We start from the raw sequence: 144,179 nt of genomic DNA on the forward strand, positions 1-144,179 counted from the left end.
GTGTATGCAAGACAATTAGAAGAAATAATTTTCTATACTCTTATATGAAATCCAGGCTTGACTTGGACATATAATTTGAAATAAACTTCATTTTAATGACTTAAATTTCACTGCTAATAAGAGCAGTCCAATCAAACTACAGGCAAAGAGTGTGAAATAATTTACAGGTTTTGTCTGAAAAGGTCAAGGTCTTAAACAAAGAAAAGTGACTTTTCCTACCAAATTGCTTGCCCCTCGCTGTGTAGAACTAATAGACCGCTATGAAAAATAGTACCTGTCTTTTGTGCCAAAGTATCTTGTTTACCAAACACACACGCACATATTAATTACCAATCAGCTGCGGCCAAAATGAACAACACATGGCTGACAGAGGTCCCCATCGCCAGACAGTGAAAACGAACTTAGTTCCTTCCACTGAAGTTAATGAAGCTATGACAATTTAAATTAGCTGTGAACCTACCCCAATTATCTTTTAGCTTGCCTGCACAAGGACATTCAGGAAAGTTAAGCAGAACTAAGTAAAAAGCCGTCAAGTTAGAAGAGAGTGAGGCATGTTGAACTTTACATGGATTTCTTTCGCTCCTCAGTTGGGTGTCTAACAGGTTTGTTTATTTTTCCTTGCTATGCTAGATAATTCAATTTGGCTTTGCAGGATCCTCTCCTGCATGCAAACTGCTGGTGCTTAGAGCAGCTACCCCCTTTGGGAGGTATATTCACTTGGCCCCTCTCTTCTGTGCAACTGTTCTCTCTGTTCTTGTGGCATTCCTCATCCACCCTCTTTTTCCACCCTGTTAAGGTCTCCACATAGCCAGTATTTTCAGCGGCACCAGCCCGCTGAGACCCCCCTGGCATCTGTGAAGGCAACTCTTGAGCTGCACAGCAGCCTTTCTCCTGCTGGCTTATCAGGCGACTCATTTCGTGTGTGATACTCTTCTAGAAGAATTCGATTTGGAGCTTTTAGGGACATCTTCCGCTGGAGATCTCTTCTCCGTTACATCTCAGAAATGCTGCTGGGAAGAGCGAGTATTTGAGAAGCGCTTTTTAAAATTTTTTAATTTTTTTTTTTATTTAAGAGGCATGGCCTGGGTTTTGAGGGAGATAATAAGCTTTATTCTTCAGGACTGCAACGCTGATATGACTTTGCTAAGGGCCAGATCCAGAAAACGATTAATTCAAATTCCCAAGCTGTCATTTATAAACCTGAGTGAGGAGCTGCAAGCATATCGCATGGACAAATGCAGATACAAGGATACCCAATGAGTTGTCCTGGCTTTATGGCTCTTGCAGTATAGCAGCTTGTACCCTGGGTCAGAGCATAAGGGGCACACACACACACATTTCTGCATCCCCCTCATGTACAAATACCCTGAGCTTCTTGTGTAAGGGATGGGAGGGCAACTGAGCGAAGCTGAAGAACTGCAACTGAAACACATAAGCATTTTCATGTCTTTCAAACTGCTAAAAGCACTCTTCAAAACTTTCCCCTAGAGCTCTGGCTATGCTCCGCTCTCCCAGCTAGTGATAGTCACACCTGAGAGCCAATAGCATTCCCTGGGCCAAAGTGTCTTGGCCTCCCTGAGTGGGATGAGAGATGAAATTAATACATTTTAATATTAGAAAAGAGAAGGCAACAAAGTCTAAAATACAGCGTTTTAATTCTGTGCAGTGAAAACTGATGAGTTATGAGAAGCTGTAGCGAGGGGAGTAAATGAAGCTAGGAAATCATCCATACTGTTGAAGAGTTTAGCGTGGCATACCACGCAGAGCGAAGGAAATTAACTGCTGCAATGACACCGGTGAATTCATGATTCCTCAAATCTGTTTTGTGATTCATGTTCTTGTTGGAGAAGTAAAAGATAGACCTTCATCCTACTTTGTAATGTCCCCTAAGCTTACCAACTTCTCCATTTTAACTACATTTTAGTTTAAAACAACTTATTTCTGACCTTACGAGGGCTCTTCTTTCTTGCTGTGCCTCTACGCTAAACCTTGGTATTTACCAGCTCGCATCTCATGAATAACATTACTGTCAAACTCTCCTAGGTTATAATTACATGAAACAAGATTTGAATGGGGAGACACCCAAGATGAAGACACCATATTCGAGACAAGAAAATGTAACACCTACAAACGACCAGTTTAATCTTCCAAACACTTCAGAAAAACATTGATGATAATCTCATTCAATAGGCAAGTTTTGATTCTTTGTAGGAAGTGAAGCAGAATATACCTAAAAAGTCTAACAGAGAGGCTTTATTTCGGGACGTGGAGCTGACCAGCCCCAGGAATCCATTTTTCCCTGGTATCAGACGTGTGGGGATGTGACACGGGTCCTCTGTGCGTGTGTGCGAGACAGAAGCTGCCGGAAAAGCCAGAACTTGTACATCGGGAGAACCCCTCTGTAGCTGACCCCAGTGAAGGGCGTCAGCTGGCATAGACCATGGTACCCTCTCAATGCCACAGGCAAACAAAATCAAGTCTTGTCTTTCACTATGTTTCCCCAGAAAAAGCTTAGTGATTTAACAAGTCATATACTTGCCATTAAATTTTCAGTGAATTGCACTTTCAAAGATCCATTAGATATGTATGCACACATCTATACATCTTCAGACTCGATCATACATCTCTCATAGATGCATCGAGCTGCAGTCCTTGTAAGTCGGGTGAAAGTCATGAATGTGTATTTATCGCCGTAATATCACAAGTAAGCCAGCAGAGAGTACTGCACTGCAAAGCAACTCCTATTGCCTGCAGCATACCTCCTCATGTTGAAAAGCTCCTGAAGCTTTGGAAACTGGATGTTTCTATAGAAATATATACTTGGTAATTTATAGTAGCTGCGGATCTGAGTTTATTATCCTTCTTTAGTGTCACTTTCTTCCTTTTCTTTTTTCTTTCTTATGCTCTACCTATTTCTTTTTATCCTCCCAATGAAAATGTCAAATAGAGAATCCAGCATAAGCATTGGACCACTCCACCGATATACAGACAGTGATCATACAGCAACCTCTGTAGGTGCCTTCTGCTTCAAGGTGTGAACTGATCATAAATCTGGAAAGAGAAGAATGTAGCACTAACTGTAGACTTTTTTCTACCCTAATGGAAACAAAGCCGGTTTAAATAAAAAAAAAAAAAAAGAAAAAGCTTTAGATAGCACATAATATGCTCTGCTGTGCAAATATTCTCATCCCCTTCTGATAATATGTGGCTTTATTGATTAACTATATAATTAACCACCATAACACAGGGACTTGAAAGCTTCCTGGGTCTTCATTTTGTTAGCTTACTTTATCCCCTCCACACCCTGTCTTTCTTAGATTAAGGTCAGTCCCGCAGTATAAACACCTGAGCAAGGACTGTAATTGTTTGCAGGTTTCAATGTAGTTTCAACTTCAAGTGTGAAAGCGTAAAAAACCCCTAATTGCAGCTGCCAATAACAGTGTGGCAGCTACTGTTCACATCATTTGCAGCTTCTGTCGCAGGGAAGCACATCTGACTCAGTACATAACACAGAACTTGCTATTTCAAGGCAGCCACTGATTTAGTGGTCAGACATCTATTCAGCCTCCACTTGATAGTCTAAAATAAATATCCTTGAGCAATTGCACAAAAACACCTATGCAGAGAGCAAGTAAAAAAACCCCACGTTTTATAGTTTGCAGATGCTTGGGAGAAAACACTCAACATACCTCTGAACTGTTCTGACAACGGCTAAACTGGTTAGTAAAGCCAGAGAACGGATTTTAAAATACAAACCACCATGGGATCAAGCCTAGGCCTTAATTATTTTACCTGCAGTTTCCCTCTCTCTTAGCTAGCACTTTGACAGATGGGTACAAATGATGGACCATCTCTGTTGTCAATTATTTCAGTCGTCTCGGTTGCTCCTTTCTAAAACTGGCACCAATCTCCTGCTGAAGCCTCTGGCGTGCTAACACATTAAACAATTCCTTTTAATTAGCTGAGTCACACATTCAAGTTTGCAAGCTTTCTTTGAGGAGCCTCCATTCTCAAGAGATGTTTCTTACATTGTCTCCACAGTGTAGAAACAGCCAGGCAGAAGGTACCAACGGGTCAAAATCTACATGCTGCTGCGGGCTGCTTCACTTGTGTGCCAGCTAAGGGTGGCTACTCGTCAGGGGAGTAAAGTTTCGGAGTAGGAGAAAATTAGGAAAGTAACTGAGTTGGAGGCAGTTTCTAACAAATACAACATGACCAAATTTGATTTCCTGATACCTTTTTATCACAGCATTAGTTACGGGATGCAGGTAAAATGCTGATACCGATATTTCTTTCACATAACTCTGCAGGATTCCAAGCAGAATTGGACCAAGCAGCCGTTTTCACTTCCTTTCTCAAGCTGCCTTGTACTGTTGCTTTATTTTGTCAAATCAGAGGTATAGTCTACTGCCCAAGTGGTTGCACCCAGCTGCTGGGGTAGAGCTCTCTGTTTCCCTGGGATACTATAAGAGTGATTTCAAGCACTGCTGAGATGAGAAGCCCAAAAGCAAGGAAGGGTGCTGAAGGAGAATGAGTAAGCTTTTCCTGGCATTTCTAGTTGTATTCCCAGTTGATATTCATACATTTCTGCTTAAAGTAGTTTGCTAAATCTTAAGAAGAAAGCCTTCTATTCTGAGAATAAGTTATTTTTGTTTGTATTACTTTCTCAAAGCAAGATCTCTAATGACTAAATGAAATCTTAGTTAATACTAAGGCTGGATTACAAAGCTTGACACTGGATTTTAAAACTGTTTTAAATCTGCAAGGACTAAACTGCCTTAGGTGACGGCTGAGTTGCTCCCCCTCTCTCACTCTGCGAGGCAATTAATAGTTAATACTTTGACACAAATGAACCTAAGTTTCCCATCTGAACTTTCGGCCTCTGATTTCTCATGGATTACCTCCAAAATTGTAAGGCACAGCCATTTACTTTTCTCATAGGCATTTCGGTATCTATAAAAAAAATGCCAAGCATACTTCTATCCAACTCCTCTTCCAGGCAAAGATTATAAAGCAAAACAGCTAATAATCACAGCCTCCCTTGCAAACAGTCGGAGCGTGCCAACTGCTTGCAAATCTGCAAGGAGCAAAATACAAACCAAGCTGTAACTAACCTCTCATGAGATTTTGGCCTGTAAGTGAAAAAGTAGACGTGGCAGCAAGAGTAATTGAAACTTGTAGTTTCTGATCCCTGCTCTGTTTCCACGTGGTAAGTACAAACCGAAATCCCTCACTGTAAGAGGCTGCCAGGCCTCCCCTCTGCAACACCCTTCCTAAAGCAGATGCTAATCCAACCAGGGGCAAAACCCCGGATCTTGTACCGCAGAGCTCACGTTCACTGTGGAGCATAAGCTCTCACTGTTGGGAAACAACCACAAAGAAACCCATCACGGCAGCATGTGTCAGCGGCCAACTCTCAAAAAATAAAAAATAATAATAATAATAATAATTAAGAAAATCAGCCATGGCAAAGAGCAGAGATAATGGTTGTTGAGGGCAATATTTTTACCGTTATCCTGAGTTACAAGTAACAGAGCTGGCTGCCACATGCCAGTGCCCCGACTTAAGAAACGGCTGTAGTGGAACTGAAACACACAGCAACAGGAGAAGTGCTTGAGGCTTATCAGGCTCCTGTTCTCTCTCCAAAGCTTTCACTGGCATGTTATTCAACATCTAAAAGGCACTAGGAAAGGACACTAGGATAGCTTAGGAAAGCTATCAAGACCACATATGAGAAGGTGAAGAGCTCTAAGTGTACTGAAGTAAACCCCCTCCTTTACGTCAAATGAAAATAGACCACATCCAGCACTCCCAGAATGAGCTTTTAAGGGAAAAAAGCGCCTTGCGGGAGCTGTGCTTAGCAAGAGGAAGCCTGTGCTTGTGTCCTATACAGGGTCCTTAGACACCGTGGCCATCTACGCTCAAGTTGCTGCACCAATTTTAAAACCCTTTTGACTCATTGAGGCTTTTTGAAGAAACATAAAGCAAGCTTTTTCTGTTACCAACAGTGCATTTGCAACAATACCTGGAGCAGTAAAGTCTATTTTAGTCACCTGAATCACCCCACTGGGCACTCAGCAGAGAGATGCGTAGGAAGGCACCTTTCTAGAGTCCCCCTTTGACCCTGAAGGAAAATCTAGGGTTTATTGTCACCTAATAGCTCTTCAGCTAATGTATCTGGCTTTAGTAACATTAACATTTCGTATATTCAAAGCAACTCTACAGAGTTTTCTTGGACAAATTCTCAAGCCATGTTGAAATCAATGACAGGTCTATACTGATTTAACGGGACCAGAATTACCTCCCAAGGAACCAAAAGTTGGTGTAAGTGAGAAGACAGTCAAGTCGACAGATCCTAACTCCAATATTTTACGACGCTGCCAGAAGAAAGGATTCACTTGCTGTTGTCGGTCACACTAATGTTGCAGTCAGCCTGTTTCAGAGAATACACGCTCATGCCAAGGAACCCACAAATTAGCATCCTCAACAAACCCTTGAGAAGTTAACAAGGATCTGCTGCAAACAAATCCCATTTTACTAACAGGTGCTTTTTGGTGATATAAAACTCTACTTCTTTGCTGAAATAATTATAAACTGCTTTTGTTTAATCCCTAGAAGGCAGACCTTAACTGTGTAATCTAAAGAAACAATCAAAGCAAAATTAAACAAAATTAGCAATGTATGCCTGGAGCATGGTTCACTCAGGATTTAGATGACCTAAATCACAGATGGATTATTTTTCCCTCTAGTTGCGAGAATGATTTAAACTTTTACTGACCTTCTGTGGTTAATTCAGACATTTTTCTCAAGTTGTCACCATGGTCTGCTTATTCAGTGAGCATAACAACTCCTCATTCTGAATGAAACATAACTCCTGCCCCAGGAAAACTGTGGGATAGTAACCATGGATATATTGTGGTGTCTAAAATTGGGATAGGGGTATAGTTTTCCAACTAGTGACATACCATTCTTCCTTGTATCCTCCCTCCAAACTTGCCACTCCACTTATTAATCAAAAGGTTTATCCAGCACTACTCTTCTCATTTTTGCTTTAGGTCATAACGATGTCAGATGGCTGTGGGTGTAGGCAAGGGGTGATATAACTCGCTTGAAAAAAAAATTAAAATGAAAACAATCGTTTGCAGAGTTACACACTCGCCATTGCGTAAGCTCTTTTGCTCGCCTGTGCTACTGACATAGAAAACAGCTGTCATACAGCATTGCTCACGTTACTGTATGGAAAACAAAGAGAAGCTTTAAGATAGATAAAACTCTTCCTTGAGTAATGCAGTACAGTCTCCTTGCGTGGTTCACTCTCTCCAACTGCATTCGTGCTGCTCCTCTGATAGAGGAGGATTGCTCTCTGAATGTTTATCAGAGTCTATAATGCCTTCGTGATTTCAAAAAGAAAACATTAAGTTTCTTCTTGGTAAACAAGCACAAACCTTTGGAAAGCTCCCGCAGCACACACACAAATGCTCATCATCAAGTTGTTTGGGGCAGACAAGTTGCACTACACGTTTCCACAACGCTAAAGCAAACTGTAAAGAAAGATTCGGCGTTATGCTTCAAATTACTGCCACAGCATCGAGGAAGCTTGTTTAAAATTTAGTCTGCGCTTTGCATTATAACGTACCATATCGTTTCTTAACAGAGATCTTAAAATGAGCACGATCAGAGTAACAGAGAGGAGCTTCAAGTGTAATTAAGCGAGAGTAGGAGGAAGGGCTGTGCTTTCCAAACAGCTGGCGTAAGTCTCCCGAGCGACTCCCTACAACCCGACCCTTGGCTTGCCAAGCAGCAGTTTGTTTTGAGAGCCAGCAACAAGGCTGCTGCTCGCAACCGTTCCCTCTCCCTACTTACAGTTCGGTGGCGTTGGCGGGGATGTCCCGGGGAACCTGGAGCACCTTGCTCTCCTGACAAATGAAGACCCTGCCGGCGCAGCGGCAGGCGGGGTGCTGGCATCCTGAGCAGCCTGCCAGGAAAACCAGCAAACAGGCGAAGACTGGAGACATCTCTGCCTTCATATCTGTGCCCGTCTCCTTCATCTCAAAGGGAGGAATGCAGCGACCTCCCAGCCCAACTCCCCGAGTGGAAGATCCGCCCCAAAGCTGGGACGAACCATGTGGCTCTTGGGGGATGACTTCTCAGCAGGTTTCAGTTCATGGCCCCAGATCCTTTATGACTTTAGAGTAGGGATGGAAAGAAGCAATGATGATTTTTCCATGACAAAAGTATTTTATAGTTTAAGTGGTGTTGAAATCACGGGCCCCAGCCAAACTAACCGGGGTGCTTTTGACGCACTGTTATCTGCACTGGGAAAAGGTCCTTCCTTCTCAGCTACTTTATTTTGCATGTCTTGTTTGGTAAGACCAAGGGACTGCAAAGCAGTTTTACTTTCTACAGCCCAGGCACTTTTGTCCCAGAAGGAGAGGCACTATTTATGCTGCCCTTCATGGACCCAAGAGCCCCTGCTTTTGTGTTGCTCCTAGGCAAAATAAATGTGTTATTTTTGTATTTTATAGAGTATATAATTTATTTGATAGGTTAAAAGCTATACAGTCCTAAAGCCAGAGCTAAAGACACCTTTATTTTCAACTGTGATTAGTCTTCATGCACTTGCTGATTCATCTCCTCTTTTCCTTGGCACCTTTATAGGAATCCAAACAGGAGAAAATGCCACAATCCCAATGGGTCCCCAGGGACTGGTAAGCTAATTTCATCATCTGGAAAAAAACCCAGAAATATACAGAATGGCTACTTGTGACACAAGAGGAGGAAAACAGCTTCAAGAATATCATCATAAGGCCTGGATGTTGAATCCCGTCTTTGAGTCCTTGTTTGTTTTGTTTACTTTGTGACTGAGCTAAAATATCTTTCTTGTTACAAATATTAATCCCTGGGGAAGGGGCCTTGCTAACTCCTTCCTGGCACTCAGTCGTGCTGCACCAGGCTATCATCTGGAACCAGGGTTTGTCTACAAGACACCTGAAATGAGAATTTTGAGATACAAAGGTGGGTTTTTTTGTTGGTTTTAGTTTTTTGTTTGTTTTTTGTTTGTTTGTTAGTTTCTTTTTTTTTTTCTTTTAAACTGTAAATAGCTGTTTCAGACACACTGAGCTTTTAAGTCATGTGCATTTTAAGGGAGTGCTGGAGCTGGATTGCCATGGGTAATTCTGTTCAATCCTCCACATTGCTCGGAAGAATTTTAATCTTGTTAAAAGCAGCTGTTAGATTGGTTTGGGGGGGTTTTTTAATTGTTTTTTTTTCCTTCTCCCATAATCAAAAAGCATAAACAAACGTAATGAGACCCAAGACAGCATCTGTTCTCTGAAGTGTGCTGGCCAAAAGATTCTACCATTCTCACCTTCAAAATAAGCATCAAAATGTAGATGTTTCTGAAAGGAGCTAATTACGATTTTCAAAACTAATTCAACTGATTCTTTAAGTTACCCTAAGAGTTACCCTAATTTTACCAGATCTCAGATTTTCCCACTCACTTAAACCTACTCAAGATGAGAACAGTGATATTTACATAAAAAAGGTAAGAAAAGGTAAGAAAAAGTCATTACAATCTCTTTATAACAATGGTAGGCTTGTAATGACTTGTAAGAGCATTCATTTAGCTGTATGTGTAAAACAGAGTCTGTTTTGCTAAGGTGTTGAATAAGTTTCATGTGAATGACAGTGACTGCCAGAAAAAAGGTTTTCTAAAATAGTAGTGGCTTTTTCCTGCTATATATATATATATTCTTTCCTTTGAAAGATCTTAGTCCTACAAGGTCTTCTGAAACAAGTACCACCTTTACTTTCCTTCATACTTAATGGGATGAAAACTGCAGAAGTCAGTCCTATGGTCAAAGAAACGCCCATATAGCAAAAAAATTGCTATAGTCCACTGCAAGCTGGACTAACTAGACACTTCAGGATTTAAACAAATGCTAGGAAGACAACTCATTTGAGGCTTTTCTGGTTTTGTCTCTTCAATAGCAAGTCTCTAGTTTCTACAGCTGTATACTGAAAGTAGGCTGAAAAAAAAACGCCAAAAACAAAAGGTGAAGCCTGAGGAATATATAGGGCACAAGAACATTTGGTTACAAATGAATGTAAGTCATATCTCTTCATCCTGAAATACATCTGCATAAATGGCCATGTTATACTGATGAAATGGATAGTAATATTTATGACATAGTTTAAAAAGTGGTAACGTTCCCTGACTCTCAAAATAATTCGCACCAACATGAAGACATTGCAATTTGATTAACTTTGGTTTTCATATATCAAACTACAAAATTTTTTCAGATGATGGTAACAATTCTTCTATACACAAAAGTCAGGAGATTAAAAAATATCACTAGGGCTACAAGAGATCTTTCGAATTATTAGTGATTTTCAAAACTATACTAAGTGTGTTTTATTTTAACACAACTAGTTAAAACATAGATGTTTTAAAACTTCAGGTCAGGCCCAGCAGCAAATCATGAGCATAATGAAGAAAAATTGCAGGGAGGTTGGCTCCTTCCCATTTTTGTTTGGCGAGGCCATTTTATCAGTACAGTACACATTGCTCCGCTTTCATTTACAACAGTTAAGAGTGAGATGCCGATTATTAAATAATACAAAAATCCCAAACCCCAAGATTCTCTTGAAATACTATGGAGATAAAACTTTTGCGGAAATATCCAGTTATCATTAAATTCAATAAAATCAGGCTAGGATGTAAAACGGAACTGACATTTCATTCATAGTAGAGCAAACACTAATTCAGGACCACACTGAAACTATCTGAGGATAAACGGAGATTCAAAAGGATTTCCAAGTTGTTTTATATATATGATCTAAGGTCTTGAAGAATGGACTCTGGTGTCTATTAATTTTGTGAACTGGGAGTCTTCTCTCCTGATTTCTGTTCATGACTGCCAAATGACACACAGCCACATCACCACAGTCCCCTGGATGGATTAAACAGCTGATGATCCTCTCTTATCAGCTGTGTTACCAGTTCAGGAACACAACCGTCTCCTCTCAGAAGAAAATCTGTGTAAAGGAGGGGAAAAAAATGCCAAGATACCTCCTGGTCTCTTTCTGGGAGGTTGTACTCACAAGCCCTTCTTGAGCACCAGGTTGGAGCTACCACCATGCCTGAAAACCCAAAGGACCTGTTGCCAGGGATCCATGAGAGCTGCTTAAAGCTAGTCATAAATATGCCTCATGTCTTTGTGCCATCACAGGGTTTCATACTTCCTCAGTAGCTTGTTCAAAGCAACGCAGGGGGCAAACTCATGCCTCCATAGACCTGCCCCAGCTACGCACTCTCCCACCTTCAGAGCATCACGTGCCAGGAGCAAGGAGCTGTCTCGTGGAGATGGCTGACTGTGATGCACTGTCATTGAGATACATATCGTTGAAAGTATAAATGCAGAGATGAGGGTGCTTTCAGATATTTATAAGAGCCTTATCTTTGCATCGTTTTGCAGAACTATGCTCCAGCTGGCAAATTGGTCTTGAGAGTGTAAACTGTTTTCCTTAGCAAGGAAACAGAAATTTCCCCAAATTGAAACACTATAGCAACAGACAGGCAGTCAAGTGAATTATGACAGAAACTCAACGATGATATTATAGATTATGTAATTAGATGGCTTCTGAGATAGACAATTAATTTAAGGTTATATGGTCACCAAGGGAACTTTTTTAAGACAGTAGTAAAGGAGTCTGGTTGATAGGACTGGCCTCTAAAGTTACCATTGGCCTCTAAAATTAGCATTAGTCTAATTCCGCAGGCACTGAGCCAGGGGAACTGAGGGGTTTTGCAGATCCCATCTTCTGACCGAGCAGCAGTGCCCGTCCCGGGCCACGCTGTCGCTTGGATTGATGGGATACAGCGGGAAGTAAAATGAATCACCCCAGTTCTCTCCCTTTTGCCCTCACTAAACTTGCTCCAAATATGCTGAAATGACTCTAAGTCCTTCCACTGCAGTGCAGACATGGGCAGCTCAGCATCCAAATCCAGCTGTCAGAGGTGTGGGAACGGTTCTTTTTTGTAGGGCAGGAAGCTTACCGGGTGCTGGAGTGTATCAACCTACAGGCAAGCAAGTTTCGCAGCAGTTTCTGCTTGTGTTTCTCTCTTTTGAAACACAACATGACACCTAATTAAGTAAATACTCTTTCTGCTGATGTTTCCCAGCCTCAGAATAGTGTTTAATTACTGAATGCCACTGTAACACTGGCTTTGCTTAACCATAAGCGTTCTATAAAAATGTGTGGGCAAATAAATCACCTGTATGAATAGTTGATGTACAAACCACATCCAAAAGAAGTTTATCCTTCAAAGAGTGAGATTTCTCGCTCTTTTGATGATTTCCAGCACACAGGTTCTTCCTTTGGGTTTACAGGCAGAAATAGCATCTATTGTCCTGACTACCATGCTAGGGTCAGAAAAAGGTGTTTTCTATCCAGAAAAGCTAGCTATGTGAGATGTAACAGATAGACACCTAAGAGGAAATTAATAAGAGGGAGTTTGACACGTCATTGATTTACCTTTTGTGAATGATCAACTTGGGTTTTAAAACAGCAGATCACTAAGGCCAACAGACCATTTACCTGAAAAAATACAATGTTTTAGGCTTCTTTCCAGAAATAGTCTTTCTGAACAGATTTTTTTTTTAGCTTCTTTTTTAGCCCCTTTTTCCATGAATGGGGATTATTTTTAAATACATTTGAATGGCCAGACTTTATCTGTACCCTCAGTGTTGAGAACATAAAACATTAAACTAGCCTAATAAAAGCAGTAGCTTATTGCTCTCTCAGTTTTTTAGCCAGCTGCTCTCATGCAACCTTAAATCTAAAAAAAAGAGTGAAATAGAGATAGTAAATTACCCACCAGAGGGAGTGCTTTTCACTCGAGAAAACACACTGGTATAAGGAAAGGATTAGAAATTGTATGGAATTGTGCTCACGCAGATTTCCTGTGACTGTCTGGCTTTTGACTTCAAAACTTGGCCGTGATTAGTTCCCTTATTAAATAGCACCTCTGCAGATCGCAGAGCAGCACGCCGCATGGCATTGCGTTTCATGCAGCAATAACCGACTGCAGTGTGTCTCGTTTCCCTCCCTCCACCCCTGTCTCCTTAAAACCTAATTAGCATCTGATGTAAATGGCCCTGCCTATCTGTTTAACTAGGGAAGGACACTGCTCGGCGCAGAAGGGCCTCGGACACTTTTAACGTTTTTGCTGACACTTCTCAGCAGCGAGCATGTGCTTGTGTTACGATCTGGGGGAGCAGGGGAATTACGACTTGCTTTATTTCACTCCGCCCCAATACTTTTGTGGCTTTGATGGCTGACAAGCTCCCACCCAGCCCTTTATCTGTATGACTTTTCAGAGGTAATCTGAGGATATAAGCACCTCCTGTATTTTCAGACCACGGTAGACATATGCAAGAGACAACACTGAAGTCAGAGAATAGTCTTTGCCACCCCATCTAGTACTGCTCTCCAGGTTCGGGTCTGTTCATCCCCACTCGATAATAAAAGACGCAGCCCATCTGCTAGGTTTCTACCACATGTCTGTAGAAGCACAGTTATAGAAGTACTTTTTCTTTGCGCTGTCCCTGAGTTGCTTTGACTAGACCAAAATAATGCACAAGAGACACCGAAGCCTGCCTAGAATTGAACTTTGCATCATATATTCTTCCCCGATGTCTTTCCCAGCCAGCAAAGCGTATCTGAAGGCCAGAGATGTGAGGCAAGAGAAACCTTGCCTAACTGTTATGTCAAGTAGACCTGCCTACGGACCACAATAACCATATGTTGTTCACATTAGCACCAGTAGAACCTCATGAAATCCAAGAGGAACAAATGCAAAGCCCCAGGGACCCCAGGTAGAAGAAAGACATCATTTAACTGGGGGGAGTTCAGGGAAGGCCTCCAAGATGGTTGGGCCGGAGCTCTTGCCCTATTAGCTGAAGCTGCGAGACCAGGACTTATTCAGCCTGGGGAAGGGGTGGCCTGTGGGGACCTAACAGCAGTCCCCAGCGCCTACGAGGAGGTGATCAAGGGGTGGACCCAGGCTCATTGCAGAGGTGCGAGGTGGGAGAACAAGAAGCAACAGGCATGAGTTGAAACAGGAGACATTCAGACTGGCTACAAGGAGATAATTTTTCACCTTGAGGACAATCAAGCAGTGGCACAGGTTGCTAGAGAGGATGTGCTGTCTCCTTCCATGGAGGTTTAAGAGACCAGACTGAATAAGCTCCTGAGCAACCCAGTCTGACCTCACAGCTGACCTCACTTTGAGCAGGAGGTGGGACCAGAGACCTCCCGAGGTCCCTTTTCCACTTGAATTCTTTTGTGATTCTACTTACGGCTCAGGAAAAAATCTCCCTAGGATGTTTAAAATAGAGACTGACTATTCATGCTTTTCCTCAAACCTACACTGTCAGTTGCTTTTGAGCATGGTTACAATATACTTACTACTCAGCTATTGGTCTTTAATAACCAATAATATTGGTCTCCATAAATAAAGGAGAAATGTTCATCAGCATGAAAAAATAGGCTGGCAATGCTTCCTGTCCACCATTTCCAATTTCATGAGCCGGCCATCCAGGAAGCTATGCAGTTTAGCATCAAACCTAAACTTCTTACTCATTGACAGTCAAGAGGCCATTAATACTTTCAAGTACAATTTATTATGAAATAAAATGAAATAAATAAACTTTACCCTAGCGATGCCTCCACAACATGTCACGTAATTAGCATCTCCTTTTAAAGAAAGAGAGCAGCCTGGCAGAGCATACATGAGGAATTTCAAGGATTGAAGTACAGATATATCTGTAAAGAGAAAACTTGCTTAACTCCTCTAGTACTTACAGCCTGCCCATAGACAGTGCTAACAACTTGTTGTTTGGCCAGAGCAACTAAAGTCTGCTGAAATTAAGTAAGATTGGATGAGCATTTTACGCATTGAAATACATTAAAGAGGTCTGAAATGGAAATATCTTTACAGCATACCATAGGTCACTTAACTTTCTACTTCTTAAGTCTCTACTTTCAAGGTACTCTGCAATGCATAAAACTGTATCTTCTCTTTTCTTGACCTCATAGAGCTTAGGAGAAACCATCTCTGCATGAGAAAAGGAAGAGCTCAGCACTGATTGATACATGAAAGACACTAAATATCCTTCCGGGAGATTAATTTCATTCTGATACTTAATACAAAAAAAAAAAATTAAAAAAATGGAGAGGTAAGAATGACAAATTAACATTTGTTAGGGCCTCTAAAGAAGATGCAAGTGACTAACTAATCCCTGTAGCAGATTGAAGAAAAAGGAGAAAAAGAATGAAAGCATTGTGCAATTAGTGCAGGTTATTAATATTGATAGAAGAAGGCTAAAGAAGTGGCCCAATTACTTTGCAAGAGTTACAGTGTTATATACTTCTTACCTTCATGACAGGTAGACTAAATAAGCTGCCTGAGGTGATAATTAGGAACCAAAGAGTCACTGAGACCTTTTTTAACACTACACATTGAGAATGAGTATTGCACCTTTGTTTTAAAGCATCCCTAGAAGGGCACCCAAGGTTTTTCCTACTCTTGCTGAAGCTTTTACACCAAATTAAAAAAATTGTTTTACTGCATTCAGTGACTGATGTGGAGCTACATTAAAACGTAAATATTGATCTGATCTCTGGCAGCCATTTTCCTCTTTCACTCTTCCCTGCTCTTCCCGCTGGGACTCCTCAGCTGCTGCCGAACAGTACTATTTTCCACAAACAGACCCACTGAAGTTAATAAGATTATTTATGGAACAAGGTTCTGCCAAACATGACTAAAAAATTCAGAATCTGTCCCTTAGCGTATAAAATAATGAAAAATGACACATGCACTTAAATGTAAGCAAATGAACATTGAAAGGAAAGCTGGGCATGTCTAAGTCTTTATGCAACTAGAGTCCTGGCAAAATAAAAAAGGAGCAGCTTCTAGTTGCTTCAGCAAGCTTGAATTGGTCCTACAGGACTGTTCAGTGATATATTCCTCCTTGGAAGAGTTTTCCTTTGACACTTTTTCTGCCAGGAAGCAGGTTATTGCATGGAAGGTGACAGAGAGGAGCCTCCAATTCTTGATCTGCCTGCAAGTGCTCCCAGTGCACAGGGAGCAGGTCAGTCACAGCTCTCTGCAAAAGGAGGAGAAGAATAAGGTCCTGCCATTGCTCTTAAGGCAAAGAAAGAAATGGCAGGTAGACTAATGAGATTCTGCAGATGATGAAAAGGAAGCTTCTCCATCTCTCTCAGGTACTTTATAGCCCTCACTACCATGTTATCCAAGCACCTCGCAATTCTAATGCCCATTTTTGTCCCCATTTCTTTAGCACAGAAAGACCTCTAGCACCATTTTACAGATGCTGCTGGTTAAGCGTCAGGGAAACTATTGGCACATCCACAGCCTGGTGGTGGGTGGATCCACCAGGGTACAGAGCAGAGATCCCCGGAGGCAGATCCCAGGGAGGCGCAGGTCTGCGCAGTACAAGCGTGACCCCGCAGTGATGTGCCCAAACCGTGCTTTGGAGCCCCCTCCCCCTGGCCCACCCGCAGCCACTTTTGGCATCTGCACTGTGCTTCCCTGCACATCCAGCTGTGACCTGGCAATGGAGAAGCAACGCTGCTGCCTGCGCCCTGGGGAGCTCACTGGCATCCGTCGGGGGAAGCCTGGGGAAGGACAGAGATGCGCTGAGGTTCCCCCTCACATCCCAGTCAATGCCTCAGCTTTCCTTTGTCTCTAAAACTCCACCACACCTGACATTTACATAGGACTTATTTGCTATTCAAAGAATTCAAACAAACTTTACAAGCCACAGTTAAAGTCCCAACAGATGTATAACTACCCAGATTGGAACCTGGCCAGTGTACCAGAAAATCCTGACCTGTGTAGGAAAAAAAAGTGCTAACAGATTTCTATTAGCCTGCCCACCTGCACACCCTGACAGATTACATGTCTTCCACTCAGAAAGGCTCTTCTGGCTGCTGCCACCCTTGTGACAATACTGGAATATGGGTCACTGATGGGTTAGAGGAGAAAAGTGTCAGATATCCAAAAAAGGTTTAAATCTATTAAACACTGTAAACTCAAAACAGAAGGAAAAGCCATACTACAGCAACATATTTCATTTTTCTTACCGCTACTACAGTTTTCCTTATCCTTTTGACTCACATGACATGGTTTAGCATGATATAATTTATCAACAAATGACACATCCTATTGTGTTACATCTGTCTGACATGGAAAAAAACAGGTACCTTTTGGACTAAGCTGACAACAATTTAGGCGTAACAACGCAAACTGCCTGTGGAAGGCTGCAAGACTATTTTACCTTTCATGGTCAACTTCCTCTGCTGTTTTTAAGATGGACAGCAAAGGCGAAGCACAAACTGTTGAACCCTGCCGAACCAAGTGATGAAGACCACACCTTGGCTAATTATTGCTAGCCCAGGTGAAGTTCGAAGTGCCTGGAGACCAAAGAGCTCACAGGTGAAGTTTTGTACTGCGTCTCTTAAAAAGTATCTACATGGTATTTTACAAGCCTGTTCTGCATGTGCTCCAAGCTGAGCAGAAATCTCATTAGGACTCATTAGTTCACACTCAGTGCTAACCCATCTTGCTCATATAACTCCTGATTGGCCTGGCATGTGGGTAAAGTGACCTTGCCTCTGCTTGCAAAATAATGTGCGGTGTGCCCTTGGAGAGAGAGCATTGCGTTCCCAGCCTCAGGGAGATTATTGTTGCTTGTTTGAAAGCAAAGCCAAAGAAAATTGCTTTGCACCTTCTCAAACCACAGCAGCTTTGGGAAGTGGGAAGAAGGCTCCTGGCCACATATGGATGCCCTCTTACAGAATGCAGGAAGGCTGAAAATCTCCTTTCTTCCCTAATGGTAAAGGTTCCCCACCCCAGCATAATCTGTTAAACCTGAGCTTGCAGTGCTGTCCTCAGGAACCAGTTATGCTTGTTTGCTGCTCTGTGTGAGCAAAGCAGTTTCCATCTACTCAGGATATGGGGCTACTGTTGGGACCAATTTGAGCTGTCCATGCTTTCCATGCATGGCAGTGAAACTATAAGGGTTAGTGAAGATTTATTCCCAAACTGTATTGACATTCACCAAACTCTCAAGGTTTTCTATTTTTGTGCTATCATCTCCCACAGCCCCTATAAACATTTCATCATCTATGCAAAAACCATGAAGCAGACCTGATTCCAACAATGGATCCATTGAGTTAATGTTGACACGCTATTTATAGCAGTTGAAGATGAATGTGACAATAAAAGAAATGGAAAAATACCGATAGGATACAACTAGCATTATGGAATATGAAGGGATATAAGTGAGAAGGAGCCAGGACATATTTCCCTTGACTTCAGTGCAGCTATGCCAGAACACCACTGCTGAAGATTTGGCCTGCAGCAGTCTGGATAAACAGCTTGCCTCTGCATCAGAGCAGCAACAGTGAGACATCCAAAAGGCAACAAATCTTGGAGAATGGTGGTACGGATATGCTGCTAGGCTCTAATATAATCAGCTTTTATGGAGAGCTTTTCATCGCTTGCTCTTAAGGCCTAATTGCAAGGCATTATCTGGCCAAACAGTGTATGGAAGTAGCACGTAATAATGATTGCCCGCAGGAACGTCAGGTAGTGCAGCACACAAGATGAGGAGCTATTCTTACGTTGCTTATTACCGAGGAGCTGATTCAAGGAGTAGTTACAGTTGAGCCATTAAGCCACTGGTCACCCTAATATATCTCAATTCCAATTCATTATAGGAGTGATTTTACCAAATGCTAGCAGTGACATTGAAATGTGGGAAGAGGATTGAATTTTGAACGAGGAAGAAAATGACTAAAAAAGACTCTCTGGGGGCAAAAAAACACTTTAAGAAATTAAAATCTTTAGCCTCTGCATGGTTGTTATGCAACCCTGCCGCACTGGCATAGCAGGAGGTACACCTATGCCTAAAGAAAAAGGATGAATAACAATCAAGACACATGAGCCACTATAAAGGTCTATAAAGTCACAGTTTGGGGGGAAACAGAAACCCAGCCCAAATGTACCCTTCAGATAGGGTACTTGGCCAAATCTAAAGCTAGCATCAGCTGACAGAGCACCAGAAAGTCATCCAGCTTCTGGGCAGAAAGCATGCCAGCTCCAGCAGGAAAAGTTCCCAAGGCTGATCATGGCCAATATTCACACTTTCACATCCTACTACAAACTCTGGCTTTCGTCACTGATGGACCACAGCTGTTGTAGGGAGCATTCTCCAACGTGTGTAGGAGAAGGTGACATTTCTGTGATGTATGAAGGTGACAGCACCGAAGTTAAGCCTTGCATCTGTAAATAGCTTCTGTTTCATCCCTTTTCTTCTTCTTTGTCTCCAACTGATCTGTCAGAGGGCAATGTGGCACATTTCTGGCAGCAGGAAAAGGCAGAGGAGTAAACACTCTTTGCTCCTGCTTAGTCTTCAGATCCCATGATGAGATTAGAGTGCCAGATTCATTAAAAAAAAATCAAACATTTCTCAGATTCAAAACTCTGAATCCACCTCATTCTGCAAAAACTTGAAGCAATAGATCCCACAGTCCCAACTGTACTTGGCTTCTCAGCTCAACCTAATTCTGAAGCCAGATGCCACCTTCAAAGGGAACCGACTATGGCACAGCATGGGGCAGGGTCAGGCCTGATGCAGAGAAAGGTCCAGCATTCAGCTTTTCTTCCATTTATTTTTAAATGCTTTTCCCAGGAAGAGGATGGGGAGAGGTTTGTAGAGGATGTTTAGCTCCAGGGACATCATTAGAACAGGCAGAGGGGGAGGTGATCGCACTGGGCCACATCCATGGATCCTCTAGCGGTAAGGATATCCCTTAGGAAGCATCTCTCTTACTGACTGCCCTACGAGGCTGGTGACAGTGGCTGCTCTGTGCTGAGAGGAATCAGAGAGGCAGTGAGGGCAGATAATACAATTGCACTCGTTAACCTCAGCTCCAGATAAGCCGTAACCTAGTGCAAAAACCAAATGGCAGTCACCCAGGAGGTCTAAGAGAACTCAAGAGTCAAGTAGTTGAGTTACTAATGGCAATATGTAAGCATACTAACCACTTAAAATGCCCTCCAATTTAAAGAATGGGTGCAATGTCAGTCCTTAAGAAAAGCTCCCAGGGAGACCTGGGGAATCGCAGGCCTGTAATCATGATTGCAACACTGGGCAAATTAGCAGAAACTGTAATAAAGGATACAGCTACGGAGCATGGAAAAATGCCAGAGTTGTGAGGAACTGCAAATGAAATCCTGCCTTACAGATCCTTGAGAAAAGGGGGGTCTAGTTGATATAGTCTATTTGTATTTCCAAAAGGCTTTTGACAAAGTCCTTCATCAAAGGCTTTTAAGGAAGCCAAATAGCTGTGGGAGTAATGGGATAATTCTGACCTGGACAAAAAAACTAGCTAAGATACAGGGGTCAAAGTGAAGAGGCTGGAAAAAAGAGCTGATTTAGAATAATTTGGTACAAGTCTACTAAATAAAGAGTGCCATGGAAGTGGTGGATGGGAATCAACTTTTTTTATTCTCTCTTTCATTCCAAGAACTAAGAGGCATCAAATGAAGCCAGGGGAGCTGGTTTTTAACACAACAGAGAGCAGACCTGTGTAATTCTTTCTTAAGGTATATTGTGGGTGCAAGAGTGGACACTGATTCAAGGAAAGACTGGATGATTACCTGGAAGAGACATGACTTAGGGTCGCTAAATGGACAAGCAACAAGAGACTTAGGAAATCCCCAGAGCAGTATGAAGTTGGAAGCTGAGAGAATATTAGGGGAAGGTATCATGTAAGTTTGCCTGCTCTTCCTCTTCTTTAGATGTCCATTTATGACCACTCCTGGAGACAGGATAGCGGATCCTTGGTGTGAACATCGTCACCAGTTTTCGGCATGTGAGACCTTACAATGGCCAATCCTGACTTAAAGAGAATTAGGTTTCTACAACAGACGACCTCCTACTATGTTAATTGGGATACTTTATTTATGTTAATCTCCTAAGTTTTCTCCCTGACATACTCACTGTCTTGTGTTAGAAGTTATAGCACTGAAATATGCCGGTACCAATAATTCTGGAAACGGGAGAAACTTTCTATTAGTTAGCTCTTGAGTCATATATCCCTACTGCCTCCAGATTCACATAAGGACAGTGGTTCATTACTAAGAGTTGAAGTCATTGCTTGCCAAGTACATGTCTAATTTTATGCATTTGAATTGTTTCATGCATATCAAAATGACAACTCATGCTTAAACTTGGATACTTGCTTGAGAATATTCCTCGGTTAGGGGCTTCCACTGGCAAGGGACGGCTTCCTCTGTTTTGAAGAAATGCATCAAAGTATTTTCTTTTTCCTTCTCCTTTGTTAAGCTAATCTACTTCTGAGCACCTATAACTGAAAGACCACCTCTGGTCTCTTGGTGCATGGAGTAAACAAGGGAAAAAACCTGTTTCTCTGATCATTCACTTCAAGTTTGCTTCCAGAAGAAGGAAGCAAGACCTCCTGAACTAAGATGTGGAACAACCACAACCCTGCCTTAAGCAATATTACTAGCAAATTATCACAAGTATAGAAATCACCAGAGCAAACTCCAGCTATGAAACACGTCATTGTATGTGTCCCCTGTCCTAGGTTCTCTTACAGAAACACAGGACACGGCATGCTTTTTTGATGGTTTCTTTTTTCAGAGGGGTAGAGAAATTAGTTTGCAAATTGTCTTTGCTTTGGAGGCTTTAATAAAATTTCTCTGTTCAGTGAAATATTGAGATAAAATGCAAAAAATATGCTTTTTTTTTTGGCAGAACTAGTTTGTCCTAAAAGCTATATGTGGTCATGAAAAGGAGAGAAATGTTTTTAGGAACTGCAGAGTTCCCTGAAAGAAAAAGGTTTAGCAAGTAAAAAATTCAGAGGCAAATGCCTCAATTCGGTACTTCTGATGTATTTAACTTCATGCTTTTTTTCCTTTGATAATGATTCACTGACTTTTAGTGGTTCTGCAAAAAAATATACTGATAGCAGTCTGGAAGCAGTATATGAACTACTACATTTCCTGATAGAACTCTGCAATTGCCTCTGAGTCCTGCTATGTACCTAACACTTATGCCATTTGCCAAGCCTAAACAGGGACCAACTACTGTGCTAGACTATGGATTTTTGTTCGTTAATATTTACCCTGGGTTTTTTTTTTTGTTTTGTTTTAGCCTGATTAATACTTTAGTCCATTGATTCTATGAGGCATTTTGTCAATAAATGGTGATGCTATTTTGCATATGTGGCACTCCTTGCCATTGTGTATCTAAAAACTGTATTAGCAGAATGCTATCTGGCCACAGTCTCTGGGAAACTGTAAAAAACAAGTTTGCATATAAAATCCTACCCTTTCTAAGGGTGCTTCAGCTTCTAGAAGACTCTCTGGACTTGGATACATCAAGCTTTTACTAAGGAGGTGGTTTTGCTCCCTAAAGCCAAGGTGTTCAAACTTTGCCATTGGGAATAAGAAGTTCCAGTTCAGTGCAGCTGTACATCCTCCTAAGGGTAGTGCATGAAATTATTTTGCATAGGATTACATTTATTTTTCCTAGGGCTGTAATGCCCACTGCCACAAACTGGCTTACTTACATTAAAGCATGCCAGATACCGCAGGCAACGTCACTGCTGGTGGGAGATATCAACTAAAAGCTGGTGCAGACCACACAGCACGTTGGTTGGTGAGCATCTGTCTTGTTGTTTTCAATTATGGTTTATGATCTTGTAAGGAGACAGGACTTGAAGAGACCTTTGAAGGGAGGAGAGATGATGTCTTCCCTGGGGAAGATCTGGGTATGCTCCAGGAGAGAAGGCTGCAACCACGCAGGGTATGGCAGCGGCAACAGAGAAGCAGCACAGCCCAGGGCTGGAGGCCTGCAGCACATGCAGGGGCTGCAGCAGGAGATGGGAAGAAATCAGTCCAGCTCCAGAGGGGACAGAAAGACCCCCAGGAAACAGAAGGGGCTGGGCAGAATTTGCTGCAGTTTATAAAGTAACAGAAACCAAGCCTAGAAATACAGATGAATTTGTAAGGCCATGGGGCATAAAAGAACTGTGTATAAAACTTCTAAAATTTCTTTTCTGTCTATCCTATTTACTTTGATGTTCTCTAGTAAAAAAAAAATCATACTTTAATTTTTAATAAAATCTGCCTTTACATCTTTAATTTTTTTGTTGTTTCCATCTCCTTTGAGACCTTCCCACTACCACAGGTGCTCAAAGCCCTGGCTAGCTGGGGTTCCCATCTCCCAGAGGCTGCAGGATCTCTGTCAGGAGGTAATACACTGGTGCATGCACAGCCTTGGGCTTTGTCACCTCTCCATCATCTGCTTATGGAAAGTCTATGCAACAATTTTGCTCCTGCATGGTGCCCCTCCAGAGCTGCCTTAGACATCTGGCAGCTCATGGAGTTGGTCTGAACATGAATCAAAACACAGTTTCTGCATGCTGGAGGCAGAGCTTGATGGACAATCACATAATGAGGGAATGTGATCAAAAAATGAACACATTTGATAGAGAGACAGAAAAAAAAGGAAGGATGGTGGCAAAGAGTTAATGTTCAGACTCCTCAAAATAAATACATCATCAGGGTTAGCAGTTTCTAATGAATTCGGTGATTCTATTTAGCAGTGGAAATGCTGTTTGCTGCTTGGCATTTCAGTGCTTACATAATTTATAGTCTATTATTTGATAATGTATTGAAGCAGGTTGTTGTCTTTGGCACCATCAAAGCTGTCTGCTAATTCACTGCTTGACCTTCTCTGCATGCATGTAAAATGGAAAAGAAGTGGTGCAGGGCACGCTGCGGCGGTTCCAAAAATGGCTTAGTGTTCAGACAGTTTGATTTATACGAACCTTACCACCAAACTCTAGTTTTATTTATATATGTTTGGAAAAAAGTAACAAACAGGTGGTAAAGCAATATTTTAAAAGACTGACACATTTCTGTTCCATTTGGCTTCTCAGCCAAGTGACATTTTATAACCTAGGCAGTGAAAATGTCCTGGCGTTAGGGTGTAACTGGACACATCGTGCTTCTACCCCGTGTCTATGAGTCACCTCTGCGGCCAAATGTGTTCTGTCCTGTTCATCCCTGGGAACGAGAGGAGATATGCTAATATCCATATGGGAAACAGGACTCTGCTTGTATATAGGCACATTTACAAAAGTATTTCACTTTCTGGATACTGGACATAAACAGTTTGCATCCAATTTTCAGAGAAGTTAAAAATGTTAGATGAAAGGGAGCCACAGATGATCCAGAAGTCACCAAAGCACCATGAAAAACAGCCAGAAATAACAATTCTGGAGAACACTTTGCTTCATGCATTCCCTTAATGAGGAGAAAGTATTGCTAGAACATGACAAATGGAAGGAAGCTGTAAGGCTGTCCATCGACGGGGGCTACCCAGGAGTGGCAAGCTGCTCAGCATACCTTGCAGTAAGTAGCCGGGGGACAATTTGCGTGTGCCACAAAGTCACAGTTCTTCAAACAAGAAGAATCGATTTTTAAGCACCAGCAGATTCCCATTGACTTCAGTTTGGACTGCAAGACTAGGGACTCTATCTGCAAAAAAAGTATTAATTAATACCTACATTACTCTGCTGGTGCAGGCTCACAGAAGGGAGCATATGAAAGTTTGCATGAGGTGACAGAGCTGTCATCCGTCCCTCCCAGGTTTCACTGGACAGTCCACACTACACCCGCTGCTGTTCAACTGCCCCAAATTGAAAACACATTCCAATATTTCTTTTCCTTTTTCATTTCAATTTTGTGTCTCATCTGGTAGAAAAATAAGTAGAGCAATGTTCTGAGAGAGGCAAGGAAAATTTAAATAACTTGTTAGTGCCAAAGTCATTGGAAGTGTTATTTAATCAGAGATGCCTGGTAGGGGCATAAGACGGAAAAGGCTACATTGTGGCAGGGTTTTCTTGATGCTCTTTTCCCCAAGCATGACTTTTCTTTTCCCCCGTGAGTCACTTTTATGTTTTAGAGAAGCAGTTGTGAGCCACAAATACATGTTAACTGGAATTGATCAAGGACAAAATGAATAATTTACTTTCTGAAGAAGAGACCATCTATATTGCCACAGACTTTTTAGCAAAGATTTTTTTCCCTAATGTTACAGCCATCCTGTTTCAGCTGCATTTACATGTAGCAAGAGTTCTGCTTTGTTTCTAAACTCGCACATCCCAGCAGAATTCCCCACCTTTTTATTGTTTCAACGCTTCTGATCTTAAAGAGCATGAATTATTCACAAAGAATTCCATATGTCTTCAAAACATTTCTGTTAAATAAAACTGCATATTTAATTTTTTCCTCCGTTGATTATCCACAATGAGGAATAATGATTTGAGTTTTTGAAGATGATTAATCCCAAGCAGCTCTCTACATATGGTTACACCCAACCCCCTGTTTCTTGTCAGACCTGTTCCCAGGTCTGACAGTTTGTGCTACTTTGGCACAACAACTTATATTTTTATAGATTGCTATATTACATGTATTTCTGTGATAGCAGTATCAAAAGTTTTTTAATAGTCAAAACGAAAAAACAGAGTAAAAGGTTGAATAAGACATGAGAATTCTCCAGGCAGTCCAAGAAAAGTTGCAAATAATTAAACACAGGCAACTTAACTGAACACAGAACATATATAAGTATAGTCAAAAAGTCAATATGAACTCTGCCATTTTTGTTGGCCCTCTTTTACAGTTCTCATTTTAAGATATACATAAACTCTACAACTGCAATAAAAAAAAATGCACATGCAGTATAACCAAATTCACCATTCAGTTAAAATAAAAAAGTTTGAAATTCTTAAATATTTGGTTTCCATTAACAGTGCTCAAGCAATCATACTGTGGTTTTGTTTCCCCCCTTCCCTTCTATTTGGCTTAGGTTTCTGAGTAAGACGCAGAATAACAAATCTTCACAGACCTCCTGCATAACCTCCACACCCATATGCATCTTAACTTCGATGTCTTAAAACAGGGAGAAAAGTACTTTTCATTTACAGGATTAGCGCAAAAGCCATTTTTTTGTTTGTGTGGCACTCATTTACTGAGGCCCTGAGATCAGTGAGTATTGCATTGCATACATAACGTAAATATTATAGTTGTGTATTAACTGCTTCCTTGAAACTTATGGCTCAAAAGTTCAATACGTCAAGGTTCTTCAAACATTTTTGGGCTTGTGGATCTCACAAGCTTTGTTACATTCTCTGGTGTATCAAAAGTGCATTTTAAAAATACTGTTTTAGACTTTCAACATTCACCATTGAAGCTGAGGAGAGCAGTACTGATGGGCACACAGAAAAAAAAGGTCAAACGAGCAGTCATAATTTTTTGCACAACCTGTGCGTACAGCAAAATTTCTCCGTGGGGTAAGCTCAGTCCCCTGAGTTCTATCAAGCTCCAATCCCATCTGAAAAACCTGTTCCATCCTCAGTTTGGGCAGACTTTTTTTCGGTCTGGGCACATTTTATATGAAGCTGGAGGAGCTAATATTGAAACTTTGCTACTCTAGTTGCTAAAGAATAATATCACCTAATCCATACCACTTACAATAAGTAAGGCAGACAATGACATCTAGGAATCACCTTACAGAGGAGATCTATTAAGTGGTGGGTATACATGTCTTGGACTAGGTCACGGAAGGTCTACAGCAGCTCTGGGGACTGAACCCAGGCTTCCTACATCTCGGTTGAGCATCCAGACTCCCTCTCACCAAACAGATTTAAAAATCCTATTCCTGTTAAAAAGGTGGTTTTTTTTTCAGTGGGTGGGAAAAGAAAGGGAGAATTTTCCCAGAACAGAAAAATGATACACGACGGTCATACAACTCTAGGAGCACTCTTGCACTGATGTGAGATCCATCAGGATGACTGCCTGTCTGGCATAGACTTAGACTGTTGTCCGGGTGCACAGTGAACAGCCTTTCTTAGAAAGAGTAAACATGCTGTTTGCAAAAGTACTAAATACTCACGGAAAATAGAGCTTAAACTATTGTCTCTGGCCTAGAGGTATTCTCCCTGTTAAGACCTGAAGTGTATAAAATGCAAAAGGAGGAAGAATTTGAGGGAAGAACCATGACATCAACCTATATATCGTAGGTGGAGCCTATGCTGTATTTACAGCATCTCTAAAGTAATTCGCTAAATAAAAAGCAACTTAGATTTACCAGCATGAAACCCTCTTGTTTTATGAGCCAACATGTGGTAGGCAAAATGTGGTGGAGGCAGTCTAGTGAGATATACAGCAAGGAAGAGATGATGATTAGCATGGAGTGACTCAGACCATTGGCCGTGCTGGATTTCTAACAAAGAATCTGGCACAAACATAAATTCAGGGAAAACAAAGTTTGTATACAGAACTAGTGATGGTTGCTAAAAGATAAAGACCTGAAAAAGGGGGTTTAGCCATCTCATTGGGAAGGAAAAAAGGAAAAGTAAGATAAACACCATTGCCAAAAACAATAACTGAAACACCAGACGTCCAATAGAAGCGTGGAAGAAGCATGTGATCCCAAATAAACTAAGCCAGAAGAGACCTATCATGTACTTGCACAAAAATAATTAACAGGAATTTTATATTTGAGAAGTGAAAACTTTCTCATCTACCTGTAGTTTTGGAGATGACTCCCTACCAACCTAGGATCCCAACTACAGGAGGGTTTGCTGAGAGAGCAATGCCTTCCTTCCAGGGAGGCACTCCCAAATACTGCCACCCCACTTGGGCCATCCAAGTGATTAGAGAAAACAGCAAAACCACAGTCTGGGGAAAAAAAAACACAAAAAACCAACCCCCACACAAAGAAATAGGTTTAAGCTAAAAACAACCATGAAGAATGGGAGAGGGAGAGGTACAGGGAGGATGTGAAATAGAGCCATCTGTAATCCCCAGTGATGCAGCTATTTCGGGAAAAAAGGAGTGAGCAGTGCATACACGGACCAAGGGTGCAGAGGGCTTTAGTTCAGAGGATGATGTCTGCAGTGCAATTTCAGTAAAAGCAAGGACTCTCAAAGCGTATGCACAGCCAAAGTCAGTCACCTACCATTCAGCTGCCATATTTGCAGCTATGCTATTAAATGAATGACTGACTGATTTGATTCCAGCTGGATTGTGGTGCCAGATGCAATATCATTAAAACAACAATGATAAGCAGCAATCTTAGACCGAGCAAGTGTGGCCAACTGCAGGTGATGGAATATAAATCTTCTGAGGCCAGCTGGCAGGAGCCGGCTGTGGCTAAAAGATGCACAAAATAAAATACGATCTTGTTTAGAGTTTACATTAGCTTATGGAAGTATTATGTAAAGCAAGAAGCTTGCTATAGACGTGTCAATGACTGTGAGACACTGTCCGCAGAGGTCAGGTCTGGTCCAAATAGCTGCTTGAAACAATGGCAAAAAGTAAACTGCAATGGGACTGGTCTATATGAGGCAGCTATGGACTCTGGGCAGCAGTGGTGGCTTTAGGACTGTAGTCTCCCTTAGCTAAATATTTAAGTGAATGTCGCCAGTGGCAAGAAAACATGGAAGAACTTTAGCCTGGATATAGGAATTACTACAAAAGGATATGAACAATCCAGAGGACCAACAAGACACGGCCAAAGGACTAGGCATTGTCCCTACCCACTTACTGTATGGAAGTACCTACTGCCATCACAGGCTTAAGAGATACTGGGATGCGATGGTGTACAAAAAAAGCTGTCTCCATAGTGCAGCCTAGGAACTAGTAATCTTCATGTCAGCAGTTAGGAAAAGGCAGGGAACAACTCCTCCCAAATTTACAAAGATTTCTATGGGGAAAAAAGATGTAGCACAGTAAGGAGAGTGTTACAACTGTTTGCTGCAGAAGAGTTTCCTGGAGGCACCAGGAAAGGCATCAGAGCCACTCCTAGGCTGACTTACTACAGTTGTGGCACCTTTACAAACAGATTTCTTCACAAACAACCCGTGTAGATTTACAAGGCTACTACTCCCACCTAAATAGTGTGGGAGTGCTCACTGCTGATACCGCACATCCATCTTGCATGAAGGCAGCACCATTTTGCAGTGTATCTTTCACTGGTGCTAAATCCCTTTTATAATGGAAGAGGATGTAATCTTAGTAGGGTTCCAGAGATTTAAAAGTTTTATTGTTATATTTATTGACAATTCATAATAAAGTGTCTTCCAGCATTCATCGGCTTTTTGATTGCCTCACTTTTACATTATAATTGCAGAAATTTTGGCTCTTTCTTATTTTATTTATTTATTTATTTTCAGATTTATTTCCTAGTTGATTAATAACCACAGGGACTGCATACATTAGAAACAAATAAACTTCAGGCCTTTCACAGAACGTTTAATTAAGGAAACCATTAATTAAATCACAAATGCATGCGGGATCTAGTATGGAGACATAGAAGGAGGATGGTGAAAGTACTTCATGGATTTACTTAGGTTAAGAGGCTGCAAAACTTAAAAATAATGATAAAGACAGTATGTGTAACCATAATCCAGTAAGTACAAGCATAAGTGATGATACCACTTTGCTATAGGAAATTCTGAAGCAGGATTCAGCCCATTCTGGTGTCACTACGAGGATAGCTCATAAACTTGCAGTTCTCTTTCAAGATAGCCCGATAAGCACCTTCAATAAGAATACTCAGGAGTTTTCTTTGTGAGTATGTATTTGAACTAAAATCCGTTTTACTTTGGCTTTACAATACATTTTATGTTTGCACACTAGAGATTTGTTTTAACAAGTTTACCAAATCACAGACGTCTGTACTTAATCATTACATCATCATAATGAAGCAATGCTGGATGGGTGTCGTGCCATCTTTTTTGCTTGGCAGGAGAGATTTCAGAGAACATGCAATGCCGAGAGTGTCGCAGAAATCTTCTTCACTCTGCACTGACTTTGAACTCCTCCTCGTAGTGTAACGTGCGGTTCTCATTACCATGCAGTGACTTGTTTCTAGTAGTTATAACAGAAACATCTTTAAAATTCAGTTCCCAGGAGCTATCCTTCCCAGCCAAACATAGTAACCCCCAATAACCAAGCATGAGCACAAGGCGGAATTAAAATATGTATGAAACAATAAAATGAAACAAATATGTATGAAAAATTATATTCTTTTACCCATGGAGGTGTTCTGCATGGAGACCTGTGGACTCCTCCTGGGTCATGAGTATTAAGGATGTCATTGACAAATGCATTTACTCTTGCGCTGTTCCTTGGAGCTCAATATGTCTCATTACCATCAGAGCAAAGCGGGTAAAGAATAATCCATGTTATCCATTTAAAAAAAAAAAAATATCAAACTCTGTCTTTCCTCAACCATTATGTTTCTTTCCTCCTATGAATGCATTTAATTGGTTATCTGAAAATATCTCTTGTTAGAGAAATAGAAACAGTCGGATGGAGTGAAGGGGGGTACAATCAGTTTTCCTTTGTGCTAATGAAATTCATGATCATTAAAAAAAAAGTGCTAAAAGTTTGGGTCATCAAACAAATCTGCTGGATATCTGGGCCACATCTGTATTGCATTTCCCAACCCACAACCATGGCATGTCCGAGTCTGGACATGACTGGTTTTCCTAATCAAGCCTGATTGTCCTTGAGTGTGTTTGCAAATATTTGCCAGATACCTTGGAAGAAAATATATTAGAAGAGGACTTGTGCTTGATTTGTAAAGCTTTTTGCTTTGACTGTTTGCTACTCCCTGCTGTTGGTGTGGTATGACAGAATGGCCACCAGGAAAAAGAAAACATAACCTGTGTGAACTGAGACAGATAATGTGGCTCCCTGTATAAATAAACAGTTGACATGAGATCCCCTGTGTTTTATAAGATTCATAAATGTTTCAACTGGACAAGGCTATGCAAGGAACAACATAGTAACACAAATACTGTAATTCATTTTCCCAAGGACTGAGCCAGAGCGAAGACAGGTTCCAGGCTCTGATAAATGAACCTCACTCGCTGAAGATCATAGAATCATAGAATCGTTTAGGTTGGAAAAGACCTTTAAGATCAAGTCCAACTGTTAACCCAGCACTGCCAAGTCCACCACTAAACCATGTCCCTAAGCACCACATCTACATGTCTTTTAAATACCTCCAGGGATGGTGACTCCACCACTTCCCTGGGAAGCCTGTTCCAATACTTGACAACCCTTTCGGTGAATAATTTTTTCCTAACATCCAAACCAAACCTCCCCTGGCGCAACTTGAGGCCATTTCCTCTTGTCCTATCGCTTGTTACTTGGGAGAAGAGACCAACACCCACCTCGCTACGACCTCCTTTCAGGTAGTTGTAGAGCGCGATGAGGTGTCCCCTCAGCCTCCTCTTCTCCAGGCTAAACAACCCCAGTTCCCTCAGCCGTGCCTCATAAGACTTGTTCTCCAGACCCTTCACCAGCTTCGTTCCTCTTTTTTGGACACGCTCCAGCACCTCCATGTCCTTCTTGTAGTGAGGGGCCCAAAACTGAACACAGTATTCGAGGTGCGGCCTCACCAGTGCCGAGTACAGGGCGACAATGACTTCCCTACTCTTGCTGGCCACACTATTTCTGATACAAGCCAGGATGCCGTTGGCCTTCTTGGCCACCTGGGCACACTGCTGGCTCATATTCAGCCAGCTGTTGACCAACATTCCCAGGTCCTTTTCTGCTGGCAGCTTTCCAGCCACTCTTCCCCAAGCCTGTAGGGTTGCATGGGGTTGTTGTGACCCAAGTGCAGGACCCGGCACTTGGCCTTGTTGAACCTCATACAATTGTCCTCGGCCCATGGATCCAGCCTGTCCAGGTCCCTCTGCAGAGCCTTCCTACCCTCGAGCAGATCAACACTCCCGCCCAACTTGGTGTCGTCTGCAAACTTACTGAGGGTGCACTTGATCCCCTCGTCCAGATCATTGATAAAGATATTAAACAGAACTGGTGCCAACATTGAGCCCTGGGGAACACCACTCGTGACCGGCCGCCAACTGGATTTAACTCCATTCACCACAACTCTTTGGATCCGGCCGTCCAGCCAGTTCTTTACCCAGGGAAGAGTACGCCCATCCAAGCCATGAGCAGCCAGTTTCTCCAGGAGAATGCTGTGGGAAACGGTGTCAAAGGCTTGACTAAATTCTAGGTAGACAACACCCACAGCCTTTCCCTCATCCACTAGGCAGGTCACCTTCTCATAGAAGGAGATCAGGTTAGTCAAGCAGGACCTGCCTTTCATAAACCCATGCTGACTGGCCCTGATCGCCTGGTTGTCCTGTACGTGCCCTGTGATGGCACTCAAGATGATCTGCTCCACAACCTTTCTTGGCATTGAGGTCAGACTGACAGGCCTGTAGTTCCCTGGATCCTCCTTCCAGTCCTTCTTGTAGATGAGTGTCACATTAACTTCCAGTCAACTGGGACCTCCACAGTTAGCCAGGACTGCTGATAAAGGACTGAAAGTGGCTTGGTGAACACTTCCACCAGCTCCCTCAGTACCCTTGGGTGGATCCCATCCAGCCCCATAGTCTTGTGTGTGTCTAAGTGGTGTTGCAGGTCGCTAACCATTTCCCCTTGGATTATGGGGGCTTCATTCTGCTCCCTGTCCCTGTCTTCCAGCTCAGGGACTGGGTACCCAGAGAACAACTGGTCTTACTATTAAAGACTAAGGCAAAGAAGGCATTAAATACCTCAGCCTTTTCCTCATCCTTTGCCACTATGTTTCCCCCCACACCCAATAAAGGATGGAGATTCTCCTTAGCCCTCCTTTTGTTGCTAATGTGTTTGTAGAAACATTTTCTATTGTCTTTTACAGCAGCAGCCAGATTAAATTCTAGCTGGGGTTTGGCCCTTCTAATTTTCTCCCTGCATAACCTCACGACATCCTTGTAGTCCTCCTGAGTGGCCGCCCCTTCTTCCAAAGGTCATAAATTCTCCTTTTTTTTACCGAGTTCCAGCCAAAACTCTCTGTTCAGCCAGGCTCGTCTTCTTCCCCAACGGCTCGCCTTTCAGCACATGGGGACAGCCTGCTCCTGCGCCTTTAAGATTTCCTTCTTGAAGAATGTCCAACCTTCCTGAACTCCTTTGTGCTTCAGGACTGCCTCCCAAGGGACTCTGTCAATCAGTCTCCTAAACAGGCCAAAGACTGCCCTCCAGAAGTCCAAGGTAGCCGTTCTGCTGACCCCCCTCCTTACTTCTCCAAGAATCGAAAACTCCATCATTTCGTGATCGCTATGCCCAAGACAGCCTCCAACCGTCACATCACCCACAAGTCCTCCTCTGTTCACAACCAACAGGTCCAGCAGGCCACCTTCCCAAGCTGGCTCAATCACCAGCTGTGTCAGAAGTTATCTTCCACACACTCTGGGAACGTCCTAACCTGTTTCCTCTCTGCTGTATTGTATTTCCAGCAGGCATCTGGTAAGTTGAAGTCCTCCATGAGAACAAGGGCTAGCAATTGTGAGACTTCTCCCAGCTGCTTATAGAATATTTCATCTGCCTCTTCATCCTGGTTGGGTGGTCTGTAACAGACTCCCACCATGATATCTCCCATGTTGGCCTTCTCCCTGATTCTTAACCATAAACACTCAACCCTACTGTCACCATCATTAAGCTCTAGACAGTCAAAACACTCCCTAAGGTACAGGCCTGCCCCACCGCCTCTCCTTCCTTGCCTATCCCTTCTGAAGAGTTTATAGCCATCCATTGCAGCACTCCAGTTGTGTGAGTCATCCCACCATGTTTCCTTGATGGCAACTATATCATAGTTTTCCTGCTGCACAATGGCTTCCAGCTCTTCCTGCTGCATGCATTGATGTAGATGGACTTCAGCTGGGCTATTGATCCCACCACCTTTTTGGGGGAAGAAGCCCCAATTCCTACGTAACCATTCTCAGGCACTTCTGTGGTTTCTAGCACATCCATAACCCTTGCATCTTTGCTGCCTCATGGATCTCCATCCCCTGCCTTCACTAAGTTGGCTGACTGAAGGACTGCCACACAGTGTTGCACAAGTGTCCCTCTACTAAAAGTGACTGACCAGAAGCAGGGATGGCTCAGTGGGACGTGTGTCCATGCCACACTAGCGCTGGTTTATTAACTTACTGATGAATTTAAATTCCCAACAACAAAGATGACGTGGCGCAAGAAATGCAAGTTTGAGATGTCTATGTCTCATTGCCCTAGCGCCGCAGCTACAGAGAATCAGCGGAGGCCAGGAGCATCTTACACAGATACAGCTAGATTTACTGGAGGATGTTTTTCAGAGAGATCACTCACCATATACTCTGAAACTATCCTGTTTTCCTACCTCCCTCTGCCTTTAAATGGTGTCTAGCTGCCAGGACAAGTGCAAATAACGAGAATGTAATAGACTTTGCAGAGACTATGGGTGACCAATTCGCTCCAGCCGTGAGAAAGGTAAATGTGCTCTTAGGCTCCATTGAGAGAGATATTCCCATACAGATCTAATATAAAAGCTATTCTGAAGGACATTGTGCAAGATAGGATGTATATAGTCATATATTACTTTGCTTATCCCTGTATTTTCACTTGGTAGTTAAATTGCTCTGAATCTTGCTGATATTTTGGTAAATCTTTGCAATTTACCAATTCAAAATTCAAATACAAATATATTCTCAATATATACCAAATTAATTCCACTTCCTGAATACATTCTTCTTATTGGAGAAATGAAGGCATAAATTCAGATTATTGGCAAATGGGGGCACCTTACAAGGAAATAAAGTGAACAACTTTTACCTTTTAATCAAAACAGAAAACTTACCAAGGAAACGTAAGTTTTACTTTTTTTTTTCCAGCAAGTCATGGGAAGCATGCTTTTAATAGCTGTTCACCTCCTCCTACCCCACTCCCTACCAAAAAAAAAAAAAAAAAAAAAAAAAAATCAGGTTTTGAACACCATATGCTGAGCTGACAAAATGGAAAATCTGTTTGATAAACTGCTGGTGAGCAGTGACACAAAATGCATTCCTAACAAAGAGAAAGTATTTTTCTTTTTTTTTTTTTTTTATTGTATGACTGCAGTACGGCACTCTGGTGGTTTCAGTGGCAAGATATTAAAAAAACAGGACAATTTAGAACCTCTCATTCTCTTCCCGGAATATCATCTTTGCCGTGTGGTTACTTACGATACCTTAATAGACAAGCATGAAATAAAATTGGCTTAATAACCTAGTCAGAGCGTAATCATTGCTCTGGTCTTTGTGACAAGACGCTATTTAGCAGTGTGCTGCATGTACTCTAGGGCAGGTGTCAGACAAAGGAAAAGCACTTGCGAGAGTTATAAAAATTGGATGTGCTCGTACTCCTTCCCCTCCTCCCTCTCCCCTCACTGCCCCTATACTGATCTGTGTCCTAGTCCGTGGAGATGCACTTTCTCTGAGGAGCAGAGGATGGTTCAGTAGCCAGCATCCCTGCTGGCCCGAGCCCCGAGGCGCGGCTGGCTGTGACCGCCAGCTGTGTCACAAGTCACTCCACACGCTGCTGCTCTGATGGTGGCGGTGGCCTCTGAGGAGATAAAATGTGACCAAAAAACTAATTCTAACTAAAATTCAGATGTTGTCAACTGCTTTTTTTTTTTAATTATTATTTTTTTAATCCTCTCTCTATCTGCTGATGGTACTTGCATTTTTTTCTTCCCCCCACCCTGTTTTCAAGCATGCCTTCAAATTGCACTTGCTATAATGAGCCAAATCTGCCCAGTCTTCTCTGAGCCATGTGCAGCAATACTGAATGATGCATTGCAGGGATCACTAGGGTTTGTTACATCTTTCCAGCTGGATGACAGGAACTGTGCGGTCTCAGTCTTTCATTTTTCATTTCGTGCAGCCATGAGCAAGACCAGAGGACTTTGGGAAGCAAACTTTGGGGTCAATTTCCAGTATTTGTGCTATTAACAAATTAGGACACCTTCAAAAATTCTCCAGTAACTTTGAAAGGAAACAGACACAATTGTTAAGGTTGCTACAGAAATGTTTATAGAGATGGCAAAGATATGCTGCAGAGCCAGTTTTACCAAGAAATAAATATTGATTGGGATGGAGCTTAACTATTTAATTGCATGAATTTTATAGATGACATTTTAAAAAGGTTAATATATTCATCCTTTCCTGAGTTAAGGAGAACCACAGACTATCATGTAATAGGGTGTCCTCATATATACTGAATGAAAGTAATTTTAATAGACAACTTTAAAACTATTCAAAATGTTAATACCTATGTAAAAATACACATTTAAAATCAATATGTTGTGTCATATTCTTGTTAACCGTAAGGCGATGATAACAGGAATATTGAAGTCTGATCTCCAGCAGTTTTAAAATGAAGAGTAGGAAAGAAAGTTTTGAAGAGTAGGAGAGGAATGTTTGCCTCTTTGCCTCGTTCACGCAACCCTTTAAAGTAGGTGTTCTCAGACACACAGAGTACACAGTGATGAATGCTTTCCAAAGGTACAGTACGTAAGTACTACTATAGTACAACAATCTCATAATTTAGCTATTGAAAGTACAAAAAGGGATTGCTTCACTTTTAAAAAAAGCATTACACAACTCCTCAGATGGAGTTAGGACCCTATAAAGAATTATCAGCTGAATGTTATTTTTAAAGTTTATCTACTGTGCATCACCCATTTTCTTATTGTGCTTTGCAGTTTTAGCAAGATATGGAATAGCATATCCTGAAAAATGCTCTACAGATGCTCTTGTTCCCCACAGGCAGACTGCCTATTGAATAGTCTGTGTCTCTACCAACTGAAATACCACGAAGCCGAGTCAAACCTAGAGATGGCCAGATGGATTCCGATCAAAATGAAATTCCATCTTAACTTTGCTCTGGAGCTTGGAAACCAAATGACATTTGTCAGTCTCTGGGGAAGACTCTAAAGCACTGTGCTCACCTTGACACTTGCAGAATTGTTTGATTTCAGCCCTGACTTAAAAACGAACTACCTTGCCAGAGGCCATCGGCATTGCGTTTCAGGTGAGGCTGGGATGAGGGAACACCTGAGCCTGCTCTCCCATAGCTTTTGGTCCAAGCTTTAGGCAACAGAAGAGAGGGCCGGTGGAGAGCCTGTTCCCCTCCTCTCCTTTCAAGAGCAGGAGCTACAGCAGCGTGACATGGGGAGGGAGCACCAACTGATCCACGATGCTCAAGCACCCCACTGCCAGCAGGGAAGGGAGCTCAGTCTCCAGGCCATGCTCCCAGCCCTGTTCTGACCATTTTGAAGCTGACTTGATAAATTAAGATGAAGTATGAACCAGTCAAAATAGGGCTCAAAGATGCAAGTTTCTAGGTGAGAGCATGCCTGGTGATAAAAGGCACACACTCTGCTTTACAAGGCAAGGCACCAGTATGCCAAGAAGTTTCTGGAAAAGGCAATGAGGTTGAACATTCAGACATGAGCAGAGTTTGGAGGGTGGGATATGAATCAGTTGAGTGAATCGCTGTTATAGGAAAGAAACCAGTTCTCACTGATGATAACACAAATAATCCCCTGCATTTAATAGAAAGTCTGAGAAAACTCAACTTTTTCACAAAAGCTCAGTGAATTCTACCTTTTACAAACTTTAACTGCTTGTACAGATCTCACAAGGCAGACGATTCGATACAGGACAGTAGTCAGCTCTACTGCCTGTTTTCCAAGCAATTGCCGAGGTTTTCCAGAACCAAATTGAAGATGGTTATCTCAAATGATCTCTTAATAACCTTTACACAGCAAATATCCCACAATGTTCTGAAAGTCATAATTTCAGAAGTGTTTGCTGCAAATACTACTTATAGAATAAGTATCAACAACTTATGCCTCCTGCAAAGTCAGTGCAGGGTCTCCATCATAATTCACTTTCATCAAAAAATGGAGCATTTCTTGACACATTCTGCTGTCTGTTACATAACTCATATTGACTACTTGCATTTTCTATATTCTAACCTAAATATGACATAAAAAATAATTTATAGTCAAAGATTTCATTTTTACCATCCCTTAGTGACATTCAGCTTTCCTAGTTCTAACTGCCCATATGTCCAGTGAGACCAATCATTCTCTACTGACATATCCATTTTTAGAAAGAAATGAGAAGATCTTTCATATGCCATGCAATATAGTCACATTGAAAAAGTTTCATCTCCACAGCGATCTTTCTGTCTTCAGCAGGCTCAAGGAAACAGATCCCACGTTAAATCGCTACCTTGGACTGAGCTGGGTCTAGAAGCAAATCAAAACTGAATCTTATTTTCTGAGGAGGCATGGTGTACTGCACAGGAGCTGACACTGGGAACCTGTGCAACCCCACGTCCCCAGCTGGGTGACCTCTCCAGGTTAGTGATCCAGAAAAGCACACTGGCCATGATTTTCAAACTTATATCATAGTGAAAGAAAAATTAGCAATGTAACAGTTGACATATATCTTTAGAACTTCCTATTTGGCTTAACATAACCATTAAAGGCAAGGCCCTGTATGTTGAAGTAACTTAAGCTGTATCTCTAAGCATTAGTCAATGTAGATGTGATATGTGTTACCTGCTTCCTCAGCCAGAGCTCTTCCTTTCAACCTCTGGGACTACACTGGGAAAAAACCACCACAGATCCTTCTTCTTCTCTTTGCACATACGTGGAAAAGACCGGTTCCTGCTGAGAGCAAACTTCCTACAACGCAAGTGTAGGAAATCAAGTCCAACCAAGTAGAGACTCGGGGCACATGAATGGTGAGAGGGCTCAGTACAGAGGATCCACAGCCATCTGGTTTTCCGGCTCTGTCTCTTCTTATTACCCACCTGGGTAATATGTTACCTGAATCATGTTAAAAAATTATGCCCTGTGAATTCGTCAGGGTATTTTAGGAGTCTGGAGGAGTGTGTATGCATGAGCGAGGAAGAGGAAGGAATCCAGAGATAAATGTTTTAGTACTGTAAACTTTTTCTTTAGCCAAAAAGAAAAAAAAAAGAAAGGGGATTTTGGCCTTGTCAATCTTTAGCTAAAAAGCATAAGGCCTTACCTAATAAAAATGCATGACAATTTCAAGACTTTGGGAGGTCTCTTGCCTTTCATAATTTCCAAGGAGCGTATAATTAATTTCCAGGGATTGGTACTTCAATGCATGCCCAAAATTTGATAACAACAGACACACACATGAACTTATCTATGACAAGAGAGAGAAATAGGTGGATACAGATGTATACTTCTAAAATAAAATCCGATGCTCCCAAAACTCTTTGTTTGCCTGGCAGGACTGGTGTTCAGCACAGCCCTGATGATGGCAGAACAGAGAGAAGGCGATGGCTGACGGCTGAGTTGGGTTTTAGCAGTGTCATCGACCGCTCATTCGTGAGCAGCGCAGGAGCCTGCACTCAGTTCTGGCTGATCAAATGCTTAAGTTCACTTTTTGTTTAACCTGCAAGCTAAATTATAGACCATTAACCTAGAGGCGTTACTAGCAAGGAGAAAACCCAGGAATGCTACCATTATCCTTGATGTTTTGAAAAAAATACAACACCTATAGAAACTTATTTAGAAGAAGAAAATATTTCTGCAGAAGAAAATTCTTCAGATGTAGTGAAAAAGAATATAAAAATTCTACCTTTTATACCTGAGAATGAATCTGGCTCTGTAAGACAAGTGATGTATCACAACAGCAGATGCAGCAGAAAACAAAACTAAGGGGAAAACATGATTGGATGAAACAAGATCTCAACAACTATATGTATTAGTTGCTGGTGGATGCTGAATCCTGCCATATCACCGAGTGTTTAAGAATAAGTCTGTATACACACTCTGTAATTGAATGTCAAGAAAAATGAAAATATATTGGTTTATTGCTACTGTTCATTGATTTATCGAAGTGATTTATTGTCATTGGACATGAGGACCAACAAATCATTTTGCTGACACCATCAGCTGCCTTAACTAGGTTGTCAGTTCACGACATTAAAGGTAATGGATGGTGATTATTTTACTGTAATGGGTTTAATCAGTGCTTTGAATGACTTAGCAGTCATGTCATAGTATAGCCAACTCATCATTCATCAAGGCGGCATTTTGTTTACCAACATCATCTATAATTCATTTGATTGTTGACAATCATCAGCAAATACCTCTCAGGCTAAGTTTTATCAGAAATGAAAATCTGCACAGATGCAGCATACTAACTAACCCCACAGTTTACAACTAGAGCAGAAACACTGGAAGTTGCTTGCTCCTTCTCTCCGAGAAGAGGAACTGTCAGCCTGAAGAGGCACTGCCAGCCAAGGCTACGTTCCCATGGGCTGCTTTTCAGTCCAGCGCTAGGATTTACAGCTTTCTGAAATACGTAATGCTTGTTCTGCTGTATGTGAATGCTCCGAGCAACCCCCGAATTCAATGTTAAACAGAAAATTTGGCTTATTTTAGAAAAAGGAAGTGCAACCAACCTGCTCTGTATTCCCAATAGAGGAACAAGTGTAAACATAACCTGTCTGATTTTCTCTCCCTGAATGGGGGTGAATCCTACGCTTATTTGTGTTATGATGAAATTAATTGTGGTGAACTCCAGATTCATAAAAGTGCCTGTTAACTTTATGGAAAAGGGTACAGTACTAGAAACGCTGTGGTTGTATCGTCTTAAGACAGGCCTTAAATCATTACTTGTATTATGCCTTTTATGAGTAAGGGACAAGATACAAATTGCTAAAAATGCTTCATAGCAAGGTGACAGGTTAGCAGCTTAATTACGTACAAAGGTAGATTATTAATACAAATTGATGGAAAGTTTCTACAGCGCCAGTAGCTTTTCTACTAGCTTTTAGTGCAAATTTTTCTCTGACATTTGCATCACAGATCTCAACATTGATATTCTTCTACTGATCTACTGGTACACGGACAGAGAGATACTTTAGATGTAGCGAAAAAAGAGTATCAAAGTTCTGCCTTTCAGACCTGAGAAAGACCCTGGCTGAGTAAAACACAAGCGGTGGCTGTTCCGGATACCTTAACGTAAAAGGAAATAATTTTAAAGTTTTGCGAGAATTTTTTACGTTTCAAAAACGTATTTGATTATTGTATATAAATATGCAAGAGACCTGAAGAAACGGAGTTTAAAGGAAAGACATTTGAAAAGAATATTCAATCAAAGTAAGAATAATCTCCCTTCCCTTACTCCATACTCAATGTCTGGCCTACAAATCTTAAAACTATGAGAAATGAATACATTTTGCAAATAGGTGGACCAAATTTTGAAGGTGCAAGTAGGATACAGTAGCTTACAAGGAATAAAAGTTATCTTCAAGATCAACAGCAAACACAAACCAATGTTCCAGTCCAAAGACTAGACTTGAAGTGGCTGATGTGGCAAAAAAAAAAAGTGTTTAGAACACTATAGAAAACATTAAATTACACCCTGCTTGTTCAGGAGAAAATGTAAGAGCAGATCTATAAGCACCCATACTCACTGTGTCATCAAATTCATGAAAAGATACAGTGAAATAATGACAGCAACGCATAGCATTAGGAATAAGGTATCATGCATATTACTAATATCCCGGCAATATCCTGGACTGGGATATCTGTGGATTAGAGATGGTCTACAGCAGGGAAATTACATTTATTATGGTTAAAAGGAGATTAAATAACCTATTAGAGATTTCTTCCAACTGTAATAGTCTGTCACATGTAAAAGTGAAACTTAAATGAATAGGAAGAACTGACAAAGACGGATACATAGCCTAACAAATATCATTACTATAAAGTAAAAAGATATCAATGCCAATGCAAAACCAATACTACAGAAACCATACTTATTTAGTAAGGATTGTTTAACCATTTTAAAAGCAATTGATATGACCGTCAGACAGAAAGTACAAGTTAAACTCCTAAACAGCTCAGGAAAACTCCAAATCCACAGTCATTAAATATTGAGTATTTTCACAGAAAAAGATCGTGAAATCTGAAATGCTACACTTACTAGCATCATGGCAGTTATGTATGATTTCATTAGCAGAAAGTCCTAATTCAGTCAGACCTTATGCTTTTACAAACTTTACAAAATTGTCTCCTAAATACCTTGTTCAGCATTGCAAGGTTCTGAAACTAGATGTCTTCATGGAAAGATTTTTTTCCCCAAAGTTTAGTTTGCACAAATAACACCCTATACATTTCTTCACAAACTTAGCAACGCCTGTGTTTAGTGACCCTGAGGCATATTTAGCTACACAGATATAGTCCCTGTATTTAGTATATGAAACTGGAGTTTAAACCCAAAGTTTAAACGCTGTGAGGTAAAACCCTGGCTCACACAGTCCAGGCGTGGGCTGACTTGGCAGGCAGCAGTGTACCTCATCAGAAAGATGTTACGACATTCAGAGAATATCCTATCTAAAAAGCAGTTGCTAGCTCTTACAGTAGATGAAGCAAACCTTAAATACATGCAGAGGGAGCATCCTATTCAGAGGAGCTCAATATTTGGTCCATCCTTAAATATTTTCTTGATGAAACCTGGTTTGGGGTGGAGATGTTTTTGCTTTGTTGTTTTGTTTTTTTTTTTTTTCATAAACTGGCTGTAGGTTCAAACTCAAGTCTGCTTCCTGCCAACAAAACCTTCTGTTATAGAAACATTACCTTTCCTCCCTTCAGCCCCCATCATTACCCTTGCATGCTCTGACCAAGATATTGGTAAAGGTTCACCTTCTCAAAATTGAAGAACAAGCCGTCTGTGCAGTCAGACAGCGTGTACCTACAGCTTTCCCTCTCATTATTTCCAAGGTGGTGAACCAGCCTGCAGAGCCTCCTTTTAAAGAGGCATTTTCTTTGCAAGATGTTTTACTGATGTCAGTAGCAGCACTGGGCATACTAATAGCAAAACAAATGAGGCACATTAATAACAAGTGCCTTCACACAGTTGCTTTCATGGCATACTGATTTCAGAACATACATGATATTCGGTAGAAACGATGTACACACGAAGTGAACTATGAATACTATGTTTGGGTTTGAAATTAATGTCCATCTAAGGTGACATACCTCAGACACCTGAGGTGGCAAAAAGCTCTGTTGTAGGCAAGGCTGCTGCTCCTGCTGTAAGCAGGGGAGGAGGCAGCAAAGATACCGAGCTGCAATCTACCCATCTCCAGTAGCGCTAGCGCCGAAGGTAGAGCAGCACTGACTGCAGCCAGCAACGCATTCGCAGCATCCTGAAGCCCACACTGCTGTGTCTTCATTTATCCTCATGTTTCATCAAGTCTCCAGAGAGCAGTGGGGGAGGTGAAATCCCTCAGCACGGGATTGATTCGAGTGCCTTGCGGAGATAATTCACACGTCAATATTGTTAACCATTTCATTTTTTCTTGTGAAGGAAGGGAAGGAGGATAACAAATTACATTGGAAGCTACGTTCAAGCTTCCAGTAAATTCAGCAAGTCAAGACCTGGAAGCTATATTCAGCTGAAGAAAATGGGAAAGGGCATATTAGGAAGTGAAATCTGAAAATCGTAATAGGGACAGGCAAAAGAGTTTTCAAGGATCAAATTACAAAAAGCAAAGATTTTTTTTTTCCCAAAAGAATATATCAGTAGTAGTGTGTCTGCTGAAGAGTTTCTAGAGGCAACAATTGGTCAGAAGGATTGTGCTTTATCAGAGAACTGAAATAAATTATTTCAATGTTTGTTAGGAAATAATTAAGAGAGGTGGCACATAATTTCTTTACAAGAGAAAAGCCAGAGTGAGTGCCTCAAACCAAAATGTAAACAAGGAAGGTTTACTTACTCAGAAAAGAGTAAGTAGTAATATTCCAGTAAGAGTCCTAAAATAAATCACACATGAAAGTACTCCTCACTTAAACAGGCTTCAGTAGAGACACATGGATTTTTGAGTTTTTCTTTAAGGGATTAATGGAAAACTGGGGAAAATTCAGACCAGCAAATCTGACTTTTTATACCAAGTGAATTGATAAAAACTGTAATAAAGAAAGAAGTAGCAGACAGACAAATAAATATAACATAAAAAATCCAAGACACAGAATCACGTCTCATGAGGCTAGTCAGACTCTCTGAAAGAGATGATAAATGGGGATGAGGCCATTTCAATTGATCTTCTATACTTGGATTTCCAATCAGGTTTTGACAAGGCTTCTCACCAAAGGCTCTTAAAAAAATTAAACTGTATGGAACTACAAGGAAGGTCCTTTACAGGATAAATGACTTATTAAAAGGTAGAATGTAAAGCATAAGAATAAATACTCATTATTCATAACACAGAGAGTTAAACTGTAGGCCCATATGAATCCTCTTCAATGTATTTAAAGCTCAGGAAAGGAATGAATAGTGAGATGACAAAATTTCTTCATGATTCAAAATTATTCAGGGTACTAAAAATGAAAACTGACTGCGACAAGTAACAGAATGATCTCACAATACTGAATGACGAGACAATTAATCAATGTCAGATGAAATTTAAAGCATAGCATTTGGGGAAAAAACAGTCTAAATATATATATTTATTAATGTACTCTAAATTGTCTCTCAACATTCAGGAAAGTTCTTGGAGTCATTATGGATAGTTCTTTGAAAACATCGGTTCACGGCTCAGGGGCAGTGAGCAAGGAAAACAGAATGGTAAGAATCATTAAAGAAGGATGAAAAACAACAGCAAAAACATCATTATGCCACTTTATAAACCCATGGTGTTCCCACAGCTTGAATACTGCATGCCTTTCTAGGCACCCCACCTCTAAAAGGATAGAGCAGCAGAAGAAAACAGATAAGGACAACCAAATAATCCAAGAAAAAATACAGCATCCATACAAAGAAAGATCATACCGACTAAAGCTTTCTAAACTTGGAAAACAACAACCAAGGAAAGATAAGATGGAATCATGCAAAAATAAGGAATGTCATTGCAAAGGAGTTTAGAGAACAAGTTATTCATTATGCCCCAGTTTGATTTGATGCTTCTTAATTTCTGTATTATCAGGCAGCAGTTTTAAAACTAGGAAAAGAAAACAGGTTTATCTTTTTGACCACAATCTATAACTAAAATGTCAAAACTCATTGCCAAGGACACTGTGGGAGCCAGCTGTATAAACAGGTCTAGAAAAAAAAAAATCACAAAAACAATAGATAAATTAATGGAAGGGATGACTTAAAACAGCCAGAAAGATGTGACTACAACAGTGGACTTGATCTGTAGGCCAACAGCCACAGACCACCAGAAGCTGGGGAAGTGCTGGGAGAAGTGTAACCCTGTACTTGCTCCGGTCTTAATGTTCTTTTCACAAATATCTGCTCCTGGCCAGTATCAGAAACAAGACACGTGAACCACTGGACACCCCCAGTAGGAGACATTCTTGTGTTCCTTGTCTGCGAAGTGGTTGACAATAAGAAACATCAAGAGAACAGAGATGAACTTAATAAAAGAGTAATCAGGTCCTGGGTTTTGGATCTTTATTTTCTTTTTACTAACTTTGCTTGGTTTTGTCTCCTGTCTATTTAGAGATTTATATCTCACTCATTTTGTGCTCTGGAGCTATAAAATATAACTGTTGTTCTTTGCCACTTTCATCCATGTTGTGATGGCTTCTCTATTGTATTTAGGCCGCATACTTCTGAGAAGTTGCACCTTCTTATGCTAAGTCTGAATTTGGCTGAGTATGCTCTGGGCAGCTGGATAGAGTCTTGAGGAAAAAGGTGCCCCTAGTAACTAAGAGTTTTTAATGGGCCATCTCTCAGGATTACAAAAATCTGCTCAAAATTGCTCAGAGTTCGGTGAGGACTTGGCATCTGAAATTTCTCACATTCCCACCCTATCACAGCATTGTAAACCGCCCGCTTCCTCTGTAATAAGCCTAAACCACTTTGCTCTCACTTAGATCTTCCCTTCCCCAATTATCAAAGACTAAATTATAAGCTGCCCAGTCTATTTAAAATATGATTGCACAGTACAAGAAGTACAGGGATTGAAACCCTGACTGGAACCTTTAAATGTAACTAAAATAACAATTCAGGTTTGACAAAAAGAAGGTGTCAAAGTGGTACTCATCTACAAGATTCTCTGCATGTCAATACATTTACCTGAAGCTACCCATAAAATATGTATATAAAGTATGAAAAGAAACAGAATAAATAGTCTTTTGCATCCTTTGTTGTCTTCCACAAGCAACAAGGATCTTAACCTTGGTGACGAGATATGCCTGAAAATTAAATCATAAGTTTGACTCTGTTCCTCTGTATCAATATATATCATCTTGCACTCTTTACTTGACTACATTAATGTGAAGAAACCACGTAGATCCAGCAGGACCCCAAAAATGTCCATTACAGTGTAACACATCCTAATGAACATGGAGGGGCAGAGATTCTTTAGTTACCCCAGTCCCTTTGGAAACTGCACTGCACTTTAGAATACTGTTTTACTGCCTAGTTGGAGAGAGGAGAATGACGGTATTTTTACCTCCCCAGAGAACTTCATCCATTCAAGTTCAGTGAAGGCTCAAACAGAGTGAGAACAAACTGAGCTGAAAAAGCAAAGGATACCTGTAAAACAGCTGAAGGAAGCCCTGGCTCCATCCTTCATGGAAATTGCTCTTTTTCCTCATTTACCTGAATTTGGTGACAGTGACTGCACCAAGTTTGTAAGCAGCTCTGCCCGGCTTAATAAGAATACACTGGCAAAAAGAAACACATTCTTCCTCTCGTTTTTATTGCCTGCAAAATGTCATGAGAGTTTCAAATTCAAGCAATCAATGTGAAGGAGAATAGACATTAAAAGCAAGGATTATTGCCTCAGAAATAGCTCTACTTTCCCTACCGTTCAATAATGAGGCAAGAACTTTATGGAAGATACCACAGTGATCAACACGGTATAAAGAAGAAAGAAACACATCCATGATTTGATACTAGAAAAAAAAAAAGATTAGACTTTACACAGTGTGCAAGAGAAAGCTGGAAAGAGGGGCCTCTTCTCTTTGCAAATAGCGCTCTTAAGACTACATATGCAAAGAACGTAGGATCTGTCTTTTAAAATCTGATCTTAATGCTTCTATTCTGCACTGAGAAAATTAAATGCAACTACCAGAGAAAAGTGCAAAAAGTCAAATGTATTCCTGCAAAAATGCAGCGTGTAAATTGCATGCAAATGAGTTGTCATTTTCTAAGAGCACATCTCCCATTGGAAAAGGAAAACTTAACTATAAAGCATGCTGTTCACATGCTGTTTATAAGCTATTAAGGTAAACCGAAATACATGCTCTGCAAATTCTATTTTCACTTGTTTCTTGCTGATGAAATACAGCCAAAGACCTACTTCTAAAACACACACAAAGTTAATTTATTCTTCTGTATGAAGCAAAGAGAAATTTTGGGGTGTCTTTGACCATGAAGATGTATCTTCTTGTGAAATATATGCCAGACGCTTAGATTCAGAGGGACTGGGTTTTTTCGTAAAACTCTGTCACTAAAATATGTTTTCTTTATATTGAACATTTAAAAATGTCTGTTATTCAAATTCCTTTGGAAATTATTTCAAATGTATTGGTGCTAGTTCAGATATCTTCTTTTTACTTTTACATTATTACGCATATGTCAAAATTATATTGAACTCAGCTAGACTACTAATATGAATTTCTCATCTTATCTACTTTAGAAATGCTTAAAGAGCAGGTATGTAAAATCTCAAACTTACAGCACAAGCAGAGACTGCTTGACATAAAAAAAAACCAACCTCCAATCCCCCAATCCAAAATCACAGCTAATCTTCAATGATATCTGAAGCTCCAGTGTCCTAAACAATATTAAAACAAAACTCAAAAGAAAATAGGTACTTTCTGCCTGTTCAGGTAATGCATGGTGTCCATACTCAGAGTGATACATCATAAAACGATGCAAGAAATGTCCATATTTCAGGATTTCGATTTTTCTCAAAACTAACATTTTTGGGGGAATGAAGTTCATGGGAAGTTTTAAAGGTTTGCTCCTTTTTTGAAACAGAATGAAAATAGTTATTGACGTATCAACGTTCACCAGGAAGAGAAACACACACCGAAAACAGCTCTGCCTAGCAATGCAAGCCCCTTCAGAGGCTCCTCATGGTCTAACCCAATTTTAGAAGAGATTCAGAGTTTGGACTCATTTAGATCCTGCAACAGCGAGGGGCGCGAGGCTTTAATAGCTTGAAAAATCTGAGACGTATAGCGTATGGGCCACCATTCTCCATCTGCGCAACCGGAGTGACAGGAGGGGAATATTCTGAAAAGCAATACATCTGTGTGAGTAAACTCAGGCAGTATGTTAAAAAGTCACCTGACAGCTAACCTCACAGGATATTAATTAGAGTCCAAATTAGAAACAAATATGATAAATGTGCAACTCAAATGCCTAAAAATTCCCTCTCTTTTCAAATATGGTTTTTATGCTATATTTTGGGATGCAAACATAATAGCACACTGAAAATATCCTTGTTCCCTTTTTAACGTAACATTTATTCTGTTATGTTGATTTTGTTCATCTCTGAGCTGGAATTTAACAGTAGATTAGATCACTTTAGAGCTTTTGTTACTATGGTAACACTGCGCTGCAGTTATATTTCTTCACCTCCAATCTTGATTTTGAGGTGACTGGTTATATTTATTCCTGTCCTTTACAGGATCTCAGTGTGATGGAAAAGCATTTGGTAGAAGAAAAATGTTAGCATAAGCTCCCACCATAAGGTGGGCAGTCCATACTGGTTAATTTGTGCTGAAGGTTAAGTGTGCTGTGGGTTAAATGCATTCACTTAACTTTTCAGGGCTTTAAGTTCTGAATTAAATTAAATTGCAGGTGAGGAAAGTTTGCGCTGGTCACCCTTAGATCTCCTCTCTGAACAGCTTAGAAACAGTATGGCACTGCAGATATATTCTGAAAAGAGACCAGCTCCAGCTCCTCTGGGAGATGAGAGATTTATCATCCAATGCACAGATGCAGAAAACCAACCAAGCAGCATCAACCAGATCTCACTATATGCTTTACAAAACCTTCTTCCTCATCAAAGCTGAGGTCCAAGCAACAGAAATTTCCTGCACATTAGGACTACAAGATCTGGAGACTGTCCCCATACCCAGAGAGCCCAACTGTGCCACATGGAGCTCAAGCTACCCGTGCAGAGGGCTACAGCACTACTGCTCTGTGGAAGGTTTCTTCTGTACTTGGCTGCACTGTACCTGGCTTTATTGGCTTATAATAGTGGGCACCTTTCATGAACACTAGGCATTCACAAAAATATAGACAGTATTGGCAGCCAGGCTTATTAAAAACATCGCCTGACACTTCCCACTATTGGCTTTTACTTTATGTTGCTCATAATCTTGTTAAACTGAGCTGAAGTTTTAAGATAAGAAGATGCTCATATGAGATGGTTTAAGAGTAGGGGGCTTAATCTTCTCACTCTTCCTCTGCAAAAGCAGAAAGACTTCTTAGCCAAAGTAGCCTACATACAGATAACTTCCTGCACAAAATTGCCCTTGGGAGGCAAGGCTTTCTCTCAAAAAACTGCTAAGGAAGTGTAAGGCTATTTTCTTATTAAACTATGACTAATAATGTGGATAGTCCCCTCTAGGCATTTATACCAGGCTGATTTTTTCATCGGAAATTTCAAGAAAAATGTTTGGGCAATTTCTAGTGTAGAATTACAGAAAAACACAATTTTCCTATATGGCTTTTGTTTAGGATGTGTCTTTTGTCATCCTGTGAAAATCAAGTCAAAGTCCGACAACTCAGGAACCTGCAAAATATATAGAGCTCACATGCAGAGGTAAGACTCTCATTTTCGGAAGCTAAACATCTCCAAAATAAATCCTCTCTCCCCAGTCACGCTAAAATCTCAGCTCTAAACCTCCATTCCCAAGAGAGCGACCAGCGTTGTTCCATCCCCTCCCAGCTCCCAGCTGTATCCAAAAAGCGCATGCAAAAACCTTTGCTGCGGACAGCAGGAAGGGTTAATTACTTTTTAATTAGGGAACACATTACATTAGCCTAATTCTACCAGCAACCACAGGGTGGCGATCGTGTTCTGTGCTAGCAAATTAATGGCTTTTGGCTCACAAGGTCACTTTGCACAAATAAACATCATGTACAACCTCTCGAAGGAGGTTCTTCTGATTCCCTCTCCTAATGCTGAAGAATTGCAAAATTCATCACAACCCACCTACACGTGATTTTCTTTACCATAAATCTAAATCCCCACTCTCAGCTTATTTCGTCAGTTGCTCTTGTTTCATTTTTCTCCTCCTCTGAGAAAGAGTCCAATGAAAATTATCGCATGATGTCATGCTAGCATTCATTTCGACCCAGCAATCTTTTTAAGTTTTGCAGGCTACCTCTCATAAAGATATCTGATTGAATATTAACTGGTAAACACTAAACTGCATATCAAGTAGCATAACTCACTCCAATGGCTCACTAAAGCTTCATTGGGTTTGTCCTTGAGGCAATGAAAATAACTACTTAATATTTCACCACCTCTTTGATAATTTTTATAACATTTACTTACCAAAGAACATTAGCTGAAATGTAACATCTGCTTGTCAAAAAAAGAGTACAGTTTTATTTTATTTTTTTTTAACTACTCCTTCCAATTAGATTGATTGAGACATGAAGATGACAGGTATTTGCATAGAAACCAAGAGCAATTCCACAGGATCCATTAGTACAAACAGCAAAATAATGAAAATAAAGAAATTATTCAGAGCACAGTAACAGCCATGGTTGCATTTAACAATTAACAGAGGGTGGATTATTGAGCATATCTGGGGGAGAAGGCAACATTCTTTGGGGATTAAAGCACGTTGGCAATTTCTTGCTAAAAAGACAGCTTATTTTACCTGTAACTTGTGTGATCCTTTGCCTGTGTGGCTGTAAATGCTCTCAGATCAGACTGGTAAAACTCAAGCCTACTTCGTACAGGACCGAGTAAACGCACAAGAAGGAAGAAGAGGAGAATCAGACTGCTATACTCACTCTGCCTAGATGTTCCCAGGTTTTCCAATTTGGTTTTAAAATCAAAAAATATTAGCATCTAGCTAGGCAAATGAAAGTTTACGTATAAAGTAGGCCAGGTTGATCTTGATGGAGTGAGAGAACCTGTCTGGAATAAAGATGATTATGCCCTACAGGAAAAAATAAGAATGGGCAGCTTATTTAGGATGCAAATATTTTGACATTTATTCAGTGCTTTACTTGGCAGCAGCAGCAGAAATTGCACATATCCTTCCTGTACCACTCGACTCAGCAGGAAAAGCCAAAACTACTGAAAAAATACTGGCTTGATGTAGGATTACCGGGCAGAAATCTTTGGCCATAGAATCAGGGTGCCTTGATTTTCACAGCCCTAAATCAACACTTAGATTGTTTAAAGGTATGTACCTCTCACCAGAGGAGAGTATGATGTATGTCGGTAGAGCAAAATTCAGTTCACTTGGTGGACATACACAGTTTTGTCACAAAAGCAGTCAAAAAGATCCATCCTTCCATCCTTTCCTAGTGCTTTGAAACATCAGAGTTGCATTTTTGATCAGTGCTAACTGGCTCTTGGGGAAGAACTCTTATAGACAATATATTGCTGGGTTCTATCCATACATGAATTAAACATTGCAACATTGGTGGAAATTGTCTCCCAAATTCCCTGGTGTACGAAAGCCATAGCAGATATCACTACAGTCAAGGTACAAACCAATCCTGCCGTATTAGATATCATCAGTACTGACTTTCAGCAAGTAAAGAGAGAGAAGGTTGCTGGCCAAGACAAGAGAAAACCTGTCACTTTGCTACATCTCCAGGAGAGCTCTGGCTCACAGGAGGGTCCAGCAAGTGGAAGCAGCTAGAAGTGGGAAGCTTGCTAGATGTGGTGGCTGAATCACCCAGTACACAGTCAGGGCTGGAAGATCTTTCCAAACATGCCAGCACAGGAAGGAGCTGAGGAAACGTCAGGAAAGATTGGGCTGAGAAACTGAAAAACAATTGTTGTAGGCATTTCAGAAGGCATTCATGTATGCATGGAGCACAAGCAGTGTGCTAGCCCTGCAAGGAAATTCAGTGAAGTAGCTGAGAAACAGAAGAAAGACGAACAAACTTGCATCCGTGGGCAACTCTTCTCTATTGTTAATTAAATTCAGCCTGTTCTCAGAGAGAGTCAGATGCTCTTGAAGAGGAAGAACATCTCCAGGCAGAGGTCTTTAACTATTTAAATGGCTCTGTCTTGCTCCAATGGATAGGCAAACGTACTTGGCAGTTTATTAAGTTGCAACCAATCTATCAGACGTACCTTCCCTGGGTGTCTGTCAGCTGAGTTTCAACTTGCTATCAGTGGGCAGAGATGGGCACAGAAATCCTCCCAAGGTGAGGAACTTGTGAATTAGGGGACTAACACCGGGTAAGCTAACACTGGGAGAGGGAGCCTGGACTCGGCGTGCAAAGGAAGTTCAGGCTGTCACAGCTCTCCTTCGCCAAGGTCTGGCAAGTGCCTTCATGTAAAGAAACTTGCAGTGCTCACAGGGTTGAGATCACTCCCCCAGAATAAGGAAGATACAAAATTGAGACTTTGACTTTGTCTCGCCATTTAGCAGAACTGGTGCAGAAGTATGAGCGTCGTACTGCTGCTCCTCCTTCCTTTCGGGAGTGAGGCAGTAGGTTTGCACTGCTCTGTCTGGCATTTCAAGCAGACAGCACCATCTTACTGGGAGAACAGGAGCAGCCACCTGCTCTTGGATATGAGAGACCAGATCTGAAGGGCAAAATTAAGTTGTATGCAATCCTCCCTTAGCAGAGAGGCACGGTGATGCTTTGGGCTTCACTGCAAAAGAGGTAGCTTGTTCTCATCAACACAAATGCATCTTAGCTACCTCCATAAAATCATAACGGTAATGGAGTGTCTTGTGGATCTTACCTGGAGATCGAAAGATGAAGTGAAGTGTACTTGTGGCTCATCTCAACCAGCTGTCTCCTTGTTAAAAATGATAGTGACTTATACTCTATAGGACTTGGCAGTGAGTTATTGAGACATATTGGCTGTATCACATCTCCCCACGCCCCAAGACAAACGCACTCTAGCCAACAAAGGTGGTCTGAAGAGAGAGCTGTTAGCTTGGATGTCTACTGAAAAATTTTGCTTTCACTGAGGAAAATGTATGATTTTACCATGTAGTAGAGTTGGTTGAAGATGACTCTATCCTCCTTACAAGGCTTTAAATCAACCAGTTCTACACACAAAAAGGCATCTGCCTTGTCTTGATTAGGCTTTTAGAAAGGGCTAATTAGACCAGACGAGTTGGCAAGAGTCTTGTACTGAAACATCAAATTAGGCAAAGCATTTTTGTAAGAGATTGGCAGCCAGAGCCCACAGAAGAGAGTAGAATCAGATTCTGATTCTGTTCAAATGGAAACTTTGAGGCCCGCTAAGAGGACAATCATGATTTTCTATCTGCAGAGAAATTATAAAATGATAGCATTAATGGAGGTCCTGAAATTCCTAAGTTTTTCTGCTGCTTAGTGTTTCAGGTACTTAAATACAGCACTTTACCAGGTGCGAGGGCAAAACCTGAAATTTTCCTCATTACTTTTGATTTTCAGAACAGGCCATTCTTTTTCACTCTAACATTTTTCTAAGTTCAAGTATACAACAAAAACAAAAAAGCATCACCCATGTTTCTCGTCACAGATGAGACTGGGTCCTGCTGACACTTTTTGGCTAAATAAATTTGGCTGCTTTCACACATTTTCTTGATTAGTTTTTTGCATTTCACTTTAAAAAGAGACTAATTCTTTTGAGGAATTAATAGAGAATTATGCATAACGTGTCAGAACCTCATCTGGTGGAAAGCAATGGAAGTCAGGATGGCTCCAAGTTGGCCGAGTAAAAAACAAGACGCTTTACAGGAGAAGTGGTGTACAAGCACTCTTACATACCTTTCATTTAAACATGCTTTTCAGTAGATAAGTAAAATTCTTCTTAACATATATTTGCATGTACTCCATAAACATTCTGTATATTTAATCTATTTTTGCTTTATTAAGGTGTGGAAAAGAATTTGCCTTCCAGTATTTATTCTGTTCTCAATTGTGTGTCAGTTTTGTACTGCGTGTTCCCTAGTTGAGGACACTAAATTTCTATTCATGTTTTCTACTTCATTTTTTTTGTGTCCTTGCACGTGATTCAAAACAAGGATGCTGAAGAAAGAATAAGAGGATTTTTACAGTATTCCTTAGCTGATAACAATATTTAAAGTGGCAGTTGATCACATGATTAAAAAGAATTCTCAAAATAAAAGATAATCTGAATGTGACATATTTGAATTTAAACTGTAAATGTTGTCTGCTGATTTGATGATGCTTGTTCTGATCTGTACACAGCTTTCAATGAAGGACCACACTCAATGAATCAGGCACCAAAATGTGAAACATTTAGCTTAGAGGCCTATTTATATAGGAATTTGGCTTACCAAACTAGTAAGAGCTGTTTTAGTCTGTTCATCTCCTGAGTTTCAGAAGTGAAGAGGTTAAGGCAATTTCATGCTGCTTTGTTTCTGACAGCGTGAGTCCAGAGGCTGTGAAGTCCATCTGCCGTAAAGCACTTAGCCACAGGCAATGTGGTCTTCTTGCTTTTTACATTGCTTAGATGCTCCACGAGAGTGATAATAAGATTAGCTGCAAGAAGCTAAATGCTTGACCCTACACTTTTGTTGCCATGTTTTATACACCAGAGAAGTGTTAATTATATGTAGAGATCTAGTAGCCTCTAAAGGCTGAAGTATCAGATGAAGATGTTCCACTTCTGAGACCAACTTTTGTTTTTCGATAAACGCCTGCTGTTGTGCCATTGAAAAGAATGAGATACACTTTTCAAGAGGAATATTTTGGGCCCTATCAACTTATGTATGGAGTTGCCCTGACTTAATGAAACACCCTCTCCTGCTGAATTATAGGTGTGATTCAATGTCTAAATTTTATGCTCACTTTGCATAAATTACCATGCTTTGAATCAAATTAATTATTATTATAGACTTCCTTTCATAATCTTTGAATTCAGAGTAAAACTGCAGCTCACTACCGTTTTAAAAGAAAACTTCAGTGCCATAATTTACGGTTAAAATCTTTGCCTCCCCCCTATTAGTGCCTCCAGGTATAAGCCCACCCCTCTCTTGCCAAGATCACCTCTCTCCTTTCCCCCCAGGACTATGATTCTGGGCTTCCAAGTCCATGGTGATTCGCTGTGATTGCCCCCAAGGAGCTAACCTCAGCACAAGTACTTGCCTTCGTGTTCTCTCTTAGGGGCAACAATGGGGGGAAACTGGACACCCATTAGCTTTCAGAAAGCTCCGTCTTATTCTGTGTTATGGACAAAAAGTTAAAAGAAAAAGTAGATAGTAAAAAAACAACGAAACCACGTATGTGCTACATTTACCAGCTATCATCATCCATCATCCGTTAGGTATCTTGAAATACACAGACACAAATTCAGCTCGCTCTCTGCGTTCCAGCCTGCACCTGCTTGTTAGCCTTCACTCATCACACATTACAACAGGCTCTTTAGACCCTTTTCTTGTTTGTTTGTCTGGTCTCTTGAACTGAGCAAACCAATACATGCAGTTTTCTCCTAGAATAGCTTTCACCAGGTGACTTGACCCACAGAGTGGTTTAACTACTCATTTGTCTTAGCAGCCAAGAGCAAATAAGAGAGATATGCACGTTACACAGAGCACTAACAAAAGCTTTTTTTATTTTTTCCATATCTTCTATCATATATCATTACATTTGCCTCCTTAAACTATATAACTTGAGATTAAGACCTTTCAAAAAGAGTGTCTAGGGTGTTAAAGACTGTCCTTGTGTGCCAGATTTGTTATGATGTTTTCAACAGTCTTCTGCGCGTATACTGAGATGTTCAAAGTACAGCTGAAAGAAACCCAGCTTTATTTCTAAAAGATACAATGTTCCGTTGTCATAGTCTGTTCATGTTTGTTTGACATGGGTGAGTTTTAATCTGTCTGAAGTGTGCATGAATGAAAAAACCTCAAATCAAAACTGCATCTACAGTTTGGGTTTCAGTGAAGTTGCTCACAGAGGGTTGGTGAATTTTCAGGATATTTGACAAGCTGTGTCTGAAATTGATGCTGCTAATGAAACTTAGAGGTCTGCCTATAAACTTCAGCAGCATTCCCTCTTTTCCATTTTCTCTCCTAGGCCATTTTCTTTATTACTAAAAACGCAAGAACGTAATTCAAGAGACACTTACATTGCTGTTTTTATATCAAGCAATGTAGCTGTCTCCTGATTTATCCACTTCAGAGGGTATTTTAGTAATAGAGGGTAAGCACTGGTTTATGTTTACTAAAAGTCTGATGTTCTTTTGGCACAGATGCTCTGATGAAATGAAAGAGACTTCAGTGGCTCTGGAAACTTCGAGGTTCAGTCAATTCAGCAAGTCTTGGTAGGTTATGTGCAACGGAAAATGGAGGAGCTGGCTGGTCCAGGAATCTACTTTTTTTCATATCTGCTAAGGTGCCAACCAATTTAGACCTTCCAATACAGACCTAGCCCCATCAACCTCTGTTTAGGTGCAAATAATGTCAACAAGCAGTGCTCTTCATCCACCAGGTACAACTATGTTTCATCCAAACCAGCTTTTAATATCAATCTGCTAACCTAACTATTGTGCAGTGAACATGCTTATTTGAGTACCTTCTCACAATCAAGCCTTCTGCTGGCTAAACACCTCCTTCCAGAAAGCATCAAGAAGTTTCTAAAGAGTCTTTGCTTCCTAAAGCACAACATGCCTTGAAAGCCTGAGCAACACACAGGCAAGCGTAGGTGTGACTAGTAGTGGGGCTACGTACAACCCCAAGCACCAGCTGCTAATCTTGGAAAGGCTCAATTTTGCTATGAAGGTGTGATCCATGAAATTGCCTCCCATCTGATCAATCCCTTTTCCCTCCTCTCCTTTCCCTTTAGGTTTTTTCCTGCTTTCCTATTAATGCATTCCCTTCTTATTCTGGTCTAGAAGAAGGAGGAGAGGTGAGCCCAGCTGCGACCCTGGAGGTGGTGTGCTGTTTCCGAGAAGTTATAGCATTGGTACAGACACTGACCGTGCCTTTACTCCTCCTTCAGATATACTGTGCGCCGGTGGGAACTCATGGGCACTTCTTTGGTTCTTACTGAGGCAGAACTCTTACTGGACAGGTGGGATCTTTATCCAAATAATGAAAATATCACAGCAAGTTCATGATATTATATTTCACAAGTGGAACTTTCAGAGGTCAGAAGATTTCAGTTACTGTAACTTATGCATTGCTGGATCGAAGAGCTTGCACTATGGGGAATAAGAGATTGACATCCAAAAAAAAGTATGTCTAGGATAAAGAAAAGCTGCTTCACAGAGCGCAGACCTTTAAAAATGCTGCATTAATACTAAAAATATACACTGGGGGCTACTGTGGCAGCCTAGGTGCACAAACGGTTTCTACAAAGACAGCCATTTATTTCACCGCGTATACCTTATCACGGGGAGTGCACTACGCTCAACTCTATAAAGACTCACTTTCATCTTCAGTGCCTCTCTTACAAGTGAGACAGTATTGTACTCACGAATGAATGCGAGTTACCTAGCTCAGGGAGTTACACGGTGTAGAGAGCCTTCATACAGATATTTAGTCATAAATACTATCATTACAGAGAGGCACAAGTGCCTGTGCTTTTGCGATTAATGCGTCTGCTGCGAGTCAGCACAGTCGTTCAAAGGTCATGCCACAGCAATCCAGTCTTGACCCAGCTGATATCTGTCCGATAGAGCTGGAGTGTAACTGATATCTGTCCGCACATTACCGATGCGTAATGTAAAAGAGCAAGGAGTCTGGTCATACGGCTATGATGTATATTCTGTATTTAAATATAGCAATAAGTGCTTACAACTGATAATGAATGAGGCATCGCCTACATTTTCGGTACTGGACACAGAACAGGCTATTTACCACTGTTTTGCTTCATTAGCTTCATGAACGCTGACATATTCATCTGTTTGGCATGTTTTGGCCCTTAAGAAAAAGGCAGTGTGTTCTGATATAGTCCAGCAAAGTGCAGCACAAAGGCAAATCGTACAGCATGCCAAAGCTACGTAAGGGCAGCAAGGTATTAACAATCCGCTCGTTACCGTAGAAGTACAGCAGCTGGAGATAGCTCAATGCTGTGAGCCTTCATAACGGCTCTTTCTTCTATCAATATTCCTAGATCTAGTAAGCATCTGAAGAAAAGAAAGATCTCAATAAACTGCCACTCACTAATGCAAAAGTAAAAAAAAAAAGAAAAAAAGAAAGGGATAAAGGGAAAAAAAGTATTTTGAATGTGACTACTTCAATGCAAACCAAACTGAACATAGTCAATACCTCTGCTGAACTGTCAGGACTTTTAAGAGCCATACAGCAACAGACCATTAGTAGCAGCAGATTTTGAAAAATCATTACTGTAGTCCCATGATACAAATATTGACTTTCATCTGTTCTCTCTGTGGGCTAGTCCCTCTTGTCATTTTTGTAATCCGCATTCCCGCACCTTGTAAGCTTGAATCATGTTTTCTATGTAGTAGCATGTTATGTCAAATAACGACATTCAAAAGGGTCCTGAAGTCATCTGGTGAAAGGCCTTACCTTTACTCAGAGTTTCTTAAGTAGTATTTAATTTCTCAAAGGAATAATTACAACACATCTCAGAAAACAATGCATTTCAGCAACTGCCCGGTAGGCTGTGGATAGGAGTGAAGAATTGCCATTCCGGGTAACTAGGGGGCACCGTAAAGGAAAACACCCACGTATTTTAGTAAAAAATCTTTTTAGACTTGATCGATGAATGATATGCCTTGCTTGCGTTTTACAGTGCCTTCAGAATTTCCATTCTAACCTCATTTTATGTTGCCCACAATTTTCTGATTTCAAGCCTCTTGTCCCCCCAGCCCCCTTAAATGATGTAAGATTTTTAAGCATTTTGGGATTAGCTGTGAAAAGATGGAAAAATCTTACTCACTCATACAGAAATTTAACACTTTATCCCATCCCAAGCAAGCAGTTTGGTGAGCAGGTGAATTTACAAACCTCAATTCCTCATGATTCTTATCCTTATGGATTACAGGGAGATCTTACTTTCTTGATCACAAAGTATCCCTGACCTGCATTAGTAATTAGATATGTCATAGCTTTTAAAATAGAAAGTAAGGTTTAAAATCTTATTTCTGTAATAAAGATGTTAAAGCAACAAAGAGGCCAGATGAGCTCTTTTCTGCTACTACCCCGAGATGGGAGAGGCAGCGGTCCTGTAGAGTGAGCGCGCACAAGCGAGAGGAGGTAATGTGCTAATAATAATAATAATAATAATAATAATAATAATAATAATAATGATGATGTACCCTCTTTCATTTCCATCTCCTTTTCCAGTTGAATAAAGCAACAAATCATATGAAGTCTTCCACTCTTAATACTCAAGGTGGAATGATCAGACCAACTATTGTAAGAAAAACCTCTGCTGTCTATTTGTAACAGTAACACTGTGTATATATATAGAACAGTCAAGTAATTAACATAGGACTGGGTGGAAAATGCATTGCATTATTCTGCACTAAGGCAAAAAAATTGACTTAGAGAGCAGGTTTTCTTTATTTTTGTCATTAAAGATACTTAAGAATATCGAAAAGATGTGTGGAGATAACTTTGTGCTCTAAAGATACTGCTGAATTTGCAACGAATTGCACATTTGTCAATGAATTTGCACTGCTTGCTTCCAATAATTTGTTGATCTGTTGTCTCAATGTCACAGCAAATTCCTCTTGAAAGTGGAAATTTACTATGCATCAGTTTGTCTCTTTAAAACATTGTGATAAGAATCATTTTGGCCCCATTTTTGACACCCTGTGAAAAGCTAAACCTATTCAACTCATAAGCATTTATTACTCAGCTGAAAATACACCACTGATAACTCCACTTTGATCTCTCCACAATTTGCATTCACTATTCATATGTCTCCACTGTCAGACTCAGTAATTCATGTATGGATTAATGAACATTAACAGAAGCAAGGACTTAGAGTCTAAAGTTACTACACCGAATACAAGGACAAGCTCCTGTTCTATTAACAAGATGTTTGCACAGGCATTTTGAAGTTTTGTTTTTCATTTTTCTCCCTCCCACAGTCCCTTGAAAGGTAAAAAGGAGATTAATAGTTCAATTATTTTACAACAGGAGAATTTCTCTAGTGATGCCTAATATATTTTTGTAGAGAAAAGCCAGTTATCATTTGCTTAAGCACTGCTGCTTTTATTTTTTCAAAGAATGGGCACCATTTCTATGGTCATAAAGAAATGCATGTTGTAAAGGTATGGCACAGAAATGCCTCAACCACAAGGAATGAATATCCATGTGCATTGCCAGATGAACAGCCATGGAGTACCCCATCCACTGAACGCAAAGCAGCAGCACAGCAAATCTCTACCCTGTCCTGTCACTCAGGCATCCACTCCTATATGCTGATGATACTGTAGTTACTACCCTCGATTATAGACATGTCAATAAAAAGAGAATTTGGACAACACACGTCTCAATTTGAGCAGAATTGATGCATATAGTAACTGAGTTTCATTTCCTACTGTTACTTGTTATGTTACAGATAAAATTGTAATTTCAGCCGTCTCATCAAACCAGATCTCACCTTTAAGCACTTATCAGGCCTTAGCTGGCCTGAAAATACGGAAGTGCTGTTATATGCAAGGTATCACTTATCTCCTCACCTGCTTGTTGCCCAGCAAACTATCCCTGTTTAGTTTCACTCACAGTCTAGGGCGTATGTTTTATGCTCGCATTTAACTGCTGAAAGGCTGGCGTCCCAACTCCGTGAAGCAGCAGTTTTCAAAACCATTTGTGAAGACACCAAATACTTCTTGGATTAAGCTTTTTTTACAACATTATATTTAATTACTGGAATTATGAGACAGTTTAATTATAACGAGCCATGCAAGCTTATCAAGCATTTAAAAGATAGTCCCAGGGTCAAATACGTTTTATTCCTTTGTTCCCAACACAAAGTACAGCAACGCAACCCTGAAATGTACATCATGGTATTGCTGTGAAGCCTTTTTCTTTGGATGAAAGCTGGTGAGCAGAACCGACATAGCAACAAAGGGCCATCCCCTGCAATCCCAGAAACAGAGGTTCGTAGGAGACATGCAGAAAAAAAGAGTTGCTGATTCAAGTACATTTTCAGGTATCAACCACCTTCAGTCTGAATTTATCAGCCCGGAAGAATATAACAACTTATAGGTGCCTTCTTGACCAAAATGAATGTATTCGTGCTATAGTAACCAGTCTGACTGTGGTACTTCTTTTTGTTAATGTGAGCCCACATTTAAATTATAAAGTTATTTCACAATTCAAAGCTTAGTGCCTAGAGCACTTTCTGTGCTATAGAAAGCTACACTGTGATTTTCATGAAGAATAATACCTGTATTATTTACAGAGCAGGGCTAGAGACAGCTCTGCTCACTACCACCTGCAGGCATTGAAAATTAGAACAAGTACATGCTTAATCATTTACCAGGGAAATGGAACAGCTATAATAATAATAACGACAACAACAACAAAAAAAAGGTTTTACTAGATTAAAATGATGCCATGAATAATGCAATATGCTACAAGAGTGTCAAACATCAGCTCTTTTTGACCAAACTCTCAACAAGCAGTTTCTCAAACCTACTCATGTGCTAGTAGAGACCTTTTTGCTTGCTGGTTACTCGGAAGCAGCTGAGAACATTTAGTAAGAGTAAATCCAACTGCAAGTGGAAGCTCAGCTTCTAGAAAATAAATATAAATGAACTTTGATTAAAGCACTGTGCTCAATTATAGCATTATTTGTATATGACAGTCCTAGGTAGGAAAGTGATTGGTAATTCTTTGGCTTTGATTTAGTACAGTGGGTTGATTTGGTCAAGCAGTAAAGTACCTGAGAGACCATCAGGTGTATGCCATTCATCACCAGCTGCCTCATACACACAGCTCTCCACCTGGGCTCCTTTCACTCCCTGATTGGAAGCACTTACAGTGAACGCACATTTTAGTCTACTCGTAACATAAGCTGCTTCACCATGGACGATAATGCTCAAGATCAGAGCCTGGCTAAAGTTTTCTTCTGGTGGGTTTTTGGTGAAGGTACGTGAACATCAGGGTAGCACCTAAAGGAACCTGAGAAGGTCTGAGCAAGCCTGGTGGAATAAATAAATAAATATTTCTGATTGTTTAACTTGCTTGCATCTTATTAGTTAAGTTGTTAATTAAAAGAAAAATAAATTTAATGTGAATTAAAATTAATAGGGAGGACAAATGTACTCGGTTTATATGTACCACATTCTGAGGTAAAAGGTATCTGATGTACCTGCTTCATCTTAAAAATACAAATAAACTGCCACAGTTACATTATTAACTACATTACAAGAATTTAGAGATACCTCTCTTTCCATTTAACCCTTGTATTAAAGGCAAGATTTTTCATAGCAGATGAGCATCTTTCAGGATGTACAATTCTTGTACAATAATTGTCTCCCAGGACATAAGAGGCACCCGTAATGCCTAACGTCCAAGATCTTGATGTCACACATGTAAGACACTACAGGGGGACAAGCAACTTATTTTTATTAATGATACCATTTTAGCTTTGAAAGCTGTTCTTCACATATTCTTGAGTATCAACACACTGTGCCTGCCAAGCGGCAATCAACCACCTATTGCATTTGCCAATACGCACTTCTCATAGCTGCTTACAAGAGCATTTCAGACTCAGAGAACCATCAACATCACGGTTTCAAAATGTGTTGGATGAGTTTTGCCCAGTACGATCAGGAGCTTCTGGTAACCCATACTCCCAAAAGCATCTCTACAAAGGCAATTGGGACTGCCACTGGAAGCAAGCAGAGCAGAAGCAAGGGCCTCTGGAGCCCCACTGGGTGGGAGATGCTGACCCATGCAGAAGAACCTAGCTGGTTTGCCAGTCACTCCTCGCCCATTACGGACAATGAATGTGAGTCACCTGTCTCAAACAATTTCAGTTGCATATTATACAGCCGTGATGACAAGGCTTGCTAACCCTTACCTCTATTATGTCTGCCTTGGATTCATGAGCTTTTCTGCCTGTACCTGACCTAGAACGACTGCTGGGATCACCTCCCTTTCAGACAGGACCATTCTGGGGACCCACCAACTGTGTATTGCAAGAGAATCTGATCTGGGTTTTAAGAACAAGTGTGAATGCTTATAAATTCCAGTGATCAATGATGTATTGATCAACAACTTTCTTGACAGAAAACATTAGAGGGAAAAATCTAACCCTGAACTTGTCTTATCTATGTTTACATGTCACCCCAAATTACCCCAGGTAGGTTGCTTCTTGATTTCCAAGAGCAGAATAAAACATAGTACAGGGTCTCTAACCAAAGCCTAGATGCTCGTGCAAATCTGTGGGAAATGCTGTTCATAGCAGTATCGTCTTGGCCTCCTGAGCAGCGCTGGCAGAGGTGCTCACCAAGGGTACAGCCTGCACCACCATCACCACCAGCATGCTCCCAATGACAAACCCAGTCGACACAAGCAACGTTGCACCGATGTTACAACACCTGCCAGGAGAGATTTTGTTGGCATTGCTAAGCAGGCCAGGATAAGCAGTGGGGATGTTGTCACACACCTTTGCAAAAGTGCTGAAGCAGCAAAACTGTAGCAGTTCTCCAGCTCCGGTCTTGTTCATCTGAACTACTTGACCAAATTCATTTTAGTGCTCCCCAGAAGCACAGACAGTGGGTGTCTTGGCTTGTTTCCTTGCCACATGCAAACATCAACGTTAAGGAATCTAAAAGCAAAGTCTTCCTCTTTCTCGCCCTGTCCTCACTAGGCACTCATGCCTGCATGGAGCAGGACTCCCACCATCATGCCCACGAAGATCATGTAAGGCTAACAGCAGATACACAGGATTGCTGCAACAGATACAGATCATCATCTTTGCGCGAGCTTTCACAACTACTATACCCTCTTCTCTTTAGGAGAAAAAATAAAAATCCCATTTTCCTAGCCAAACGAATAAGAAAGAAAGGAAAAACCTAGTAGGATTTATGTATCATATGACAGACACAAGCATACATGGAGATAATGAACACTTCTTTTTTTCTGTTAAATAAAAGCCTCTGTACTTTGTCTCAAGTGGGTGCCCAAATATTGGGCTACCCCAAAATTTCTTGTGGTTTGTATATTGTGTATGAAATATTTTGTATATTTTGTCTTTAGCATTCTCTGAGTTACTCGCATTTCGCCATTGGGAAGCAGCAGTGGTGTATAATAAGAGGTTCCCACAGCAGTTAACCTAGTTTAGAAAGTTAATGCTGCAATTGTAAAAGAGGAAAAAAAATTGCTCAGAAGAGACCTGATTTTCATTTTCCTTGGGTTGGATCATTTACCAGAAAAAAGTTTTTCTTCACCTGGTTTCACCCTTTAAGAAAATACAAAAATCTCTGCATTATTGATGCATGCATCAGACCAAAAAAAAAAGCTTTTGAGACCTATGTGAGTTTGTGGTGATAAATGGGTCAGTCCAGGAACAGAGTCGGGATCTGTGCCCAGCCACCACAGCTTCAGCAGGTTTGAGGAACAAAAAGAGAAAATACATATAATATAGCCAAATAAAGGCCTCTAAGAGCCTTCCTTATTTCCTATGAGAAAGTAAGAGCCTGCAGGGATAGAAATAAATTAGGTAAAAATTAATAGCTTTTTTAATTCTAACTAGTAAGCATATCACCCAAAGCTAGACAAACCACTCAAAAGAAAAAAAAACCCAAACCCTATGATTTTTGTTTTTCAGTAGCTGGGAATGCTAATGCAAGAGCTCAAGGCAAATACATTAATCCCCCCCAGCTATGCAGAAATAAAACGTTATGTTCAGCACTGCTTTCTTCAATGCCATTTTAACAAGGGTTTTTTCCACCAGCTTCCTCTCAACAATAAAATTTAATTTCGTTTAAATAACAAAATAATACCCTAAACAAAACCCAAGAAAGGTGGACATTAATTAGAAAACATTCAAGTCCTGGCTTTAAGATAGATTACATATTTTCTACAGTTTAAAATACAGGTTTTATTTTTTTCATTGTGTTCAAAGTCACCAGTGAGGTGCTTGGAGTTCAGTGATGCTGAAACAGGAGGGTCTATGCACAACCACAACGTAGGCTTTTCCCCTCTGCAGTGTTGGAAAATAATCTGGCATGTGCACAGGTATAGAAAACGATGGTCTACCAGCCATTGTAATTGTGAGTGCAATTGTAAGCATGACAACAAAGCAGAAATGCCCTGTAATGTCATGCCTGTGGGCAGAAGAATCCATTTAATTGGCACTCTGATAAACTTGATTTAACTGAGAAATAACAGACAGAAAAGAAGAGCGTCGTGGAGAAAAGGGGCAGCAAGGGTTAAGTACTAAAGGTGTTTGAGGTTAAGTACTAAAGGTGTTTGAGTCCCTTCCTGTTTAGAAACACCTGCAATGCTAACACTGCCCTTCCCAGTACTGTTGGAGGATGCTAACATTTCCAGTACGGGTAATGGTATTTATTTTAAATGCAAAGGCAGGTAATCTTTTAACACCTTTTTTTCAAGCATTTCTCCGTCATTAGAACTAAGCAGAAGCTAAAGCAGGTCTAATCAGCTATTGCTTCTCTGCTATTTGAGTTTGACTTGCATGATATTTCTCATGTAGATGAGAAGATAAAACACATTACAACAATCTGTCCCAACAGTTTTCTAAATGCAAGATGAAGTTAAGAAAAACAAACAAACCAAGAAAGAATCCTGCAAACTGCTTCCCATGCTTTCTTTAGCAAAGTAAGGTTGCAGAGATGCAGCATTTCTCCCTTTATTCGTGTGCATTTGACTCAAGATACTTCCACAAGACATAAACCAAATTAATTTTTTCAGAGGCTCAGAATAAAGATCAATGCCCTTGATCTTTTTACACCTTGTCCCATCTGCAATCCTATCCAGACACCAAATTGGAACTAGAAACCTTCCCTGTGTTGTACTTCATTCATTCCCTATTCCACTATGGTTACAGACCAACTCTAATTTACCATAATGAAGTTACTAGAAACGCATAGCGCGCTGATGAACCTTGCATTAGTGTGGCTTTTAAGAACACACTCATGCTTTCAAAAGTGCAGAGGGAAACAGGGACAGACGAGACCTTTTGGGGGTAAACTGGAGACGGGCGCTTTTCAAAAACCTTAATTTAATACGTTTCCTGCAGATCAGAAAGTGCAGGTAAAACATCTGACATCAAACAAGCTGGGGATGGGGAAAGTTACAGTGGCTGAACGTGGTTTCAAACTTAAAGAAGTGGCACATTTGATAGGAGTGTTTTTTCTTCCTCCTTTCTACAGAAACCCTGTGAGCAACTGTGAGTCTCTACTGATGTAGAGCACGCCCCGGGCTAGGGAGCGGGTGTGCGGCGGCAGGGAAACCACCCCAGTGAGATTGATAGAAAATCTTCCAAGGGCCTTATGCATGCCAGGTCCCTCCCGGTCAAAGAGAAACGTCTCTGTGCGGTGGCAGACAGGCACCCGCTCCGCAGGGCGCCCGCTGACCCAACGGCACAACAAGAGCAGAATCTCCACTTTCAAAAAAATACCATTAAAAAAAAGTTTGGGCCATCATCATTGCAAATAAGCTTGAAAATACGAACTGGAAAGGTCTTAAGCTATTACCTGCCCTCTGCTTACAGAAACTTGATAAAAAAATTGCCCCAAAAAGCACCTGTATATCAAACACTTTCCCAAAACAACAATACACGAGCAATGCCTGTGATGGGACGCGGTAGAAAACAGGCGCAGGAGAATCACACATGGTGCTGAGGGATGTGCTGGGCCTCTGCCTGGGGTCTGCCCCTGTCCCACTTTCTTCCCTGGGACTGGGGTTCACTCCACATCCAGCTTCCCCCCAGCACCAGGAACCGACTAAGTGGTGTTAAAAAAACCCAACCCAAACCAAAAAACCCTTTACTGAGACAAAGGAGTTGGGTTTGTCCCAGAAGATGTGACTCGCAGAAATGCTACTGAGGCTTCTAAGCCTCCTAGGTGCATTCGCAGGTGGTAAGACCAACCTGGTCTCTGCCATCCTCACTTTCTGTAGGACCATGCAATGTTTCTACAGCTCCTTCGTGATGGATGTCTACTTTTCAATCTGGATGAGTACAGATGATCTCGGAGCCACCCTCCCTATTTCTGCTCTCCCCAGCCACGTTCTCTGTGCTGCATTCCCCCACCTCCCCATGCACTTGGCATCATGCTTATCACGAACGAGTCCCTCAGTGGAAATTGTGAGTGCTCTCAGCTGTCGCTCACTCCTTTATTGATTCTCTGTTCTTGATGCTTCCTTGACATTATGCTCCTCAAAGCTGGTGCAGACTGTTATGACCACGCATCGTACACCAATCATGTTAAAGCTGTATATATTTCTTGCACAATCAGGGCTGGTATTTACTATATCTTGAAATGACTAGCGAGGATTTAGCATTTTAGGAGGAAGAGATTAATTTAGCTGGTAAGGCCAGCGTGGTTGTCACAACAGTGTGGATCAAACGTAGCCCTTAGGTGAAAATATGCAAGTACATTTATTCAATGCAGTATGTTTTCCTCTATAGGAAAAGTCTTGTTATTTATACAATACAATTGAGGCGTATGTCGAACAATGCTTGTAACATAAATATTAAATATTTTAAAGATGAAGGAAGAAAGACAAAACCAAAACTCACTGTCACTGAGTAAGCTGCCTCAGAAATGAAAAGAAACTTAAAATCACATCATTTTCCCAGGTGACAAGCAAATGATAAAGAGAACCTGATGAAAAAAAGCAAAGAGGCAGGAGAACACTTATTCTCACCCAGATTTTTCTTACCAAACCTTAAGATCTAGCAAATGCTTAGGCGATTTCAAAACCTGACAACGATACACATAGGTGACAAATATTTATGATTTCGTGCATTCCACTCCAAGTCCTCCTGATGTCAGGAGGACATGACTTGAGAGAAGAGTGTGTGAAGAGACCTTAGGTTTTGCAGTTCCGGGCAATCACAAGCATTAGACTGCAGACTGGTGTGCTAGGTGCCAGAGCTGCAGAAACCTAAGTGGTCTAGGCTGTGCCCTGAGCCTGGCAGGTATGTTTGGTACATGATGATTTAAATTGAATTCCTCTTATTTTGCATAGCAGGTCGCGCTTAGGTCAATTCCCTACCTGTGGGCTATAATTCAGAATACAAACACCGAATTTGATGGTTGATGATAGAAAAACTGATACGCAGATGGTAAAACCAGCATTCCTTGTTTTCATTTTTTATTTGTATTGAATTAGTACCCAAAAGCTGCAGCTGGGATTGGGATCTACTGCTACTGTCCTTGTGTGTGTTATTCAGTGCTATTTCATTCTTGTCAAGATTTCCAATATACACATATATGTATATAGAAAAATATTTGTTCTAGGAAAGAGCTGCAGTGAGGAATCCTTGCTTTCTCGGAAAATTTTTAATAGAAAAAGTAATAGCAGTGAAAATTGCACTTAAACTGTAAATGGAACAAACTCCTTTCTTAACGGCCTGTAGTTTGCTTGGAGATTTTTCTTCTTCTGATTCTTTTGTTTTATTGTTTTCAGAGAACATTTTAAGTAGCAAAAGCCAGGATCCCTTAAACTAGGAAGATCTTAAGCTGAAACATTATTCAACATTGCTTGCTGAGCCCATTTTCTCTGTGAAAATGGACAGATAATGATGTCTTGAACTCTTCTCTCAACAAGAATTAGGTTTCCAGTTTTCACTCCCAAAAGAAACTGGCACACCACAGCCTCAGTGTTGATATTATTTGGCCCAATACAGTGCTGTGGTAATTTAATCCCTTCAGTAAGAGAACCATAAAAGCTTAGCCCTTTTGGGTTTTGCTTTGTTTGTTCTTCCTTTCTGTTTTACTATTACTGAAGAATGTGCAGCAGGCTGGGAGAGAGGAGAAAAAAATAAAATAAAAAAAAGATCAAGCTTTTTCCTAGGAAGGTCCAGCATTTATATCAATAGCCGTAACATCTTCAGGGCAAAGCCAGTCCAGATTCTCTCTGACCTCACAGCGTTCTGCGTGGCAAAAGCCATGATGGATCCAAAAGCCACAGAGTGAGCTGTAGCTGGCTGCATCGTTTGATACGCACCCTTACTGCTTCTCACGTTCTCAGGCTTGAGCGTGTCCCTGTCAGTCACCGGCAGACTGCGAGAGCAGATTAGGAAGGGGTGCTGAGCAACGAGCAAAACCCAATGCTCAGGTCTGGTGCTGGGGGCACTGTGTTATGGCAGTCACAGTGCTGATCCTTACTGCTAGCGGTATTACATAAACTCTCTTTGCCAGAACGTAGGCATTAGATTTGGGTAAAGGACAGCTGGATAATTACATTGGACCTTATTAAAATTTTAGAGCGATGTCAATTGGAGGAGAGTCTTATTATTGAGCCTACCATGATTAAAAGCTGCCACCCCTTCCCTACTGTTGGTGTTATTTAAAGGATGCGTGAAATAATCCATGCATAATCAGGGCCAGATCACAGATCCCATCAGGAGGAAGGGAGTAGCAGGGGAGGATGTGTTTTTGCACATCTCTACAGGAGCAGTCAGAGCATTGGCCCTTGCACCACATGTGCATAAGTTGTAGCTGTTAAATAATGACCAAGACTTTGCATGGCAAGGGAAATGGAATAGGCACAAGATCAAAGCCATTGCTACACCAACACCCTACTGTGTCTGGGAAGAAAATAGGGAGCAGCCATTGCCAAATGCCCCCAGAGTGCTGCAGTGTGTCTGGGCTCTGGGGGCTCTACCACAGTACAGGCTTCATGAACTGGGAAAAAAAAAGTCCAGCTCAGCTTGTGAGCCACCATACCACAAAAGCCCTGTAGGGGATATTTGACTGCAACGTTCACTTTCTTACTGCAGTTATCCTTCAATATTATGCCTGACTTTTGCTCTGTCTCCCCAGTTTTCTTCCTCCTTCTGTTTCGAAACCAGAAGACTGTCTTTGAAAACAGCATATTCCCACTCTGCTCCCCAGGCACAGCATCACTTGAAACTGCTTTCGCTGGCTTCCTCTCCTCTAGTAACCAACATCCCAGTTAACAACTTGCTGTCACAAGGCTTGAGGGGTATGAAAGGGCTGCAGTGACAACCAGCATGACATTTACTTCTTGTGCTCCACTGCTGCAAGGGGCACTAAGAAAAAGGAATTAGTTCATCCAGGGACACATTGAGCTCAGAGTGGCAATTCCTACCTCTGAAGACAGGGGTGGCCCCCCTCATGCCAGCTCTGGCTGGGAGGGCTACAGGACTGTGCAAAAGGTTCAAGTTTGTTTGAACCCCACTGTGTGCCATGACACAACCACAGAAAAGTTGGCTCTTACCCAAAAGTGTGTCCCTCTACATAAGTATGCCTGCATATTGACTTCATTATGTAACAAGTAAAATCACACCACCTCAAGGTCCTTAATTTAAAACTTCATAAGCAATAGCAGTAATCACCATGAGGTGTTATTCAGAAAACACACCACATGCTTACATTTGTGGCAGTCATTGTAAAAAGACAACTCACCTCTAAATGCTGGACCTTGCAGTATTGAAACAGCACTGAATTATGTACTAAATCCCACGTGAAGACTGGAAAAAGTAGCAAAACATTTTATATTTCTTTATATGAAGTTGGAATAAAGAGGTTTTGTTCAGAAAATATGGTTGAGGATGGTTTCCTAGAAAGGTGAGCAGGAAAGCAAATCCTATTTCAGCCGGCAGTACTACTTAGCTGAACTGAGCAAAAGTTAAACCAGGTTTTCCTAGTGAAGCAGGAGGAGGGTACCTAAGGATCAATGTGCAGGGGATTAATCCTAATGGAACTGATGGATAAATCTCCATGCCTCAACGACAGGCTCCCAATTATCCTCACCAGTAAGTCTGCGCTAGCCCTGCTGCAATGCTAACTACTATTAGCCACGGTAAGGTAGTTTTCAGCGCAGATTATACCCTAATTTCTTGCACAATTTCAATTGGCACAGAAGCATTGCAGTCTTGAGTGTGAACTGGCATTGCTCCATACTGAACTTGGCTACCACTTCATTGAAATTGACATTCAGTCTTGTGTTACATGTCTTGTGTTGGTCTACTTTCTTCTAGGGATGAGATGCCGTTTCATCTCCTCATATAATACATCGCAGACATGACTAGGGCCCTTCTACACATGCCCTAGTCCAGGCACAGGTCTTGATTACTGAAAAAAGGAAAAAAAAAAAAAAATACATCTACTGTCTTTCAGTTCAAGGCTCCAGAGCAGCGATGGCTTTGAGGCCCAGCAGAAAACTATCTAGTAACCGCTTCTGTATAGCACTTACACTCTGCACTTGAGGCAAACATCTCCATAAACCAGTTTACTTCAGTATTGGAGCTGGCATGCTCATTATCACTGATTCCACAGCTCCTCTAGAAACCATTTTTGGGGCCAGGATTATACCTTATTCTATTTATTTGTCCCTGAAGTATAGGGAAGATGGAGCTTCCTAGAGCCAGATGGGTTTGTCAGTCCCCCTCAGCAAGAAAGAATCAGAGAAGTCACTGCTCTTTAGCACAAACATGAAACATGAGGGTGCTTGCATCCAAAGGTGACCCCAGAAATGGGTCTTCCCAGAGAAAATCAAGCCATGTCTACTTATCTTATTTGGTAACTTGAGTCTGGAATGACACCTTAAAGTCTAGCGGCATAAAATTCCCACTGGTAGCCATTTAAAAAGTCATTGAAACTGTTATAGAGGAAAAGATCTTTTAGTCTTCAAGTGCAAAAAGGTTGCTGCTATAAGAAGTGGTTTATATAGCTCAAACCAACGTGGTTTTAGAGACTGTTGCTAAAGCTAAGCAAGACCAAGGCACATATCCCTGAAGGAGAGAAAGCTTTGAGAGTGACCTCAAAAGCGAAAGCTACCATCAACCTAACTTCACTGCAGGAGCAGGGAATTCTGCACTTGCCCATCCAGAGCAATTCCAACACCATCTTAGAGCTCCTCGCTCTACAGCTGCTGAAAATGCCTCACTCTGAAGTTACAGAATCCACTGCAATTTTGTACGGACAGCTTCAGCTGAATTGTCCTGTTAGCAGAATAGGAAAGAAACATGAGGGGTAGAAACATAGGCTGCCTATTGATGGCTGTACCACTGATTTCCCATGCGATCTCATACTAAGGTTTCATTTGTCCTATCTGAGTTTATTTTTTTGGAGCAGATACCTTTAGTATTACAGAGATATTAGTTACAGAAGAGGCCAAGGATATATTCTGTATGGATCTGAATGAGAAACACTCGTAACTTAAGTAACTCGTACGAGTAACTTAAGTTACTCGTACAATGGTGCAGAACACCACAAAGATGCCCATAAAAGCAAACTTTCTTCATTATTTGAAATAAGCCAGGTGTAGTTCTCTTTTGAATGGGAAACACAGCCTTAAAATGACATGCCAGTTCTTGAGGATTTTCTGTTTATCAGTAGCACAATAACATCAAAGGAATAGATAACAACTAATTTGTTTGATTTATAACTTGATTATTTTTACATGCACTTACCAAAGAAGATACCTTTTAGGGATCAGTTGCTTGATGAGATTTCATTAGAGCTATTAAGTAATGTTTGCTGTTTGAGATAGTATCATCAGAGCCACATGCCTATATAAAGGTCTTGAGGGAGAATACTGGATGCAAAAAGAAGTGTAAGAGATTTTTGACATTCATAAATTTAAGTGTGCATGAGTACTAGCCTTGCTTTTCCATGTGTTTCCTTTTCTCAGGCATGAAAATTGGAGTCTGCAGGTTTCAAGTGGATGAAAGTAAACACACAGTGATAAGCAAGTGAAAACAGCAGAGATACAAATTTTAAATGTGAACCCATTCCACGATCAAACACCATGGGACTCAAATCATAAGCATTTGCAATGAGAATGGGTCAGCAAGACAAATCAGAGAGCGTCTATTCCCATGAGCTACAAAGACATTTTTGTTTGCTTGTTTGTTTGTTTTCTGAGAACCTCATTATGGGGAAACATAAGTTGCAACTTCCCTACTGATTATTAGAGGAGAGCAAGGAAGGGCATATCTGTTCTCTGTTCAATGATCCATGCAACCAGAGCAATATCCACAGCAGGCAAACCCAGACTGTAAGAAGCTGAAAGGTCCAGCACAGCGAACATTTTTAAATGAATGTAGTTAGGGCTGAATCAACGTGATCTGTGAAGCCTGCCCCAAAATCCTTTCTCTTGGGAAACAGAAAAGTACGTTCAAATAAATGAATAAATATTTCCATATATGTTACGGCTATAATTTTAACATGCTAAGCTAGAGAGACTTGGGCTGTGCCGAGTTTATATAGACTGTAAAACATGAAAATGGTGCTCAATGTGCTTCATCACATTGCTGAAACTAGAAAGAATATTAAATTTTGCGTTCTGCCTTGTTTCTACAAGCAACACATTAAAAAGGCCACTTTTCACAATTGTTACCAAAAAAGGTGCATTATTTCTAGAAACAAGAAGTAACTGATCATGGCGCCAGGTCTCTCCAACACTAGGAACAAGTAAATGCTCTCACTGCTAAAGATTTTTTGCAGTAAATTTTCAGCCTGGCTGGAGGCTGCTCACCTGTTTTACATATGCAGAGGAAATTATACCCTGCAGCAGTCATCCTCCACCGTCCTAGCACTTGCAAGGTACAATATGAAGATCTGAGATTCATTAGACCACGGATGCAAATAGGGGCTCATGTGGAAAGATATCCAGGAGTGATGGTAGCATGTAAAACTAGAGAGGAGGATCACAGGCGGTGCCACTCCTCAAGCACAGAGGAACTGTCTTTGGAAAGGGTAAATCTCATTTGTGCAGGAGACAGACTTCCTTAAGGGGCTTTACAAGGCTGTGAAGTACAACCCTGCAGCATCAACACTTTCCACTCTATCACAAGCTTCAACACTTTCTGCATACTTCCAAGAGAAAACTGTATTTCAAGCTGCCTTTAATTAATTGGACATGTGTATACCATTCAGAAATCTAATAAAAAGCTGAGAAAAGAGAAGAGAGAGAAGCACATGTAACAGGCGTCAGTGACATCTCTCAAAGCACTGCTGAAAGGCTCAGGCACTGCAGTAGTGGGCACTGTGTCGGAGTCTGACGTCTGAGACAAGAGAGGATCCCAGTATTTCCCTGCTTTGGAGGAGGTGAAAAACGTAGCAACACCATCCATATCTTTTCACCCAGGGTGGGGGGAAAATGGGGATATCTGCATGGAAATAATTCTGCAACAGCTTTCTTCTATTGTTTTCAACCTTTGCTGCTTCCAGGCAGGTAAGAAGGATGAAGACAACACTGGTCTATTAAAGCCAGACTGTAAATTAAATAGTGAACACTGAAATATCATCTTTTTTACCACTTTTGGAACTCCATATGGTTTTGTTCAACTGAAGACCTGAATTCTTTATGATTCACACTTGTTTACTTCTATTAGCAGCTTTGGTCCCTAAAGACTTATGGTCAAGTATCCCTAAACTGTGTTCATCAGGGTATGAATAAGCGTAAATCAGGATTTTTCTGCTGGGTCACAGACAATGACTTATAAAACAACGTTAAGGGGCCTCTGGATGCCAGCCTCTGCTCCAGTGGGAAACAAAGAACAATTCAACCACAGTGTTTGAGAGGGACCCACTGCAGCATACCAGTATCATAGTTTTGGGCATGTAAGAGCATGAAATTCATAAACATAATTTTTTTTAATGCCTTTTATGCCATTTTATGATTCTAGCCAGAAAAAACACACAATAATAAAGTGTTTTGCTTTGGAAACAAACTACCTGTTTAGATGTTTCTATCTTACCAACTCCCTGCTTTTGCCATGTCTGCTGTAAGCTGCATAGGTACATGTGAAACCAGCTCTAAACATTGCTGGTTTTTTTGCTGCAAGGTATTTGTGGGAATAACACAAATCACATAAAAGGATCACCGGCATCAATGCACAGATCAGTTTCATTCTGCTACTACTTGTCTGATGCTCATTTGGTTTTATTCTTTGCTACTGCTGCTTATCTGATTATCCCTCCTTACTGCTTTTAGCTGTACGCAGACACCACTTAGATTTCTTTCTTCTCAGACAGATGGGTGGCCTCTTACCTTCAGGATAGTAGGTCCATAAGATTTTGGGTCTACCCTACCCTCCAGGGCTTTATATCCATTTTCCCCCCTCTTGTGCTAACAGCTGACAGTGCTAGCACCAAGCCTGACACCACAAGACACCAGAAGAGGAAGCATACCGCACTTGTACATCAGCCCACCATGGAGGTTTTCCCTGGCTATCCCCAAAATTGCAGGGAGTGACACATAGCTGTCCATGAAAAGCAACATGTAGGAGAGAATTACAAGTTCTTTTAGAAGATAATGGCCATTTTTTCTTCTTTTTTTCAACATTTAAAAAGTAAAGATGCTTCTCTTTTTAGTATTATCCAGCAATGAATAACCTGGATTATTGTTTTGTATAATATTGTTTGTTTAAGTCTCCACTGCATTATATCCATGTGTGCACGCATGCGCACAAACATACTACTAAGTTTTTATTGAGATGTGTGCTAGCTAAAACCATCAGAACTGCCACTGCTTTGAGAGCTTCAATTCTCTTTCCTTTGCTCGTCTTCTCATGTGCTTCCAAGCACCCCGTAACAAACATCTTCAGAACTTCATCTATTCCTCAGGTATTCTGCAAATGTTTTACCTGTACGCAAATTTGTCCTCTCCTCTGCTTTGTGGGATAACCCCACCACCACCACGTTTTGTTCACTAAATGCCCAAAAGCTCACCTATGTGTTTAGTTGGCAATTGGTTCCTTGGAACGATCTGCCTTTGCAACAGGTAAAAAACCTTTCTAGCAACACAATTCAGCAACAGTATTGAAAAATTAAGAGACAACGAGCAAAAACAAAGGACTTGGAATCTGAAAGAAATCCCAAACCCAGAACTCCAGTAAATGGTAAAGCTCGAGTGAACCCAAAGTAATGATGGAACACAAAAAGTGATGATGTGAACTGGAAAAAACATACAGACACTGGAAAACAACCATAATCCCCATAATTTTCCAATGGTCCTGATTGTTATAATCTGCACCTCCACACTATTATTCAACTAATGCATTACCAAACACAGCAGTTTTTTCTTGTTTATTTTGGAACACAGCTGTTGTGTTAATTGAGCCTAACAGATAATGTGATCATTGGTGCTTCTTAGACCCTAGCTACCAAACACAGTAGGGAAATGAAAGCTAGAATGGTATAATTTATTTTTTATCCCTGCAAAATGATTGCTGCAAGCTGAAAAAAATAGGTCTTCCCTTTACAGCAGGACCATCCCATAGGAGAGAAAAGGAAAGTTTTCACCTTTTGTAAGGAAGTGTGAAACTGAGGACAAAGGGAACATAAATTTTCACACTAAAATCTTAAGTTCCTTCTGCATGGCTTTGTAGTTCTTGACATTTTGTTAAGGACATAGCAAGGTTTTCATCTGATCAGTCAGTAAAATCTAATTCTGACCTGTAAAGTTCACTCAAAAATTCAGAATACATCTCTATTTCTTTGGTTTGGGCCATTCAGGATGTTTGGAAGGTAGAAGAGACCAGTACCTCGCCCTGTTGCCCCCCCTTTCCAACTCTTCATACCTGATAAACAGGACTGGAAATACAGTGCCAGAGATCTGTGCTCCCTCACCTGTGGTCACGGAGCAGTCACCTTGGCTCCTGCTGTTCCTGCAACAGCAATCAAACCTGCTGATAGCAGCTGCCTTCAGACCTCAGCACGTTTCTGCTTCCCATAAAGCAAATCTGTGCTACTGATACTTGGAGGCATGGACTTTTAGGATACACTGATACCTGAGCAACCAAGAGATTACACCCCTGAGGACTTGACTCCTGCCCAGGTAACACAGCATACCTTAGATCTTCCCACTGTGGGATCTCCTTTCAATATTACTTAGGAATAGGAACCAGAAGACAGGTGAGATGATGTTAGTAGGCAGTCACTTGCAGACATCCCAATGCACAAGGGAGCACAGAGTGAGTGATGGAAAGAAACAATAATCAAGACAGTTGACCTCAGACATACTGGGGAAAGACATCTAAAATATGAACAAGATGACAGGTTGGGGTGGCAGTCTGGATTGTAGCTTCTTAACCATAAGGCAGAGACAGAGAACAAGATGTGAAAGGGTAGAGAAACAAGGCCTGGCAGAGCTCTGACATGAGGAATACACGAGGAGCAAAGGAGCAGTACTCAAGAGAACTGCAAAGGAAAATGGATGGTAAAAGGGACAGAAAAGCAGAAAGGTTCAAATCTATATGGTCCTTGTCCAGCCGCATAGGGTTTTGCCTCCTGCCTGCTGCAGTAAGTCTGCAGTTGCACTCGAAGTCTGCAGCCAAGTTACAAACCAATCCACAAGGGACTTCCTATAGGCTTTAATGGCAGCATACTATCCCTAGTGAGTAGGGCTGAACGTTCAGAATCAACCTCATTTTGACGCCTTTCTTCAAACAATGACTTACGGGATTTTACTGTTTGTGATCTATCAGTATTTTCTTGGGCCAAGGGCCATATCACTTGTAATATCATTACTGAGTTAACACTTGTAATTACAGCTAATAATAATAATAATAATCGTGCAGCCGTTTGCCCGTATAATTAGCCTCAATCTTAAACTTCTTTCAGTTACTCTTGGCAATGATGGCTGAACCCAAAGCACAGAATGGGCAGAAATCACTCCACCAAGTTTGTTTTGCTTTGGCTCCGTACAAGCTACAGGAATGCTATTAATAATCATCTTAACCTGTAGACAGTTGTCATACAGAAGAATTGGTTATGCTGCTGAAACTGCGCAGATGACAATATGTAGGAAGAAAGAATAGGTTATACCTATGGCACATGCTTGGAAAAAAATGTTGTGCCTTCAACAAGTATGAATACCTCAATCTGTAGCCTGTCTCCTGAGTTTTGCAAGATCATTCACTGTTGGTTTTACAAACAGAAAACGATTGTTGTGGGGTAGAAATCAGACAGAACATAGCATAGGACATATTACTGCACTTAGATATTTTCCATGGATGATAAAGAGAGGTAATGGATTGTGACTGGCATGTCTGTGACCTTCTAAAAGCTTGCAAGTAGCTTTTAAGACCAAGGGAACATTCTTCTCTGCACAGTATCATAGAAATAACTTCATTTTGTTAACTAGCTCTCCATTCATTAACACTAAAAGAAAGAACAAATAGGTAGATAAGGGGGGAAAAAATTCAGTGATTTAAGTACAAGGTCTGATTGAAACTTTTGCACACATGATCTATCACTGTTTTCTTTGTATACAGCATGGAGTTTTTTTGCAATGGGTCAAATTGATAGGAAAAAAGGAAAGATTACACAAGATAATATTTGTTGCCAGAATGCCTCAGATTCTCGTTGCACCTTTGAATTTTGATTTTTTTTTTTCCCTTGCAGAGGAGTCAAAGAAAATTAAGGTGCTTAACAGGTTAACGAGATAGAGTGGTAGCAAGGGAGAAGAGAGCATATGTTCATTTATTTATAACAATATTGTGAAGTGTTCAACATATTTAAATCAGTAAGGCACACATTCACCATGCAATTTAATTAGCATTTATGGTAGATACCGTAAATGTTTCTAATGCACACTTTCTATCACATGCAATTATAAATAGCATACTTATTTATAACAGCAGACTGGCCAGAAGATGGCCCCATAGTGAATACAATGGAACTTAAAATTCACTCAAGGGAATAGGCTGATGTCAAAAAGTGCAAGCGCTATTTATCAATCCTGAAAACTACATTAGGTGGGTCTCTCTGGAGGGGTAAAGTATTTGTCGTTGTAGTGCTCCAAATTATTTTAAAATTCATTATGAAGTAGGCTGAGTAGACACATAGATAATCACCAACTTACTTTATTTCCTTAAACTTTAAAACCAGAATAACTAATGCTAATGAAAAGCCAATTTTATTCCCATGTTGTGTTGTTCAAAATTTGGTTTTCCCTAGGAAAAGAAAACTCAGTTTTAGGGGCCCAATGGTCACTGATGAAACTCATGAAAAAAACACCTGATAAATTCACTGGATTTTGCTTCATGCCCTCCTCTGGGCTGTCCTCAGAACAGCAGAGTCACAAACTTGTGCCTTCATTTCCTCTACAATTGACTGGAAAGAATCAAAAACCATTTCACAGCATTTATGAATGTGCTTCTTCCTTTACAACTACTATCCTGGGAAGCAGACTGTACATCCGCTATCACCTGTGAAAATAAATAGATGCTCTTTCCTAGCTGGAATGGCACATGCCACTATTCTTCAAGATTTGTGCATGTGCAGAACCACTTTTTTTTTGTGTCAATCACTAGCACTGCCCAGGAAACAATAATGCTATGTGAATGTGCTGCTATTTGGAAACAGGAGACATAATAATCTATGAAACGCGGTAGCTTTATACTTCAAGTAGGTGAAACTGCTGACTACAACAACAGTCTTTTTTTCAAAAAGTAGAGGATTTAAAAAAAGAAATACTTGAGCAAGACAATTTAATTTGACTGGAATCAATTATGGCACACTTTACACCACAACTCCATAAAGCCCTTTCTTACACATGTACAGGAAAAAATGGTGAATGTAAAGGGTTCTGACAATGGCACAATAAGATCTGGTACAGCTTCATAATATCACTTAAAATTAAATCACCATGTAAGGATATAATGTGGCTTATTCTGAATATTAAGTTATGTACATCACTGTGCCACATTATAGATCCCAGCTATGATGTGATATCAAACACATGCTACTCGATTATAACTGCTGCTCATGGCCTCATTTCTGGATGTTTTACTGAGGTTTCGTATCACCACAGGAATATTAGCCAGCACACCACCACAGCCTTTATCGCATCACATCTACTGTCAGAGTGGGTGGGAGCAAAAGCCACTCCCATAAGTCACCAGATATTACAATGTTTCTGAGATATTTGGAAAGAAAAAGAAACAAATAGAATGGCTTGTTAAACAGTGCCAGTGCTCAGGGGAAAGAGGAATAGAGAATGGTGGTGGCTCTCAGCAAATGGTGTCCACATCTGCGAGAACAGACAGAGCAGGGAGGAGGAGAGGGTTAATCTGGAGAAGTTTGAAAGCAACAAGAAGATGACTTCTTGCAACTGATGAAAGCCAATAGAAAGATGAATTTACATCCATCATATAATTTCTGTTTAACAGATGCGTTTTGCACAGACGAATGGGTATGTGTGTCCTTGGGAAGCCATAAGCCATGACAGGTAAGTTAAGACAGGCTTGCAACAGAGATGCAGACACGATGGCAATAGAGAGAACATAGTTTTGGGAGATGCTGATGGATAGCAATACAAATTGGAATGGGTCAAGTCGGTGTAGAGGGAGATACTTGTTTTGATAGAGGACCAATTTCTTATTGGATGCTGACAGTCAATATAAGGTTCACTTTCATAGAATCATAGAATCATACAGGTTGGAAAAGACCTCTAAGATCATCGTGTCCAACCGTCAATCCAACACACCATGTCCACTAAACCATGTCCCTAAGGGCCTCATCTACACGTCTTTTAAATACTTCCAGGGATGGTGACTCCACCACTTCCCTGGGAAGCCTGTTCCAAGGCCTGACCACTCTTTCAGTAAAGAAATTTCTCCTAATGTCCAATCTAAACCTCTCTTGGTGCAACTTGAGGCCATTTCCTCTCGTCCTATCGCTAGTTACTTGGGAGAAGAGACCAACACCCACCTTGCTACAACCTCCTTCCAGGTAGTTGTAGAGCGCGATGAGGTCTCCCCTCAGCCTCCTCTTCTCCAGGCTAAACAACCCCAGTTCCCTCAGCCACTCCTCGTAAGACTTGTGCTCCAGGCCCTTCACCAGCTTCGTTGCCCTCCTCTGGACACGCTCCAGCACCTCCATGTCCTTCTTGTAGTGAGGGGCCCAAAACTGAACACAGGATTCGAGGTGCGGCCTCACCAGTGCCAAGTACAGGGGCACAATCACTTCCCTACTCCTGCTGGCCACACTAGTTCTGATACAGGCCAGGATGCCGTTGGCCTTCTTGGCCACGTGGGCACACTGCTGGCTCATGTTCAGCCGCCTGTCAATCAGCACCCCCAGGTCCTTTTCCTCCGGGAAAGGAGGAACTTAACGTTACTCTTAATGATACTTGAGGGTGGTATTTTGAAGAGAGTTACTCTAAGATGATAATTATGATTTGTCCTTCTCTCATATACACACATCTTGACCAAGCTACATAAGATCAGAAGATCTGAACAGCCCAATTCATCAACACTGGGAAAAGGCAAGGCAATGTTTTAGCTAACTCTAGGGGAAAAAAGCACTAAAACCTCCACAAACTGTTTACTCCTCAATTCTACACACTCCACAGGGTAGCTGTGTACCTCCATTGAAGCCACTGACCATTTGACCATTAGAGACAAAGGATTTCTCAAAGACTCTTATACTAACTCCATCCCCAGCTTTTAAATATCGAAGCAGAAGTAATTAAGATTAATAGGATGTAGAGTTTCTACAATTAAGATATACTCTAGACAGGCAATAACATAATGTTTATTAAACAAGAAAGAACAGTGCATCGATAATTATGACTTGAAACATTCATTTTAATTCAAAATCAGATAATGTTAAATATGCTGTACTCACTGCTGGGCACGAGGAATACCCTGCTGTCTAGACAAAAATTCTTCCTGAAGGAGGACTGTGATTCACCCCAGAGCTTTTGATCAACACATCCGAAGTGTAAACAAATGTTTCCTGAAGTAGAAAATTCTTATCACTTGTCACAACGTAATTGCAGCTGTTCAGATTTCCGATGACAACAGTACCTGCCTTGAAATTTCCTGAGTCCAGATCCCAAACTGCTGTATTCCACAACTGGTACAGTAGAGTCTAGCAACTGGCACCGCAATTATCTAAAACACTCCATTGCCACCAAATAGCTCAGACCTAATTGCCACAGCTGCCCATACCCTGTCAGAGCAGAGAAAAATGTAATTTTTTGCTCCATGGGTTACCACAGAAGGATAACCTTAAAGAAGCCGATGAGGAGTGGTGATTTCCTACAGCAGACCTTTGGAGTGCAGGGGGTGATGGGTTGGACCTGAATAACTCTGAAAGGAAAATCCAAATTACTGCTAAGTTACCAACTCCACTCCATACTTCTACAGCTTTCCTGAGTGAAAGGCTGAAGAGTAGAGTATGACGAAACAACATATTCTCGTGCAGAAAATTACAAGCAACTTGAAGGAATATAATCTGAAATCCACCACGTGTATTTTGAGGAAGAGAAATCCTTTTGCATAGTTACTGTAGGCTTCACCAGTCAAAACTTTCCCATAGCCAGTTGCTGTCATTCTGGATACCAGACCTTCTGGAGGAATGGACCATTGCTAGAAGCCTCACAATCTATTTGGAGTGAAAATTCAGTTTACAATTTCCCTTTGAAATGAATTTTAGAAGAAGCAGCCTTACGTAGTAAGCAGGCAGAAACCGTTAATTTTCTTAAAATGAAGAATCATTCAAAAGTCCCCATTATGCTATGCGTATTTATAAGATAAGGAATATGCTAGCATAAGAGGACTAAAAGAATCATATGGGCAAAATTACAGAATTTCAGATTGCCAAACTGCCAGATTAAAATAATCTTGTTGTAGTTGACTTTGAATGCTTTTTCCCCTCCTGCCCCCCCCCAACTCAAGAGAGGAAACCTGACTTCCATATATTTAACTGATAATACTCCAAACCATTTTCCCTGATACTAAAGAAAAATCACATATCTTCAGAAGCTTGAAAGGGAGTTTTGAAGAGGAAAGATGAAGACACAGAATGAAAAGACATTTAAAAGATGAAATTACCATTTAAAGATGTCAAAAAGTGAATATATGTAAAGTGAGTTTCTCAATTTCTTTATGAAGCAGTCAATAAGCTTCATGTTTTCCTTCTTTGATTCTTTGAAATATGGATTTTTTTCCCCCGTGATACAAGTGTTAATTTTAGGGTTCATTTAAAATTCATAAACCTGAAAATGGTAATATTTTTGGTTTGTATACTCATACAAAGAATAAGATATTTCTTGAGCAGTTTAGGCAGTCGCAGACTTTATTCACTAGTTGCAGCCAGTGTTTTTATTAGTTCATTCACATATCAATACCTGTAGACACCACACTTATTCCTTCACTGCCACACCTATAGACATCACTCAAATTTTTGTGTTTATGTTTTCCTCCAAATACTAGGTGGCAATGATGGTTTTGTGCCTTTTATTAGCACTTCTTGAAATATATTTGCTCTCATACATTTGTTCTTCAAATGGAGAGATTTGAACAGGATTTAAACAGAGGTTAGGCTTATATATAACTAACAAGACCCAGTCAATGCTAAGATCTGAATGTGGATAAATATTCAGGGCTTGACACCACCAGACTGTTATCTTACATTTGATTACTGCAATCTTGCACCTTTTCTGAAGTGTCTTAGGTTAACTACACCTGACAATCCAGCCTGCATACCCAGTTGCAATGCAGTCAGTTTGGTCAAGAAGCCTGAATTTCAAGAAATACTCCGCACTGCCTTGGGCACGCAGTACCTGAACTGCGGGGTAAGGGAGCCCTGCGAGACCCTCCACAGTCCTGGTCTTCTAGTGAGCACTCTGGCAACATCCTGACCTGTAACAAGATCTTGGTGCATACCCTATTGCCGCAGGCCATGGTTTCTTCCAGACAGAAACTAATTTGGGGACAGAAAAGCTGTGTGTGCAATATGCCCTGCTCCTTATCCAACTTTACTCCAGAATGAGCAAAGCCATAGGGCACAATTAAAGTTACAAATGGATTTGAAGTGATGAGCTTATTGCCAAAACAGCTGCAATACCAGGCAGGAATTTCAAAATCTCTAGGTTAGAAGAACAGATCCTGCTGAAATTTTCTTAAGGAATTTCATATATATATTAAAAAACCCTTAAACCACCAAACAAACAAAATAACCCCATAAGCTAACATTGAATCGGCTTCCCCTGTGAATTGTGGCCATCTAGCCACTCTACTATAGAGCAATGTTTGGTCTAGCATGCCTTGTTATTCAGCAGACAAGCACTGATCGCAGCCTGTCCCTGGGCATCTAAGACATCTCTCAATATCTACATCACTTTCTAATACTAGGAGAGTCTTGAGTTTTACCAAGGTAAGTCTGTACAGAAATACAATCTCTCACCAACACGCTCTCCAGCCATACAAGAGGGGAAGGTTTACAGACAGGTCAGGAGCAGGCCTTGTGTAAACTATCTTTCTTTAGCAAAATCTATTTTTTATTTTTATTTTTTACAAATGTCAGCTGAATTAAGTTGGTATGGCATTCGGGGGGTTGCTGCAACTCTCATCGTGCTGGCTCCACAAACAACCTTGAGAACCTCTGGAGTATTTAATGTCCATTTCCTCCTGTTATATGCTCCCTAGTCTCTGGTGTGTGCCTGGTAGTGGTGAAAATGTCTAACACCAACAGATGAGTCCAGCTGAAGAAGGACTTCAGCATCAAAAGCAGCTCCACTCCCAGAGACAAAAACCTACTTAATTCCTGCCTCATTTATAGAGTTGACTTCCTTTGTCCCCAAAAGCCCTTTATGAAATTACATCTTGGTAGTATTTTCTTCCACAAAAGCAATGGAAAGTTTCCCTGCCAGACGTCAGCATAGCTTTCTTTAAGACCTTCACTTTTCAAACCAATGCTTATGCAAGCATTTACTAAAACTACAGAAATCAGAACAGAGTTACTGATAGAGTTTCAAAAGAGGTCACTCAACCATACCTAAGTAACTTTTTTAATTAAGTATTGAACAGTGGGTAGATCACAAGAAGATGGCAGAGCAGATAGAAGATAGCATTAGAGATGCAAAGAGAAACTTTGAAAATAGAAATTGAAAGCCATGCTAAATACAACATTTTTCCAATACTACAAATTAAGAGATCAGGGAAGGGGAAAATGAGAACATTATGGACCAGAATAATAAACTGAATCACTTAGGATGGCAAAATGCCTGAACTATTACATTATTGCATTCTCAATACATTTGTAAGAGGGAATGATAAAAAGTGGTCTTTGACCTAGCAGCAGATCTATAGTTACATAAGGCTACAAATAGCAAGATGCGAGTTTACTGCGAAAAACTCACAATTAAATGTGTGCCAGAAACCTGACACGTGCTACCTGCATCTGATCAGAGGCAGGAATAAAGTCCTTGTGTTTTGTGTATTATTACTCCTTATTAAGCTGTATTTCTGCTAGCCTCTGATATAAGGAGACACATACATTGTGCTATGTCGGGTCATGTCAAGTCCCATCAAGTCATATGATGTAACACAGCCTGATGTAACCTGACATGGTGCATATTAGTGGCAATGGAAAAAGCCTAAAAGCCAAGCCATTTTCAGTAAATACACTCCATGTGCTGGTGCACAGCAAGACCCAGATCGGGCTTTATCCTTCAGCTCTGCAAAAATACCAGTCATGGAAAGCTGTGGAGTTTCAGAGAGACATACAAAAAAATTCATAAAACACATTCTGCAGAAACAGGCATCTATTGGCATTCATGTCCAGAGCTATTAAGCATGATGTAGAGACCCTATGAATTAAGAAAATTTAATTATCTTGGATGAATTTATTTCTAAATTAAATTAATCCCATTAATCCCATTAATTAAAATAATCCCATGCAGCTCTGCAATAAATGTGACAATGAAAACAGCCGATCAGCTGTGTTTAAGCTCAAGATGAACTTTCTCTTCTCCTCCATCCCTGTTTCTGTTACTCATTGCTCTTGCTCCATTAGCACCAAGGGTTGGTTTGGGTACATCCTAGTGACAATCTGCAGAGATATAGACTGTGTTTGGGTATGACCTTTCAACTTTGTCTACCCGCGTGCAGCCTACCCAAAATCTAGCCTGAGGAACTGAACTGATTCAGTCCCTTCCTGCATTTACATTTCTGAGAGATGCCTTCTTATCATTACATGACAGCATCAGGTTCAGATGGAAAAACATACCAAGAAGTGAAAAGTATGCCAGGGGAGGAAGATAGCTCAATGACATATGTACCTGAAAAGCACCTGGGTTCACCAGCCCTGTCAGTGCACGTACAGGCAACTAGATAACCTTGATGTTCTTTTCGTTGTGCAAAAAACTCCAACACACGCAACTGAATTGTCAAGTCTTGGAAAGGACTTCCCCCATTCCTCATTTAAATGGTTTGAAAACGGGCTTGGCTATGTCCCATCGCTTTCAGTTGTGTTCTCAGTGTCTTATGGAGACATACGGCTGTACAGGGACAGGTGAGAAGCGCTCCATCATGCCTGCCCTTGGCTCAACCACTGCCTCCTTTGGGAAACAGAGTGGCAATTAGGAGCCCTACAGACAGCACATTTGTACCAGCAGAACGTAATTCTCTGAAGAGTGTACAGGCCCTCTGTAATTCAAAGAGACTCACCCTGCCTCAGTTTTTGCATACCACATAAGGCATACCCCTTATGCAGTTTGCCTACGCAACATTTATAGATGAGAACCCTTTGCCATTTAGGCGTTTATGCTGACTTAGAGGTGCAGCGAACAAACAAAGAGATCAAAGCTCATCAAACTGAGCGCTTGCATAACATTGTGGGATTGGACTATGAGTCACTTGGAGAATCACAAACAGGTGGAAAGCCTTAGCAGGTACTAGACTTCAGTCCTTTCAAAGACTGTTAGCACATTTTCAAAGAGAAAAGGATAACTAAAATACACTGCACAGAGCCTTCCTTCTCATCCATATTGAAAGCTGCCCCACAGGTCTTCATCACATGGTTATTTTTTTTATAGAGCATTGAAAGAGAAGAATAATAGTTTTGTCCTCAACTTTGCCATGAACAGAATTCAGCTACTTCAATAATGCTTTAAATATTTAAATAGTATTGCTAAGGAAAATTTTATTGAAGGTAAGCACCTGCTCCTTACTGCAAGCTGCTCACGGCTTAAGCAACCACCTTTCCAGCCACTTTTCAAGAACCAGTTGGAAAGGGCCAAAGGTGAATTTTGGCATCAACGACGATTTATTCGCGCAAAACAATTTAAATGCAAGCAATATATTCCTGTCATCCAGACAGCTGACAAAATGTCAGTCGCCTTTATCAATTGTTTCAGTACCTCCTGTCAGCTGCCATCAATCTTTGAAATAAACACTATAAATAAAACTGCATAGGCAAATGGCTGCCAAATAAACCACGGGTTAAGCACATTTCACCTATTATGCAATTTGGTGCCAATGGTTATTTTGATCAGAAGCCTAAATTCAAAGTGAATAGAGAGCTTCAGCCAGAGAAGAGGCAAGGTACGTTGTGATAAATTAAATATACTTTTTTTAATATGCCCAGCAGGAAAGCATCCCTAGGCCATCTCCGTCTCACCATCCGGTGGACTGGCCACAGCAACGTGCTCCTGAAACCTGCCCTGTGCCCATGCACCAGAGCAAAACCTCACTCTTGTCTTGGGCAGAACAGAGGGAGAGGTGAACGTAAATTAGAAACACAGAGAGTGGTGCAGCTGAAGGGGACAGGGCAGCTCACCTGGGTCTGCAGAACCACAAAGGTCAGGTGTGATGGGGGAAGCCACCGGGCTCCAGGCACTGCCCCCCTGATGCCCTCACCCCACTTCCAGATGCCCAAAGCACACTCCTCAGCTGCTCAGACCTCCACCTCAGACCTCCTGCACCACCCAGGAGTTCCCACCACGCTGAGAAGACCTGCTCCAAGCTCTCCCTTATACAATCACTCACAGGGGCGAGGCCAAGGGTGGGAGACCACCCCTTAACGGTGCAGGGGCCATTTCCCACTTGCCCAGCCAGCCTCATTTTTGCATTGGAGAGGCAAGGGAGAACAGTGCTCCACGTGTGGCAGAAGGTCAAGATGGGAATTAATGGTGGGGAAAAAAAAAATTATAAAGGTGACTTTTTGAAGTTTCTTATTTTTTAAACCTCTAGGAAAGATGATGTAAGAAAAAGGTGAGGCCATTGCTCTCAAGAACATAAGCAAGGAGATGAAGATGAGTTTATAGTACAATACAATACATCCAACAGAAGCATTTTATAACTATACTCATATACATCAGCAGCCACCAGGTGCTCCTTTCCTAATTTCTTATAGACAAGTCTTGTCACAGAAAAAAAAATTCACCTGTTTTCTTCCTGCCTCATCTGCCATCTTTCCACTATCATGTAGTCAGCACAAGGAGACCCAAAAAATAAATGGTGGGATAGCACCTTTCCAAAACAAGGTGAAGGTTATAATGGCTAATGTACGGAGGTAGATTGCAAACCTGTCTGCAAATACTGAGTGTAGATTGCAACCCTTTTCCTCATTTCAAGCCCCAAGCATATTTTGCTTCCACCTTGCAAGGTAATGTCTAGTTATTGGCTGAATTGCCAATTGTCTTTTCAATCCTTACAGATGTCATTGCACAGCTCCCAACCTAAATAATAAAAATATCCTGTAGAGTATGACAAAAATCTATTGTTATTGAGGGGATTGATGTAGCAGTGCAGAAACCCTATGATAAAATAGTCTTAATATCCGAGTTAATATTATAAGGATTACCAAACCATACTGATTTCAGAGACTTCCCCCCACCCTTCGTCTTTTCAGGCTGTGGCTGTAACACTTTGGGAGCTGTTTAAATGTCAATGGCCCCAGATTTCAAAGTAGCACTGCACAATTGTCCAGCTGCAGCTGGAGGCTGCAAGAAGCAAAAGGAACAATATTTTTCCGTGTGATGATTAGCTCTTGGATGTTAGGGAGGATGAATAATACTCAGCACTCACATCTTAACCGCAGCAGGGTTAAGTACATTATGGTCCTTGAATGTCTCAGAAGAGAAGTCCACTAAACACTCTGAAGGTGACTGCACCTACAGGCAGGAGAGGGAGAGTTTGAAGGCTATTCACCAAATGAGACTTTTATTTCCTCTGAATGCAGGTGAAATCAAGACCAAGAGTGAGTGTGACAGAAATCAGGAAACAGTGTGCATTTAAACTGGTCTGGAAATATTTTCCAATGTCCAAATCTGGGTATATTGCATACTTTTTCCATACACCGGGTGGGAAAGTGAGCACCAAGCGCAGGAGATGACTGCGTTCCATTAAGTCCCTAAACAACAGGGGTAGCAGGACTGCACCATGCATTATGGAGCAGACCTGCCTTTTGGTTTGGTCACGGCCAAAGAACAACAATCCTTGTGAGTCCTGTGGTTCTGCTCAAGGATGAGATGAAGAAGAATGTTGTGTAATCATAAATGAAAAGGCAGTAAGTATGATGCCAAAAATGTGTAACATGGCTCCATCATACAATGGTAATTGCATTTCAAGCTAGGAGGAGGATCAGCACAGCACTGGTTTTGCTTCGGAGTTGGAGAGATGTGGAAGATAACTCCTGCAGAGCCAGGGAGCCTTCCAGAAGCACAGATTATCCAGCAGATGTCTAAGCTCAAACATGTCCTGGAAAGGATGTAGTCCCTAGAGGGGTTACAACTGCTCTTAGGCATTATACCTCCTGGGTTCTCTGGACATAACCAATCTGGTCCTTTTGGCAGTTTCCAACCTCCATGAAACCCAGCATCTACTCCAAAGACTGAAATAATCAAACACAATTCACAGAGCTTTTTATGGCAAGCCCACTTCCATCCTGTGCTTGGCGCAGCTGATGGGACTAACCCAGGAGGGCTTTGAAAGCACACAGTGCCACAGAAACATGTACCCCTGAGTCCCTAACTCACACAGGCACACTCCTCGTGCATCTATCTGACTGTCATATGCAGAGGCATCCATTAGGCAGAACTGGCACCATGTTGCCCTTGCTGGAGCTGTTTGGCTTGCTTTCACAGCATCATTTTGGCAGGATTCCTTTGGCCCATCTAAGTGCAGATTTGGAGAGGAGACACTTACAACGTGTGTCTGCCAGTCCAGCAAAAAGCCAAATTCCCTTTTCCATGGATGAGTTGTCTGATTACAATTATTTTTTCTATCTATTGCCTGTAAAAATCAGAGTGAAACCCTGGTTCCATGGAAACCAGTGGTAAAACTCTTACCGATGTCACCATGGCCAAGGTTTCCCCTCTAGTTTTCCAGATTTTTTGTACACCAAACTTGACAACTTCATTCCCTCAGACGTTTGCAGCATTACCTACATAATAGAGCGGGACGTGCCATATTGCATTTGACAGAGATTTCCCCCAGTGTCCTGATCATAAGTCATCATTCCGTATCCTAGTATCCATTTGCTAATAGCAAAAAGTTGTCTGACATGGATTGCATATTATACCATGTTATTTATATCAGCTCAAAATTTGCTGTGGAACTTGCTAATTGGAACCACAGCCACTGGCTGTTTCTCCCTCTAGGCAGACTAGCAGGCAACATAAAATTGAAAAGGGGACCATCTCACCTATCCATACTTAGTAACGATCCTTCTTTCTTTTAAAATCTTTTCCCGCTTGCTGGCTGCTTGCATTCTCTCCTGAAGTACCTTGCCATCATACAGTCCCAACGCAACTTGTTTCTGTGTTTTGGGAGCACGGAGTGATGAAAGCATTTGGCAGCAAGGGTGCCACAGCCTCTCATGAGTCCTACAAGAAAGGCAATCAGCCAAGTCTGGAGCTCCAAGCCAGAGAGGAAGCCAGGTGTTATGCACATCTGGCACGTGCAGCTGCCAGAACAGCAGGAGGGAGAACAGGGGTTTCCAGATGTGCACCTCAAAGCCAATCGCAATGATTTTCCTAAATGTGTAAGAACAGACTTCTCCCTTTAGAAAAGGGGCACGGTTCAGTTACCATCAAGCTGGGTGTACAGTATGTCTCTTGTCCAAAGATTGACTGGTGTACCACATTAGCGCTTCCTTTTTATGAACGTATGAATTACCAGTGAGATTCGGGAATACTCCAGAAAGAAAAATGGAGCTTCTGATACCAAATGTTATTCAAACCTCATGCTCAACATCCATCAGGACCATCAAAATGAACTCATTCCAGTTACGTACAATGGGTTTATATGCTGAATGCTAGAGAGAATTAAAATAGTTTACCTACGCATGCTGCCTGGAAGGTATATAATTCCTTTATATGCTTTTAACAGAAGGGGATAACTAAAAGTTTTGAGCTGATAAATATTTTTACAATTGGAGTTTTCATTATTAAAAGGAAAAAGGTTAAGAAATAATCTTTGTAATTTTTTTTAATACAGTCTCTCTCCCCATGCTGGTAATTGAATTCCATAAAATTAAGGACTTAATCCAATAACTAAACAAATCCTTGTATATTTAACAGACAAGCTATATTCTTCACTTATTAAATGTGCAATTAAAAATACATAAAATTTTAATTCTTATTGCATTTAATTGGTAAGGTCAATGCCAATTATAGTATAGGAGCACTTTTACTCCAATTTAAAGTTTTATCTCCTACATTAGTTTTCATTAAGGTGTTAAATGAAAAAAAATCATTATTAAAGAATAAAAGAAATTGTCAGCAAACCAAGCAGGCAGTGTCTGTTAGTATTGTTAAATGCACTTCAGGGAAACTGTTCCCATGGACTCAGCTGTTGTAGCAATTACCAGGGGACAGTGAAAAAGGGGTCTGGAAAATTCCAGACAACACTTAATACATATCTGTTGGACCTAATATCTGATTTAATATGAAAGACAAAAAAATAACATTAACAACAAGACGAAATCCATTCTCACCTTCCGGACAGCATAATTGGTGATCTTAAAGGAAAGGGAAAATATGTACCTGACGTGGAGAAGGTTATAGAATATGAGAGCTTTAATCTGTTATTTTATTTCTTCTAGAAATGTTTCATTTACACTTGTAAATAAAAATATTAATGGTTTTGCTCAGAGATTAGGGCCAGAGGAAAGATAACGTGCAACAGTAGAGTGTCTTGGACCATGCCTGAGACAGAAACAAGGCAATAACAACTTGAAATCATTCCAGCCAGACATGATACTGCATTCCAAGATCAAGAAACTGTGTGCCCATCATTAAATATGCATATTAGTTAGTTAAATGAAGGTTGGGAATAAGACCTAGAGCTAGACAGGACCTGTGGAGCCAGGGCTCAGGCAGATGTCACTGCATTGATTATACTTTGGCAATATGTCAAGCTCTATTAAAAATTAAATTAAATTAAAGAAAGATCAACACATTGCCCAAGTATAATAGCCACGGTGATACCTGTCCAAATGTGCATGTGCCTGAAGCCACAGTGCCCAAAGTGCTCCTGGTATGTCACTGGGGACGGCATGTTAATTCTAAGATGAATTACACTGGCGGGCAGGTAGGGCATATGTGACAGACTGTGTGCAGCGGGCAGAGAAGAGCGTATCTGATCTGAATTTCCAGCCCTCATAGTTAACCACTTCTCTGCTCAGATAAATACTGGGAGCTGCACTCTGGCCATCACCAACTCTTGAGCGGGGTAGGGACACAAGCTACCTGAAAGACCTAATCCCTCTCTTCCTCCCTTCCGTCCCAGAATCATGCAAATTACTGAATTCTGAGTATGGTACAAGGCAAACTTGGCCAACACCATAGGATTTAAGGGCTTAAGAATGGGTGGGCTGAAATAATGTTGAGATTTAAGTTTACTCTGACTAGTTTTACCTTACACCTTAAATGGCAAAGGCACCTAAAGCTGGCAATATCTGCCCCCTACCCCATCTTAAATATACACAGAAATGAATGCAGTACTGGTGCTGCTGCACTTACCTATGATTTAATATCTAGTACTAAATGTATACATTTTAAATACATAGCAGTCCTAGGAATATTGGCCTACAATAGCAAGGAATTTCTTAAAAAGCTGCTGCTCTTCTCATTCCCTAGTTAGAGACAGTGGGAACAGCTCCAGTGAAGCTGTCATGTCTCTAATGACAACCTGAAGACTTATATGAAATGTATTGTGTTAACTGCGCATATATTTCTATGCAGAACAAAGCTTGCCAGCATAACTGTCCTTATTAAAAAAGAATTGAATACAAAATGGAAGAACCATTACAGCTGCCTCTGTTAGGGAATGCTGCTACAAATTAAGGAAAAAAAAAAAAAACCCGAATCACCCATGTCACTTCTAGACAGTAGCACGTGGGAATGCTCAGCTCACAATACTGGCAGACCGTAAGGCAGTACATTATGTCTAGTGGAGAAGAAAAAGATAGTGAAGCTGCACAGCATTTCCAGGGGAAACAGGGATGATAGGAAAGAGGAGTCATATTGTAGAGACAGAAAAACAGGGAAAAGTTCAGGCTGGAGAAGAAGAAAAAAGTGAAGGTTGATGGGAACATGAGATCAGGGCAGATACAGAGATTAAGCAAAGTGAAACAATAATACTAATTATTAAAAAAAAAAACCCTAAGTATGATGTTATGTATAGCTAAAACTAGTGCTTTCCAAAAAGATGTTCTTCAGGCAAATACTTTTTGCAATTGTCATAGAGTATTGGGAAGTTGGACATAAAACTCTTCAAGACCACACTAAAATTCCCATTAAGAATGCCACCACAGTTTTGCGATGAGTGTCATCTCATGGTATCCTTACTGTCTCCAAATTCTTGGTATGGACACAATGACGGAGGCTTTGATGACATGCTAGAGTGCAGTGTTGCATTGTGCAAGGTTTTCAATAGGGTCTGTGTGCCCCACCCTGGGTCAGTTTTGGATTCAGAGCTGCTCTCTAAGCACAAAGCACTGGAGATGAGCTAAGACTACTGGAAGAAGGAGGGTCATCTCATGTTACGGCTGCTGTCAGTGTGGGCAGATAAAGCAATTTACAGATGGGATATACCCCAGACCTTGTGTAATTTTTCTTTACTGGAAGATCTCAAACACCTGATATTACTTGGAAGAAGTGTGACACAGGGAGCAGAAGAGGACTCCAACATGATAAAAAAATAGGAAAATTTAAATAAGCCAAACGTGGCATTCATTTGGAGTGAAAGTTACTGACACAGAGGACTGAATCAAAGCTTTGACTTATTTACATCATGTGTTTGCAACGTTTTGCAATATTTGGGATTTGGGATGACCCTCTCCTTAAAGTCAATTCCATTTCACCAAAGCCCTACTGGCTGCAGATTTGTCAAGGAGAGAGGACATGCCATATCAGCCTGACAGCCAGGTCACATCCTACAAACATCCCCTGATAATCTCCCTCTTTGTGCAGAGCAGCAGACGTTGATGTGGCAGGACAGCAAAATTTGCACTACTGCTGCATAAGCTGTATTTGGCCAGACAAAAACTTTTGGTCTTTGAGACTACCAACTTGACATCTTCATGGGTATTAAATTCCATGAAAAACAGAAATAAAAGTACTTCTGTGTCCTCACTTCTACCCAGCCTGTATCAATGGAAAGATACCTTTGTTTCGGTATCGTGGATCTCTATGAATTGTTTAAGCCAGGACTTTGCTCTCCTGGCTTTTGTTTATGAAGCACTGAACACACAAGCTCTATGAATTCGTCATGGGTTTTTGCCAAAAGAATTTAAGAACTCCTACCAATTATTGCTCATCCAATTACTCAAGTATTTATCATGACAACTTCTCCCCGGTCCATGCCTGACTTTCGTGCACAGAAACAGGAACAGTATTTCCCCTTCTAAGTTTTAGCTCTGAAATTTTTTTTTTAAAATGAGTTTAGATTTGGAAGATGACAATCTTGCCACAGGGGCTACATTTGAATGTTGTCTAATGCTACCTACAGTGTGAGCAGATACAAATAAGGCCTGTTATTTGTATTTCACCTACCCTACAAACAGGTTATGACCTATTCAATATCAAAGACAGGGCACGATGTATTGTACAGAACAAAAAAAACATGGTTGTTTCTATAGTAGCTGTATCTAACCTTGTATATTAGAGAACAGTCACTGAGTAAATTAGCTTGAATAATCAGAACTTGTCTTTTTGCAAAGCCGATATGCAGTTTGTGCAAGTTTTACAGTCACAACCCCACAGGATGAGCTGGGTATCTGTTGGGAAATTATACTTTTGTCTACCTATGTAGCATCTCTTGTGACACAGCCTTTTGAATAGTGCACTATCATGGGTACATTGCTACAGTACTGCTTTTATAACTGTTACAAAAATATATAAACAATGCAAACGGTCCAGAGTTTTTTTCACTAAAAATTCTCACTTTTCCCCATTTGTATGTGATTGTGTTCATCTTGTAACAGGCACATGTAAGAGGAAGAATTATAAATTGATAACCAGAGCATCACAAAGCCAAGAGGTGTCCAAATTTACTGAGGTCAAGTCTTTATTATCCTCTGTATGAGGTCACATTTAAGCTAACAAGCCAGATTGAAATAATTATTCCTACCAGTAAGCAAACCTATAGGGGCTGAGCTGTAGATTACGGAGAAAAGTTTGTCTTTGAAAACAATCAGGATAACTCTTAGGACTTTCAGTTACATTTTCCCCTTTGTTGAGTTACTTTTCCCCCAGGACCTAGTGGTGACTTGCCTGAAAAGTTGAAAAGCAAATGAATAGAAGGTAGCTTATGTTTATTGGGCTAATAAACTCCTAGCAGGTAGGTAGCAGGCGCAAGTGCTCCCAGTTTGCTTTCTTGCTTTATAAAAAGGCTTGCTTAGAGCTGCCTTCTCTACCCCAAGGGAAAGCTCACTCCTTCTGTTTCATCATTAGCAAGAGAGCTATTAGTCCACCACTAATTGATCCTATACTCAATATAAGACCTAAAATTTACTAAAAAGAATGCCTCATCTTTATAACTTAAATAGGGACAGGAAAGATAAAGTGCCTCAATACATTGAATTCTTTATTCTGCTCTGCATCTTCAATAGTGCAAAGTGCTTCAGAGCAATCCGGCTCTCAGAACAGTTCACTTACTGCACTGGTATTAAAAGTTAAAATATAGAGGGCGCAGATGACAACGCATAAAAAACCAAAATCTATAACTGGATGCCAATTTCAAATCTTCGTCTGGCAAAATGAATTTAGATGGTAGAGGACTGAAAAGGTGCCATATAAAATATGCCAGTAGGCATTTTACTGCTTGAATCTTAATGGGGTTTCTTTTTTGCATTTATGCAAGTTCTTCAAAGATTTATTCTCTCAATTACCAATCAAAAGAACTCATAAAGGTAAAGTTGGTGGACCATGAAGGATTAGAGCTGTCTGCTAAGAAAGATGCACACTTGGCAGGCCCTGTGCATTAAACAACCCCGTTTGACACCAATCTTTGATCCAAATAATGGCTGACAAACTAAGTTGTTTATCATGAACTGTTTTGATCAAAAGAAAAAAAAAGAAAAAGAAAAAAAAACCCTCCCACATACACCCCACCCCACCACCCCCAACAAAACCCCATATAGTCCAGATTTTAGTTAAGACTTAGCTTGTAAAGACTGATTCTTAAATCCTGCAGGAATTCAAGCCAATGAAAACTGAAAGCTAAAACCTGACTAGATTTTTCTTCCCCATTTTTCTTTTTAGTAAAAACCCAAAAGATTAGCAATGTTACAGTAGCTTCTGCATAAATTTAGTCTGAGACTTACTTAAATATATATTCAAGCAATGCTTAATATACATATTTAATTTGGGGAAATATTGTATGTTTTCTATTAAGGAGTCCCTATTTTCTTTCTTGGGTTTCAACAAAGCAATTAAGGATGTTAGATTCAAGCGTAAGAGTACCCCATTTACTTAAAGGCTAAGTGGCAAGCCTGCTTTATGGGCTACACAACTTGCATGCCTAAATTTAAACATATTTCATTGAACTGGGGCTTGTCCAGGGAAGCAGTCTATATGTTGAGTTATTTTTCTTTTTCTAGTGCAAGTCTGCCATTTTCCATGGAGGATGAATTCTTGAAGAATACTCAGAGTCACAGAACGGTTGGGAAATTTCCAGCTCTGGAAATCATCTACTCCAACCCCCTGCTCAGAGCAAGGGCAGCTAAAGCTCAGGGCTGTCGGGTTTTGAACATCTCCAAGGATGGAGAGTCCACAGCCTCTCTAGGCAACGCGCTCCAGTGCTTCTTTATAGACTATTTGCTCTTCCAGGCAATGAATACATAACCTAGCAAGGACGTATCAAAAGTTGGTTGACCGTTACTTGTTTAGCTATTATTTTTGATGGTTGTCTAGCAGTTTCGTGGATATGATCAGTTGACTATAGTTTGTTATGAATTCCTATATAAAAATTGCAAGCATATGTAAAAGCTGGTCCAATAATAAATGTGCGTGCTTCTTCCTTCCTTGAATTTCTGCTAATTATGTGTAAACAGCTCTAAGTACTCTATCCAGTAGAAAATTCAAGGTGAACCAACTGGGCAGGATATTTTCACACCAGGCAGGAATTTAACTAGGATTCAAATGTTCGAACTCGCTCACTTTTGGAAATGCCCAGAAATGTATGAATCCTCAGTACATCACCTTCTTTTCTCGTAAAATACATGACGCCTCCACGAGCCAAAAAAAGGCTCTGGCACTACACAGGGTTTTGAATCCAACACAAAGTACCACCTCATGGTTTACAAAATTATTTTCTGTGGACATGTCCACAGTGCCGGAGGCAGCACAGCGCAGACTCTTGCGCTAGCAACATCTTTGCTAGCACTTTGCTAGCTATCAGTGCAGCTATCCTGCTTTTTGATCAGAGCTAGCACCTTGGCATGACATTGCACCGTGCCATCGGGCCGGCTCAGCAGAGGAAAGCCCCAGATTGAGTGAGTCACCATGATGTTTCATTGAGCAGTGGAGACTTGCTCATTGACACTGGCATTTCCCCACAGGCCACTAATCCCATAAACCCTCTTGCCTCCTTTTCCTGAAAAGTCTGCCTTTGAATTAATCTGTTGGCTTTCTGAAGACATTGTTCTTTGCTTGTTACAAGAGAGCGATAATTAGAGCAATTTTCAGGTCCCTCTTTGTAGTTCTGCCTGTATGATCCTGCCTAGATCCACAGATCCTTGGTTCCTCCTTCGCTGTGCCAGGCACGGAACTGTGATGAATGTGATTCCAACCTCATTTCATACATCCTTCCGACAGGCGGCAATATAAACTTCCCCTGGAGATTTTAGTCATAAATCAAGAGGCAGCGTAGCACTGGAGAGGGACTTGGGAGACTTGGTTGTCACTTCATTTCCGTATACCTATGTCCCTTTCCTTATTTATTCAGTTCATAAAGTCATCAGGTCACTCCTATGTACTATGCATATCAGCTTTACATATGTAAAATAGTCAGACTTAGTATTACTTCAGTAAGAACAATATTTAACATTAAGATAATAAAAGATGCTGAACATTAGGAGATAACAAATATCTGAAAAAACACAATTTTGTCATAAAGTCCATTCACAGAAATTTTTCTCTTGGTAACTGGTGTCATAATATCCTCCCAGTCTAATGATGGGCTTTGCTAGGTTGAAAGGATTCACTCCATATTTGTCCCTTTTTCCCCCAAGATCTTTAAAGAGCTATTTTGTCAAATTGTGCTAGAGAAGAGCAGTGCTTTAACTATTTCATCACATTAAGTCAGATTCTAAAGTAATATGATTTTTTAAGATAATGGAGGTTTTTTTCTTTTCCTGGAAAAGAATAGAAAGAAACTAGCATAATTTTTTTCACTACTTTTTCGGCTGGCATTTCCCCCCTTTTTATTATTTGGAGCATTGTTACTGATGATATGGCAGGCAACATATTGCTGTATTAACAAGGTCACTCAGTCACAAAATCCCATTAGTGGTGAAAATGACAGAACTGAATTGTGTAGTGACAAATAAGGTAAGTTCTCACCTTGTGTATAGAAGGTCTCAGGTTCAAATTTGCACAATGTGGAAGTAGAAGAAAATGCATCCACAACTCACGTCCACTCTGCACAACTCATACAGAGACATCCTCAGCTTTCTTACTTAGACAAGGAAAATCCGATGAAGTCAGTAGCTTCTTTTGAGCTATACGTATAAAAACCCTATATGTAACCATAAATGCTACAGAATATTGAGCAACTCTTTCAATGTTTGTGTGTGATACCAGTACGGTCACAGATTGTATAGCAGGGAGTGCAAGATCCATAATTCAATTAAAGCAGGTATTATACAAAAGCTTTGCTATCTAATGGAAAGACTAATTAGCAACTTCTTAAGAACAGCCCCGAGCAGAGGTCTAATCTGTGCTGCCAGCAAACCTCTCCAAATTACAATTCCTTCCATGCTTCCTACTGGGTCTTGTGCGTAGCAATATGGCTCTGGCACTTACTACCGGCACAGGGCAGCGTCCTCCTGCACCGGCTCACCTGGGTGGCTCGGGGAGGAGGGATGGGACCCCACCAAACCCCGCTGCTGAGCGGTGCCCCACGGGAGCTGCGTCACCCAACAACGCCAGCCCCGGGGAAGCTGAAGGGATAGGACGGGGTGAGCTGCCTCACCCGGATGCAGGTTTGTTTGAAACAAATAGCAGGCACAGCAAAGAACAGTTAAACTGGTAATAATTCAATGGGAAAACACAAAACAGATTAAACCCTCCCATTTGCTCTCTTCTTCAAAATTCGCAAGTTCCACAGACTGAGGAACTCATGAAAAAAATCCGACCAGAGTCTTGATTAGAGCCAGATGAAAAAGGCAAGCCGTCTTTCCTCAATTCCATGTCATGTCTTTATTCCCTACAAATTTTCAAGGAATTTCTCAGCAACAGACATGCAATTGGATTTTCAGAAAGCTTTTCCTGCTTTTAAATAATTATCCTGTTTTTGTCTTTGTTAAAAAATGTAGGAATTCTTGTTAGAAAAATATGTTATATTAATCCTTTAGTTTGTTTAGAAAGGTGTTCTTGAGAAAAATATTTTACTTATAGCTGTCACTCAGCTAAACATTAATGTTTACTGGGGTGGGAAAAAAAAAAAAAATCAAGATTACTGTAAAATATGATCTCCAGCTAGGAAAGCACTTTGTAACCTCAACTCCTAGAGACTCCATCTTAAGTCTATTTCGGAGACATGATCCAGCAAGTCCAGAGGGAATCTCACAACTGAAAAAACTTACCTACCTCTAGGATTCTCATCTCTCCTATGTCCATGAAGAGATGAGACTATCCGGTCCAAGACTTACAGAGACTCCAAATTCCTACAGAATTTTCCACCCGAGGATCTCACTGAACTTTGCTTTTAAAGAAATTAAGCTCAATATGGTCCTATAAGCTCTCCAGTTAGCATAGAAAGAAACCACATCCAACAGACATTAAGAGATGCACTCTGAAACCTTTCTGTTCCCTCTAGATTGTCAGAACTTTGAATGTTCAGGAACCTGGTTTTTCTTTCATAAATTATGTTGATCACATGCTTTATTCAGAAGCAGCCCAGTGGAAAATCAGAAAGCTCTCTACTTGCCAGAATCACTAGGCACGAACTGCTGCAGACGTAGCCATGGACAGAAGGGTGCTCATTGGACGTGCTGGACAGCGATATAGGTGCAGGCATACATTAGGTCACATACTAGGCCTGACATCAGGGCATGAGCCTACTGAACACTGTCTCACCAAGAGGCATGCAGATGAACACTTCAACCTTATCCAGCTACAGCGAAAGCTGCAGAGACTTGTGTGTTCCCACTTCTACTTGTAGGAGTGGCCAGAATCAGGCAAGAGAAGGAAAGCCGATGTTTGAGGAAGGCCTGGGAATAGAATGTAAAACCTCGGGCTCCCCTGAACCTTGTCGCTCCATCCGTTCTCGCCTGGCGTGACTGAAGATTCCTTACTAAGGCAGGTGTTTGCACAGGCTGGATGTGGTTGCAGATACTGTACAAAACCTAGCGAGCCACAGAAAATTCTTTCCCTTTATTAACGCTCTGCTGAAGCTTTTAAGCACCATTATCCATCCCACGCACAGACTTCGTAGGCACAGCTGGCCTTTCACTGAGAAAGGAAATATTTCCATCTCAAAGACATTTGCTGCTTATGAACTGTCCCGAAGACTTAAGATATTTTTGAGGCACACTCTCATTTCAAATAAATTTACATAGAAATGTTAACACCCTTGTAACTGAATCAGGCATTGTGCATCATCTGTAATGAAAGCAGTTCAGAGAGTCTTACTGAGCACCTACGCAACTCAAGGAGGGGTTGATTTTCATTAGGTACCTACTTAATGCTTAGGAAAACGGGATCATGAACACAACCTGGCTTTCCAGGCACTGCCCTTTACGTTCTTAAATTGTTTACACTGAAAAATATTTCAAGTTTAAAGTAGATTTAATGCAGTAGAGATTGAGGTTTTAAAGAACAAGAATGAAGCCCTAATTCTGTGTGAGTTTTGCCCTTGGCAATTCCATTGCAGAAGAAACTTAAAAGCACGCCCCCCGCCCCCCCCCCCCCCCCCCCCAATAGCTTGGTAACTTTCTAATAGCTTTTCCCCTCAGAGGTATTTAGATAATACAATTCTTATGGACTGCAAGAGGGTGTAGCTGGGCAACTCACACTTCTGAATAGTGGAGTGGGAGAGGTGTTACACTGATAGTGAGAGTCCCACACAGACGGTCAGACTGCAGATGGAAGTCTTTGTATTACACACTCTCCAGGGTAGAGGCCATTTTTTGTTGTATGCTCGTTATGGTCTCTGGTAATTTATATGTACCTGTCTTGTATTGCACGTAAGGAGTGATTTTCTCCAGGTTCTGGGAGATGCCAGGATCACCCAAATGCAATACCAGCTCCGAGTGTAAACTCAGGACCAGCAGGTACTTGGAGAAACATCCATTCCCAGGACACACAACGAGGGGGTTTGCTGAGGGCAGCAGTCTACTGCCTACTTGGATACCTAATGCCCTAGAGAAAGGCAACTCTGGACTCCAATGGGAGCCAAAACAGCTCATCACCTTGTGAAAATCAAACCGCCTGATTTGATCTGACTGCTCAGAGCAGAGGTCATGACTTCCTGCTGCTTCCTTTTTGGCTCAGGACACATCAGTGATGCGCATAACAGAATAAATGTACTGGTAATGGGACTTTGGCGAGTCACTCACAGGGGCAGATTTCCACCTTCCTAAGCAAAATCTGTAAAAGGGGCAGGTATATTTAGTTAAAAAGCATCCCACCTAACTGACACAAAGTACAATAATTCTTCCTTGTGTTACAATTTCAGGCTGCCAAAATTTTTGGGTGAACTTGTTAAGACATAAAGTTGAAGATAAAGTGGCTTTTGAAAGAAACGTCCAATTAGCTTCTTTTTCTGATTTTTATTTGTCCTGAAATTAGATTTTGTTGCAGTTGTATTTACAAAACTTGTGCTGTGGGATATCTTTCCTCCACAGTCTGTTGTTGCTAACGAGCAAAGGACACATCGAAAGTTCTTACAGTTCTTTTCTTTCTTATCATTCCTCAAGGTGAACTATGATTTCTTTCAAGAGCTTTGCTTGCAGAAAAGTAAGGATTTTGTAAAAGACAGAGGCAAAAATATTAATTGCTTTTTCCCACTTTACTGACAGTTCCAATAGCAGCAAATGTTATTGCAAAAGAGGAAAAAAGCCTCCTACTGTCAACAGCAAGATCACATCAGTCATGAAGTGAGCTCAACCTTTGCTGTTCCTCCCACCCTCCTTCCCCTGTAAAGTCCAGGGAGGGTAAAGAGGCAGCTTCTCCAATAGAACGATTATGGAAAAAGTCAGAGAAGATTACAATCACCAGGCAAATTAAGTGAAGCAGTGAAAGTGATTCCTGCAGGAGTGGAATCTTTCAGATCCTGGAAGGGAAGGGAGGGGAGAGCAATAATAGGAAACTAGAAGGGAAATTAACTTTTTCCCCTTTTTCTTCACAAGAGATGAACTTTCCTCCAAAATGTCTGATTTCAAGACAAAGGTTGCACTATTAGATGCTGATTTCATGCCTTAGAAATAATGGATAAGACAAAACCATATAATATTTGCCACCTAGAATAGAATATTGATTATTTTTTTTTTCCTCCCAGCCTGCCAAACAAAGTCTGAGTTAAAGCAGACTGTGTGGCAACTTCAGGTCACCATAATTCTCTTTAGTTCCTCTCCTTGCCAAAAGCCATGATATCAAAGCTGCCCTTTTGTTCCCCTTAATTCTATAAAACGCACTCCCTGCCTCCGAGGTTCCCTACCTCCTCATGCAAAGATGAAGAATAGCTCAGACCCAGACATATCTATAATGATGATCTGAACTTGAAGAGCCAATGGAGATCTCTTTGCACAGCCCTACAGATAGCCTGCATTTACCTGGGAGATGGAGGGGTGTAATGTGAATGAGAATCAGCATATTCGATGACAACAGCTAAAAATAATGTGTCAGATTCCACCTAGATTGTCATGCAATATGATAATTTTGAGGACGGCCTGAACCCTCACCAGCTCCTGCATAAACCTGTAAATATTGAAGGCCATAGGTAACTACATGTTTTGCATTCAGTGTCTCCAGGCACATACCCAGAAAAACCTCAGACTGGAAATGAGCCGAGCAGCTCAGCTTTAACTCTTGGTTTTGCAGGGCTTCACAAAATAAGAGTGTCCTGCCTCTGTCCCCTGAGGCCCAGGAACTGCCAAGCTTGCTGCCCGCCTGTTCTCTTGGGCTTTGCAAAAAAATACACTTATCAGTTCTCTTCAAATACACAGCAGGGAAAATATTGCCTCCATCCCAGGCTGTGTCAAATGGGTAAAGTACATCCTGTGGGTACTTCAGCTCGGTCCAAGGGGAATTTAAAGTTGCCTCTCCCACAAGCGTGCATTTTGCTTGTTGTTGTGGGGTGGAAGCACCCCCCTTTCCCACAGCCACCACTTACAGATGTAAAGGTGGAACGTAATTCAGGATTTGGGATATTCTCCTGGGAGAGAACCGGAGCTAAGCATTGGTCATTGCTACAAAAACACATGTAGGTGAACAGCTAGTGGGTTTTGGGTATTTTTTTGTTTTGTTCGTTTTTGGTTTTGTTTTTGTACATCTTATAACCTCTAACTATATAACTTCTACCTAGATTTATGATACATTATTTCCTAATGGGCCATTTCTTTTGTTACAGACAATATGAGATAACCACAAGGCCAACAGTTACATGGCTCATGAATTAGTTAGAGGGCACTTCATCATTCTCCACTCGTCAAGCATTTCTGATATGATGATGATGAGCGTAAAGAGCAAGCAGTCACAGTCTCAAATTTCACTATAGGCTTTACTAACAGTTTAGAACAAGCTTACAAGAGAGGGGTTTTAGTCCAGAAAAACCACAAGAGAAGAAAAGCCACTCTGGTCATTGGCTATTTGTTTCTGCAAGGTATATATGGTACAGTGGCCAGGTGCGAGTCACAGCCCCGTAATTATTTCCAGTATAATCATATTACGAAGCATCCTTCCATTGTTTTTACAGTTTTGTGTCCACCAGTTCCTATTGGGTTTTTCCCTCCAAACCAGAGCCCCGTACTTATAGGCACTGGTCACACCATGCAGGTGACCATTGTGTGTTGTAATCTGGAGAACAGAAGCACGGATTTCTCATAGGTCTCACTGGGAAACTGGTAGCACAGGCTGACCTTGAGATCTTTCTCCATGGTCTTGGATGAAACAATGAAAGCTTTCAAATCTCAGAAGGAAAGAAAAGGAGAATGCAGGTAATGTCTAGAAATAAGTTTCCTCTGAGGAACGTCAGCATTGTCAACATGAAGATGGCTATCATTACTAAAGCTTTAACATTCAGAATATTGCCAAGAGTCTGTAAGAGAACACCTCCTAAAGCAGAGGAAGATAAAACCAAACACTGCTTTGGATTTAGTTAGAACAGAAAGATCTGAGTGTAAATCAGAATCCAGATTTTGACAGCATGCAGTAGTCACGTTTGGACCCAGTATTGGTTTTGGCCCTAGAAACAATTCTTTTGATATTTTTAGATAACCTTTAAAAAAAATAACATCTTCATAAGTTACATTTTCCAACTCTTCTCAGCAAGTTGCATAGAAACTGGCTTTTTTCTTTCTTCTCCTCTTGTTAACAATGGCAAACTGAGATACCCTGTAAAGTGACAATGGGAACCGGTGCTTTCAGTATAAAACATCAAACATCATGAGCCTTGTCAACAAGGCACTCTGCACCTTAAGCAAATAACAAATCAGTGGTAGACCAGGGAATAAAACCCACAAGTCCCAACTCCGGCCAGCCTTTTTAATCGTTGGACAAACTGCTTCTCAAACACGAAAGCTACTTGCTTCTGGATGTCATCAACAAAACTCTGTTGAATGACGAGATCCCAACCTCACACAAGCCTTTGACACTAAGTGGTCCCACAGAAGAACATAAAGTTGGAGTCAAACTGTCAGGCGATCCAGGCTTCAACATCAAAATTAAGATTTTTATCATTAAAATGTTAAAAGGCAAACCCATTTTTCAGTGGAAGGAATACCATAGGCTAGAATTTTTCACAGAAATGACCGGCTGTGAAATACTCGAGAGTGCTGGCTGCTGTATCCTTCATAGCTTACCTGGCTGAAAGGACTGGCTGATCACTCCCCTCAATCCTGAGGGCTCAGAAATGCTGTAAGCCTTGGATCATGCAAAGTTGTTTTCTAACGATGAACAGTAGACACGGTAAAAATATATTAAAGAAAAAAATTTTCCTAGTGACTAGTAAAGTGTGAATAAGTGGTTCTGGCTGTTAGTTTGTAGCAGTTATCAACCTTTTCAGGCATTATTAAAAGACTAAAGTGACTCGTGTGTCTTCAATTATGTTGCAATCCAGAAATAGTTTAGAAAAATAGCAAGACTCTTCTTGGTTAGAGCTCTTAAAATATATAAACACAAGTATTTCTTATTCTAAATATGTAATAATTGCAAAGTGGTTAATTTACTGCAAGCTAAACCATTTGTTTAAAATGCTTAGTTTGTTTTCAAAACAAGAGCTTTCTGGCCTAGGGTGTTATATAAAAAAGGTGTGTTCTTTATTGTTTTAATATATCTTAAGTACATAATTGCTGAAATGTTTCCTTCTCAATATTTAATGCTCCTGTACCCAGAGGGCTATACTTAGGAACACATGCAACACAAAGCATGCACCAAGAAAAGAACAAGAGCAGGAAAAGATACCATTTGCTAAAGAAAAAGGCAAAACAAGTCAGCAGCCCCCCACCTCAGACTGAAAACATAGGCACAAATGTTTAGACAGTCATTAAGGTCAAAACCGTATTTCCCAGGGTGAAATCCTACCACCCCAAAATCAGCCACACTGCTCCCCTGACTTCAGTAGGGCCAGCATTTCATTTCCCATGACTTTCAGTGAAGGGAGGGTCAGAGCACAGCACAGATAGGCAGATCATTAAAATTAACTGTTCCTGGTGTCCACCCTCTTATGATCTCCACCAACAAGTCTAATCAAATTGATTAATTTGATTAATTTCAGCAATTAATTGCTGAAATATCCCATTACATACAGACAAATCTTTCGAGATGTATCCATTTAAGAGGAAAATTTAGAAACTGGCATAAATTCACCTCTCTTGACATGCCTTCAGTTTTTTGATTTATTTTTAATCTTGCAATTCTTTTTTCCAATACCTTTCATCCCTTGTTCTATACTCCTCCATCTCAGGGAAAATGCATGGTGACAATATAGACTGCATGGCAGCAGGAGGAATGGAAGGTTTATTTCAAAGTTGCTCTGTTCTTTTTTGTGTGTGTGGTTTTGTTAAGTACATACCATATTTCTGAAATCCAGCTAAGAAAACCTAGAAAAGTCTTCCAATTATAATCCTTGATATTTCCCCTGAAGCTAAACCAAAGCCCCTTTGAACTAGAAAAGTGTCTTTCAAAAATGAGAAGGGCAAGACCTGAACTTTTCTACCTGTAGTCTTCTAGTCCAAGATTAGAGTTGGGTTTTTTTTTTTCCCTCCTCGAGAAAGAAAATACACTGATTTTTAATACAACTATTTTTAGCTAATCCAGCTTTCCTTTTTATCCTCTGTAGCCAATGCCTGCACCAGTCATTTGAGCATTAAGTTATATGTCTACATCAAAAGTAACAGTTTCCCTGGTGTATATTTGCTGGCTGTGCAGAGGAGGTAAATAAGATTTTTGCAGTGCTTCTTGTCAAAAATCCCATTGTCACAGGCATGTTTATTGATTGATTTTCCCAAGTATGTAAGTTACGGATTAGCCTTTGCTCATGTTAAAAACAGTTTCCATTTGGAAGTCAATGCCTCATAAGGTGCAGATGGATTTAGCGTGTGTGTATTCATCTGGTGCTCTCTCAAATGGCTCCATGGTGGGGTTGCAGGGTGATTTCGGGGAGGAGAGCATTCATCATTCTTGCTTACATGGTAGCTAATAGGCTTCTCTCCGCCGCCCTGGGTCCTGCTCATAACAAGACCATAAAGATTGAGACTATGTATATGTTGGTTAGCATAACTACCTTAATGCAGGTGGTTTAGAAAACTTATAGGTAGCATAAATGTGAGTCTTCTAGCATGAAGTATCATAACAAGGTGCAGCAAGGGTTTAATGCACAGAAAGGGAATCATTCCAATTTTTCTAATGGGCTTTCATACCCATATGAAGAAAAGCAGTTCAGCTTCCTACATCTTTTAGAAGTAGCACACTTTACATAAAACCTATTGCCTTTCTGCTTGATCTATGGTTTTAAACATAATATTATGCCCAGAATCTGAACTAAAAAGGTAATAAAGATACTGTCTTCTGGGACCAGGACAGCAATGAAACTTCCATTTTCATAACTCACCAACCCCAAGTACAGCTTATTAAATTTATTCTCATGGAGTGTTTAACAAATAAACCAAGGGAAACACATTCAAGTGAAATAATGTTCACTGTTTTAATTCGAGGTCTGTGTGAGGACAAGTAATCATGCATTTTGCTTAATTGCTTCACACTTATTCCTGTTTTTAACACTTCTCCAGCAAATTAGGCAAGAATCTTCAATGTGTTACTGAAGTTGTGTCAAAGATCATATATTACCCGCTTTGTATGCTCCAGCAAAAGTCCAGAAGCTACACAGAAAACAGTCTGGACCAGAGTAAGGGGAAAAGCTTATGAAAGGAAGTCTCATGGTGCATTACTGAAGTTAAGCAGAGCTATTCCTACTACAGAAGCACTCAAAGGCCTTAACCAGAGTGAGTTCCTTGCTATATTCCAGGAGAGGCTGGATGGTCTATTGGTTAAAATACAAGTATAAAGCTTTACATTTGAATGTGCCACGCATTTCAGAGCTACAAGGTAGAATCATAGAATCATAGAATCATACAGGTTGGAAAAGACCTCTAAGATCATCATGTCCAACCGTCAACCCAACACCACCATGCCCACTACACCATGTCCCTAAGGGCCTCATCTACACATCTTTTAAATACCTCCAGGGATGGTGACTCCACCACTTCCCTGGGCAGCCTGTTCCAAGGCCTGACCACTCTTTCGGTAAAGAAATTTTTCCTAATGTTCAATCTAAACCTCCCTTGGCGCAACTTGAGGCCATTTCCTCTCGTCCTATCGCTAGTTACTTGGGAGAAGAGACCAACACCCACCTCGCTACAACCTCCTTCCAGGTAGTTGTAGAGCGCGATGAGGTCTCCCCTCAGCCTCCTCTTCTCCAGGCTAAACAACCCCAGTTCCCTCAGCCGCTCCTCATAAGACTTGTGCTCCAGGCCCTTCACCAGCTTCGTTGCCCTCCTCTGCACACGCTCCAGCACCTCCATGTCCTTCTTGTAGTGAGGGGCCCAAAACTGAACACAGTATTCGAGGTGCGGCCTCACCAGTGCCGAGTACAGGGGCACGATCACCTCCCTGCTCCTGCTGACCACACTATTTCTGATACAGGCCAGGATGCCGTTGGCCTTCTTGGCCACCTGAGCACACTGCCGGCTCATGTTCAGCCGGCTATCAGTCAGCACCCCCAGGTCCTTTTCCTCTGGGCAGCTTTCCAGCCACTCTTCCCCAAGCCTGTAGCATTGCCTGGGGTTATTGTGACCCAAGTGCAGGACCCAGTACTTGGCCTTGTTGAATCTCATACAATTGGCCTCGGCCCATGGATCCAGCCTGTCCAGGTCCCTCTGCAGAGCCTTCCTACCCTCCAGCAGATCAACACTCCCGCCCAACTTGGTGTCGTCTGCAAACTTACTGAGGGAGCACTCGATCCCCTCGTTCAGATCATTGATGAAGATATTGAACAGGACCAGCCCCAGTCCTGAGCCCTGGGGAACACCGCTCGTGACCGGCCGCCAACTGGATTTAACTCCGTTCACCACAACTCTCTGGGCTCGGCCGCCCAGTCAGTTTTTTACCCAGCGAAGAGTGGACCTGTCTAGGCCGTGAGCCGCCAGCTTCTCTAGGAGAATGCTGTGGGAGACAGTGTCAAAGGCTTTACTGAAGTCCAAGTAGACCACATCCACTGCCTTTCCCTCATCCACTAGGCGGGTCACCTGGTCATAGAAGGAGATCAGGTTGGTCAAGCAGGACCTGCCTTCCATGAACCCGTGCTGGCTGGGCCTGATCCCCTGGTTGTCCCGGACATGGCTCGTGAGCGCCCTCAAAATGAACCGCTCCATGATCTTCCCCGGCACCGAGGTCAGGCTGACCGGTCTGTAGTTCCCCGGATCCTCCCTCTAGCCCTTCTTGTAGATGGGAGTCACATTGGTGAGCCTCCAGTCGTCCGGGACCTCCCCAGTTAACCAGGACTGCTGGTAAATGATGGAGAGCGGCTCGGCAAGCTCCTCCGCCAGCTCCCTCAGTACCCTCGGGTGGATCCCATCCGGCCCCATAGACTTGTGAACGTCCAGGTGGCATAGCAGGTCATGAACTTCATCCTCTGGAATTATGGGGGGTTTATCCTGCTCGTCGTCCCTGTCTTCCAGCTCAGGAGGCTGAGTACCCTGAGGATAACCACTCTGACTACTAAAGACTGAGGCAAAGAAGGCGTTGAGTACCTCAGCCTTTTCCTCGTCCTTGGTGGCAACGTTCCCCCCCACATCCAATAGAGGATGGAGATTCTCCTTGGCTCTCCTTTTGTCATTAACATACTTATAAAAGCATTTTTTGTTGTCTCTCATGACAGTGGCCAGGTTGAGTTCTAGCCGGGCTTTTGCCTTTCTAATTTCCTCTCTGCACGACCTAACGCGATCCCTGTACTCTTCCTGAGTTGCCTGCCCCTTCTTCCACAAGTGATAAACTCTCCTTTTTTCCCTGAGTCCCAGCCAGAGCTCCCCGTTCAGCCAGGCCGGTCGCCTTCCCCGCCTGTTCTTCTTTCGACACATGGGGACAGCCCGCTCCTGCGTCTTTAAGACTTCCTTCTTGAAGAACGTCCAGCCTTCCTGGACCCCTTTGCCCTTCAGGACTGTCTCCCAAGGGACCCTCTCGACCAATGTCCTGAGCAGGCCAAAGTCTGCCCGCCGGAAGTCCATGGTAGCGGTTTTGCTGGCCCCCCTCTTTACTTCACCAAGTATCGAAAATTCTACCATTTCATGGTCGCTAAGCCCAAGCCGGCCTCCGACCACCACATCTCCCACCAGCCCTTCTCTGTTCGTGAACAGCAGGTCAAGCGAGGCATCTCCCCTGGTGGGCTCGCTTACCAGCTGCATCAGGAAGTTATCCTCCACACACTCCAGGAACCTCCTCGACTGTTTCTTCTCTGCCGTGTGGTATTTCCAGCAGACATCCGGAAAGTTGAAGTCCCCCACGAGAACAAGGGCTAACGACTGGGAGACTCCTGCCAGCCTCTGGTAGAATATTTCATCTGCCTCCTCTTCCTGGCTAGGTGGTCTATAACAGACTCCCAGCAGGATATCTGCCTTGTTGGCCTTCCCCCTCATCCTTACCCACAAGCACTCGACCTCGTCATCAAGGTAGCCAGCAAAGTCCTCAGCCAACTGCTCAAGTGTTTCGGTAGTCTTAATTACCCCCCAATTTTAGCATAAGGACCTCTTCCTGATCGAATGCCTTTCCAATACACAAGGAGTATACTACGTGGAAGACTGGGGACACCAATTCTTTAGGCACCGAAGCCCTGAGTGTCACGATTTAGACCCTTGGGGTGGGACTAGCACTTCTTCACCTCCCAGATGCATTGCAAAGTTGCATACGCTCAAGACTGAAGGGCAATCAGGTACTGTGGTTTCCAAGGGCTACTTAGGTGGTGCACCTGGTTTGCGCTGGATGCATCTGGGAAAGCAAGAAGCTGAAATGTGGGAATTCAAAAGAAGAGTAAAAGAGTATTCATTGGTTCACAGAACACTGCCTGATCATAAGAATCCCCATATTTCTCCCTCAAAGTCCCAAAAGACAGGACTGAGACTGGGTAGAAGGTTTTTAATGAGTTCTCACAAGGAGCATAAGGATGTCAGTGCTAGGCTCTCTCCTTCACTCTCATTGAGAAGCAAGAGCCTTTGTACCACAGGCTAGCACTGCCTTTGCAATGGTCACCCCAGGAGATCTGAGGATGACTCATGTTGGCCTAATTAACATGGAAAAAGCCACTAATACTTTCTCTTTTGGATAAGGGATGAGGTATAACTACACTGCGGTAGTCAAAGCCTCTTTTCTGGACATGGTCAATACGAACAGCTCAAACGTTTTATTGCCACCGCCAAAGGGAGACAAGACTCTCACTCAGGACTTAAATTACCTACGTTTGCAGATATAGGAAAAAAAAAAACGGGCATTGCTTTATTAGTTTGGCATTGACAAGCCAGACAATTTCCTCCACTTAGCAGGCAGCATCCCAGTGAGAGGTAAGCCTGGTGGCAGCTTTCAAGCTGTCTATTGTAAGGTATGCACTTCAAAAGAATATGTATTTTAGCAAGTACAAATTAAAACGTGGGCAACAATTTTATACAGGAAAAAAAAACACTGTGACAGAAAAAAACCTGGCTAGCATTCAGAAGCACAGCTCTGTAAGCTGGTATTGATTGACTGATTCATTAGATGTATAGAAGTGCTATTAAGAAGGCGAGGACTCCTATCCAGATGGATAGGCACTCTCAATACAACTTCAGAAAGCATCTCAAAAGCAACGATACAAATTAAAGATATCCCATCACAAGTAAACCCAATCACATCAGCTCCATACCCATTCAATTGTCACTTCCCTACTGTCTCACTGATTTCAGGGGCTGTCGGTGGGGGGAAAGACTGACTTCTGCGATGTGCCTTGACTTGACAATGTGCCCTGACTCAGACTGAGAAGAGAGGAGGCATTGTCAGACCAGGTGGCAAGAGCTTTTGAAGTATGTCAGCGCTTGGCCCATCTTTCTTCACTCATTTTAATCAAGGAGGCTCCGATTCAGATAACCCCTGCTGATCACAGCTAAGGCTAACATTGTAAGAAAAGTAGGAGAACGTTAGTACAGAGATGTGGACAGGTATATTATTCATACATGCTAATGTATGCACATCTCCTGAAACAACCTGAAGTTGCCTTGAGTTCATGATTTTTTACCAACACAGGCAAAGCTTCCACTGAATGTTGCCAGGAACGTTATTTGACTTGAAAGAGCAAGCATGAATTTTGTATATCCACCCAGCAATGCATCTCAATGTGAAATCAATTCCGGTAATGCCATTGAATGTAACTTATCCAAAAATTACTTGTTTGTGCCATAGTTTTCTCTGTGAAACCCTGCAATGTTTGAACTGATAACATTGGATCTGAAGTCTCATGACTATTATGCAATCTTATTCTCCAGCTGGGAGACTTGGCAAGGCAACACATTGACATCTTCATGAACTCAGCACTTCACATCAAGGAGAGGATGTGAGCTTGTCAACTTGACACTCGTAGTGCAATCTCTTTCAAATTGGCCCTTAGAAATCATTACAATATGACTGGAAGCTCTTCACAGTCATATAAATAGGATACATTGGATTCAGCTGTTACAAAAAAGTCAAAGGGTACTAATCATGTCCTTTCACACAAATTAATATTGTCACATTTACTTACTAGTAGTTAGAGGATGTTGGTGAAATATCTTTACCTTCTGTTTTGGTTCCTACACACATCATTAGAAGGATTCTTTCATTTTATTCTTACTGAAGCTGTCCTTCAATTAAGACAGAAGTTCTTTCTAGCTTACCAGGTATTTTTAAAATTACAAATATGTGTCACGCTAGTGTCCAATCCTTAAGAAATGCCTTCACATCATTAAATTAAGTGGAAACTTGTCCTAGGTTCATTGCAACACCAGGATTTTATTTTAAAACTGGAAGCACTTAGAATTCTAAGGGAAATTATCAGAAGTATTTAAATATTTGACAGGGTTTTAAGGATGAACAGAAATTCTGAGTGCTTTCTCCTAGTCACAGAGTCCATGTGGCTACATAAACGATTAAAGACAAACCAAGAAGAACAAGAATTTTGTACCTAAAAAAAAAATAAAATCAGAGCCTACTTGAAGTCTCATAGTCCTTTGAACTGGTATACTTAACCTATTAATAATCTACGTTTTAGCTTAGGTAGAGAAGAGAAAATTTTATGTCACTCTCATGATCCAAATCTCAGAAAATTTCAGAGAAAATATGGAAGTCTGGGCATCAAGGGGTTGCGCCCTACAGGCAAAAACTATCTGCCAGATATTCCCTGCACCATCATCTTCTGTTAACACCAGGGAGATCTTAATTCCAGTAGTTCACATTGCAAAAGTATCACACAAGGAGATAAACATCTTTTGGTATTTAGCGCTCAGATCCTCCGTGATTTTATAGTTTCATACCCATACCAGAGCAATGTAAGTAAAACTTTGTTTGCATAACAGGTATGACTACTTACATGTGAGATCTGAACACACAACAGCACATGGACTAACTGCAATTATAAAACTGCACAAGGACCACTTCTGTGCACAATGCAGCGGCAAAAACTTACAGGACCAAAAATAGAGTGTAATCTTCATGCAAAATACAAACTTTGACAGCATCTCTGGCCACCTGAGACAGTTCCCAAGGGTCTCAGGTGAAAAACAGAAATCTGACATCAAACAGCCAGCCATCCTTTCATCCAGTTACTTCCTCTCATTTTATTAGCTCTCTGCTAGCTGAGTTGCATAAGCCATTCCACTGCATGAGAAGGATCTGTAGCCATGGAAATATTTTTTCTCTGAAAGCATACTTGCTCACTTCCTGAAAAATGTATAATCCTCCCCGGCAAAGCAGTGGGGATATTGGATGTTTGAAGTATGCAGATTGAGCCCAGGGTATAACTTTTGCACTGCTGCCCACAGTGTGGGACAATAAAAATGTGGTCTAGTCATGGGAGAGTCCTGGCACAGCTCTTGTCGGAAGGCAGCCCTGCCAGACAGGTTTGCCTGGAGCAAAGGGGGAGTGCCTGGCTTTCCTTTCCTTGTGCTTGGCAAGCGTTGGGAGCTAAGGTAAAGGATCTGGGGTGTCCCACAGCTGCTTTTCTGCCTCTTCCCTTTTGGAGGAGCTCACACCTGGAGGCAGGTGAAGAGGAATCAGTTGCTTCACTCATCCAAAATTCAAGGAATGGTGTCTCCAGAGGAGTATGTGAAAATGGCACCTGCTGCCTTCATGTGAGGAGGAAAGTCCAGGGTCTTTGTCACTTAGTTCTGTGAATCTGGGTACCAACTATGAACTACTAGAGTTTTAGACATTAGTCACTTTTTTTTCCATTTTACTAGCACAAGAAAGAACTAATAATCTTATCCTTTATTTCAACTACTTTCAAGCAGCAGCAAAACACACTACATTTGATAATCTTATTGTTTGTGTTGGTAGATTGACTCTGGCAGGAGATCCCACAATATGAGTTATGTGGCAATAAAGTTGCAAGCCCCATGAGACCTAGCTCTGCTCTTGAAATCAGGGGGTATAAGCCTCTTCACAGCACCCTGGGGAAAAAAAAAGGCAGTGACATTTCCTCAGAGTTGAGCCAAAACATCTGCATGCATCCTACAGAAGATTATTCTTTTCTTTTCCTTCCACAAATTGCATTCAACCGCACTTGGCTGTCAATACTGGAAACGGGACATTTGCTGCAGGTGAAGCAATAACTCTGCAGATCAGTGTCGATCATGCGGATTCCAGACACCCATAAACATTTCTGTTTTGTTTCCATCACTTCAGGTTGCCCACAAATTCAGTGATGAATTTATAGAATGAGGCACCTGTGACTTGTCAAATTTTACTTTTCATGGCAGGCAACAGATAAAAATCATTCTTGGCTATCATGAATGGATTGCAGTGAAGTGCCACATCAGGTTGGGCTCAGCTGAATTCAAGTGTCCGAGGTGAAAAGATGCAATATTTCACCTTTCAAGAGCAATTGCTAAATTCTGGGCTTGTTGCAAGCTCCAAGGAAGCAACAACTGATTATTTAAGCAAGTACTGCAGTAAATCAGGAGTCAAACTGAGATCCTGGTTATTAATTACCCTGCAGCTTCAAGGGTGACAGCAGGAAAAACTGTCAGTACCAAACCGTCTATGTTACACGTGAGTAAGAAAAGAAGGGAAGAATATCCACCTGCTTCCTACTTCACCTCAAATGTGTACTTGAGAATGGAAGTGAGGACCTACTTCCAGTTTACCCCCTCTCCCAAATGGACACTCACAGTATTGATGGCCAGTCTCTGACAGCCAAGGGCTGTCAACAGCCACCCCTAACCTGAGGGGAGATCTTTTGGACCTGTAGAGTGCACCACGACTCCCTTCCTGCACTTGTATGTAGCTTTTTTCCCCCGTGGAAGTCACTGTGGGGAAAGGATATTGGACACTTGGGTCTTGCCCCAGCATGGAGTCAGGCTACGGCCAGGGTGGGCATCCGAATCCCAGTTTATAGATATCCGATGTAGTGAGCAAGTGAGATACTGTGACTTCCACTAGCTCCATGACCTCCCCTGGATCTGAGTCCTGCAGTGATGGAGAACACATCAAACACTCACAGTTTTCATTTAGGCTGGAGTGGGAGGAGAAAGGTCTGTGTCCACTTGAATGCTAAGATAACACTACTGCTATTTGAGTTTAGCTGCTCTGAGTGAAATACACATCATGGCTTCACCTTCTCAGGTAAGGGCACCTAGGGAACTAAACAGTAGTTTATTACAAACCATGGACATTTGGGGTTCAGCCAAGAAATAACCTGTGATTTTCCCAAAAGGCCTCAGGCTAGGGCTGAGCAACGACTAATTCTTCCTTCTGACAGACAGGAACCAGCCGCGCTGGGGAAGAGAAGGTATAGAACATGGGCTGAGATGTCGACAGTATATTTTTGGGAACTGTTTTAACTTGGATGCTATAGATCCAAGCAAGCTCACAGGGCTTCCAAGCAAGTTGCTGCTAGTGAGCTGTGATTTCTCCTCCCCCAGATAAAAAATTATTCAACTAAACACAACTATAAGCCAAAAATAGTTGAGCATAGGGAAGAGCATGCTAAACATATTACCAATACAAAGTTGTTTGTTTGTTTGTTTTCCCTCAAATCTTTCAAAAGAGGTGAGAAAGTATTCAAGAAGCAACATGCATTTTCCTTTAGCATAATTTGCTCCTATTATCCCTAAGCCTTTGTCCTGCTGACGGGAATGCCATCACAGGGAGCGACAGAGCTCCTCCTTTCCCCTAGCTATAACTCCTGAGAGGCTGCATTCTTCCTGCAAAGTAACGGTAAATCTAGATAGGACCTGCTAAATCCTTGGCTGAAACAACAAATACTCCTTTGCCACATGGGGAGATTGTGAATGTAGTAAGGGCTGATGTCCATTCAAATACAGCACCGAACAGATTGCTTTGCATTCTATCACCTAGCAAAAGCATGCAGCAGACACTGCGTTTGGGAAGAGCAAAACCTCTTGTAGTCTCTGCCTTTTTGACTACTGAGCTGGCAATTGACTGGAAAAAACACAGGAGCAAAAGCGGAGAAGGGAAGACGCGCAAGACAGAGCTGAATGTGATGCCATAGGTGGTACTTTTGTAAACCACTCCTGCCCCTGCAAGACATTTAGCCTTAAGTGTACATAGTTTCTTCCCCAGCAGCATTTTTTCCGCGTTCTTTTGTCCTACTGCATAATATCTAAGTATCTGACTCTTTTGTGATAAGCACTACACACTTAGTACTAATTGCGGTGGATTTTATTCCCTTGTTCTTTTTTGAACTTCCCTTAATTTCTCTTCTTGTTTCTGATTGGATCAGCTATAATTGTTATATTGATTTTATATTTTTCTATCTGCAATTTATCAGCAGTATCTTTTCTATTTGCTACTGCTCTCGACTGCAGGAACAGTCTGAATGAATCAGAATTAGGTTTAGTCGCAGCTGAGCTGTGGAAACCTGCTGAGCCATCATAGCTAGAACCCTGGATCCCAGAAACCATCATAAATAAAAGCCATTATGAATAGTACCTCATGCCATTTCTGACTGTGAGCATATGGCAGCAGACTCTGTATGGCCAGGAAAACAGTAACTACTTTATGCACCTATTTGAATGTTAATACAAGGAGCTTTTTTCTGATGTTAAACAAAAACATCAGAGTTCCTAGTTATTGAATAGTATGATTTCTAAATTCTGCTTCAAAGCTTCAGTAAATCTCCCTCCTCCTGTCCGTGAACTGAAAAGCCAGACCCAGTGTGAAGGAGAATTTCTTTTCTATTAGAAAAGCAGGCGACATGGTGAGTATAGCTCCTGCGCGTGACTCTACAGGGCTGAGTGAAGTGCAGGAATCTTCCTCCCCTTTCTGAGGCAAGTTTATCCCAGGAAAAAAACTAGCCAAATCACAGGCAGAATGAGTGAGTGATGCAAGTAAAGTAAATAAAAGATATCTGCACAAGTCTGAAGATGGGAGGAAGCGGGGAGGAGGCAAGCAGAGAGCAGGAGCAGTGGAGTGGAGGAAATGGGGATCTCCAGAAAGAAGCTTGGAGCACAGGAGCGAGAGGGGTATCTGCAGTCATCTGCCTGCAGCCTTCTGCTGTCCTAGGCAATAAGGTTTAGTAAACTTTAATTAACACATCAGTTCCTATCGTAAAAACCAGTTACAGGAGCTCTACTATCTTTACTACAGGAAATCTCTCATAAATGCTCTGCCTCTTTTCCAACATGAAAATGCTGTTGTGCCTACCCTGTCATTTCTGCTCAAAGAACTCTTCTCCCCTCCTCCCCTCCCCCCTTGTAAATCTGTAGATGACAGTCATATCCTCTCTCAACTTTTGTTTTTTCTCACCTGAAGAAGCCACACTTTCAATTTTCTTTCATAAGATAGGCTGCTAAGACCATTGTACCTTTCTTCTCACTCATTCCATCTTAAATTAATTTTTAGAGATTATACAGAGATCCACACAGTATTTCAGATAAGGTCATACTGGAGCCTTGTACACAGCATGGAAATCACTACACTAAAACCAGAACATAGTAGCTTATGACCCCAAGGAGCTTTTTTGCAGCTACGTCTGTAGCTGACTAAAACACATGACCCGGCTTCTCCTCTGCTCCCAGCTCAAGCACCAGTTAATACCTGAAATTCTTGTTCATGGTCCCAAAGTGCATAACTTTGCATTTTGTACTATAATGTTCCATCACATTTATATCATTCCTGATCTCAAGGTCATTTAATTATTTCTATATAATATGGTAATTCATATTTTTATTGTTAATATGTCTCACATTTATGGCACCACGAAAAAAAAATCATTAATTCACCCCTACTTTTGGTATTGAGGTCGTTAATGAAAATATTAAATCAGAGTATGCCCTAATCCGATAATTGTACACTTTCTAACAGTTCCCCTTTCAGCATGGTCTTTTGCCAGCTTCCTCTGGGCCACCTTCCACCATCACTTTATAATTCTTATACATCAATCTCCATCTTAACTTAATTAAGTTATTATAAGTTTAACTAATATTTTCCCATCTAGCACAACAGTAGATGTTTTACAGAAGCCTAGAATACTGCGTACATATGTACTTCCCCCCCACCTCAAGTTTTCCATACCTTAGAAATAGGGAGGACTGAGCCAGGTCTGAGCAGCCTGCAATCCTACAGATGTGTTGGAGCTACGCTACCAGGAAGATGCAGCAGCTCAGGGGGCAGGAGGCTGAGAAGATCAAAACATCATTGCCCTCCGTGCAATCAGCTCTGCCTCTCAGCAGGCTCAGGGCATCAACCAGGTTTGTAATTCAACCTTCTCAGCATCCTACACCATAAGGTTGGGAAGGAAGGCTTGTCCTTTTTTCTTCTCCTTGATGGGATGACAACAGACATCACTGCAAGAAGATGCCTTTGAATATTACCTCCCTAAAACCAATTTGCCCAAAAAGGGTAAGAGATTAAGGAGTTCAGCTGGAACAAGATTTCTTCCCACGCATACACATATGTTTTTAAAGCATCTTTCTTATTGTGCACAATAGTAATTCCTGAAATACCATTCTTGAAAATTGTTTGTTCAGTGCAAATGCAGTAAAGAAAGTCCCAGGTGCTACATCGTTGTCAATTCTTCCAGTGCTTGCAGCTTTCTTGCAGCCTCCTAAGAAGTTCAAACTCCTGTTCTAGCCTATTTCAAGACTGTAGGAGCTATTCAAGATGATAAAGTAATACTAAATGCCTTTGCAAAGCTTTTTTTTTTCTTCCCTCCTTTTAAGAAGTGTCAGAGCTAAGACTCACCCTTTGTGCTGTTTTCCTCTGGCATTACACAAATCCCGTGAGATTTTCCTATTAGACCTGATGACCAGGTACCTTACTCCTGACAATAAAAGGCATATCTGTGCATGAGTCAGAAACATAACTGTTGCATTTCTTCGCCTTTCTGTTAATGGTGGAGTTCACACTCATTTAAGCTTTTTATCAAAATCTATACTGGGAGACTAATGCGGATGTTAAAGGGAAAAATAATGGGTTTGGTGTATGCAAGTGCATCAGGATAAGCCCTTGTTGTATACTGCTCATCCAGTGAGCTACAGAGTTTGTGACTGCTCATTTTCATTTGTCAAAACATTTAGGATTTATAGAGTCTTGTTTTATGCTCCTATCATACTTCCATCTATGACTCAGGCTTACTTGTATTCTTTATTGCAGCTAATGTTCTCTTATGTCAGAGCACGACATGAAAAACCTTTAAAAAGATAGCATAAAAAAGGATTCTTTTTTTTGTTCAGGGTAGACTATCAGCTCCCTTGGAGCCATTTACAGTTCAGACGTTGGAGTTCGGGGCCAATCTCATGTTACCTGTACCACTGGGGACACAACTGACATTTTGCCAGTAAATATTAACTTATTATGAACTACAGATATATCTTTGTGTTCCAAAACTCCATGTTCCCCTTTTACCCTTCCTGTCTAGGATGACTCAAAGTAATACAAAGTCCTTGAACACATCCCAGCTACACTAGTTATGCTCCCAGCAAAATTTGATCCAAAATTCAATAGGATGGGTTTTTGAAGTGTTCAGAGAGTCTGGAAAGTTTGAGGTCCTTTATTCCTCTTTTTGTTTTATGGATCATGCAGTTGTTAGCATAATGTAGGCTCTAATACGACAAGAAACAGAGAAAGCTGAAATGGTGAACTTAATCTCAACATCAATGCCTTTTTCATTTCGTTCTTTATTAAAAAGGTCAGCCGTAATTAAGGTGCTTACTTATTTAAACACCTATAGATAAGGACAAATGATCTCATGGAGAAGCGTTGTGAATACTTAGGTAAAGATAAGCTAGATGTTTTCCCAATGGCTGGGTCTAATTAAATTTGTCCTAAGATACTTTTACAGAACTGACTGAAGCAGTCTCAGATTGCCTAGCAGTTATCTGTGAGAATTTCAGAAAAAATGGATGGAGACCCAAAAGACTGCAAAAGGATAAAAACAGTGCTCCTTTACTGTAAGGTAGAAAAGAGAATATACTAGACCATGCAATTTCAGCTCTTGGAGAAATAGTGAAATAAACAGTCAAAGAATGTATAATCAATTAAAAGAAAAATAAGGAAGACTAAAAACAGTCAACAAGGATTCATTACGAAGAAATGATGTAAAACCAATCTAGTTGCTTTCCTTGGCAGGGTAAAAGGCTTGTATTTAGTGAGAAGTTGCAGTTGATACCATATATTGACTTTAGTAAGATTTCTGACCTTATCTCCTATAACATCCTCATAAGCAACTTAAGAAACACAGTCTAAATGAGACTAGAGGATGGAAACCAAGATGTCCAGAAAAGCATATCCAGAGAGTCTACACATCCAGAGAATGTATGCTGGCAGAGTACAATCCCATGCAATACATCCCTCCACAGAGATGTATCCTCTCAATGTTTCATTTATGACCCAGATGATTAAATACAGATGCGTGTTAAACTGGCAGGTCTACAAACACATTAGGTAAGAGACAAATGCAAAATTTTACATTTAGTTTGGAACCACAGGCTCCACAGCTAGAGAATGTAGTATGGGGTAGCCAGTACTCTCACAGAGCACAGTTAGGAGGCTGCAAAGAAATACGGGATGAACAAGGGTTGGAAGGGCTATGCCCCTGCCAAAAAGGCAGTCATCACCCCAAGAGAGAAAAAGGGACATAAAGTCATCCTTTCCTTCTCTTTGGGGCTGGTAAGCCCTCTGTGGGAACAGCGTGTCCAATTTTGGCCAGCATGCTTCTCAGATACGGAGCACTCAGGGAGAAGTAGTGAGTGACAAAAAAATCTCAGTTTTCTGCAAAAATTTGGGCTAGTCGGGTTTAGGGAAAATGCTAAGATCAGGCATATGATAACAGCATTTATCTATGCAAAAGAACACTGTGAAAAAGCTCTTACCCGTGTCAAAGGTAGACAGTAAAAAAGCTAATGAACTTCACCTAAAGCAAGAGTAGGTATTAGGAAAAGCTTTCAGCAGTAAAGATAGTTAATTATCTATGGAATTTGTAGGATTTCCATTTTTGAAGTCTTTAATAACAAATTCAGATAAGTAGTCCATTAAAAAACTCCAATTTAACCTTAGAAGGTAAAAACCACTTTTCCTCTCCTTGTCCCTTCTAACTCCAGACTCCTTTTCTTCCTTTAGTGCCCATTAAACTCCCCATGACTGCAGTTCCTCTCCCCTGACTGAAATTCTGCCATGCTTTCGTAGCTCCTTCCTACAGTAATTCACACCAGCATCCCCTCCTTCCCCTTCTATTTTAACATCTTAATCAGATTTTTAGCATGCTGCATTTTTCCTTCTGCTATGCTAACCCCCTTGCCTTAACAGGCCTCTACATCTTCTTTAATCCCCATACAAGCTGTATGTGCTTGTCATCCACTTAGCAAGGGATAATACAGCCCCTGGGACATGTTTGACCAACCAGAACACGCATTCCTCCTGCCAGTTTCAAGCCATAGCTGGATGCATTGTTTCCTCACCTTTCTGGTGGGAAGGTGGCACATAAGTATTCCTCTGGGCAAGCCAAGCAACACGTGGCACCTCTGAATTGTCAGCAGTCCACAGAAATTTCCCCAAAGACTGGGTTAGAAGACCTACTCTGAGCAACAGGTGCATGGTTGGTCCTGGCTGGTTGAGGGGATGGACTGCCGGACTTCCTGAGCTTCCTGTCACTACTTCATAGAATCATAGAATCATTTACCTTGGGAAAGACCTTTAAGATCATCAAGTGCAACTGTAAACCTAACACTGCCAAGTCCACCACTAAACCATGTCCCTAAGTGCCACACCTACACACAGATGTGGCCCTCTCTCATGCAGATGAAGCTCTATTCCAACAGATCCAATCCCACTTTCTTTACCCTACTCCTCCTCACTACTATTGCAAGAGGAAGAGATGGCGGTGAGGCAGCAGACAGAATAGAGGTAGCACCAAGCAGGCGTGCTTTACCAAGTTATGAAAAAACATGCTTTGCAAAGCAAAGTCCACTGTTACCCATAAAAGGAGCAGCAAAAGCCTTTAACTGTCCAGCACTGGCTGAAACTGCTGTGGACCAGCCCTATAAATGCAGTCCTCTGATGAGCAAGTGATCAAACCTACCCGTGATACTTAAATGCAGATTATCCTGTCCTCATTACTGCACAGGAACAGGACAGACTCCACGCTCTTTCTTCGTCAAGCAAACTTACTTAGCTAATGTATAGCAGGCTTTATCTCCAGGTTTTACTACAGCTGAACCACTATTAAGTGAATACGGACTACTATATTGGATTTGAGGACCAACATTTCCACACGGAGTTTTCAGTCATTGATTTCAGATGCCTGCACTGAGATTGCCAGGTCTGAATTTTTAGAAGCACTGGATTTTAGTAATTACCAGTTATTTCCAATGAAACTATCCCAAACGCGTCCGAAGCTTCAGTACCGAGTTGATCACTTCTGACTAATATGAAATGTTTTAAATGTGTGTGCTTCCCTGTTAGTACTGCCTCACTTCCAATACATGCATCCAATTGCTCTAAGCTTAGCAAATACAAGGCACATACTGGAAAATCCTGGGAACGTTTCACCAAAGCTGTACATTTTAATTAAATAAAATGTTATTGCCAGTCAATTTTTTTTTTTTTTAAAGGAACCAATAAGTCTTATTTGAGCCTCAAAATTACGGGCACAGGTCTTGAACTTATCATCATCTATTTTAGAAGCTTTTGACTATGGCATACTTCATTTTGACATGTCCATCATTTTTCAATTGGATGTATGCTGCTATCCAAAATCCATTACTTGTGCCATGAATTGCATAATGCTTTATTATTTACTTCTAGTGTGGTATAATCAGACACATGCATCTTTGTTGGCTTTGTTACTGGCTTTCACTTTCCAATAAAGGAACCTGAATACATTAACTTAACATTTTAATGAATCAGTAACAGTAATGGGCGCTTAGAGTATAGATTGCTTTTGTAACATGCTACTGTATTGAGAAGTATACTGAAGTGTTGTCCAATCTTTACCAAGTAGTTAAGAAAGCATGATTTATTTTGGACTAGTTTTATTAGGCAGTTATTGATAGCTATATAATGAATGATCAGTATGCAAGGAAAAGCATTCGACCACTTCTTTCAAACCGTTCTTGTCATGTAGTGTAACCAAAATAAACAACCTCCTTTCAGTGACTGCTTAAATCGCAGAAGAAATCCCTACCAGCACTAAATGAAGGGCCTTTTTTTTCCTCTTAAAGCAATCATTGTTCAAGCATATTACGAAATGCTGAGTATTTTTCACTCATATGTCCATGACTCAAAATTATTTTGCACATGTTGTGAAGGTGGTAGCATCCCTTCTTCTTTATTCCTTTCACATGAGTGCAATACAGTGTAGTGAGACAAACATAGTTTCTTCAGGGAAAAAAAAAAAACAACAGTGGTTCAAGCTGTAATGAATCTAGACTTTTTTCCTACCAGTGGTAATCCTCCATCCCACGTTACCACACTGTTCAAAGCCATAGCAAAACCATGACTGAAACTGAATTTCAAATAAAAACTAGAAAGTAGTTTTAATCTCACCAAAAGCAAAAAACCAGGGAGCTACATGCAATTTTGAAAAATAAGGCTGTGATATCTGACTACCTGCTCTCCAACCAATAGCTGCTGTCACCAACTAGAAAATTATTAATCAATCACAGATTTATTCAAATTCATATTTTGAACAACATGTAAGCATGTTTGTGAAATGCATCACCAAGAAGCCATCTGTGCATTTTCAACTATACCATTTATATTTCATAAAACCTAGCAGCTGTTTTGCTGTGATTTTTCCGAGCCTTTAAAATTGGCTTTCAAGATCCAAAGCTATTGAGGTTATAGAACATAAACCACAAAGTGTCTATTTCTATGTTTGCCTGGAAGGGTGGTGATGAGAAAAACTTACAAGATGCATAGAGAAATTCATAGTGCTGAGTTATTTCTTCACAATCTCAATTAGAATGAAAAGTAATTGTCAGGATTATTTTGACCCTCCAGCCTAATTGCCCAAAGTCTTTCCTTCCATTAGAAAGGGTCTGATACTAAAGGTGGGAATGCAAACCTGAACTTCTGATAAGGAAAGCAATCAGAAAATATGTTAAAAATAATTATTATATCTAATTCCACCAGAGTGAAAAGCTTAGGTTAATACTGAGCCTGTACAATATGGGTAAATGATAGGAAGAAGTGGCATTTTATCTGCTGTGTACTGCATTTCTAAGTGCAGATGAGTTGCATTTACTGGAGGGCAGCTAATATTTATGTTGAAGGCAGAAAGTAACAGAGAGTCAGTTCTCTGTTGCTGCCTGAACCAATATAACCCATTTTGATTAAAATGGTAAGCGGTAATGCATACCTCAGTACAGGCAAGTATAACATGCACTTTAAATTGCCTATATTCTATAGACCTGTATTGTATGCCTATATTGCCTATGCCCTATATTCTGCGATGAGTTACATTTCATCTAAATATGATACATTACATTCACATTATTAGAGAAAAGAAACTCTTTAATATCTTTGTTGTGGCTTCACAAGACACTGTAGGGATGCAGCTTTAAGAGATTAGATATAGGTAGGAAGATTAGGAGGAATAAAGAGGAATTATATCTTCTGGTAAAATCACAAAAATTACAGAATAATTCTAGTTGGAAGAGACCTGGGAAGGTCTCTAGTCCAACCTCTTGCTCAAAGCAGGATCAAAACTGAATTCAGACCAGGGCTTTGTCCAGTCAGGACTTGAAAGCCTCCAAGGATGGAGACACCATGACCTCTTTGTGCAGCCTCTTGCAGTGTTTGTCTACCTTTACAGGGCAAGTGATCCTGCCCCAACCATTTCAGTGGCCCCCCCTAAACTCCCTCCAGTTCACTGATGTCTTTCTTGTACTAGGGGTCCCCAACTTGGATGCAGTACTCTAGGTAGGGCCTAATGAGTGGTTTTTCTCCTCCATATGTCAAAAACATCTTCCGAGAGGATTTGTTCCTAGAAACAAAGCAAGTGCAATTGAAACCTGTAGTTTCCCTGATTCATCCTTCCTGCCATTTTTTAAGACTGGTGAGAGACAGCTGTCTCCCACAGGATCTTACCAACCAGTTTCCTAAATATGGCAAAGCCTGCTTGCCTCAGCTCCAGGGTCTACACCATGACTTGCCTTCCTCATTCTTATCAGCGTCTTGATCTCCACCATTTCACAATCACCACAGCCAGGGTTGCCATTGATTGTCACATCCTCAACCAGATCTTGTCTGAGAGCAGCAGATCCAGAAGAGCATCACATCTAGCTATCTTATGTAGCATCTGCATTAAGAAATTACCCAACACACTCCAGACACTCCTCACATTGCTTGCCGCCCAGTGTGCTGCCCTTTCAGGCAGGGAGGTTAAAGTCTCCCAGAAGGACCAGGGTCTGTGATCTGCAGACTTCCTCAGACTGCTCAAAGAGGACTTCATCCTGCATACTTGCCATCCCAACCCGTTTCCTCATTTAATTGCAAGCTGTTATCACCAACCCTCATGTATTTAGTTTAAAGCCTTCCTTACCAGGCTGCCAAGCATGCTGGCAAAGATGTCTTTACCCACCTTCTCAGCTGACTATGCAGCCAGTTGTTACCTTGGAGGATGTGTCCACTCTTAAGCAAACTTTTCCCCTCACCTGTTGGATCAAGGAGGGCTAACCAGGTCCTTCACTTTTGCCCCTAAAGCTCTGCAGTCATTCTTGGTTTATTTCACACCACCGATAGCAGCATCATTGCTGCCCGTGGTTGAATACGCGATGCAGGATAATAGCCCAAGGACCAGAGGAGAAAATGAAGAGGTACTTTCAGCCGTTAGTGTCCAAGCAAGCTGAGAGCAGTACAAGCAGGGTGAAACGTGGGTCTACTGACTGAACAGCAAAAACTGCATTGACTAGAGCGAGGGAAAACTTCACTCTGGCTGTTTGTAATTTTGGGTCTAAACCCAGCTGGCTTTGGCTGTGCCAGGTATCGTCTGTGGTTATGCCCTTCCTGAAAAAGGCTGAGGCAGAGCCAGCACCACTGGAAATAGGCAACCTTGTCAGAGCTCCCCAGGGCGGGGCTCGGGGCACTCTCGACACCAGCACCAACAGTCACCACGATCATGTTTGGGCAAGGTAAATTACTAACCCTGAAGTGAGCTAACGCTCAGCTAAAATTTTTAGAAGTACTTTGTCATTTAGTTAGTCTCATATGATGCCTAGAACAGGAGAAATGCCCAGGGGTTGTAGAATAATATTTAAACAATCAGGTTTATTATCTGCTTGTTTTAATTAAATACTGCTATTTTTTCCCTAGAGAAAGAAAATTTTTAACATTAAACAATTTAATTTGAAGTTAATGGGCCTCTAAAAGATATATCATTTACTCTGATTTGATTTACCCTGCACAGAAGATTCCTATTCACAAACTATAAATACAACTTAGCCCAATCAGATATGTTTCATTTGTGTCCCACTTCAAATCTTTAGGTTCTCCCATCTGTCAAAATGTTCGGGCTGCTGAATGATAAAGCCTTGTTGCTATGGCAATTAGTTCCATTACCTAGGTGACAGTGCTGGCATGATGTCACCACTAAAGCAATCTAACTCCTGAAATATTTTTAGTGTCTGTTGCAGATGGACCACAGTAAAACCACCATTTATCAATGACCCAAAATACCCACAGGTGATGGGAAGGAAGGTGCAGCTTCACCACTCTCTGTATTACCTGGAGAAGGGCAGGTAAAGAGCAGACTATATAAGCGGTCCATCTGCATTCAGCGACGCTACCAGAGAATGACAGAGAAACATAAGCAAGAATAAAAAAAAAAAAGAAAAAAAGAGAAAACCTACAGCTTCCTTGTTTGGGCAACAGCTGCATGAACAGCACCATTCTTGCTCCTGCTGCATCGCCCTCTCCTAATTCGCTTGAGTGACATGAAGGCACACTCTGCAGATGTGTGCATTTGCGTATTTTAAGCCTTGGTATTAATTTTTATGTAATATTTAGTCACACTTTGAAATCCCAGTCAGGGGTCAAAGTCCTATTGTACCAGGAGCTGTACAGGCAAGCACAATACTTGATAGCTTCTGCCCTCCCAGACCTTACAGGCTTGCACAGGGGTTGAGGTGATGGTGATGCAAGAAGCAGTTGCTGCTATTTTCCTGGTTATTTACAATTTATGAAAGCTTTTATCTTCTGGTCATACCAATTCATAGAGCCCACAGTGCAACTGAAGCCCACAGGCAGCAAATTCGGCAGTGATTAAAAGAACAATGATGGTAGCACCTGTAATGTTTTGGGTTTTTTCTCCTCCCTTGTCTTTGCCTCAGATTTCTAGGGCATGCCGAAGTGAGCTGGTGCTAGTTGCATAGTCAGCAACTGGATTGCACCTGCTTTGACCAGGAAATCTGCATAAAACAAGACAGGATTTTTCTTCTACTTCTTGCTCAGATTAAACTCCATGTTTTGGAAACTAGCCAGGGAACCAGTAGTTACAGGAATACCCATAGCTGCATTAATGCAGATGAAGGACTTCATTAATCTTTAAGCGTTCAGGTCGATCAACAACAAAAAAAGTTATTTTCACTGTCACATACACTAGGTCTCTTCTTCCCCCTGCCAGGCTAGTATATAAGCGACTAAATACAATCGAGTGAAGAATTTGCATGAAGTAACCAATGAGAAGAATTGTCTCCCCCTTTTCCAATGACAAATTGCTCCCAAAACAAATAAATTATTGGTTTATTCATTGTTTGGAATTATGAGGCTATGCTTACAGCAAGTAGTCCTTGATCCATAAATCATTGGTAAACCATTAATTATACACACTCACTGCTTGCTGTCTTGGTTAGTCATATAAATCATATGGCAACCTGAACAGGTGAATGATAGTCCCTAAACATTGCAATTTGTTGCTTTTACATTACTCCCTGCCTCCCTCCCCCATCAGACTTTGTTGGGAACACTACATCCCGCTTGCGCATCAGCGGCCTCTCTTTGCTCATCCTTTCTCTCCAAGTATTCATTGATACAAATCACATTTGCAGCAAGCTTCTGGACTTCCCTAGTTCAAGACGTAGCTCGTGCTCTCCTTGGTGCTGGTTGCCTGACCAGCTACTGTCGCGAAGCTGAAAAAAACCCCATAGCAGTAATGTCACTGTGGGGGAGAAAAAACAGAAAAGAGCTTCGCTGATGAAGATGCAGACTGACTTCACAGTTGTAGGGACTGTACTGCCCTTACTCCAAATTGTCAACAAACCACCAGAGAAATCCTGCATGTGGACACACTTCTGACGTGGTCAAAGGTCACATCAGTAATTTCTCTCTCACAGGGATTAGTATTTCACGTTGGTCTTCTGCTGGGATGTTCAAGTAAATTAACACTGGTGACGTGCCCTTTACTTGCTGGCCTGTGGACCTTCATTAGGGCTGGAGAGGAACATCGTTTTCCACCAGAAGCCACAGCAAGCCTGTCTTTTGCTAACCTGCCCGTGCATTATTTCTTGCATTTGATCCCACATTGACACTCTGCCCTCTGAACATTCATTTCTCTCTTACTTTCTACTTCACTGACGATGAGCACAGATGACTGTGTCAGAAGCCCGCATCGCTGCGGATCCAGATATGCAGTTTTACAGGATAGTTCAAGAGGTGAGAGAGGTCACACACAATGCTCACCTTGTGCATCTATTGCAAACGTATATATTTTGACTAAATGGCTTTTTATGAATTACTGAGAACTAGAGCAAGGATTGCCATCTGCAGCTGAGAAAGGAGAAATATTAGAGTTCATTTATGAACAGTCACAGGACTCAGCTGAAACTATAAGCCAATATAATAGAAGTTTACCTCATCTAGCTGCTCAGTTGACAATTTTCTTACCGATACACTAATTTCTTCCATTTTGAGGACATCAGCATTCATACGGGGAGCGGCAGAGTTCTCATTCTTGATGCTCCAAGATGTGTGCACTGTATCTTTCACTTTATTCTGTGTAAAAACTGTTTTGGACTTGTGACAGCCTTCACCAGATTGCATACTGGCAGAGAGAGGCAAATCCTCAAGTTAGAGTTTTATACAGTAGGTAGGGAAGGACTTCTAATATCTTATAGATATCTTTCTTCAGTTCCAAGGAGGCATCTTTGGACTGGGTACTTTATGATGATACTTGGCTCCAACAGTGCAACCCTGAGGCAGATATGAATGACTGCATATGTGGAAAATAAAGTGACTGCCTCAGCAGGTCACAAATCCAAATAACCCTTTTGCACTACACAGGAAAGTACACAGAAACATCCAGTAGGAACTGCTAAGTCAAGCCCACCCCAAATTACAACCTTTGTCCCTGTCCCAGGGCTTGCTCCTGGGAGAGCTGAGCAGACTTCTCTGCCTCATAAACCCAGCATCTGAAGTTAAGCAAGTGCTCGTGTGCTTTGTGAATCAGGACCTTTCCAAAGAAAATGCTCAGACTTCACCTAAGTGTGCTGGTTTTGGCTGGGATAGAGTTAATTTTCTTCATAATAGCTAGCATGGGGCTATGTTTTGGATTTGTGCTGGAAACAGTGTTGATAACACAAGGATAACACATTACTGGTGAGCAGTGCTTACACAGAGCCAAGGCCTTTTCTGCGTCTCACCCCACCCCACCAGTGAGGAGGCTGGGGGTGCACAAGGAGTTGGGAGGGGACATGGCTGGGACAGCTGACCCCAACTGACCAAAGGGATATTCCGTACCATATGACGTTGTGCTAAGCTGGGGGAAGAAGAAGGAAGGGGGGAACATTCAGAGTGATGGCTTTTTGTCTTCCCGAGTAACCATTACGCGTGATGGAGCCCTGCTTTCCTGGCGATGGCTGAACACCTGCCTGCCGATGGGAAGTAGTGAATGAATTCCTTGTTTTGCTTTGCTTGCGTGCGCGGCTTTTGCTTTGGCTATTAAACTGTCTTTGTCTCAACCCATGAGTTTTCTCACTTTTACTCTTCCAATTCTCTCCCCCATCCCACCGGAGGGGAGTGAGCGAGCAGCTGTGTGGGGCTTAGTTGCCGGTTGGGGTTAAACCATGACACTAAGGATCATTTAACAAATAAATACCACTCAGCTACCCAAGGTGGAACCAACAGCAACATGTTGTGTTGTGAAGCTGTTTAGTTTATGAAATGAAAATTACAGTATCCAATCAAAACTGTAGAAAAGCATCCAGGTAGGCAGGAAATAAGTCACTCAAGTGAGAGCTGGTCAGGACATCATCTATGAGGACTGAGAACTATAAGAAGTTTAACTGCAAGTGGTCAGGAACTCCATGTCATAGCAGTTGTCAGTGAGATAATCAGTAAATGCTGTTACCACTATTGTATGTATTTGAACCTATCTATGCTTCATATGTGACAAATTCTAGTTTACAGAGAAAAACATTTAAAAGGCTGTTAACTGTGTAGGACCATGTGCCAAATTAAATCCTTGCTATCCTTACACCTTGCCATGGTGAGCTCATTAAAAGCAACTGATAATACTGTCTAACTCCTGTCACGAGAAAGACATTGAAATCACTGACTTTCCATAGAAGATAACCTCAATTCATCCAAAGAAGTAATATCCCATAAATAACAGCTTGCGCCAGTGGTACCTATGTTACAGAAATAAGTATAACCAATTTTGTACACCATAATTTATACATAATAGCCATAATAGACCATCTATACAAAAATTCAGCCTGAACATGCTAAAACTGGAATAAAGATATTGCCCTGTACTGGGGTAAAGGCAGCTTTCAATACAAACCTTAAAATCATAACTGACTTGCTTTCAGCAATATTAAGATTAGGCAATCTTTTAGCTTTTCCTTAGAGACATCGTAATTCAAGCTCTGCAGTTATCATATTAGCTCAGGTACAAGCATATCAGAAACTATTGGCTATAATATAGGCTTGCTTTATTTGTTTTAAACTTGTGTTAATGTTGGACGGATACCATGGGAAATGTGCTGGTATAAATTTTTTATGAACTGTTCCTGATTTTTAAAGATGCCCAATTAACTCATTCATTCTTCCTTTAAAGAGTACGTCTCAAAAGCTGACATAGTGCAAATATTATGTCATCTAGTATCAACCGAGCAAAAATGTAACACATACGCAATAGCAACTCAAATGCCTTTAAACCCACGCTTCATGTTACCCTTGGTAGCCAGTAAGACACATTGTCATGATGTAACATATTAGCATTTAAGGCTCTTTAGAAAACTACAGCTCTGGCTATTTAGGACATACATACATGCGCACAAACCCATTATCCTCAAAAGTGCATTCTTGCAAATAGCACTTACACTTTCAACTATAGCCATTTTATTTCTTACTTAATTGAGGAAAAAGATTTTCCTTTAGTTAGTAGTCCTACAGGTCAGTTTATGACAAGCACCTAGAAACACACGAATGTCTTATTTAGGGTACAAACTCACAAAAATCCCATTTTTCCCTAGGGAAGAAAGATTAAATGGTTCAACTGATAATTATCCAATTCATAGGAAGTGGTCAGCTCCGCGATTACCATATTTCGAGCACTGCTGTCAATGATGGCGGGTGTGCCAGCCATTCGGGGTTTAGCTTAGTGCAGCTTGCTCCAGAGAGGACTGGGAGACCCGGCTTTTCCTCAGAGACTGCATGTTTTTGGGGTTTTGTTTACAAAAATAGATTGCTTCAGCAGGACAGAAAAACCAGGATGGTCTGACATAGCAGAAAGAAAATCCTCTTTTCCCTTCTCCTCCCTATGCTAGAAGCCCAGAAACCAATGTGCTGATAGAAGTAGGACTACTTTTTAAGGGGAGAGAAGGGCTTGTTTTTTCCTTAACCAAGCAGACAAACAACAGCTAGCTCTCCCTCCCTCTGGTTCCTCATCTCTTTTTTCAATTGTAATCCTCCTGCATAGTACAAATTGCTGTATATTTGCTTGTGCTTCCCCACTGCCCAGCAGTCACACCAATTACAAAGGGATGAAAGAAAGAGACTGCTTTTTCTTCTCTAACCATAATCTTCCACAAATCTCAACTATTCCTGCTAGTAAGACGTGCCTTGGCTTCCGTGCACTTCACTCAATACCATCTGTACACATCCAAGGACAAAAACGTCCCTTTTGTTACTAAGAAGTGGCCTTGTATAGCTCTCAAGTTGCTGAGGGAGTTTGGCTACACAGGAGATTAGTTTTCTTGCTGAGGAATATCCTATTGTGATAGTCGCATTATTCCTGTCCTTTTAAAATGTAGAGACAAGCAAGAGGCAACGCAGAAATTACTAACTATGCCTAAAAATAATGAAATGTTGAACAACATATTAATATGTATCTTCAGAAGTGAGCACTGCTGCACAGTACTCACAAGTATTCTCACTCGGATTCTCTCACCTATACTACTTGCAAGACACTTTAATAATGTAAGACCCAACCTCAGTGACACCTATTATTTAAAAAAAAAAAAAAAAGACAGACAGTCTGCCTCACTCATATCAGCATCTTTTCACAGCACAAGCAGCCTAAATGACTTCAAGTATACCCACTGAATTGTGGTCTGGACATACTGCGTTTCCATGAAACGTTGCCCAAGACCACCAAGAGTGGCAGAAAGACTCAGGAGGGACTCAAGGCCATGGTTGTTCTGGAACGGTGGTTCTTCTCACCAAAGCGGTGGGTGTAGCTCTGTGTTTTCTCCACATGCACCACACATGCATGGAAAGGCATCTGCTTAACCTTCCCCTGGGCAAAAGGGGATCATCCTGCTGGTATTACAAAAGGAAAAGGGGAAGCCTGACCAATATTTGTTTTTGATCTTGAAGGAGGAGTAGGACTTGGTTTTAGCTCACCAGTATTCAGGAAGTCTAGTCTTCTGATCAGCTGGAGGACTCCATCTAACACAAAGGCTTAAAAACTATGAAAGGAAACTTAGGTCAAGAAGAGGATAGAGATGCCTGGCATATAAACAGCATGAAGGAAAAAAAGTAGACTGAAATCACAACTCTTATTTTAATGTCATATTCGCCCTCACTTCAAGGAGCAGAAAATTGGTGGGCACAGCTTGTCAAAGGGTAACAGTAAAATCAGAGTATTGGTTGCGCTCCAAAATAACCAGTCCAAATATTTTAACTCCCTTTCTTCGTTCAGTGCAAATACTTTCAACTGACATTTTTGAGCACTCATTTCCCTTTCTCTTGTCCATCTGGGATACTTACACTAAAGCATGAGAGAATAAAAAATTAAGTGTGAGTGAAAGAGGTCTGAGTGAGTTTTGCTGGAATAGCTCATCAACTGATGCTCAAACATCAGAGCATTCAATAGCTTATCAACACATTAAAATACATTGTCTGTAGTTCTTGCCCATGACTCTTTTGTTACAGCCTGGGTCCATAATGTTTTTTTTTCTTCTCCAGAAATACCCTGCTTAAGCTGTCTGATTGATCTTTAAACACATACAAAGGAAAAAGGTCCACTAATGCAATTTCACTGTCATTGTTTTCAAAGCTATTGAACTGTGAACCCTGTGTATTAGGTAATTGATGTGTGAACACCTCATCTGGCAATCTCTCTTTAAGTAAAATATTTCAGTACATAAATTTCGTTAAACTGTATAATTAGAACATGAAAAAGCAACTTATTTCATAGAGTATATGAGACTCCTGATATAATAGTGATATACGGTAAACTCAATTTCTTTGCTGTATTGGGTCTTCACATACATACAAATGTATACAATAGTATACGTCTTGACAATATTGTATATACTTAATGCAAAAATTGATTTTCTCCTTAAATTATGCTGTGAATTACTCAGCTCACTCTACATGAGATAACCTGATATATGCAAAAAACAAAGACCAAGTCCTGCATCTGAAGTTCTTTGTGCTTAATTGCAAAGTCCACAAGAATTACTGGGGGTTTTTTATATATATATAACAATAACCAAAAATCATAGTAGATCTAGGTTATCATTGGAATCATTCCTTTCTCACTTGTAATGTGTCATTACTTTACTGCTCTGCACAAGAAGTCATGAATTAACACATAAACTTCTGAAATCCACTCAGTACACATTTTCAGCAACATAAAGGGTTTTTCCTTGTCATTTATTTTTATTTCAGTTAGTCTGTGAAATTCGGTATGTTTAATATTAAAGAGGAAGACACATAAAATAGTTGATTCACCACACTTGCCAGTGGTATGGTGGCAATTATGGGAAAAAATCTTTACATCAGCATTCTTTGATGTATTAGCTGATCATTAGTATTCATTTATTAAAAAAAGGATTTGTGAATTATACACTAGAAGTAGTGACACAGATGACAAAACAGTAGAAAAACTGGTTCGGAGAGCATAAAATTAAAGGAGAAAATGAGAATATAGAGTCTGAGCTAATCGCTACAAAAAAATCCTACACAGAGAGCATCTGGATTAGTCAGTAACATGAGCTGCTTTAGTTCACTTGTTTTTTTAAATATTAGACAGTGTCCAGGTCTGAGTAAATATTCTAGAATTTACAGTTACATTAAAAAAGAAAAAAAGCGTCCTAAGAAAGTCATCATTCAAGACATTGTCAATATTAACGAAGGCAGCATTCAGCTGGTAGTCAGCACACTAAGTCTCTGGTTTCACACTAACTGGTAAAGAGATTTGTCCTCTTCAACCCAAACCCTGTCTGCAATGATGTATTGATAACCTTCAGCTGAACCTTACCTTAGACATACTGTACTCTCCAAATCAGTTCTCAGCTTCCCTAAGCTGACCAAATACATGAGGGACAACACAGTAAAACCAGTCTGGAACGTCCCTGAGGCCCAGGCCCATTCAATTAATATCCTTTGCCAAATGTTCTTTTTCTCTCTACACCCCTCCCTCTCCTCTCCCCACCCTCCCCCCCAAAAAAAAATTCTGATGACTTCCAACAAACTCTGAACTTTGATAAGTTACAACAGTAGGCAAGTTGTCATAAGACATTTTATCATCACTGTTCAATTCCACAGAAAGGAGAGGAGGTTGTGGAAACTCTACAGAAGACATATGAATGAGTTACATTCAGAACATGGAGATGTTTGAAGATGTGGAAGGAAAGGACTACTAGAAGTACAGTAAGTTAGCACTGAAGAACATATTTTACAGTAAAACATAACTTGCAGAATGGTACCAGAAGTTATATTTACTTTGTGGAAATGTGACTCTAAAAGGAAGACTTCAGAATTATTGTATCTCACTTACTTCAAAGCACAGTGCTCAGTTTACAGGTGGAAACACGGGTTCTTGCAATCAATACTGGAATCCAAGTAGATTGGAAACCAAATACTGGAATTAAAACTAAAAAGGCAGGGTGTTGGTGTTTTTTTTTTCCCCAAGTGCCTATTCTATCACCAATAGTAAAGTCCTTCCTGATTTTTTTTTTTTTTTTTTTTTTTTTGCTTTGTAACAAAACCAGACCAGTTTTCTGCTGATCAGCTTCTGCTGGCAGAATCTGTTCGGTGACACAGCTCCATACAGAGACAGCCCCCTCCCCAGCCTACAGGAGACCACGCTGGGTCAGACCAAAGTCCCGTCTAGCTCAATACCTTGTGTCCAGCTGCAGACATAAAAAGATGCCTGAGTCAGAACAAGGCTTCAGTATATCAATATATGATGCTTCCCTGTAATATTCTCCCAAGCTCCGTCTCAGGGGACTTCCTTTGCTGGATGCTGTAGTTAGCAGCTCCACAACAGCATCCAATTTCCCTGGAAGGCTCCTATGGTTGTCCAAGTCTGTGATGTTAACAGGTGGAAGGCTACTACAAACAATGCTTTGTCATAAGAAACGAACAGATATGATTAAATTTAAAAGGGACCATAGCTCTCAGATGTTTTCCTTTAAAAGAATTGCTTTTTAAAACAGAACTATAAAATAAAGCCCCTCTTCTTGGGGTTTTTAAGATCTGTATTTTTGGGGGAAAATGGTTGGTGGCAGGGTTTTTGGGTGTGGGTGGTTTTTTTTAAAAAAAAAAAAAGAAAAAACAAACCACGTCTCAAGAAAGCATTGAAGCAGTAATGAAGGAAAAAAACCCCACGCTTATCAGAATTATGAAATCACGTAATAAATGACATTTTAAGACAATCTGTAATATGGTACAATAGCTGTTAAAAATTTAGAACAACTAGACAATATACTCCAGCAAGATGTTAAAGCTATTCCAGACCATAAAGGGGAAGCGAAGACAAACAAACAGTGAACAGGAAAGTTATGAACGACAGAAGGAGGGGAAAAAAAAAAGGAAAAAAAAAAAGAAAATCCAACCCCCAAACAAAACACTGCTAAGGAAAAGGAATACCTCTCTTCTTCATCTAGACATAGATTGGAAAAAAAATATTGGATAATACCACTACACCAGTGACCACTCCACTCCCTCGTGTACAGTCAGAAGATAATGGGACTGGAAAGAATCTCCTGAGATCAAGCTTATATCATTGCAGGCACCATGTCATATAAACACTTGAATGAATTCACCGATCTTCTTCTTACAGATAGTTCAGCTTCTTTGCTTCTACTACTCCAGCTGCAGGCTGCCCAGCATGCTTGTAGGCCAGCATTTTCCCTAAATAATTCCTCTTTCTCCCACTCATGTCCCTCCTCAGGTATTGTTTTGCTGGGCAAAACAAGGAAAGCACTTTCACTCTCCTAATAAAGGTGCTCCCTTCCTACCAGCCCTTCTTCTCATCTTTTCCATCATGAATGCATTTCTAATGAACACTCATGACAAGCTTCACGTGATACTCCAGATATTGAAGTTTCTCCAAGCTGGAAATCTTTCTCCTGACACATCTTCCAATCACGTTTGTCTTTTTTGCACTTGCTTAGTGTTATTAGTGTATGACCATCAATGATCCTGTGACCAGCTAACGCACTCCCAACTAATGCACCTGAGCTGCGTTCCAGAGATGTCCAAGTAGCCCAGACATGCATTTAACTAGATCACTGAACAAAACAAATAAGAAGAGGCTCTTTCTCTGTCATCTAGCAAGGTATCATGGTCTGATGAGTGACACGAGAACAATACTTTACGTAAGTGACTTCCAAGTGAAGTTACTGATTAGCGCAGATATTGTGAAGGCAAAAAGCCATCAGAATTTGGCAGGAAGGACTTTGTCATTAAGTAATTCAAACTCTAAGTGACGAAGTGATTTGCAGATCATTGCACTGATGTCTCTGCCTTTCCTTCTCACACTCCAGTACACTATGAACAGGAGTGTCATTTGGGACCTTTTTTCCCCTCGACTATACTTCTTTCTCATCTCACATCACAAGTTTACCAGAAGTCTTCTGTCATCTTCTAGCAAACACAGGAGTAAGAGATCTGGATGGCACCTCTGTTCAAACATTGTGGAATGCAGCAGAAATGGAGCCGTTAATCATGGAGATAAAGCACAACACAGAGTAAGGAGAAATGAAATGAAAACATACAGCTCAGCTGGAAGTCTGGAGATATCTTAAGAAGATAGATGGCCAAGCAAGAATGGAGCAGAACCTTATCCTAACCTCACGCTCTTAATAAAGTCTGGTGGCATGGGCATAAAGCATTTTCAAGTCCTATTCTTTGTTTGGCTTGGTGGGGGATGAAGATCAACGTGTGAGTTCACAACCACACTCACTGTGGTGAGGGCAAGCTGTATAGGAGTCAACAGAGCAGCTATAGATCAATGTACCAAAAATTACTAAATGAGAACCTCACCCAAACCAGGTGAAGATATTTCAGGAAAATGTGGAAGCAAGCACAGGAAAACATTCTCCAAATGGTGTCTTCTAGTTGTTCAAAAAATACAAAATAGGCTCTCACCCCTGGAATTCAAGGGTCTCATCTGCAATTAGGTCAGCTCTATGTGGGCAGATAGCCACAGTTCTTGCTTCAAAATGGGCTGCAGATATCTCTAAGGTAAACACCATCCCTTTTGTTGTGAGCATCACATTTGTCACTAGACTCCACTGCTGAAAATTCTGCGCTAACTGATGAGCACAGTTGCACTTGCACTGAAAGCGTCTGCACTGTGCAAGTACTGACCCAACACAAAGTATCTGGCATTCACGGAAGCAAATGTTATAGTTCTGAGCAACAAGTTTTTCAGGACAATGGTTAGCTAAAGAACAAAGAGTTATGAACCACCAGTACCAAGATATAAAGCTTGAAAGGGACAAAAACTGACAGCAATATCAATATTCCAAAGGTACTGTTTAAAAAAAAAAAAATCCAATTTTTCCGCATAAGAAATAAAAGGGATGCTAGGAAATACTCTGGTTCATACAGTTACGCAGTATGTATAGTGAGGGATGTTTACATCCACGGCACCCCTCCAAGGGAGAGTTTCCCCCAACACACATGCACGACTTCACTGCAATCATACATTCATTAACCCGGAGCGGCCACTTCTGCTCCCTCTCCGCAGCTATGATTAATGTGCCTGCTTTGAAAAGCAAGCTGCTCTGTGCCATCAAAACTCTGAAGGTGTGCTTTAAAAACACACACACACAGATAGACCTTCAGTCTTCAATTGGGTCAGGACTTCTCAAAAGCTGTGACGGCATATTTTGCCGTACCATCTGGCAGTGTGAGTCCACATGCCCGTACACACCTGCCTGTTCCTATCGCCATTACACATGCCCTGCTTCCTTCTCTAAAGAGAAGGGTCTTCCGCCATTATCCTACAATTCAGCCAACTACACATAAACTCTGGAAATAAACATAGGCATCAACCTAAGCAGCCTTATTTTTAGATGTGTCAAAAAACATACAGCTCTCAGAGTTACCGTATAGAAAAATCAGGACTGTCTCTAGGTGCCTAAATTCTAAGTATCTAAATATGAATTATTTTTGTCTTAATTACCTGCTGGAAAGCCATGGATCTGCAATATTATTGTTCCAGCTATGTTCTAAGGGAACTCTTTCCTATCTTTCAGATGATCAGCTCTCTCTTCTGCAAATATGGGCTCAGCTGCGTGTTGGTCCCTGAAGAGCCATTTCTGTATCAGATGATTCATTTTCTGCAGATGATAAGGTACAATAAACACAGCCACCAATAAACCACACCCCCTCACAATTTAGCTTATGTAATTGCTACATTTACCAGTTTTGCACATGAAAAGCTACTGGTTGTTTTCCACACAGGTGCAGACTCGGTTTGTCTGCAGGCAGAGAATTCACATGTGAACATGCGCAAAACGTTGCTCGTTTTAGGTTTGCTTGGATTCAAATACCACCAAGGAACCAGTCTTCCTGTACTAATTGATGGTGTGGGACTTAAGACAGAGGAAGAATAAAACCCTCTTTGTGGTCTGTATGTAGAAGGTACCATAATTGGCAGCAAGCTTAACTGGAGGTTAAAGATAAACTCCAAATGAGTGGAAATTCCAGCATTACCCATACCGGTTATTTTGTCACTATACGGATTTTTACTATGTCTGTAGCCTCTTACAAATAAAGCTGTTAACCAGCAACACATCAAAAAAGCATTATCAGAAAAATCAGTCAGACTACTTCAGCTATAACAGTGCATACAACGCTACCTATCTTAAAGGCTTAGATTTATGAGGCAGAAACATTGCTTCAGGCGGTTTTCAAGAATAGGTGCAGGAGGCGGAGATTACAGAGAGGAGGGTGTTGTGTTGTGGTTAAAGGTTATAAAGCTGCGTTTACACAGCGCTCTTCGATAGCTACAAAATTAACTTAGATATTTCAGGAAAAGGACAAGCACAAAATCATTGGCGCTGCAGAGACAAGAGGAAAAAGAAGTTTTTTCCAGTGAAACTCCTGTCAAAATGGAAAACAGGCGATTTATGTAGAGGTATCAGAAACAAAGTTTCATCTACAGAGACTTCAATTTAGAAGCTGACTGTGGGAGAGGGGGAGAGGACGAGGCGTAGGAAATTTAACATGCTTCCCAGGCACATGCTGTGACAGTACGATTCTCACCTCCTAAAGCCCATGAATCAAAGGTATTGAAGATTCAAGCATTTTTCTCCTTGCAGTGGGTGGCCTAGTCCCAAAATCCAGCTGCCTTTCTGTATGAGACACAGCTGAAATCATCTTCACATACACTAGATGTATGTTATTATGCGGATCATATAAAACATATATATTCTGCTGAGTTTTTCTCCTGATGTAATTGCACCCTTCTCCAAGCTAAGCACATGTCCTGTCACAAAATACCATAGGCATACCCCCAAAATAACTAAGTTATTAGATTCTTATAAATAGCCATTTCCCTCTTTCTTTTTTCCTCCTCCTCAACTTTCATCTACTTCAGATTTTTTGCAGTGCCGACCGGGAGCTCAGCTCTTTTCAGAGAAGCAGAAGAAGAGGGCTAAGCTGAAGAGATGTCACCCTGAGTACCTACTTGGTTATTTGACTCAAACAGGATGGATCTCTTGAGGTATTTTCACATATTTTAAAGCAAATGCTTGCAACAACGGACAAACCTTACAGGTCCTAGAGGTCCCTTCCAAATTAAACACAGAGCAGTTGGGGCAGCACGGCCAACGCCAGGCCTTGGGAGCCTGCCTGGCTTCACGCGTGGCTCTCCCCATCCCTTACCTACTGCAGGATGCCACCCAGGATGCTCAGATGAAGTCACAGATTATGTCAAAGACTGCAAGCAATGACTTTTTTTTTCATCCTCAATGCTGTCAATAACCTCTCCTCCCCCCAGTAATTACAAGTCACAACGCACACAGGGAGGAATTTATCAGAGCACGACAGGCTTCACAGCACCTTGCTGTATATTGAGAGGGTCCTAAAAGAAACTCGGCACACCTTAGTATATTTATCCTGGAAAGAACAGATAATTAAAACTAAGGGCAAAGCTTTCAAGAGTCAAAGCCACAGCACGAACACACAAGCTGCCAATGTGGCTGGCAGCAGCAGTCCGTGCAGTCAGGCACCTCGTCCTCAACACTGACCAAAACTGGCTCCTTCAGGGGAAAATCCCCTCGTGAGGCGCTTACGTGAGAACATGCGCCTCTTAAAATCTCCCTGTTTATGCCAAGAAGATTTATATCCTTGTCCTCGCCACTTACTTCTACTGTCTGCTAGTTTTCAGTCTGGAAATCCCTGCTGCCTAAACCACGCGTGTTTGGTTTTTCCTGTCGAAACAGGGCTGGGATGAGCTCCACAGGCTGTGCACGCTTTCCCCCACACCCCTTTTTACTTGCATTATTTTGGTTTCACAGATTTCGCTCTTGTTTCTGTACAGCGGAAGAGGGTAAACAAAATAGCATCAAAAACATCAATGAGAACTGCTGTATATTATCCTAATGTCCCCTCATTTTCACCTCTTCCTCTTCAGTAAAGAGTCCCAATTATACATACGAGAGACTTCCCATAACAGTAAATATTCTCATTGTCTGCCTTGGCAGACCCTCAATTTCTGCTGCAACCCTTCATCTCCAGTACCTTTTGCTAGCCCACATTTGATCACCAGCTATGCCTTTACTGCTCAGGAAGGTCTTTTCACTTCCATAAAGAGGAGAGTCTTTACACCAAAAAACTAGTGCACCAGCATTTAGTTTTTCAAATTATTTCTTTATCATTTACTTAATAGCGCGAGAGAATCAGCGCACAGGCTCCCAATGCTTCTCCTAACGTCCACCTCTCAACGCAGTGGTTCTGCAGCGATTTAGTGGAAATAGCTTATTACTTAGTGATAGCTGGTATTAGTCATGTTAGCTTTTATGCAATGATAATCTAAAATGGGTACGGTATGAGTGCTGTATCTCCATCTGCATCTATATGCATGTGATTTAAAGAAGGGTGTCTAAATAAGGATTTAGAGGACTAATTGTGGATACTTACTTTCTAAAATGGCAGCATTAAAAACCTGCCATTTCACTTTGTAATTAGCACCAGGCTTTTTAGCAATTCTCCAAGTGCAACTTACCATTATTCTTTCAAATATCTTCTAACTTTGAATGAGCCCAGCACCTAAAGATCCCAATTTAGACACCAAGGGAGGTGGGAAAAGTTCCTATTTGGGCATCTAATCCTTAAGAAGAGCAGCTGGAAGCCAAGTATTACGAGAGCTTCATTTAGATGCTGAAGCAGGATCCGAGCTCTTTTGAAAATCAGATATTTAGTGGCAAAATCTATAAGCGTTCAGTTCAGTAAGAATTATCATCTCTGTTGGGAAGGACACATTTGTTTTACTAGATAAAACAGCAACCATTTAGCTGGTTTTCTCACAGCAAGAAATCCCATATTCCATGAATTTATGAGAGCGTGGCCAAATCCTGTATGCTTTATCTTCCCTCTATGTTTGCTGGATGAAGGAAACACATAAGGTTTGCAATAGGACAGAGAACTAGGTGAAAAGCTAATGTCAAGCTTGCAAATTTCCAATAAAACAGATATTCTGGAAGGGTCTATTAATTCAGCAGGAGTAACCGACATCTGAAGACTAAAAATATCAGCTTAAAGAAAACCCTATATAAAGCCTGTGCTATTCTGTTGAACTGTTTCTACTCAACTGATGCTATTAGGGTTGTACTTTAATCATTGATACTAAGATTGTAAGTGTATTGAGCAGTTTCCTTAGTTAGGGAAACTTATTCAACACCTGTGCATGTGCCATTTATATATTACATATATAGCAAGTAAATATTGATTTATTGGCATAGCAGGTTCTTAAATACAGTAGTTCAACTGTATGTATATTCAACTCCGATCTATCTACTACCCTGTGGGAGGGGTAAAAGGGCATAGCTTGTGCAATTGGAGAAAAGTAGTATTTGCTCCATGCTGTTTTTGAAAAAAAGCTTCTGTTTTTATAAACGCTGCAAATAATGAAGAGAATTCACTGCTGAAAGTTTCTCATCATATATTTTCTAGCAACGAACTTTAATCGTACAAGGTTGACCATACTCTGCCTATATGTAATACCTGCCAGCCTCATTTTTGCCAAGGTACTGTCTATCCTATTAAGTATTCTTTAGGCTGGTACATAATCCTTGAGGAACAAAACGCCAATGCTTACCATTTTATGGAGTTTCAGATGCCACTTAC

Source organism: Calonectris borealis, chromosome 3 (assembly GCF_964195595.1).
Source record: "Calonectris borealis chromosome 3, bCalBor7.hap1.2, whole genome shotgun sequence".
NCBI classification, from domain to species: Eukaryota; Metazoa; Chordata; class Aves; order Procellariiformes; family Procellariidae; genus Calonectris; species Calonectris borealis.